General features: G+C 38.5%; 2 protein-coding genes across 5 annotated transcripts in view; both read left to right on the plus strand.

Moving 5' to 3' along the window:
* Positions 1-875: 875 nt before the first annotated feature.
* SOAT1 (sterol O-acyltransferase 1) lies at positions 876-71,006 on the plus strand. 4 transcript variants are annotated; one of them, XM_043923637.1, is made up of 17 exons: positions 895-1,028; positions 11,776-11,822; positions 12,382-12,510; positions 27,630-27,688; positions 53,174-53,322; positions 54,695-54,754; positions 55,759-55,866; positions 56,685-56,967; positions 58,604-58,682; positions 60,733-60,814; positions 61,096-61,141; positions 62,174-62,303; positions 63,574-63,671; positions 65,027-65,125; positions 65,754-65,889; positions 66,501-66,646; positions 68,784-71,006. In XM_043923637.1, the coding sequence occupies exons 3-17, from the start codon at positions 12,408-12,410 to the stop codon at positions 68,838-68,840; spliced, it is 1,635 nt and encodes a 544-aa protein (XP_043779572.1). In that variant the 5' UTR covers positions 895-1,028; positions 11,776-11,822; positions 12,382-12,407; the 3' UTR covers positions 68,841-71,006. The 4 variants fall into 4 exon arrangements, with proteins under 4 accessions (XP_043779573.1, XP_043779572.1, XP_043779571.1 ...); XM_043923638.1 differs by lacking the exon at positions 11,776-11,822 and having other exon boundaries at positions 876-1,028; XM_043923636.1 differs by lacking the exon at positions 11,776-11,822 and having other exon boundaries at positions 12,386-12,510.
* Positions 71,007-79,093: 8,087 nt separating this feature from the next.
* The window catches only part of AXDND1 (axonemal dynein light chain domain containing 1), a 71,350-nt gene continuing 6,264 nt past the window's right edge, over positions 79,094-144,179 (plus strand). Inside the window, exons 1-23 of the mRNA XM_043924309.1 lie at positions 79,094-79,350; positions 79,713-79,905; positions 82,393-82,565; positions 83,370-83,473; positions 85,872-85,992; positions 86,632-86,717; positions 89,046-89,102; positions 90,502-90,604; positions 91,816-91,937; positions 95,956-96,096; positions 96,784-96,888; positions 102,264-102,384; positions 106,434-106,535; positions 107,383-107,546; positions 108,828-108,903; positions 110,979-111,213; positions 112,450-112,651; positions 113,440-113,533; positions 119,571-119,767; positions 120,777-120,873; positions 128,929-129,039; positions 137,533-137,646; positions 139,359-139,463. Coding sequence (XP_043780244.1) covers positions 79,827-79,905; positions 82,393-82,565; positions 83,370-83,473; positions 85,872-85,992; positions 86,632-86,717; positions 89,046-89,102; positions 90,502-90,604; positions 91,816-91,937; positions 95,956-96,096; positions 96,784-96,888; positions 102,264-102,384; positions 106,434-106,535; positions 107,383-107,546; positions 108,828-108,903; positions 110,979-111,213; positions 112,450-112,651; positions 113,440-113,533; positions 119,571-119,767; positions 120,777-120,873; positions 128,929-129,039; positions 137,533-137,646; positions 139,359-139,463 — 2,709 coding nt within the window. The 5' untranslated portion in view covers positions 79,094-79,350; positions 79,713-79,826. The remainder of the gene's footprint in view (positions 79,351-79,712; positions 79,906-82,392; positions 82,566-83,369; positions 83,474-85,871; positions 85,993-86,631; positions 86,718-89,045; positions 89,103-90,501; positions 90,605-91,815; positions 91,938-95,955; positions 96,097-96,783; positions 96,889-102,263; positions 102,385-106,433; positions 106,536-107,382; positions 107,547-108,827; positions 108,904-110,978; positions 111,214-112,449; positions 112,652-113,439; positions 113,534-119,570; positions 119,768-120,776; positions 120,874-128,928; positions 129,040-137,532; positions 137,647-139,358; positions 139,464-144,179) is intronic.

Raw genomic sequence — 144,179 nt, forward strand, 5'->3', positions numbered from 1 at the left:
TTCCCTCCTCATCTATCCTCACCCTAAGTTTACCTATACTTCTCTCTTCATAAAGGGCTTCCCTGGTGACTCAGTCCGTAAAAGAAGCCGCCCGCAATGCAGGAGACAGGCAGGTTCGATCCCTGGGTCAGGAAGATCCGCTGGAGAAGGGAATGGCTACCCACTCCGGTCTTCTTGCCTGGAGAACTTCATGGGCAGAGGAGACAGACGGGCTACAAAGAGTCAGAGACCTCTGACCGACTGACACATACCTTTATCTTCCTAAAACCTAAACGATCTAAATACACACAACCTAACCTATGTCCCAAAACTCTGCACCAGTTTTTAATTGTGAAGTTCCCTTTTAAATTTCTTAATTGCCTCGTTATTTCATTTATCTTACTGTATCCTTATCCAGTTCCCTGAAAGACACAGTTAAGAACTGTTTACAAAGCATTAAATCATCCCATGACAAACGCTTCGGGCTAGCGCGGGCGGTGGGGATGGTGTGTGTCCGTTCAAACTGCAATGGTCTACAGTTCTACAGGCGGATTCCGCAAGTCTCTAGAAGAGGCAACCAAATTCGCCAGTCCCGCGCTACCAGGCAAAAGCTGCCTTTTCAGACGGGTCCCAAGTTGGCTCGGTCTCATTTCTGCAGCACATTAGATCCCTGGGGCAGATGGGGAAAGCAGCGGCTGGCGCGGGAGTCACCAGCTGCTTGCGCGAAGCTAACCACGTTAACCGGCCAAGGCCAGCCCGGGGCTCTAGCCCGTAGAACCGCGCGCGCCCGGGAAGGGGCGGGGCGGCCGTGGGCGGTGGGCGGAGCCTGGCGGCTGGCGGGACCACCAATGAAATCCTCAGCCGGCGCTGGCCGTGCGCGTGACGCTGCGTAGCGGGCTCGGAGGCTGGAGGCGGAGGGGTCGGGAGCTTTATCTTCGTCTGCGGTTGGGCTGGCTGCATTGCCGGCCTGGAGCATCAGAAGAGCGAGCGGCCCGGAGCTGACCTCCTGCCAGCGGGGCTGGGACAGCTTCTCGGCTTTGCCCTCCGTGGTGAGGTTCCCCGGCCCCCGGGCCATGCTCCTCTGTTCCCCTCCTCACTTTCCGCCTGGGTCCGCCCACCACTGCCTAAGAGGAAGGGGAGAGACGTGTCGGCTACAACTCCGGCCCCGCGGGCCTGGCCTTGCCCCGGGGCTGCGGGGGAGGGGGAGGCTCCGCGGGTTCTGGTCATTTTGGGGGTTGGGGCGGGCGGGAAAGTTACCTTGGGGCGCAGGGATGGCTGGCAGCCTTTTAAACCTTAGAGTTTGTTTGGTGTCCACCCTCAAATTCTGTGGCTTTTAACAAGCCATTGGTAAAGAAAGTTATGAATTAGAAGATATTTTATTCCTGAAAAAGCGATACCAAAAACGCACTCAGAGAGTCAGCTAATGATTGATTCGGGGGAAGAAAGTGTGGTAAATCTGGGTGCCAGAGTTTAATCTAGCTCATATTTTATTTTGCCGTATTAGGATGTAATTAAGTTTCTGTCGTTCTTAAATGTTAATAGGCATGCAGTTTAAGTGATATGTATATTCAGAAATTATTTGTAAGCGAGAAACAACGGTACATTCTATTTTCCACGTTTGTATATGGATTAAGTGTATTGGTCACTTAATATTAAAGTGGATGCTTAGCTGTTTAAGCTATTATTTTTTCAGAGTCTGTTGAGTAGAATTCAACTTGAAGCATTTTTTCCCCCTTGTTTTAACTTGGACAGTATCGATGAATGGCTTATTAGGGAAGCTGTGGGTTGTCTAGGCATGAGAACGGATTTTACAAGGAGCTTTAATGCCTAATTATTTTAAAATGCACGTGTCTCACTGCATCACGTGCTGAGAGCTCGCAGAGATTTCACATTCTTAGGATAAAGATCAAAACATTACTGCCACTCTGATCTCCAGTTCAGTTTGAGCGGGTATTCTGGCTCTCTGGGCTCAAACCATACCAGCTTTATTTTTGTTTTTAGAAAGTTTCTCTTTACTATCTCCTGGTCTTTAGGATTTACTCCACCTCTCATTCTCTAATTTCCTGTAGTGTCAGCCCAAATATCTCTTCTGGAAACCCACCGAGCCCTGGTTAATCCCTCCCAGCGTTCTGTTTTCCTTTGCTTCAGTTCATTATCAGCTGTAATGAGCTGCATTAGTTACTTCGACGCTCGTTTCCTCTACTAGCATTTCATGAAGGCTGGATTGGTCCATCTTATTTAGGTCTTAATTCTCAAGACTCAGCACCTTGCACAATGAAAGAGTTGGAGGAGAGGGGAGGGGACTTTTGAATGAAAAATATTCACTAGAGAAGGTTGTCTGTTTCCTTGGAAAAGGTAAAGGTTTTTAACAAAGGCTCAAAGTTCAAAGTGAAGTCTCTCAGCCCTGTCAGACTCTTTGCGACCCCATGGACTGTAGCCTGCCAGGCTTGTCTGTCCATGGGATTTTCCAGGCAATAATACCATAGTGGGTTGCCATTTCCTTCTCCAGGGGATCTTCCTGACCCAGGGATGGAACCCGGGTCTCCCGCACTGCAGACTTTACTATCTGAGCCACCAGGGAAGCCTCTTAAAAAAGGCTAGAAATTTATTTTTGGAATTTACCACTGAGGGTAAGTGCTTATACTGCTGTGATAGATCTGAATGAGAATTTGTGTTCTTTAGTTTTGCTGATTGACTTAATGACCTAGTTCTTTGATATTTAAATACAGTGTTGTACTAGGGCCAGCCTTTAGAAGGAAGGAAGAGCAAGTTTATGTTTTGAATTGTTACATTCATCTGTAAAGTGTTTCTCTTTACCACTACTCAATCTGGGAGTGTTGTAGCAGAGTCTTCACCTAGAGTAGGTGTTCAGTGTTTTATAGATTTACCGGTTCTTTTGAAAGCTTTATTAATAAGAACACTGCAGACAGGCTAACCGAGAACACTTGAATTCTTCTTTCTAGCACAGTACGTTTCAGTGGTTCAGTCCAATTTTTTCTGTTTTGCTTGTGTAAGACAAGTTAGATACTACCGCACTGAACATACCAAAACCAATGAATGATTGGATTCTTAAGGAATAATTGTTCAGTGTGTTGTATTTTTAAAATAGCTATTTAGTCAGCTTTCTGTCACTTTGGGTGTAAATGTTTCTATTGCCACTTACTGGCATGTGACTTTGAGTTGAGTAGTATTTCCGAATCGTTTGCACCTTTTAAAAGGAAATGTTAAGTGAGGTATGATCTGACACTGGCACCCAGCTCTGTAAATGTTACTGGCATGGTAAACGTGAGTGCCTGGTTCCTTTCTTGCTGGACCTCTGGTGAGTTTAGTCTTATGATCATGATTTTTACTTCCTCAGCTTATTTTGCAACCCAATTCAATATATTTCTTTGTCCTTCCTGAAACCAAGTGCAAGTAAATGGTAGCTAATAATGTCCCCAGATTGTGAAATAGCCTATGTCCCACCCTCTTTTTTTCATTTATTTCTCTCTCTTTTTAAGGTCTTATGTGAATTTTCCATGATATTGACTGTAGGTTACCTCTTGAGTCCTCTAACTTGATTTGGAACATTCCTTGCTCCTGGTTTTCCTCTCATCTTTCCTGGGCCTTTCTTTTATGCAGTTCTTTAATTGCCTTGTAGTATTGGGAAAATCATAAACCACTTTTAAAGTGGGATAATAGTAGGACTTCCCTGGTGGTCCAGTGGTTAGGACCTTTTCCCTGCCTGTGGCCCAGGTTCAATCCCTGGTTAGGGGGCTAAGATCCTGCAAGCTGTGTAGCTCGCCAAAAAAAAAAAAAAAGCCTGCTGCATAAGTTGTTGTGAGGCTTAAATTAGACAAAGTTATGGCAAATGTTAGCTTTATTATTTTCTAAGTAATCTCTTTTCTTGACTTATGGTTTCTCCTGAGACTTCCTGCCTGTGCTTGGCCTTAGCTGTTGCTTGTATACCAATGAATCCCACATCTGTTTTCAGTCCAGGTTTGTATGTTCTTCTGCCTGTTGACCGTCATCACTTGACTGACTCATAGGCATATCATACGAACTTACCTACTCATTTCACTTCTCCTGTAGTTACTTAGCTTAGTGTCACACCCGGAGGCTTAGTTCAGAAACTCACTTGGGATCTGTATTTCCAACTGCCTTCTGGAATGTAGTAGCTTCTGGGTGGCTCAGTGTTAAAAGAATCGGCCTGCCAATGCAGGAGATGTGAGATGTGGGTTCTGTCCTTGGGTCTGGAAGATCCCCTCGAGAAGGGAATGGCAACCCACTCCAGTGTTCTTGCCTGGGAAATGCCATAAACCGAGGAGCCTGGTGGGCTACAGCCCATGGAGTCACAGAGTCAGATAGAACTTAGTGGTTGAGCATGCGTGCAGTCTGGACGTAGGCACTTGGGTGTCTCATAGATGCCTCAGCTTAATGTTTGTGACTTAATCTGATCTTTCTTATCTCTTCTTCATAAAATAAATTTGTTCTTTTAAGAAACACATGTCATTTAAGCCTTACTTTAGGCTTTTATCATTTTGTGAGAGCTCATTGTTCTCCCTGTGGTCCAGGAGGGCAAAATTTCCCCCTTCACCCTTCTTGAGTTCTCCCCCCGCTAGAATTTGCTTTTTTATTTTGATAAAATAATACATAAATTAACCTTTTATGAAAACTTTATTTTATATTGGAGTATATAGTTGATTGAACCCCTCTTGAGTTCTTGATACAAGGTAGATTAACAGGAGAAAAAGAATCTTTAATTCGTGGGCATGGGTTACTCATAGAAACAGGATCTAAGAAGTGAGTGAAGGTGGCAGCTCTTACATGTTTTAGACCAGCAATAAATTAGGAATTCACTGGACAAAGAAACTTAGGTTTGGGTGCTTGATTAGTAAGAATCTTAAGCAAAGTTTGGGCTTGGGTAGTAAATTAGCAAAGAAGTGCCAGGTGTTTCCTTGTATAGGCCTCTGGGCCCTGCATTCCCCATCTCTGGTGATAAGGATGTCTTTCTACTTCCCCATACAGGGAGGGCACCTTTTACATGGAGATTTTATTTCCTGCTTTTAGGAAAGCAGGACAGAGAGGAGGGTCAAAGTCTGTCTTGACCACGGCTCTTTCTTCAATACAGTCAGTGTGCTATTGAGGCATATTTTGGGGCAGCCTGCCCTGGGCCCCAGCACTGCCAAGCTCTCCTTTCTCTTAACACATCCTCCATCTTGCTGCCTGAATCCTTACTAAAAGACAGATACTACCTCAGACAAATACTCAGTCACTCTCTTGTTTAAAAGCCTCTGTCAACTCCTTGTTTGTGTTAAGTTCCAGACTCCTTAGAATTGCCTCTGAGGGCCCTTGACTTTTGTCCTTGCCCTACCATTTCCCTTGTGTTCCAGCCTTTTCCTTTTCTTCCTTTTAGATTTAACCTAGATTTTACCTACTTCAGGAAACCTTTCCTAATTGCCCCTAAACTCTATTGGGCATGAGACTTGTATTCTCTTCATTATGTACGTACATCTCAATTAGTATTCTGTAATACTCCTGTAATTATGTTTTTATGTCTTTCTCCTACTAATTTTTCATTCCTTGAGGGTTCAGACTGTTGCAATCTTCTTTGTATCCCAGGGCCTGGTGTGTAGTAGACTTCAATAAAATGTTTGAAGAAATAGGTCTATCACCAAGGTCTGTACTTGTTCATGTTTTCAGAGTGCTTTTCATCTGGTTCTGTTTTGATGCCTGGCAAACTTCCATTTCTTTGAACTTTGGCTCTAATGTCACCTTTATGAGGACTTACCCAACTTCTCCAAGTGGTTGGTTATGCGCGAACAGTTAATGGGGTAGACCTTTGTATTATTTACGGTAAATCTCACATCATTGTAGAAAGAGATGCTTAAAATACCTGAATTTTCAGATACTTGATACCTATGTTTTGTGTCAGAAGTTTAAAAAATTGTTTTTCAGTGTTAAGATTTAAAAAAAAAAAAAAGATTTTTTTCCTTGCCTTCTATGTTTAAATGGCACACCTTCTAAAAGGTGTGCCAGCATCATTAAAGTATAAATTTCAGGGGAGTTCCCTGGTGGCCTAGTGGTTCGAATTCACTGCTGTGGCCAGGGAAGTAGGGTCTGCTTTGATGCAGTGATGTGTTGGGGGACTCATAAGAAATGTAAGCTGTTTAACCCTAAGAGGAAAAACCTGTGCTTACTTTCTCCTTTCTTCCTGCTTCTAAAGTTTTCTTTATTGTTGTCTCTAATTATGCTTCTGGATGTCACTACTTTTTTCTTTTTGAAAATGGTGACAGGATTACCTGCCTCAGGGTTATTGTTAAGTTTAAAGGAGGTAAAATACACAAAGGTCTTATCAGAAAGTAATGTTTATTCTAATTATTTGAGTTATTTCAGGAGAACGGTCTTTCAAGTTTGAGAGGTTTTCCAGTGAAGTAAAAATTGTAGCATTTGTTAGCAGATGTTTTTCATAGCCTAAGTTTGTTTTTGGGTCCAGAATGGCAGATGTTGATGAAAATCTTAAGCTCTAGAACAGATCATTTTTAGGTATATCCATACAACTTAAACCCCAAGCTGGTTTCTGTATTTATCTTTTAGTATTAAAATGTAAAGTTAGAAATGAACATGAGTTTCATTCAGCTCTCCATTCTAGCCTCTTGATGATTGTTTCATGAACATGTGAAAGGAAGTTTTATTTTCTTACAGTGTGAAAATGCTTGATAGCTATTAACTTTTTCAACAAATATGTATTAGGTACTGACTGTTCAAGCAGAGTTCTAGATAGTTGGATAAAGTGGATAAAATTCTGCTTTTCATGGGGATTAGTCTTTTCATGGGGTAGATAGGCAATTAACACTATAATGTATTAGCCCATACATGCTCTGAAGAAAAGTAAAGCAGGGGAAGTGATAAGACTAAGGTGGGTGTGAGTGTTTATTTTAGTTGGAGGTAGATACTAGTCCCTGGGGAGGGGACATTTGAGAACTTGAACCAAGTAAAGGAGGAATCTTTGAGGGTTCTGAGGGAGATGAGCCAGAGAAAGGCAGCAGCAGAGACCTTTAAGTGGGAATGAGGTTGGCTTGACCAAGAAACAGCAAAAGGCCAAAGTGACAGGAGGAGAGCAAGTGAGAACTGGCGTAGGAGGTGGAGGGTAGGGAGGTGAAGGCTAGGGAGCTGAATGGCGGATCATGGACGGAGGAGTTACTCGACCGTGGTGAGGACTTGAAACAGTTTCGACGCTTAAAGGATTTTGAGGTAGGGCAATGATCTGCTCAGATTTACCTTTTAAAAAGTTTACTCTGGGCCCTGTGTGACCAGAAGGGAGAAGATGAAGAGAGACTAGTTTAGGCTACTACAGTGAGAAGTGGTGGTGGTTTAGATTGTGCTGAAGGTGGTGGGTGGGATAAAAAGATGTTAGAATGGGATATATATTTTGAAGGCAGAGTAAAATGGCCCTGCTCTTGGCTTGGTTAAGGGAAAGTAAAGAAGGATAATTTGGGATTTTTTGTTTTTAATCTGGGCAAAGATTGACTGCTAGTTCCAGTAACTGAATTACGAAAGATGGAAGAATGGAGTTGGTGGGAACATCAGTAGTTCACTTTTGGTCCTGTCAAAGTTCGAGATGCCCATGAGACATCTACCTACATAAAGGGGTCCGGTAGGCCTTTGGATAGGAGTCTGGATCTCAGGGAAGTCTGGGTCTGGTGAGGAGAGAAGGGTATCATAGTGAGTGAACTGGTGGTGATCAGAGGGTTAGCCACTGGAAATTAGAATTATGGACATGGTGCACTTGTTGGTATCAGTAAGTTCTGGGGGAGGATTTGACTGGGACATAAGAACAGCTTTTTGGAGAAAGAAAGAAGTCTAGGAGCTTGGAGGCCAGGAGCTTGGGTCTAGGAACATGGATGTTGAAGTAAAAAAAGTGTGGAAGAGTTAATAGAAGGGAGACAGGAGGAGTGAGTGATGTATTCACATTCTTAATAAACGAGGGGAGTGATCAGGAAGACAATACATACAAAGAGAAGTATCAGGTGTGATAATCTGACTGATTTTAAGAAAGGGAAGGAGGAACAGTGACTTGGAAATAACAGGAAATGAGGAGGATAACTTCCTCTCCTGTGTTATTAATAATAGAAGGGCAAGAAAAGACTGTGATCTCACATATAAGGGCAGTGATTCATGCCGGCACCTAGAAACCACTTAGAATTAATGACAGTTTGAATTTTTAACTTTGCAGTAGCTGAAGTAGCCTGCCTGTGTCTAGATTGGTAAGAGAGTGGATTCACAGTCCCATCGAAATGAATAATCAAAAATTCATCTCTCCTTCGTCTCACCTGGTTAGAAGGAGTTTCCTTGCTTACACTCTTGCCCTCCTGTGGTCTGCTCCGCACACAGAGACTGAAGGGATCTATCTGTGTAGAGAAGGAACAGCTGAACTGAGTGTTACTGTAATTTCCTTCCATTTTCTGCCGCAGCAGTCATGTACTGTTACTGACACGCATGGCAGGACGAACTCAATTCAGACATCTCATAATCTTGGATTTGGTCAAAATTGAGATGGAGCATAGGTAATAGTTTTCCTTCCTAAATTCTGTGTGTATGACAGTAGCAAAGTTTATTAATGTTTTCTTGGAAGCCATATGATGCTTGAGCTGCATTTGAGAAAGTGTGTAATTATGGAACTCTGCCCTCATCTAGCACCTATTAAGAGCAAACATGTAGAATTTGAGGGACAATACAACTTTACATTTGTGTCATGTAGCATGCAGGGCGTAGATATGTAGGGATTGCATTTACTTAGTTAATTTTTTAAACTAGATTGTTAATACACAGCGGAGTGCCAACATTTTATTATCTTTGTGTGTGTGTGCAGTAGTATTTAACTTTCTAGGTGAAGGATTCAGGGGTTGGAGGATTTACGTGACGATGCAGTGCAATAGAGCAGAGACATTGACTACCTCTTTGTATTGTGATACCACGTCTTGAGCTTTCCCTGCTGTCTTATGGGTCTCTTTTCCTGCTAATGGAGGAAATTGAGGGCAAAGATACTGGTATAGACTATGACATAAAGGTCTTTATGAAGAGTTAGTGTTTTCTTGTTTGGCTCACTCCGTTGATCTGTGGCAGTGTAATTGTACAAACTCAGTACTTGTGCTTTAGCTTGTGAAGTTAGGCTTTACTCTCTAGGTTGATGGTTCCCAGTCTCATCACCAAGGACTGCTTTCAAGTTTTTGCTATTCTACATGGTACTCAGGCTTAGATATTTTTCCCCTTTTGATCTGTTTAACAGCATTTGTTTGTCAAACTTGTTTTTTTTTTTTTAAACCTCTTACTGATTTCTCACTGAGTTGATACAGTCTCAAGCCACAAGCAAAGTGACATAGTTAGCCTGTATTGTTTGCTTTATGTGACAAATGTGTAATTGTCTATTTCAGTTTATATTTGAAATATCCAAAGTAGCTTCCCCAGACCCTTAGTCTAGGGCCCCCCCCCCCCCCCAATTAAGAGCAATTATCAATCTTATTGTTGAGTAGAAGGTGTAAAGCTGTTAACAGTGAAGATGGTGCTCATTGGTGGTCTTCCATTGTAGATTTTCCTCTTGATTCTCTTAAGTTTAGAGAACTGTATCGTATTACTCAGAATAATTGGTTGTGGTATTAACTGATACGTCACTTTCTGTAATAATATATACCTATCATAGTCCAGATACTTCCCACTAGATTTGGGGAATTCAAAGAGAAAATACCATTTAGTCCCTGTCTTTAAGAAGCTTATGCTGAGTGGAAGAGGCAGATAGTATTGCTGAGTATCTTCGTGTGACAGGATACACAAGGTGTATTTGGGCCACAGAGGAAGGTGAGGTGATCAAAGAAACCTTAGCAGAGATGAGTCAAGGCCACCTGCTGACTAGAGTAGAGGCTGGGGAATCCAGTAATTCTGGTTTTGAATCTCTATTCTGCAGTTCTGAGTCCCTGTATGAAACTCAATCACCTCCGTAAACTATATTTTGAGACAGGAAAGAGTATATAGGAAGACATGGTAACCAAAGACAATACTGTGGGAATAAAATAGTTGTATTTACTTTAAAGATTATATTGAAATTAAAATAATAATACATGTAAAACATGTAAGGACTCAAAAGTAAGAGTCCCTATTTTTAATTCCACATTGTTAACCCCTGTATAATTAATTCCTTTTTGAAACATCTTGGTTCTTTTTGCATCTTTTCTTTCTCTCTTCTTTGTCCCTGATTTCTACTTCTTCTTGTCTTACTAGCAGGCTTCCCTCAGAGTTTAGTTGTCAGTTCTCTAATCTTTGGCGTTGGAGAATTAGATGTTCTTCTGGCTTCCTCTGTCACTGTTACACAAATGATTTTAAATTTAGCAGTTACCCTGACCTCTTCCCTAGGTTTCTCTTCTTAATTGGATCTATTGTTCTCCTAAAATTTCTACTTGGTATGTTGTTGTTTAGTCTCCAGATTGTTTCCATGACCCCTTGGACTGTAGCCCACCAGGCTCCTCTGTCCATGTGGTTTTCCAGGCAAGAATACTGGCGTGGTCGCCATTTCCTTCTCCAGGGGATCTTCCCGACCCAGGGATCTAGTCTTCTCCTTGACAGGTGGATTCTTTACCACTGAGCTACCTGGGACTGTTCCATAATTCTGCTTCATTTGTTTGATTTCACACACAAAAAATAGAAGGGAAGTGATCTAGATTTGTCAGATTTTTGCTTTGCCCAGCATTGATATTTAAGAAAACAATCAAATTCAACATGTACTCCATTTTGTATGTAAAGGGCATTTTAACATAACTGTTTTAAAAGACCATAATCTTATGATTTTAAAATAATGTAGTGAATACTTTATTATGTTTTGCTTTAGAGTGCCAGAAACTTCTATGTAGATGAACACTGCTTTGGAGTAAGCATATTATAGTCTTGATATTGATCTGCCTAAAATTTGATTTTGATTATGTTTGTCAGTGCTTAAAATGGCCCACTACTGCCTTAAAAAAGTCCTAATTTGTTAAGTCTTTACAGTTTGACCCCAGCTCTTTTTTCAAGTCTTTTTCTATTATCAAGTTAAGGGAAAAAATCCAAGCAGCAGGTGATGTTTGTAGTTTGGATCTGATCCAGGTTCAGATCTGATCCTGCCAGTAGCTTTGTGGTCTTGGACAAGTTACTGTCAGGAGAAGAAGCAAATAGCCCTGGAGCTGCTCTGGTGCAATCGGCTAGGCTTTGGAGTTTCTGTGGGCAAGCCTGGCACTTGACAGCTAGGTCTTCAGGGTAATCTGTTTAACATAAATGGTTTCACTGAACATCAGCTTTAGACAAGACCATTCTGTCAACATGATAGATCAAGACAGGAATAAGACCATGTAATCATCATGGTTGCCCACGTCACAGAGAATCCAACATCTCCCTCCCCAGTCTACTGGGAATGATTGTTGCTGTTTCGCTAGTCACAGCTTTGGCCACCCTCTAGTCTGCCTCCTTGTAGAGAAGATTTGTTGGTATACCCAATCATCAAACTGTCCTAACTTTCTGATAACCCTCAAGCCGGAGTGAACTCCTGCTTCTTTGGACTCTGCCCAAAATCACTTAGTTAGATCCCAAGCCCTAAATAAGTCATTTTGAATATTCTCTCCCTGAGATGCCCCACAGTTTCCCATGACACACATTCCTAATAAACTCGTCCAGCCGTTGGTATGTTCTTAGTGTATGCGTGGAAGGCATTGACCATAACTACCTGGAACCTTGTTTTTTATCATATGTGAACCAGGAGTAATAATAGGATCTTTTTTTTTTTTTCTTTGACAGAATTTTGAAGATTAGACAGAAAACTTAAAGCACCTAGCAGAGTCCTGGTAATTAGTAAAACTCAACAGAAGCTTGTTTCTTGTCCTCTAGCAAAGTAGTCTGATCAGTCATGGGCCCCTGAGCAGGGCTTACAAGGACCTTGCTTTCACCCTTTCTCACCCGTGGAGTGCTCCGTTCTCCTCCTTCAAGACTCAGGTCACATACCTTCTTTCCTATGAAACCTTTGCACCTCTTAATGATCTCTTCTGTCTCTGCACTTCAGGTATGTATCATTCTTACCACTGACTCGACTCTTTATTGTGTTCTATCCTGTGGCATCTTTTAACTTACCCTTTACTTAATTCTTATTTTTTTATGTACTTAGGCCTTGTTTGTTCAATTTTTTTTTTAAGAAGGGGGGCTCCGTTTTGAAACCAGCCAATGATTTTATCAAGACTGATTTCTTCATATTTGTTACAGTATCTTGTACTCAAAAAATGTTTAAACGTGATTAAAAGTATAACAAAAGGAAGAAAATATATTATTTGTCACCTCCCATTAAATTTGGTGATATTATGAAATTTACCTATGCCATACCCTTAAAGCTTTTTATATTTTCTTTGCTAGACAGCACGGTAGTGGGTGAAGAGAAGATGTCTCTAAGAAAACGGCTGTTGAAGTCCAGTAACCATGCTGAGGAAGAGGAAGAAGGCCAGAGAGACTGTACAGAGGAGTCACAAGAGACACCTAGTAATGGTGAGGCTTTTACTTTTTCTGAGGTGAATTCATGAAATAGGGAGCAAATTTAGTGTTCCCGAACAAGGATTACCATCTCCTTAGCTCTTAACTGGCTGTGCTGTGAGGCATGTGGGATCTTAGTTCCCCAACTAGGGATCAAACCTGCATCTCCTGCAGTAGAAGCTTGGAATCTTAACCACTGGACCACCAGGAAAGTCCCTTTTAAGCTCTTAAAAATGGATGTGCTGGTGGGCACTGTTAAGTGCAGAGGAGAGAAAGAAATTAAGGAAATAGAAAGGAACACTTCGATTTAGTTGCCAGTCAGAGCCGCTTTCAATACTGCTTGCGACACTGGTGTGTGAATTGCTGCCCCTCTCATAATAGAGGTGAGCTTTACTGATGAAAGTGGAGTTTGCAGTGTATGATTTAGTTTTATTTATTTGGTAACAAAGAAACTAGAAAATAAGCCCTTTTAAAGTGATTCATTGAACATTTTTTGGGTATCTATTATGTTTTAGACAGCATTCATTCATTTTATTCATTTCTTAGCTCCCTAATTCCTATCAGTATTTACTGGTGTTCTGCTAAGTGTCGCAGCTACAGCAGTGATCGGCACAGATGTGTTTGCCCTTGTGGAGCTCCAAGTTGAGTGAATGAGAACCCCTCTCCCTGTTTAACATAATTAGATTATTAGAAATAAGTGCTACTAATTACTCTTTTAATAGTTGTAATGAGCATAATGAGCATAGTTAGCAGGGTACATAACCTAGGTAAAATTCTTGGGGGAGAGACAGATGAGGGAATTTTGTTAGTTCTCCTGTCCAGGTTTGCTTAGCATGAATACAAAGAAGACTGACACAGTACTTGTTTGTTAAGGTCAAGGTTTATGCTTAAGACTGATAGACTGGTAAACACAACTTCACTTGATGTCATCTATTGCATCAGGCTATTTATTTTTGCTGTGACATTTGTATAGGTTTGATTTCAATGAGGATTTGAAATTTGAAGCTTGTTTGGTTAACGAATAAGTGTGGAACTTTTTGAGATGGGTTATCTTTGGCATCCTGAGACTTCTTTCATAAAGAAAAGCTTTTGCTTTTCCTGTTCAAATTTAATTGTAAATACAGTCACTGGATCAGGAATATAAATGTTGTTGCTTAAGTTTGCATAATGAAGTTTATTGGTTGTTGGACTCTTAATTAGCTATTTATTTATTTATTTAAATTAGCTATTTATGAAATACTTATATTGGTACATGAGCTAGTTTTAGTGTAATTATAAAATGTGAAAATTGTGCAAAATGGTAAGCCAACATTGTATAGAAACCTTCCCCTTTCATGATTTAGGGACTGGGTGCTAACTCACTTTGTTTTTATTGAAACTTTCTGCTATCAGATGATTTTCTCTCTATGTCCCCCCCCCTTTTTTTTTTAAAATAACGTGTTTAAACATGTATAACTTCTACATGTTTTCAGCACACCTTATTGTCTTAGTTCGATTAAGTTTTAATTGGTTCAGATTTTAGTGCAGATAATGAAAATTGAATTATTTAGCCTGAAGCAAGAAGTCTGAGCTCCTCCCTGTTTTAATGTAAGTAATGCCGATCTGAAAATAGTTTTTCTCCGTTTACTTTAACATTGATTCACTTTGGGGGGGAGCAAGCAGATGGGTAAAATGTGGCTTGTGAATAGTGAGGGCTTAAAGAACACCATGCCACGCCTGTCACTGTGGCCTGCCAGCTGGGACCAGGGGTATTTGCATCACCTGGGAGCCTGTTAGAAATCCCCATCGCACACTTAATTGAATAAAAATTTTGTTTTACTAAGATCCCCAGGTGATTCCTGTGTAGGTTAAAGTCTGAGAGACAGCTGTTAAGAGTAGCAGTTCTCAGTTGGGATGTGCTATTAGTCAGAGTTCTCCAGAGAAGCAGAATCAATAGGATATATACACAAACACGAAGAGACTGGCTCAGATGGAGACTCTGATACCCAGACGTAGGATTGCTGGATTCTGTGGTAGCTCTATTTTAATATTAGAGGAACTGGCATGCTGTTTCCCCTGGCAGCTGCACATTTGACAGTTCTCCAGTGGCACACAAGGGTTCCAGTTTCATCACATCCACCTGTGCTTACTTGTTTTGTTTTTGGTTGGTTTGTCTGTGCTGGGTCTTCGTCGCTGCAAGGGCTTTTCCCTAGTTGCGGCCAGCAGGGGCTACTCTCTAGTTGCTGTGTCTGGGCTTCTTTTTGCGGTGGCTTCCGTTGTTGTGGAACACGGCTCTGGGGTGCACAGGCTTCAGTAGTTGCAGCTCCCGGGCTCTAGAGCACAGACTCAATAGTTGTGGCGCCTGGTTGCCAGTAGTTGCTCAATAGTTTCTCCGTGGCATGTGGGATCTTCCCGACCAGGAATGAAACTCATGTCTCCTGCATTGGCAGGCAGATTTTTTACCACTGAGCGCCCAGTAAAGCCCTGGTTTGTCTTTTTAGTAGTAGCCATCCTAATAAGTATAGGATGATAGCTCACTGTGGTTTTGCTATGCATTTTTCTCATTTAGTAGTATTGAGCACTTTTTTATATATCTGTTGGCCATGTGTGGATCTTCCTTGGAGAACTGTCCATACCCTTTGGCCATTAAAACTTTTTTTGTTGTCTATTTTTTTTGGCTACGCTGGGTGTTCATTGCTGTGTGTGAGTTATCTCTAGTTGCAGCGAGCAGGGACTACTCTTTAATTACAGTGCATGGGCGTCTCATTGTGGTGGCTTCTCTTGTTGCAGCTTTAGAGCCCACAGGCTTGGTAACTGTGGCACATAGGCTTAGTTGCCGCATAGCATGTGGAGTCTTCCCGGACCTACACTGCACTGTAAACTAGTAAATGTGCCTTAGGTCTTAAAAAAAAGACAGGGTACATACATTAATTTAAAAAGCCTTTAATTTAAAAAGCGCTAGGCATAGTGCTGAAGACTTCTTGCAATGCAGTGGGTGCATGTTTTATCCCTGGTCAGGGAGATAGGATCCCACATGCCTGTTGGCCAGAAAGCCAAACAGAAGCAATATTGTAACAAATTCAATGAAGACTTTAAAAATGGTCCACATCAAAGAAAAAAGGAATCTTAAAAAAACCGTATTTAAAAACAATGCTAACCATCATCTGTTTTTCTCAAGTTTTCTTCTTCCAGTAGTAACATGAAAGATCACAGAGCACCATAACAAATACAATAGTGGAAAATTTGAAATATTGCGAGAGTTGCCAGACTATGACAGAGGCATGAAGTGAGCAGATGCTGTTGGAAAAAATAGTGTTGATATCTTTGCTCAGGGTACAGTAGCTGCAAACCTTCCATTTATAAAAACAAAACCAAAACCCTGCGATATCTGCAAAGCACAGTAAAATGAAGTATATTTGTATTTGGGTCTTCTTTAATGTCTTTTTCAACAATGTTTTATAGTTTTCAGTTTGGAAGTTTTACACTTTTAAGTTATTTCTGAATATTTTGTTCCTTTTGCTGCTATTGTAAGCGGAATTTTCTTAATTTCATTTTCCAATCATTTGTTGCTAATGTAAAAATACAGCTTGTTTTTGTATATTGATACTGTATCCTTCAACCGTACTGAACTCATTTATTAGCTGTGAGTTTTTTTTGTGTGTTTTATGCTATTTTCTATATACAAGATCATGGCATCTGGACATAAGAGTTAGTTTTATTTCTTAATTTTCAATCTACATGCCTTTTGTTTCATTTTCTTACCTAAATGCACTTGCTAGAATTTCTAGTAAAATGCTGAATAGACTTGGCAGGAGTGCACATTGGGCATTCTTGGGTTGTTTCTGATCTTAGGAAGAAAGCTGTTAGTTTTTCCGATACTTAACGTTAGCTGTGGGTTCCTGCAGGTACCCTTTATCAGGTTGAGAACATTCTCTATCTTTCTATTAATTTATAGATAGTACCTATTCTTCACTGCCTTTTATTTTGCTACATTGTTCATTTGATAGCTGATTAATGAGTAAAGGTAATATGATAACTGGGGCTTCCAAGGTGGCTCATTGGTAAAGAATCTGCCTGCCAGTGCAGGAAATGCAGGTTCAGTCCTTGGGTCTGGAAGATCCCCTGGAGGAGGAAATGGCAACCCACTCCAGTATTCTTGCCTGGAATATTCTATGGACAGAGGAACCTGGCAGGCTACAGTTCATGGAGTCGCGAAGAGTTGAACATGACTCAGTGACTTGAGCATACATAATAATAGCTACTAATAGTTTATCATATACCAGGCACTATTTTAAGTGTTTAACAAATATTAACTTGGTTAGTAGACTTCTAGTTTCATTTGATTTTAGGGTTCTTTGCGATACATGCATAAATGTTGGAACAGAGAGAACAACCTGCCTTATGTAAAAATTGAGAGTCTCTTGGCAAAAATATATGAAAAAAAGTGAATATTATTGTTACTGTGTAATTTGGCACCTTCATTCAGTTTATGCATCTAATCATAAAACTGACTGGTCTAGGTAGAGCTTTGATCAACTAAGTAGATTGAGAACACATTTTTCCCCCTTAGGGTAAAACCAAAACATGTTTGTTTTAGAAAGTGCAGATGAACAGAAGTTCAACTGTCTGTGATTTTTTCCTTGGCTGTATTCCTAGAAATTGTTTTTATTTATTTATTTTGGCTGAACTGGCCCCATCAGGCAGCATGCAGGGTCCTAGTCCCCTGACCAGGGATTGAATCTTTTCCCTCTGCAGTGAAAGCACAGAGTCTTAACCACTACACTGCCAGAGAAGCCCCTAGAAATTGTTTTTAGGTCCGTGGGAATACATGCTCATAAGATTTTTGGGCTGAGTATTGCTAAATGGCCCTCCGGAAGTATTGCACTCCCAGTAGCAATATGAGAGGCTTATTGCTTCAGCCTTTCTTCAGTCATGGATGTTATAACCTTTTGAATAAACTCTGTGGCATTTGAGAGATGACAGATTCCACTTTACTGAAAAAAGGCTTTGTACAATGAGGCATAATTAACAGCAGCAATAAAGTTATTGAATATTAATTAGTACTTTTTATAGCTTTTAAGGTCAAAAGAATAGTTAACAGTCCTATGTTAAAAAAAGGAATTAAATAAATACAGTGACTAAATGGCATAGGAGACCACCTGCAGTGGGAGTAGGCGGAACATTGCTTTCAAATGGAGGGGAGTATCTCACAGAGGAAGTATAATTTCAGTTTGATCTTTGAGGAGGAAACTGGGAAGGGGCTTTTAAGAAAGCCAGGTAGAAAGGAATGGGTTTCAAAGGTATAGAGTTAAGACTGTACAGTGTTATGTGTGTGGGTTTTGTTCACTTTTGGAGAGGATTGTGGGGTGAGAAGGTAGTTCAGAGATGGATTTGTGGTGTTTTTATTTTTCTTTTACGGACAGGAGGACAAAATTGGAAAGGCAGAAGGAAATCAAGAGGAGTTGAAATCAGGAAATCAGGTTGGAGTCTGACTAACTGTATATGCAGTCGTTGACTGACTGACTGGGTTGGTTCGGTTAGTGAATAGGTTGTTCAATAAAGTTCTTGGTGAAAATGAAAAATATGTCTTATTTTTACTTAAAACCGAACAAACTTCTTGGTAAACCCAGTACCTATGTGGGTGACTTACAGCCATCAGACGTACTTAGATTTTTTTTTTCTTAGGCAGAACCAAGGAGAGCAACTGTTAAAATATTCTTTCATTAAGTTCAGGAAGGTATTCGTTTATCTTCTTGCTGATGGTGCTGGCTTAAAGTAGATTTAGGAAGTCCCTGCTATATAATACATCAGCTGGGAATTTTTTAATCTATGTCAAACCTTCTAACATTTCTATTAAAAGTTATCTCTGTTGATTTTAAAATAACATTATATGATGTTGTAAAAGTTTAATGGTAATAGGACCAATTCTCTCATTGCATATATGGGCAGCCCATACAGTTGATACAGGTGTGGTGACAAAAAATAAACCAGAGTTAGCTCTGGTTGAGTAGTATAGTTCAGGGTTATTTCAGTTATAGGATAGAAATCTGTTTATAGCTTAAAAATTATAGACCAGATGAGATTGGTACGTCCACTTATTGCCTTTGCAGTTTACCTATAATATACCTTTAAGATTTCAGTCTGTTGTCCTCATGATAGATTGGGGCTATTACCTCTTCAGTTGTCCTTGTTGAAGAAGTAAAAGACAGTTTGATTTAATTAAGAAACAAATTGCTGAAATGTGCTTATTAATTTTAAAATTTGAAGTAATATGTGCTCTTTTTTGAAAAAAATCAAATATTATAGAAAGTTATAAAGTAATAATTCTTCCCTTAAGTAATCATGTTTTGCTTTTCTGTTTTTTCCTACTTGTGGGATCATATTTGGGATCTTTTCTGCAATTTGCTTTTTCTAAACTTAGTCTTTTTAATTCAGTATATGTAAGTGAAATTGTCTTAAAAGTGTCTGTGTAGCATTTCTGTTGCACAGTGAAAATTGCTCAGTCTGACATTTTGCAGCCCCATGGACTGTGGCCTGCCAGGCTTCTCTGTCCATGGAATTCTCCAGGCAAGAGTACTGGAATGGGTTGCTGTTCCCTTCTCCAGGGATCTTCCTGACCCAGGGATCAAAAAAGGGTCTCCTGCATTGCTGTCAGGTTCTTTACCGTCTGAGCTACCCAAGAGCCCTGTTGCACAAGTGCTTAGTAATTTGACTTGTCCCTTTTGAGTGGACATCTGGGTTGCTTCCATGAATTTAGATTATAAAAAGTGCTGTAGAGAACATTCTTGAAACCATGCCCTTGCTTACTTATACTTGTAGGATACAGTCTTTAAAGTGAAATTGGAGGATCAAAGGTTTTCTTCTTTTAAAATTTAGATATTACTGTCTTTCTTAAAAATGTTATACCAGTTTATGGAGAAGGAAATGGCAACCCACTCCAGAATTCTTGCCTGGGAAATCCCATTGTCAGAGGAGCCTGGTGGGCTATAGTCTATGGGGTCCCAAAAGAGTCGAAAATGACTTAGTGACTAAACACCAAAAAAAATTAAAAAAAAAAAAAAGTTATACCAGTTTATACTGCCATCTATATTGTTTCCCTGTACTCTTGTTAATATGTCTTGCTAATCTTTTTTTAAGCTTGATAATTTGAGGGGTGAAAAACAGTATCATATATAGCATAAATTTGTTCTTATGACTTATGAGGCAGAAAACTTTTTCCATATATTTATTATATTTTTTCTTCAAAAGCCCTGTCTGTTTTTTGCCCATTTTTATTCCCTATCAGATGGCTGTTATTTTCTTTTATTTTTGTGAAGAGTTCTTTCTATATTAAGGAAGTTACTCCCTTTGACTATCATGTACTATGAGTATTTTAACTGTTTATCTTTTGACTTTGCTGATAGTGTGCATGTTAGTTTTTATGTAATCACATAATTCTTATATTGCTTTTAGATATCTTGTCATGCTTAGAAATCATCCAAGATTATGAAAAAGGAAAATGGATGATTTTTTTTTTTTAAGATTCAAATACTTGATCCATCTGGAATTTATTTTTAATAATAAGTGAGCTGGGATCTAATTTTACAGTTTTTTGAAATGGCTACCCAATTGTTTGAACATTATTTATTAAATCTCCTTTTCTGTATAATACCTATCACCCTCATTTCTAGTTCAGCTTCCATTTCTCTGCAGTAGTGTAGATGTAACTAGTAGAGAATTTTGAAAGGTTTTTTGAGGTCAGTGGAGCAATAGAGGATTTAGATGAATTATACATTTTTTTTTTTAAATCTCCCCCTTTGCTTCTGAGATTTATAAATGATTGATTCTTTCAAGGACTGTTCCTAAACCCATCCATCCTGTGCACATAGAGATGGCTTTCCCATCATGGTTTTAGATTATATATCTCTCTGTGGAGAGCAAGGTGAAGTTGGGATGAAGGTCTTCTGTGGTATAGTCAATGAGAAGTTTTTAGAAAATAACCAGGATTTTAAAGTGAGTTTGAACTTCTCTAAGAAGTAAAAACCTGCTAGTCAGTGCCTACGCATTAGCTAATTCTATACTTTGCCACAAGGGTACAAAGAAAACACTAGCTAAAAGAAGTGAAACTTGAAAAATGGTTATTAGTCACTACCTTGTACTCCTTAGTCATCTTTAAGAATTTAATCACTATAAGTAGCACCTGATTTTTTAAATTGTAACTAATTAATTTTTTAAAACTTTTTACTTTGTATTGAGGTATAGCCCATCAACATTGTTGTGGTAGTTTCAGGTGAACAGAGAAGGGATTCAGCCATATATATATACACACACACATACACACACACACACATACATACATATATACATACATACATCCATGTATGTATGTACATACATACATCCATTCTTCCCCAAGCACTCCTCCCATCCAGGCTGCCACATAACATTGAGCCAAGTTCCAAGTGCCATACAGTAGGTCCTTGTTGGTTATCCATTCTAAGTATAGCAGTGTGTACATGTCCATTCCAAACTCCCAAACTGTCCCTTCCCCTGATCGAAATTTCCCCCGGCAACCGAAAGTTTGTTCTCTATAAGTTTGTGAGTCTGTTTCTGTTTTGTAAGTAAGTTCATCTGTATCACATTTTAGATTCTACATACCAGTGATATCATAGGCTATTTATCTTTCTGACTTAGTATGATAAGCTCTAGGTCCAATCATGTTGCTGCAATTGGAATAATTTCATTCTTTTTTATGACTGATCAATTTTTTTTTTTCCTGATCTCTACGGCTAGAGATCAGAAGATGGGTTTTACTTCAAGTTCATTTATTTACTGGCCATGGGACTGTGGGCAAGATGGTTAGTGTCTTTGAATCTTATTTCTTTGTTTTGAAAATAGAAATGACACCAACTGTCCTTTATTTACTTATTTGTTTTTGGCTGTGCTGGGTCTTTTCTCTAGTTGCGGTGAGCAGGGGCTACTCCCCAGTTGCAGTGCGTGGGCCTCTCTATACAGTGGCTTCTCTTGTTGCAGCTTCTGGGCTCCAGAGCACAGACTCAGCAGCCATGGCGCATGGGCTCAGGTGTGCCTCTGCACGTGGGATCTTCCCAGATCAGAGATCAAACTATGCCTCCTGCATTGGCAGATGGATTCTTTACCACTGAGCCACCAGGGAAGCCCCAACTATCTTCTTATCTCACTGGGCTGTTATAAAGAATAAATGTAATGAGGTATGATCAATACTTTATAAATATTGAAATTTTGCAGCAAGTTTTTTTTTTTTTTGGCCCTACCACGTGACTTGCAGGATATCTGTTCCCCAAGCTGGGGTTGAACCCAGGGCTTGTCAGTGAAAATCCAGAATCCTAACCACTAGGCCTCCAGGGAACTCCTGGCAGCAAGTTTAACGAGGATGAGGATTTAGAAATTTGGAGACCATAGTGACTCCAGAAAAGGAGGAGTTACAAAAACAGGTTGGGGATGAGTTACTAGTGAGAAAGTGAAGATAGCATACATAACTTTTCTAGGGCATTTATTAAAAAGAAAAGAATAGCATGGTTGGGTCACAAAAGATGAGGTTCATTGGAAAGAGCTGCCATTTGTTTCCAAAGGGCATTGTTTCCAAAATTTCAGTTATTTTTAATTTTGCCATTATCTCTGTACTGTATATACTGTTAGAAAATTTCACTGAAAAGTCCTCCTCCTAAGCAATAAATTCTGTGAAGGCATAGGCTTGTTTCAGTTACATATTTGTGTCTAAAATGTTAAGTAAACATGTACTACTTGACAAAAATTCACAGATTTGATTTTGAGTACCACTGATGACATCCATATCATAATTTCAGCAAATTTTTAAAGACTGCATTGGCTCTGAGTGTAATGTGGGTGATATAAATGAGTCAATGTGTTGAATGATTTGAACAGTTTCTCAAAAGACATATAAAAAGGATCAAGGCAATAGTTAAAAGGGTTAGTCTTGAAAAAGAGATGGGCTACCCTTTTCTCTGACTTCGGAGTAGTGGAGAAGAGGATTAAAGATAGTGAACGTTAAAATACAAGACATTTCAGGAGTTGGTACCTAAGATGATCAATTGAAGATAAGGCTGCCTGGTAAGGTTGGGACTTGAAAAAGGTGGAAAATGTTTGGATCTATGCTTGTGATGAATGTTACAGAAATTCATCAAGAGGCAAAAACAGATACTACATTTTTTATTACAGGCCTGGTTAAGACTTGACAGCATCAGTTTATATAGTGGACCTGTTTTCTATATTATTTCTGCAAGGTGTGGCAATTCAAAATCAGAAGAAGCAGATAGACAATATCTGGGATTGGGATATGGCTTGGCAGGTCCAGGAAATTGGTGGTGGTGATAAGGAAAGGATGGAAATAATGACAGAGGGTTAGTAACTCTCAGCTGGGTAAGAAAACTGGGAAAGCAAGAGAGTAATTTCCATCAGAAGAAAATCTGTTTCCTTATGTTTCTCTTTAGAGCAATGAAATCTTTTCTAGAAATTGTCCAACAGACTTCTCATGCCTCATTGGCCAGAACTAGGTTATAAATTATGCTGTCTTCCCTTTGCCTCTTTACTCTTTTCTACCCTGTTTAGAGTCCATAGCATCAGCCTCCCAGGGCACAATCCAGCGGCTCCTGTGCTCTCTTGTTCCTGGTAGGGTTTGGTATGGTTGGGTTGGGCAGCACTGATAGGAGATCCAAGGGCAGAGAGTAAGAAGTGTTTTTGTAACGTCAGTTCCCTTTGGGCTGGGTAACCATCACTTCTGTTCAGTTCTTTCCGAAGTGTTCTCTGGCTTTCCTTGGCTTTTCAGGATGAGCGACTGAACTGCACTGACTGAACAGCTTTCTGGTTGTGTGTTCCTAGCCCTAAAATCTACGCCATCTTTCATTGTTTTTCTTAAATTTGTTGACACATTTATAAAAAAGTTCCTTCTAGACTCTTCTCAGTAAATGTAAGTGGGCCATCTCTAACTGAGTACTCATGCCCATTCTTGAATCAGTCTCTGGCAAGGGGACTGAAACACATGCCCTTGTGAGGGAAGCACCAACCTTGTTCACCATAGTCACATGTGATTATAAAAAGTAACTGCATATCTGTTAGCTGGACACAGTAAATTTAGCCCTCTAGAACAGAAGTTGTTATACACAACCACTTTCATTCATTTATGCCTGTAGTGCTTCTGGACTATATGGCTCCCACAGCCCATTACAGAAAAAAATTGCTGATCCCTGATTGAGGACTATACTGTTCAGTATGGTCCAGTTGAACACTTGAACCGTTGCTAGTCCGAACTGATATAATACTATAGTTGTAAAATACGTACCACGTTTCAAAGACTCACTTGCACCTGTTTTTACTTTTTCATGTGGCTCCTAGGAAATTTTAAAGTACATATGTGGTTCACATTTATATATTTGTTGGACAGCTTTGATCTAGAAAGTAACTGGTAACCTAGAAAGTGAGGAATTAAAAGCTGCCCTTTAGCAAAAGCCTCTGTTAAGTACAATAGGGCTTCCTAGGTGATGCTAGTGATAAAGAACCCACCTGCCAGTGCGGGAGCCATAAGTAAAGTAAGTATAGTCTGTAAAGCTTGGCGCCTAGAGGCATTTGACTCATGGTCAAGTCCCAGAAGACCCAAGTCCTTACAAGTCTTCATGCTGTTTCCATTGCCTGAGATAATCTTTCCTAGTACCTGTTCACTGTGATTTTTCCTTATCGTTTGAGACTCAGTTCAAATATCAAATATTGACTTCCTCTGCAAAAGCTCACTCCACCCTGACAATTCCACAGTCCTTCTGTGTATTGTAATTATCTGTGTTTGCATATTTCTCCTGAGATCCTAAAGGAGGGGGTGGTTGAAATACATGCCTAGTACTGTATGTATTGGGTTCTTAGAGGATTTTTACATAGTGAGTGAATATATAATTGAGTGAATAAATGAGTTGCTAATTTAATAAGCTTGGTTATTTGTCTTTTCCTTCTGGGTAACACTGGCAATTAATTTGGCCTAGGCATGTAAGCATTGGATTTTACAGGAGTCAGATTTAGTGAAAAGTCGTGAAGAAGCAACCCAGGTAGAAAAGCAGAACTTTCTGGAGCTGTTTAGTGTAGGCTCCATTGCTCTCATTTCCATTTTAATATCAATAAAAGTATTATAATAGCATGATGCAATAAATGATCTTTTTTTAAACATAAAGATTATGTATAGTACAGTCTTTTTCTCTTTTTAAAGGTGCTAATTTTAGGAGGGGCTTTATCAAAACTGGTTCAAATTAGATTTTTGATACTTTAGGGAGTGTGTTTTTAAATATTCAGTTCAGTGTTATAGATTCTACAAGTGTGGGGTAGTATTCATGAAGATAAATGTTGCAAGCCTGATTTCTTAGAAATCAGTAGGTTAGGAAAAAAAAAACTAGAATAGCTTTCTTTAAGGATTTATCTTTGGGTCTACTAGTAGATATTAACAGTTTATGATCAGTTAACAGTGATATTAATGATTTAGATATTTCAGACACTGCAAGACACTCAGTCCTTGTTTATCACTACTTCAGAGTCAACATTTTAGAAATTTAGAAGCCTTGAGTTTACTCAGGTGGTTGGTTGTCTATATATAGGTCTTTAAATCATTGGATGTTTGCTTTTATGGCATTATTCTTTTGATTTTTATGACATTTCAGTTTTGGTGGATAGCAGGAAAGCAATTTTCTTCTGAATGTTATATGAGGTTAATTTGAGGTGAAAGAAAATGAATTGTTAATGTATTTTTCTCTGACTTTATATAACTTTATTGTCACTTGGAGTGGGGCCTTCAGAGATTCTAGTTTAACTGGGAAAAACTTTCCCAGCTTTCCAGTCCCTGACTCATCAAAACCAATTTGAAATGGTGGTGATGTTATTTATGGATAGACATATTCCTTTTGGAAGTGATGCGCAAGTAGTGAGAATTAGTCTCTGGTGTCTTCTTCCCCATCTCCCTGTGGTCGTTAGTTGAAGGGAAGAAGCTTCTGTATTCATTTATTTAGGAATCCATGTCTGATCATAGATAGTAGAGAGCTAAATAAAAGTATTTTTTACTACTGATAGGAAAATCAAGTGGATATTTGTTTTACCTTCATATTTCTTACCTAATAAGTTACCAGTTTGAGAATATCTTCAAAATTTATCATCTGTTCACTTCCAGCGCCATTGTTTTGACTTATGGCAGTATTATTTCTTGTCAGGATTTATTGCATTTCACTTTTGTGACTCTTTCTTTCTCTCCTGCCAAAGAGTGGACTTTTCTAGTATCAGATCAGTTACTCTTTTGCTTAAAATTCTTAATTTCCTCAGAGCTGTTGTGATACAGACCCTTCACAGTATGACCTCCAGCCTCCTTCCCAGTCATAAATTCCACCATTTTCAACAAAGGTATTACTGCATAGTCTTCTGGCTTCTTCTGTTGGTATTGATGAGTCAATACTCAGCATAATTGCAGTTCTCTTGAAGGTGATATTTTCTTTCTTGTTGCTTTTAAGAGCCTTTGTAGTTTGCTTTAAAATAAACCTCTGTGTAAAAGATAAATTTAAAAAACCTCTGTATTATACAGTTTTACTATCATAAATCTTTACCCAGCTTGGGATTCTTTGATCTTCCTTTGAGCTCTGGCATTTTTTAACACTTCTGGAAAGTTTTTAGCCATTATTGCTTCAAGTTTTTTCTCTCATTTTAGGGCTTTTATTAGATGTATTTTGGACCTTCACATTCTCCATGCCTTTTTCCCCAAGTTGATTATTGTGAAAAGATAAATAGAGGATTAAATAAGTTTTATTTCAGCCATAAAAATAGAGTAATAGTAGACCAGTAAAATTGATGTAGAAGACTATGTAATGACATGCAAATATTAACAATATAACAAATGAAAACAGTATGCATAATGACCCCATTTTTATGATATGTATATTTATTAATATTATTATTTTATATTTACCAAAGTAAAAGAACAGATGATATTTACCAAAATATTAGTTATGCAAACACCATAGGGTAGTGGGTGATTTTGTTAGATTTTTTGGGGGGTGGGGGGTTTGGATTTTTAAAAATTTTCTATAAATGGGAACAGGGAGTCTGTTTTCATTTCTCTTGTGTATTACCTAGGAGGTGGAATTTCTGGCTCATACGATAATAACTCAGTGTTTACTTTTTGAGGACGTTCCAGAGTTTTTCAAAAGCACTTACATTCTCAACAGCAGTGTGGGAGGGTTTTAATTTCTCCATATCCTGGTCAAAATTTTTCCTCCTCACTTAAACTGTTTTATTTGTACCAAGTAGTTCCACTCTTAAAAACTTCATTTTTACAAGTATGTATTAACACTTCTCTAATTGTATGATGGAACAGTTGTCACATCCAGTCCCTGAAATAGCTCTCTTCTCAAAATTTCGTGCTGGTACAGCTCTTTCTAGCTTTACTGAGATAATTGACACATAACATTGTATAAGCTTAAGGTGTACAGTGACCAGCACTTACAGCCATCCTACTGGGTGTAAAGGAGTATTTGTTTGTGGTTTTGATTTGCATTTTCTTGATGGCAGTGATGTTGAGCACCTTTTCAGATGGTATCAACCGTTTGTGTATCTTTGGAGCATGTCTGTTCAGACACTTAAATTGGACTGTTGTCTCTTCCATTGAATTGTGAGAGTTGTTTACGTATTCTGTATGCAGGTTCCTGATCAGATTTGCAAGAATTTCCCCTATTTTGTGTCTTTTAACTTTCTTGATAATATCCCTTGAAGCAGAAAAGATTTTTTAAAAAATTTTAGTGAAATCCAACTTATCTAATTTTTCTATTGTTGCTTGTACATTTTACTAGTCATAGTTAAAGGATCCATTCAGACAATCTAATTTCCTGTTATTGTCAGAATTGGATCTTGTAGCATCTTATGATTAATACAGTTGTAAGCATGGTGTGTACCTATAGTAGTTTTTTGTTTTTTTTCAGCTTATCATTTTTATGTATAAATTTTCTTCTATTTATATTGCCCATGCTTCCTTTTTAAAAGTTGTGTTATATTCTGTGGTTTTACTAAAGTTTGTACTTGTTTTTTGCTTGTTTTTTAAGTTCATGATTTAAATAATGCTGATAGGTAGCTCTCCCATCTAAAAACTACATTTTTTCTTTCCTTAGGTCGGGTTGATTTAAAACGGTTGATATCAAAGAAGATACAGTTGACAGCAGAGGCAGAGGTAAGTAATTCTCTCTTCCAGAAACAAAAATGTAGAGTTTTAGAGTAAAGGGTTTTATTCAGTGCAGTTTTTAATGCTAAACTGTTTAAAGAACTATTTACTTTTCTTATCAGTTGACATCCTGTGATGAACAGGAAGATAAGATCTACCATCTTGTCATTCTGCCTAAGAACCAGATTATCATTTTTTCCCTCTGCTATCATCCATCTGTCACATTTCCTGGCTTTTACCAGTAAAACTCAGTTTTAGTGAACATGGCACAGTTGATGCTTGTACGAAAGTATCTATCATGGTTCATAGTAAATAATGGGCCTTCAATAAACATTGAATCTGAAACTAGAGATTCCCTGTTAGGGATGTAGAACAAATAGAAATATCAATTTGCAAACACCATTAAGAGATTTCAGGGAATTCCTTAGTGGTCCAGTGGTTAGGACTCAATGCTTTTGCTGCTGTGGCCTGGGTTCAATCCCTGATCAGGGAACTAAGATTCTGCAAGCTGCTCAGTACAACCAATAAATAAGTAAGTAAACAAAGACCTTTCAGGCAAGGGAAACAGTTCTACAAGTTTAATTTCACCAGAGCCCTCAGGAAATCTGGAGGACAAAGAACACTTTAAAAAAATGAAGGACGGGTGGTGGTACAGTGGAGAAGAATCTGCCTGCCAGTGCAGAGGACATGGTTCAGTCTCTGGTCCAGGAAGATTCCACATGCTGCAGAGCAACTCAGCCCATGAACCACAACTGTTGAGCTCATGTGTTGCAACTACTGAAGCCTGTGAGCCTGGAGCCTCTGCTCTGCAATGACGAGTAGCCCCCGCTCGTGGCGACTAGAAAAAGCCTGCATATATCAACAATAACCCAGTGCAGCCAAAAATAATAATTCATTAAAAAAAGTCAACTACTATGTGTGCCTGAATGTAAGTTGGCTTCGAATGCAAGGCAGACAGGCTCCCTTTCTCCCAGTAAGAAAATTACTTCCAAATTGATTAGCCAACCTGAATATATAAATGTCCAGTGATGTAGATGAAATAACCTTGTTTTCATTTATTAATTAGTCACATGTGCATGCACGTATATACACATTTATATTGTTGTTTAGTTACCAAATTGTATCTTTGCGATCCCGTGAACTATAGCCTGCCACCTCCTCTGGCCATAGGGTTTCCCAGTCAGGAATACTGGGTGAATTTCCATTCCCTACTCCAGGGGATCTTCCCAACCCAGGGATCAAACTCCTACACTGCACTTCCTACATTGGCAGGTAGATTCTTTACCACTGAGCAATTAGGGAAGCGCCCCCTACAAGGTGTGGGGTGGGGGTAGGGGGTCTGCCTTGTATTTGAAGTCAACTTACGTGCATTTGGCCTTCCCTGGTGGCTCAGACAGTAAAGAATCTGCCTGTAGGTTTGATCCCTGGATTGGGAAGATCCCCTGAAGAAGGAAATGGCTACCCACTCCAGTATTCTTGCCTGGAAAATTCCATGGACAGAGACTGACTGGCTATAATCCATAGGGTCGCAAAAAGTCAGACACGACTGAGCAACTAACACTTTTACCTTTTTTCACTTACATGCATTTATATAGAATACTTTAAATTTAGATTTTTATCTTATTTTGTAAAACAGTATGTATAAGATAAAAACAGATATGTAAGATATGCAGGGCATAGCTTGAGCAGAGGTATGGAGGTAAGCAACTTAAACTGTATCTTGGAAATGACACTTGATTAACATCTGTGCTCCTGGTGAAGTATGATAAAATAAAATTTGGGCTAGATTGTAAGGCATTTTTTTCCTCTGCCTTCATGCCCTTATTCATGAAGCTCTTTCTGCGTGAAATTTTCTTTAACTTTCTACTTTCACCAATCAAAATCCTGTATATTCTTCAAATTCTCACTCAAATGCTGGTGCTTCTGAAGTTTTCGGAAACCCCAGCTTGAAATGTTATCCGTCCTACTTTATACGTCTAAGTTCTTAGTTTATGCCATTAGCATATACTCTATAATTGTTATACACTGCTTTGTTCTGAATGAATCACCAAAATTCCTCTGGTGAACTTACAGACAGTTTAACTTAGGAGTGTTTTGATTGGCAATTTGGTATCAAATGAGATTGAACATCTTGCCATTATTAATGAATTAGAATGTTTCTGAGGGAGATGTATTAGGAATGCTATACTGATGTCAAAGTTGAAGAAACTATCGAGTTTGAAGATGAGACCACATTGGAAGCTCCTGTAATATTTTTAATAGTCTAGTGACTAAACAGGGGCAAGGAGGAGAAGGGAACCACATTTAGAAGTCCTGTTGTAAAAAAAAATAAAAAGAAGTCCTGTTGGGTGCTAGGCCTTAAACTAGGTATTTTATATATGTAACCTTATTTACTTAAATTCTCCCTTTCATAACAATAATGTCTAACTGGTTATATTTTTTTGTTGTTTTCTTTTATTGGTTACACTCACTAATGTGAAATGACCATTGAGATGGGAGGTATGTGAATATTTTTCAGAGTCTTGAAATTTACTTGTTCTTTTCCCTTGTGGGTCTTAGAAATAATTTTAAAGACAAATGAAAATAAACAATCTTTCTAGTCATTTGTTATTTGGTGTCATGTTCCAATCTGGTTGGCACACTTTTCCCTTAATGTTTAAAGTGAGAACACTGGACTAGTTATCTGCAAGCTCCCCTTCAGCTCTAATAGTATGTATCATTGTTGTGTATGTAGCTAACTTAAACTTTTGCTCCTAATTCTCTACTTCCTATTGTAAATAGAATAGATAATCTATAGATTGTATTGGGCAACTCTTTGTACTCTATGTAACTAGAGTTGTCAGATATAAATACAGTATACCTAGTTAAATTTGAACTTCAGACAAACAACAGTTTGTTAATCATCATGCAATATTTGAGACATAACCTAGTCTCAAAGTTAGTTGTTTATCAAATTCAAATTTGTTGCTTAGTTGCTAAATTGTGTCTGACTCTTTTGTAATCCCAAGGACTGTAGCCAGGCTCCTCTGTTGGTGAGATTTCCCAGGCAGGAATACTGGAGTGGATTGCTATTTCCTTCCTTGGGGAACTTCCCAACCCAGGAATTGAACTTGTAAAGATGTTAAGATTGTCAAGCAAACTCTTTAGACCTAAGGGAAGAGAAATGAGAGAGATGATGGCATTAGTGGGTTGAACTGATTGAATTTCTTGAAGTCACTTCTAGATCTAAATGCCATCATAAAAAACTTTGAAATACTCAATTAAAAAAAATCTGGTGCTAGGGGGATCATACGGCATTGTGTAACTCTCAGTCATGACCTTTTAAAAGCCTCGTAATTGTGTTGTAACAAGCCTTTAAAGATCTTGGAACAGTCCAGTTCAGTTCAGTCACTCAGTCATGTCCAACTCTATGTGACCCCATGACCTGCAGCAAGCCAGGCCTCCCTGTCCATCACCAACTCCCGGAGTTTACTCAAACTCATGTCCATTGAGTCGGTGATGTCTTCCAACCATCTCATCCTCTGTCGTCCCCTTCTGCTCCCACCTTCAATCTTTACCAGCATCAGGGGCTTTTCCAGTGATTTAGCTGTTTGCATCAGGTGGCCACGGTATTGGAGTTTCAGCTTCAACATCAGTCCTTCCAATGAACACCCAGGACTGATCTCCTTTAGGATGGACTGGTTGGATCTCCTTGCAGTCCAAGGGACTCTCAAGAGTCTTCTCCAACACCACAGTTCAAAAGCATCAGTTCTTTTTACAGTCCAGCTCTCACATCCATACATGACTACTGGAAAAACCATAGCCTTGACTAGACAGACCTTTGTTGGAACAGTCCAAGGGAGATTCAAATGATTAGATTAGAACTACATTCTCTGCAGTAGTAGAGAAATTAGCTATCTTTAACATTGTGGTTTTTTTTTTTTTGGTTGCAAATAACAGAAACCTACTTTGCCTTATTTAAGTATAAAAGGAAGTATATTTGAAAGATTAATGTATGTCAGAATCCTAGGAGAAGTTGAACACTCAGACTTTGGAAAGGGTGTTTATTTTAATGGCAAGAGTTCAGCTACTTCTGAATTTTTCAGTTAATAAGTTTTCCAGTCAAACTTTCTAAGCTCAGAGTTTCAGGTCTACGAGTGAGAGAATTGAAGTTTGTTCAGAAGGGCAGGGCCATATGGCACTACCCTAACCTAGACTTGGGGTGCCTCTTCTCACGTTTGAGGACAATTTCCAGAGGAAATTGAGTATATTGAGAAGAGGAAAGAGGATATCTTTTCTATAGATATTTGTAGAACTTTTATCAATGTACACGATTTTATAGGGGAAATGTTAGGTCTAATATGAAAATTGGAAGGGATGAAAACTTTCTATTTCTACTTCTTAAAAATATACATTTATGTTTTGTTTGTTTCTTATATACCGTAATATACCATTTCTAGTCTTGTTTTTCACATCAGTATCTAATGCAGCTGCCTGACCATTAAAGGAGCAGTCCATAATGAATGTGACTGAAATGGAATGTCTGCAGATGAGCACTCCTCTTCACACTTTGATTTGTTTGAGTAAACTAAAGAAGTTTTTGGATAATCCCTGTTTATTGATTTGTTGGAAGACTGCTAGAAAGACAGGTCTAAGTGTTTTCTGCCTAGAAATTCATTGATCATTTGTATAAGTTGAGGTTAGCTTGTGCTGTAACAGTAACACAGAATGGACCCAAATAATTGTGACTTAAACAAGATAGAAGTACATTTTGCTCTCATGGGAATGATCTGGAGGTGAGAGGTCCACAGCTGGTGTGGTAACTCTGGTTCCTTCCTCCTCCCTGCCTCACCATTTGTAGGCCATGACCCATTTTCTCATTGTCCAAGTGGCTCTAGCCATTTCATCTGAGATTCAAAGAACAGAATTGACATAGGGAAGGAAACAGGGGCAAGGAACCAGGTACCAGCTGTCTTTTAAGGAAGTTTTCTGGAGGTTTGGTCAAACCAATTTTGCTTGTATCTCATTGGTAAGAACTTAGTCTCCTGGCCACAGCAAGGTGCAAAGGGAGACTGGGAAATTTATTTATTCTGGAATTTAAATGCCCAGGTAGCAAATTAAGGGTCCTGATACTAAGGAACGGGATGGGAAATGATAGGTTGACTGGTAACAGTCACTGCAACAACTGTCTATTGTAGTTTACTACCTCTGGTCTTCTGATCATTTCTTACCTTCTTCTGGCTGTGTAAGTGTGACTACATTCTTCTATTTCCCTTTCTGCCTTTTCTTATTTAAATACATAAATGTGTTAGTCTCTAGTCTACTTGGAACCTTGAGAAAGTTCATTGTTCTTTATGATTTCATCACTTATTTACAAAATGAAGAAATGTCCCTCCCATATACTGCCTTTGGGAGTGTTCAGTAATTTAGTTCTGTGAACAACACTTAACTTGGTCCCTTGGTCTGTCAGGTACTACTTTAGGAGCTTAGATTTTGGAGAAGTCATTTTTCATGCTAGCTGATAATTCTACATATAAAATGGATAAGCAAGAGGGGCAACAACTGAATTAGATACCTTTAAAGTGTTCATTGGAGAAGGCAGTGGCAACCCACTCCAGTACTCTTGCCTGGAAAATCCCATGGACAGAGGGGCCTGGTAGGCTGCAGTCCCTGGGGTCTGGAAGAGTCAGACACGACTTAACAACTTCACTTTCATTTTTCACTTTCATGCATTGGAGAAGGAAATGACAACCCACTCCAATATTCTTGCCTGGAGAATCCCAGGGACGGGGGAGCCTGGTGGGCTGCCGTCTGTGGGGTCGCACAGGGTCGGACACGACTGAGGCGACTTAGCAGTAGCAGCAGCAGCAAAGTGTTCATTGAAAGCTATAAAGTGATGTTACTGTTAGTTGGTATTTGTGATAAGAAATTATGTGGTTTTAGAGCTCTATTGAAAAAATTACAGGTGATGGTTACTCTCTGTTTTGTAATTAATGAGTCTAAAACATCAAAATTAGTAATGTTCTACATATCACTGATTGAGGTACTTTCTTTTCAAATATTTGTTTTCTCTTTTAGTGCCAAACAAAAATCAGTGGAGTATTAGATTAAGTATTTTCTTCAAAAAAAAAAAAAAGCACAAGGTTTTAACAGATTTTATTTTAATGTTGTGATACCATATCACAACAGGAGGATTGTTTTAAGAACAGGAGGAATATATTTTCTTAATGTAGGTTTTTTCCTGGTTGTAGAAGTAGTATAGGCTCAATGTAGAAAATTTATATGAGACAAAGTATAAAAAGGAAACATAACCCATATATATAACCCATCACTTGGAAATAATATTTTGGTTTATTTCCTCCAAATAATTTGTTTTCCTTCTTGTATCATACATGCAGATCCAGGTAGACACATGTAGGCATTTGTGTCATAGATACACTGGCAAAATCGGCATCAATTTATATAATCAGTTTGTGTATTTTTCTTAACATCATTTTGTGGGCTTTTTTTGTGTGTTAAAATATTCTTTGAAAATGTGATTTAAAAAAAAATGATTTCATGATAGTCATTTATATGGATACATCATTTGGTAACTACTGGGAATGTAGTTTTACTCCTCTTTTATTTTCTAGCATTTAATAATGGCTAATGAAGTGAAGAAGGTAGGCAATGATGATGAGAAGCAGTAAAATATACCATTAGGATAGTTAAGATGAGAGAGCTACCTAAGTAGGTTGAGGTTAAAAAGTGTGTTTCAGGTCAGTTTAGGCTGATAACAATGTGATATCAAGAATATTAGAGTCTAACTTAAGTTGGGAGATAGCCCAGGATGAATTTTATTTTAAACAAAAAGGGGTTAAAATTCAGAGCTCTGATTTCATTAGTTCTTGGCTTATCTTGAACTTTGGCTTCCTTATTAAGGACTATGTAATAGTTATACTCAAGACTTTTTTTTCCTTTGGAGGAGGAATTTATTACAATGCACTACTTAGGACTGTAAACTTCTGCTAAACAACACCTTTTTACTATATTACCTGCCATTTTCAGGCTACATGTACGTACATCATTGACTTTTTAGGTTTTACTTTTTTGACTTACGTTAATCATATAGAAAATATTTTATATAAAGTATGGTGGAAAGCAATATAATGTAATGTGAACTTAGGTCATATACTGGAGTTCTGATCCTAGTTCTGTAGCCTACAAGTGGTGACCTTGGGTAAGTCACATCACTTGACTTGTTCAGGCTTAGATTTCTGATGTGTAAAATAGGCATTCTGTTACATACTTCAGAGATTGTTTTAAGACTAGAAATTATACATAAAAGCCCCTTAGAGAGTATCTAGCATAAAGCCGTCATTTAATTAATAACAGTCATTGCAGACAATAATAACCATGGTGATTTTTACTCCCCTCCACTTAATAGTTTCCACAAAGAAGTCAGGGCTATTTTTTTTTTTTTTAGTATCTACTTTCTGCTTTATATTAGTAATAGACGTTGAGTAAAGTGAGCAGTTGTATGAGTAGGAGTTTTGGTGGCAGGAGTTGATTTCAAAAACTGTTAGGAAATGTATTTATCACCTATTTTCTTGGCAGTCTCTTTGCTAAGAGCTGGCTGTACCGTGGTTAACAAATAGACATAGCTTTAAAGCCAAGCAGGGAAGGTAGACATTAAGACACCAAAAAAGAACTATATAGCATTTCAGATTGTATTAAGTGCAGTGATGGAAAAGAATAAGATGCAGTAATTTTAGAGTGAATTGTCAGGGGAGACCTCTATTGGACAGTCAATTTAAACACTGTATTAACCTATTCTGTTGTGTTACCGACTTTGCCTGAAAGTCAGGTTTCTGGTTCCATGCCACTGTGAGGTTAAAAGATTCTCTGTGCAAAGCCAGGCAGTGAATCAGAGAAACAAGTAATTCATGAACTGGCGTATGACCTTATGGAGTTAGAGTATAATTTATTTTTAAATTCCTTTTTTACTTACTAAGTTACCATTTTATTAGAAAAAGATATAGTAACTCAGGAACAGCCAGGTGGGAGAGACGCACAGGGCAATTATGGGGAAAGGACACCGAGCTTCCATGCCCTCTGACGGTGCCATCCTCCCAGCATCGTCATGTGTTCACCAGCCCGGAAGCTCAAGAATATAATATTTTGTGCTCTGTGCTCAGAGTATATATTTTTACTTGGTGTTTCTTTCTCTCAGCCTACTTTTTTTTTTTTTTTTTCATGCCTCTGTAAGGGTTATTTTATCCAAAAACAATCCTACTCTTTTCTCATTTTAAGATTCAATCCAAGTAACCCCTGTTTGGAACGCTTTTTATTGTAGATGCATTCTCCTTCTAAAGTGCAAATGTGAATATGTTTGTAAACCTTGTGCTTATTAAAACACTTTATGGTTTATTATGGTTTCTAGTTGTCCTTAGGATAAAATGAAAAAATCCTTAAAATGAGTGAATTCTCTGGCAGTCCAGTGGTTAGCACCTCTCACTTTTACTGCTGAGGGTGCTGGTTTGATCCCTGGTTGGGGAACTAAGATACGACAAGCCTCGTGGTGTGCCCAAAAATAAAAGCTTAAAATGGCTTAAAGGTCGGTCATGAACGAGACCGTGTTTGCTTCTCCAGCTTCATCTCTGATCACTAGTGCACGTCTGCACTGTGTTCTAACAATAGGATCTTTGTTTCATGGTGGTGGTTCTGGATTCTTAAGATCTTAGAGGTTGTCTTCATCAGCTGCTTGTTTTAAAAAACAAAGTTCTTTGGTAAATTAGAAAAGCAGGGTGCTTAGATAGTTTCTAGTTAATGGTCTGCCTCCTTCCATCATCCTTCTGTCCATCTGTTGTGCTGGGACAATCATAGTCCATGGCTGGCTGAAATGAGTGTTAATAGGGATGAGATTGAGAAGATAAACACATTCAGTCTCCTTTTTAAGATTATTGATAGACATTTTTAGACAGATTTATTGTGGTCACGTCTTGAAGTTCCTATTAAAACCAATTTCATCTAATAGAAGAACTCAAAAGAAGGCAGAAGTGGAGCACTCCTTGTACTATGTTTTTCTGTATTCCCTCTTACAAAAGGAATGACAGTAATAAGAAGTCACTTTTTATTTTTCATCAGTACTTGGATATGTGAAAGAAGGAGGCTAAAGAAACTTGATAGTGTCCACAATAGAGTTCTTCCTTATGTCCTGGGTGGCAGCAGCTTCTATCAACTTTAATTCCTCAGAGAAAGAGGACAAAGGCATTGTTGATGAAAAAAATTAGAAAGTCCTTTTAAAAAAGAAATGAAAATTTTTATTTGAGCCAAATTGAGGATTATAACCTGGGAACAGCCTCTCAGAAAGTTCTAAGAACTGTTCCACCTATGAGAGGTCATAGATAGTTACATTTTGAGTCAGAGGCTGTACATTAAATGACATTATTAACAGTTTGCACAACCCCCATGGGAACTATGGGTCATGGGGGCCCTTTCCAAGATTAAGAGGGAAGGTTATCTCTGAAGGAGTTGTGACCCTTGAGGAGATTAGGAAGGTATGTTATCTCCTAAGGAGGTCAGGTTAATGCAGGTGCATAATACATGCTAAAGGGAAAGGAGGTTTGGAGAGGCAGAGAAAAAATTTCTTTGATCCATCTTGTCTTGCCATAAAATGTACATTTTATGTCATCAGCATTAAGAAATGCCTTTATCAAACCCAAGTTTGTGTGCCTGGTGCACTATGAAACCAAACAAACCGAAATGTCAGAGTTTAGAGCAGAGAAAGGTTTATTGCAAGGACCAAGCAAGTGTTACTCAAAAAACTGGGTTCTCTCCTTGGTAGGTGTTTGTTGAACCAAAAGACACAACCAGGGCAAAGAACAGGAGAGTGACTTATTACTTGGAGAACTCTGGGGGTTTTCCCAAAATAATGTCTCTCCAACAGCGAAATTTGGAAAGTCTTAACCTAAGGGTACATACATACTCATGAAGGGGCTTGAGCTGAAGAAAATTCAGCATAAAATTGGGCCAGAGGTCAACAGAAGCTTTAGTTGAGTAGAGGTCAGCATTATTCCAGCTTCCACCTTGGTGAGGACCTTAGTTCCTGCTGAACTGGAAGTTTTATTGTATATCCCTTGAGGAGGAACTAGGATTGATTAATCGTTGAACTATTGTTTTTTGAGTCTTTTTCCTTTGTTCCATGCATTCCCTTACTTCCCTTAAGATCTTTAATTACTGAGACCTGTTCAAGGGCAAGCATTGTGACCAGACTTACATCACAAAATTTCTTAAGGCCAAAAATGGCTTCTCTTTTGTCAAGAAAACCATGCCTAGTTTTCTTTCTCTGGGGACTCTCTACCCTGCCTGCCTGCACAAGGAGAATGTATGGTTCGTGCTCAAAAGACCTGAACTCCTGGTGGTTTTCAGGGAAGAATTTTTTAAGGCAACTTTTGGGGTGACAGGGCAGCATTTGGGGAGAGAACGATAGAGTGGCAACTTTCTTCTGATTGACTGGTAAAGAGGTAACAGGGTGCTATTCCAGGAACCTCAAATCAGCAACCTTCTGGTTGGACCAGTCTGCGGTGTGAGCCTGAAGTTACCGTCTTCCACCTGGAATTGTTCCTGAAGAACAATTTGAAGATATGTATCAGTTAGTTATGTGTTGAAAAGTAGTTGACTGACTGACTCTTTGTGACCCCACGGACTGTAGCCTCCCCAGGCTCCTCTGTCCATGGAATTCTTCAGGCAAGAATACTAGAGTGAGGAGCCATTCCCTTCTCTGAGGGATCTCCCCAACGCAGGGATCAAACCTAGGTCTCCCACATTGCAGGCAGATTGTTTACCATCTGAGCCATTATATTACTCCTTACTATATCCCTTGAGGAGGAACCAGGAAGGACTCTTTTACTGTTGAACTATGTATCTTGACTGCTTTTTCTTTGTTTCTGCATTGTTGTTGTTCAGTTGCTCAGTCGTGTCTGACTCTTTGTGACCCCTTGGATTGCAGCTCGCCAGGCTTCCCTGTCCTCCACTATGTCCCGGAGCTTACTCAAACTCATGTCCACTGAGTCAGTGATGCCATCCAACCATCTCATCCTCTGTCGTCCCTCCTCCTCCTGCCTTCAGTCTTTTCCAGCATCAAGTTCTTTTCTAATGAGTTGGCTCTTTGCATCAGGTGGCCAAAGTATTGAAGTTTCAGCATCAGCCCTTCTGATGAATATTCAGGGTTGATTTCCTTTAGAATTGACTGGTTTGATCTCCTTGCAGTCCAAGGGACTCTCAAGAGTCTTCTCCAACACCACAGTTCAAAAGCATCAATTCTTCGACGCTTAGCTTTCTCTGTGGTCCAACTCTCACATCCATACATGACTACTGGAAAAAGCGTAGTTTGACTGTACAGACCTTTTTGGCAAAGTAATGTCTCTGCTTTTTAATATGCTGTCTAGGTTGATCATAGCTTTTCTTCCAAGGAGCAAGCATCTTTTAATTTGTGTGTTTCTGCATTAGTAACATCTAATTAGTATGAATCCATTCTTTGGAATGCAGAGAAGGTTTAGGAGGCTCAAACCTTTTTCCTTCAGCTAAGAAATAGGGGACACAGAAATGCTTTTATACCTGGAAGGGTCCCACAGGGTCCTGCTTTGTTTCACTTCCACTGAAAGAGTAACTCAGAATGTAAAAGTGAGTTAAGTTTGTTTCAGGAACCTTATTCAGGGACCCTGAAGCCCAGGAAATAGTCTCTCAGTGACTGTTAGGGGAGTGTTCAAAAGAAGCAGGAGAGAAATCAGGAGGTGTGTGTGTGTGTGTGTGTGTGTGTGTGTGTGTGTGTATGTTATTTTTGCCTGGGAAAAACATATAGTCAGGCATAGAAAGATTACTGCCAATCAGCTTACTGTTTAGGAGTCTGCATATCCAAAGCACAGAGTTTTTCTCCATTCTGAATTCTCCCGGGGGCAGCGGGGGGCTGTGGACAGGGTGACTGCACTGCCTGTAGCTTGATCCTTATAGAACTGGAATGGTGGGCAGCATTCTTTGTTTATAGTAGAAGTTTTGGAGTATAAGGGGAAAAGGAATGTGAACGAGAATGGTCTGATTGCCAAGGAGGGTGAGGATAAGGAGACTGCTATAGTCTTTGGAAGTTGCAAGTTTTTTGGCATGTGTGGCAACAACTGATCTGTGGGCAAGATGTGACTAAGGTACAGAGTTCGTGCCTTGAGAAGCTGACTGAGTATGTTTAAGTTGAGTTAGGTAGATTAAGACCTGATTTCAGCAGCTTTTACTGATACCTTTGTAACACACATGATGTGTACCCCCCGCCCATGCTTCTGGACTTACTTAACCCAGTACTTAATTGAGAAGGGTCCTGATTCCAGGGTATGATGAATCTAGTGAAAAGAAATGGCTTAATTACTCATTACCACATCTCAAGATCCCAGGCTTCTTTTTGTAATGCTGAGTAAGATTTCAGTGAACTGAAATGAGTAGGGGGTAAAGTGTTAAGACCAGAAATGGTTTAGCCCCTCTCCTGCCACCCTCCCCTTCTTTTCTGACTTCAACTCTCATCACTGTTTTGCTTCAACTATGATGTCCTGTTTCCTTGCTATTTCACAAACATGTCAAGGGTGTTCCTGCCTCAGGCCTTTTTACATGTATGCTTTTTTCTTTCTGGTACTTTTCCCACATATAAATCAACTAACTTGCACTTTTTCCTTCGACAGATCGTCTCAAATGTCATCTTAATCTTTGAGGCTTTCCCTGACCTCTCTATGAAAAATAAAACCCTCTTTCCCTGAGTCCCTCTTTATTTCTTGCCTTAACACCGTCTGGCATACTGTATGTCCTGTTTACCCTCGTTGGAATTTTAAGTTCCCTGCGGACAGGGACTAGAATTTGTTCACTGCCATCTCTCACCAGTGCTACAAGCAGTGCCCCAACAGTGCCCAGAACTGTACCCAGCACTCAGTGGAATGAATGAATTCTTTCCTTTCCTCTCTTTCAGTATATTTCTGCGTTGGACAACATTTTGGTAGTTGGAAAAAACCCTTGATTAATTAAGCAGTTCAGTTTTTTTGCTGCTGCTGCTCAGTCGCTTCAGTTGTGTCCGACTCTGTGCGAGTGCAAAAGCATTAATAGGGTTTAATGAGAAAAGAACCTTTTTTTTGTGTGTGTGTCACTTTTTTGAGTGTTTTGTTTTTAGTTGGGGAAGCATCATACCTATTGAAAAATTTCAGAATGAAGAGGGGCATGTAATTGAAATGAAACAAGCAAAAGAAACTAAAAATACTATTTGAATAACCTTAATGTGAACAAGTAATTTTATAAAACTCTTTATTTCTTCCAGGGGACATAGGTTCTCTATGTTTTGTCCTTAAAACTGTAGCAGGAAGGGGAACCCTTTCTAGGGCCCGAGAATGGGCTCTTGTCTGACACTGGGAGATGAATTGTCTGAGAAGACACATGTGCTGAGAAGGCAAGAGACTTCATTGGGAAGGAGCACCCAGGTGGAGAGCAGGAGGGTGAGGGAACCCAGGAGAACTGCCCTGCTGTGTGGCTCGCCGACTCAGGTTTTATGGTAGTGGGATTAGTTTCCAGGATGTCTATGACTCAGGGTCCTTCCTGGTGGTACATGTAACACTCAGCCAAGATGGATTCGAGTGGGCATTCTGGGAAGTTGGTAGGACATATGGACTGGCATCTCCTTTCTCTTTGTGACCTTTCCTGAATTCTTCTGGTTGGTAGTATTAGATTGGTGCAAAAGTAGTTGCGGTTTTGCATTGTTGGACTTTGCCATTTGATATTGGAATACATTCTTTTTTTTTTTTTTTTTTTTTTTTTTATTAGTTGGAGGCTAATCACTTCACAACATTTCAGTGGGTTTTGTCATACATTGACATGAATCAGCCATAGAGTTACACGTATTCCCCATCCCGATCCCCCCCTCCCACCTCCCTCTCCACCCGATTCCTCTGGGTCTTCCCAGTGCACCAGGCCCAAGCACTTGTCTCATGCATCCCACCTGGGCTGGTGATCTGTTTCATCATAGATAATATACATGCTGTTCTTTTGAAACATCCCACCCTCACCTTCTCCCACAGAGCTCAAAAGTCTGTTCTGTACTTCTGTGTCTCTTTTTCTGTTTTGCATATAGGGTTATCGTTACCATCTTTCTAAATTCCATATATATGTGTTAGTATGCTGTAATGTTCTTTATCTTTCTGGCTTACTTCACTCTGTATAATGGGCTCCAGTTTCATCCATCTCAGAACTGATTCAAATGAATTCTTTTTAATGGCTGAGTAATATTCCATTGTGTATATGTACCACAGCTTCCTTATCCATTCATCTGCTGATGGGCATCTAGGTTGCTTCCATGTCCTGGCTATTATAAACAGTGCTGCGATGAACATTGGGGTGCACGTGTCTCTTTCAGATCTGGTTTCCTCAGTGTGTATGCCCAGAAGTGGTATTGCTGGGTCATATGGCAGTTCTATTTCCAGTTTTTTAAGAAATCTCCACACTGTTTTCCATAGTGGCTGTATTAGTTTGCATTCCCACCAACAGTGTAATAGGGTTCCCTTTTCTCCACACCCTCTCCAGCATTTATTGCTTGTAGACTTTTGGATAGCAGCCATCCTGACTGGCGTGTAATGGTACCTCATTGTGGTTTTGATTTGCATTTCTCTAATAATGAGTGATGTTGAGCACCTTTTCATGTGTTTGTTAGCCATCTGTATGTCTTCTTTGGAGAAATGTCTGTTTAGTTCTTTGGCCCATTTTTTGATTGGGTCATTTATTTTTCTGGAATTGAGGTTCAGGAGTTGCTTGTATATTTTTGAGATTAATCCTTTGTCTGTTTCTTCATTTGCTATTATTTTCTCCCAGTCTGAGGGCTGTCTTTTCACCTTACTTATAGTTTCCTTTGTAGTGCAAAAGCTTTTAAGTTTCATTAGGTCCCATTTGTTTAGTTTTGCTTTTATTTCCAATATTCTGGGAGGTGGGTCATAGAGGATCTTGCTGTGATTTATGTCGGAGAGTGTTTTGCCTATGTTCTCCTCTAGGAGTTTTAAAGTTTCTGGTCTTACATTTAGATCTTTAATCCATTTTGAGTTTATTTTTGTGTATGGTGTTAGAAAGTGTTCTAGTTTCATTCTTTTACAAGTGGTTGACCAGTTTTCCCAGCACCACTTGTTAAAGAGGTTGTCTTTTTTCCATTGTATATCCTTGCCTCCTTTGTCAAAGATAAGGTGTCCATAGGTTCATGGATTTATCTCTGGGCTTTCTATTCTGTTCCATTGATCTATATTTCTGTCTTTGTGCCAATACCATACTGTCTTGATGACTGTGGCTTTGTAGTAGAGTCTGAAGTCAGGCAGGTTGATTCCTCCAGTTCCATTCTTCTTTCTCAAGATTACTTTCGCTTTTCGAGGTTTTTTGTATTTCCATACAAATTGTGAAATTCTTTGGTCTAGTTTTGTGAAAAATACCGTTGGTAGCTTGATAGGGATTGCATTGAATCTATAGATTGCTTTGGGTAGAATAGCCATTTTGACAATATTGATTCTTCTGATCCATGAACACGGTATGTTTCTCCATCTGTTTGTGTCCTCTTTGATTTCTTTCATCAGTGTTTTATAGTTTTCTATGTATAGGTCTTTTGTTTCTTTAGGTAGATATAGTCCTAAGTATTTTATTCTTTTTGTTGCAATGGTGAATGGTATTGTTTCCTTAATTTCTCTTTCTGTTTTTTCATTGTTAGTATATAGGAGTGCAAGGGATTTCTGTGTGTTAATTTTATATCCTGCAACTTTACTATATTCATTGATTAGCTCTAGTAATTTTCTGGAAGAGTCTTTAGGGTTTTCTATGTAGAGGATCATGTCATCTGCAAACAGCAAGAGTTTCACTTCTTCTTTTCCTATCTGGATTCCTTTTACTTCTTTTTCTGCTCTGATTGCTGTGGCCAAAACTTCCAACACTATGTTGAACAGTAGTGGTGAGAGTGGGCACCCTTGTCTTGTTCCTGATTTCAGGAGAAATGCTTTCAATTTTTCACCATTGAGGGTGATGCTTGCTGTGGGTTTGTCATATATAGCTTTTATTATGTTGAGGTATGTTCCTTCTATTCCTGCTTTCTGGAGAGTTTTAATCATAAATGAGTGTTGAATTTTGTCAAAGGCTTTCTCTGCATCTATTGAGATAATCATATGGTTTTTATCTTTCAATTTGTTAATGTGGTGTATTACATTGATTGATTTGTGGATATTAAAGAATCCTTGCATTCCTGGGATAAAGCTCACTTGGTCATGGTGTATGATTTTTTTAATATGTTGTTGGATTCTATTTGCTAGAATTTTGTTAAGGATTTTTGTATCTGTGTTCATCAGTGATATTGGCCTGTAGTATTCTTTTTTTGTGGCATCTTTGTCTGGTTTTGGAATTAGGGTGATGGTGGCCTCATAGAATGAGTTTGGAAGTTTACCTTCTTCTGCAATTTTCTGGAAGAGTTTGAGTAAGATAGGTGTTAGCTCTTCTCTAAATTTTTGGTAGAATTCAGCTATGAAGCCATCTGGTCCTGGGCTTTTGTTTGCTGGAAGATTTTTGATTACAGTTTCGATTTCCTTGCCTGTGATGGGTCTGTTAAGATCTTCTATTTCTTCCTGGTTCAGTTTTGGAAAGTTATACTTTTCTAAGAATTTGTCCATTTCATCCAAGTTGTCCATTTTATTGGCATAGAGCTGCTGGTAGTAGTCTCTTATGATCCTTTGTATTTCAGTGTTGTCTGTTGTGATCTCTCCATTTTCATTTCTAATTTTGTTAATTTGGTTCTTCTCTCTTTGTTTCTTAATGAGTCTTGCTAATGGTTTGTCAATTTTGTTTATTTTTTCAAAAAACCAGCTTTTAGCTTTGTTGATTTTTGCTATGGTCTCTTTAGTTTCTTTTGCATTTATTTCTGCCCTAATTTTTAAGATTTCTTTCCTTCTGCTAACCCTGGGGTTCTTCATTTCTTCCTTCTCTAATTGCTTTAGGTGTAGAGTTAGGTTATTTATTTGGCTTTTTTCTTGTTTCTTGATGTGAGCCTGTAATGCTATGAACCTTCCCCTTAGCACTGCTTTTACAGTGTCCCATAGGTTTTGGGTTGTTGTGTTTTCGTTTTCATTCATTTCTATACATATTTTGATTTCTTTCTTGATTTCTTCTATGATTTGTTGGTTATTCAGAAGCGTGTTATTTAGCCTCCATATGTTTGAATTTTTAACAATTTTTTTCCTGTAATTGAGATCTAATCTTACTGCACTGTGGTCAGAAAAGATGACTGGAATGATTTCAATTTTTTTGAATTTTCCAAGACCAGATTTATGGCCCAGGATCTGATCTATTCTGGAGAAGGTTCCGTGTGCACTTGAGAAAAAGGTGAAGTTGATTGTTTTGGGGTGAAATGTCCTATAGATATCAATTAGGTCTAGCTGGTCCATTGTGTCATTTAAGGTTTGTGTTTCCTTGTTAATTTTCTGTTTAGTTGATCTATCCATAGTTGTGAGTGGGGTATTAAAGTCTCCCACTATTATTGTGTTACTATTAATTTCCTCTTTCATACTCGTTAGCATTTGCCGTACATATTGCGGTGCTCCTATGTTGGGTGCATATATATTTATAATTGTTATATCTTCTTCTTGGATTGATCCTTTGATCATTATGTAGTGTCCTTCGTCTCTTTTCACATCCTTTATTTGAAAGTCTATTTTATCTGATATGAGTATTGCGACTCCTGCTTTCTTTTGGTCTCTGTTTGCGTGAAATATTTTTTTCCAGCCCTTCACTTTTAGTCTGTATGTGTCTCTTGTTTTGAGGTGGGTCTCTTGTAGACAGCATATATAGGGGTCTTGTTTTTGTATCCATTCAGCCAGTCTTTGTCTTTTGGTTGGGGCATTCAACCCATTTACATTTAAGGTAATTATTGATAGATGTGGTCCCATTGCCATTTACTTTGTTATTTTGGGTTCACGTTTATACACCCTTTCTGCATTATCTGTCTAGAGAAGATCCTTTAGCATTTGTTGAAGAGCTGGTTTGGTGGTGCTGAATTCTCTCAGCTTTTGCTTGTCTGTAAAGCTTTTGAATTCTCCTTCATATTTGAATGAGATCCTTGCTGGATACAGTAATCTAGGTTGTAGGTTATTCTCTTTCATTACTTTCAGTATGTCCTGCCATTCCTTTCTGGCCTGGAGGGTTTCTATTGATAGATCAGCTGTTATCCTTATGGGAATCCCTTTGTGTGTTATTTGTTGTTTCTCCCTTGCTGCTTTTAGTATTTGTTCTTTGTGTTTGATCTTTGTTAGTTTGATTAATATGTGTCTTGGGGTGTTTCGCCTTGGGTTTATCCTGTTTGGGACTCTCTGGGTTTCTTGGGACTTGGGTGGCTATTTCTTTCCCCATTTTAGGGAAGTTTTCAGCTATTATCTCCTCGAGTATTTTCTCATGGCCTTTCTTTTTGTTTTCTTCTTCTGGGACTCCTATGATTCGAATGTTGGGGCGTTTCACATTGTCCCAGAGGTCCCTGAGGTTGTCCTCATTTCTTTTGATCCTTTTTTCTTTTTTCCTCTCAGCTTCATTTATTTCCACCATTTTATCTTCTACCTCACTTATCCTATCTTCTGTGTCTGTTATTCTACTCTTGGTTCCCTCCAGAGTGTTTTTGATCTCATTCATTGCATTATTCATTTTTAATTGACTCTTTTATTTCTTCTAGGTCTTTATTAAACATTTCTTGCATCTTTTCAATCTTTGTCTCCAGGCTATTTATCTGTAACTCCATTTTGTTTTCAAGATTTTGGATTATTTTTATTATCATTATTCTAAATTCTTTTTCAGGTAGATTCCCTATCTCCTCCTCTTTTGTTTGACTTGGTGGGCATTTTTCATGTTCCTTTACCTGTTGGGTATTTCTCTGCCTTTTCATCTTGTTTAGATTGCTGTGTCTGGAGTGGGCTTTCTGTATTCTGGAGGTCTGTGGTTCCTTTTTATTGTGGAGGTTTTACCCAGTGGGTGGGGTTAGACGATTGGCTTGTCAAGGTTTCCTGGTTAGGGAAGCTTGCATCGGTGTTCTGGTGCGTGGAACTTGATTTCTTCTCTTTGGAGAGCAATGGAGTGCCCAGTAATGAGTTTTGAGATGGGTCTATGTGTTAGGTGTGACCTTGGGCAGCCTGTATGTTGACGTTCAGGGCTATGTTCCTGTGTTGCTGGAGAATTTGTGTGGTATGTCTTGCTCTAAAACTTATTGGCTCTTGGGTGGTGGTTGGTTCCAGTGTAGGTATGGAGGCTTTTGGATGGTCACTTATTACTTAAAGTTCCATGTAGTCAGGAGTTTTCTGGTTTTCTCAGGTTTTGGACTTACGTCTCCTGCCTCTGGATTTCAGTTTTATTCTTCCTGTAGTCTCAGGACTTCTCCAACTATACAGCACTGATAATAAAACTTCTAGGTTAATGGCGAAAAGATTCTCCCCAGTTAGGGACACCCAGAGAGGTTCACAGAGTTACATGAAGAAGGGTGGGGTGGGGGGAGATAGAGATGAGCAGGAGGAGAAAAAGGGGGACTCGAGAGAGACAGATCTACGCAGTTGTCTGTTCCCAGAGTGTTCTCCATAGCCCAGACACTCACAGAGATTCACAGAATTGGATTGGGAAGAGAAGGGGAAAGGAGGAAATAGAGGTGTTCTGAGGTAGAAAACAGAGTCAAGATTGGGAGAGAATAATCAACACAATCCTGAATAAAAATGGGAACTGAATATTGGATTCTTAAATGTTCACAATTTATATCATATACTGAAAAACAAAAATTAAAAATCTAGAGTAGAGGTTAGACTCTTAAAAATACTATATTAAAAACAAAAACCAAAACACACACAAAAAATTTTAGAAATATATATGAAGTTCAGTTTAAACATAGGGCTGCTTTTTTTTTGGTAAGGTTATAGTGTATTGAAAATGAAAATTAAGGAGTAGTAGAGGAGTACTAGAGGACTTTAAAAGAAATAAGAGAAAAAGAAAAATAGAAGAGAAAAAGGAAAAAAAAAATTTTTTTCCCTAATTAAAAAATCGTAAAAATCTATGAAAATGAAAGTTAAGGAGTAATGGGGGAGTAATAGGGAATTTTAAAGGAAAATAAAAGAAAAAAGAAAAAAAATTTTTTTTTCCTTACTTAAAAAAAAAAAAGTAAAAATATATCTAGGAATTTCTCTGGAGCTGTTGCGGTCAGTGTGGGTTCAGCTCAGTTTCAGATAGCTCCTCGTTCCAGCTTACACTTCTCGATATCTACAGGCCCCTTCCGGTGTAGTCGGTGTTTTCTACCGGGATTTTAATCTGTTGCACCAGTCCCTTCTGAAGTGGTTCCCTTTGTTTATTTGGCTTCTGTTTGCCGGTCTCTTCAGAGCCTCATTTCCGCCCTGACACAGGCGGGCGGAGGTGGACTCTTATTTGGGTAGCTAGTTCCGTCGCGCTGCCGGGAGGGGCTGGCGCTGCTTTCTCTGTCTGCGCTGCTCAGGCTCCCGGCTGCTCTATATGGAGCGCGCCCCGCGCTGCACGCGGTTCCAGCCCTAGGGTGTTCCACAAAAGCGCGGAACAAAAAGCTGTGCCTGCTCTTTGTGCCTTCCCCGTCAGAGCGGTCCAGGCAGCCAGGGGCTTGACGGGTGCACTCTCCCCGGGTGCGGTGCGCCCACTCCCTTCCGCGGTCCCAGTCTCAGTTTCCGCCGGCGCCATTGGGTGCGCGCGCCTTCTGCCCTCCGCGTCCCCAGCTCCAGTCCCCGCCTGCGCCGGTCGGGTGCCTGCGCCCTGTGTCTCGCCGCGACCCTCCCGGCGGATGTCGACCATCCAGAATCTCAGGAGGTCTTTGATTAGAAACTGGGGGCCTGTTTGTAGTGCGGCAGGGCATGTGGTCCTTGGTGCCGAGCCTGCCCCCTTCCCCTCCACTCCCCCCTGCCTCCTGCCTCCAGCGGGGCTGGGCCGGTCCGCAGCCTGCGAGCTCTTCTCTGGACTTTCTCGGTCCCTTTGTTCTGCGAACGGCCGGCAGTGTGTTCGGGCCGGTTAATTTTCTCTCTCTCTTTTGCTCTCCCACAGTTCAAGTTGGCAACTCACAAAAGCTCCCTCCGATTGTCCTCAGGGCACTCAGGCCCGGACCCTACCCCAAGCAATGCCGGCCGCTCCTCTCCATTCCGCCCCCACTTGCTGGTGGCGGATGCGGGGGTCTGGGGTACTTTTCTGCTGGGAGTTGCTTTTAGGCTCGTAATCTGTGGGTTTTATTTATTGTTTCTCTCCAAGTCAGGTTGCCCTCCAAGATTCAAACACTTCCCCCAGGCCCGCCAGTGCGAGGGTTTCCTGGTGTCTGGAAACGTTCTCTATTAAGACTCCCTTCCCGGGATGGATCTCCGTCCTTAGCTCTTTTGTCTCACTTTTTATCTCCTACCTCCTTTCGAAGACAATGGGCTGCTTTTCTGGGCGCCTGATGACCTCAGCTACTCAGCTAGCGATCAGAAGTTGTTTTGTGAAGTTTGCTCTGCGTTCAGTTATTTTTTTGATGAATTTGTAGGAGAGAAAGTGGTCTCCCCGTCCTACTCCTCCACCATCTTGGCTCCTCCCTGGAATACATTCTTAAATAAATGTAGCTGTGTTATACATCATTTTAATGTGCATTTCTTGCTTTTTTTTTTTTAAACTAATGACTTACTAGTTGCTGTGTATTTTATAATTATTTTAGACTGGGAAATGATGTTAGACAAAAAGCAAATTTGAACAATTTTTTTACTCGAGTTCAGGATGGGTCATGAGAATCAGAGACAACTCACAACATCAACAACACATGTAGCCCAGGAATGTACAGTGTACATGTAATGAATGTACAGTGTGGTGGTGGTTCAAGAAGTTTTGCAAAGAAGATGAGAGCCTTGAAGATGAAGATTGCAGTGGGTGGCCATCGGAAGTTGAAAATGACCAATTGAGAGCCGTCATTGAAGCTGATCGTCTTAAAACTACACAAGAAGTTGCCAAAGAACTCAACGTCATCCTCAACCATTCTTTGGTCATCCCGCATTTGAAGCAAATTGGAGAGATGTGAAAAAACTCAATAAGGTTTTGCCTCATGAGCTGACCACAAATCAAAAATATCGTTCCATTTTCTCTTATTCTGTGCAGCAACAACAAACCATTTCTTGATTGGATTGTGATGTGGGACAAAAAGTGAATTTTATATGACAGCCAGCAGTGATGGCTCAGTGATTGGACCAGAAGAAGCTTCCAAGCAATTCCCAAAGCCAAACTTGCACCAGAAAAGGTCATAGTCACTGTTTTGTGGTCTGCTGCTGATCTGATCCACTACAGCTTTCTGAATTCCAGCAAACCTATTACATCTGAGAAGTATGCTCAGCAGATCAATGAAATGCATCAAAAACTGCAACGCCTCCTGCCAGTGTTGGTCAACAGAAAGGGCCCGATTCTTCTCCATGGCAATGCCCAACTGCATGTCACACAACCAACACTTCAAAAGTTGAACTAATGGGGCTACAAGGTTTTGTCTTATCCACTGTATTCACCTGACCTCTTACCGACCGACTACCACTTCTTCAAGCATTTGGACAACTTTTTGCAGGGAAAACACTTCTACATCCAGCAGGAGACAGAAAATGCTTTCCAAGAGTTCATCGAATCCCGAAGCACAGATTTTTATGCTACAGGAATCAACAAACTTTTCTCATTGGCAAAAATATGTTGGTTGTAATGGTTCCTATTTTGATAATAAAGATGTGATTGAGCCTAGTTATAATGATTTAAAAGTCACGGTCTGAAACCACAATTACTTTTGCACTAACCTAACAGCTTGACTGGAGAAGGAAATGGCAACCCACTCCAGTATTCTCGCCTGGAAAATCCCATGGACAGAGAAGCTTGGTAGGCTACAGTCTGTGGGGTCACAAAGAGTCAGACACGACTGAGCGACTTCACTTTGAATAGCTTGTCAGTTCCACATTCCTTACCAGGATCTCCTGTTGTTAAGATAACTCATGCAAGTGACTGCTATCTTGCCTGGCCCAGGTGGGCAGTTTCAGTCAGTATTTCCCCTAACAAAACCAACCAACATCATTCACATTTCCTGTTTTGTCTAATACTTTCCTCTTTCTCTGTTTTTCATCATCTTGTCTCTTCCACTCACTTTCCAATCTTAAGTCCTACTCACTGGGGTCTTTATAAAGGTTTTAGTTTAACATTCTGCTAGAAAAGGCATTTTCAGTCATCTCTGCTCTGCTTTCTTTGCTAAATTTTTGGATGTTCTTTGAGTCTTTTCACTAATCGTTATGTTGCTCAGGTGACGGGTAGTCTACTGTGTGTCATTCATATGTGTATATCTCATATTTTCCATCTCCATCAGCTATTATTACTGAGCAAAGTTTGTGTGCCTGATGAACAGTGAGGCCAGATAAACTGAAATGTTAAGAGTCTGAAGCAGAAAAAGATTTATTGCAGGGGCATACAAGGAGAACATGTGGCTTGTGCTCAAAAATCCCAAACTTTGTGATTGTTTGTGGTAAGTTTTCACAGGCAGAATTTGGGGTGAGGGCTACAGATTATGGCTTCCTTCTGATTGGTTTCCCTGATGGCTCAGATGGTAAAGTGACTGTCAACAATGCAGGCGACCTGGTTTCAATCCCTGGGTGGGGAAGATCCTCTGGAGAAGGAAATGGCAACCCACTCCAGTACTCTTGGCCTGGAAAATTCCGTGGCCGGAGGAGCCTGGTAGGCTACAATCCATGGGGTTGCAAAGAGTCGGACATGACTGAGCAACTTCACTTTCTCATGGCTTGTGGGATCTTAGCTCCCTGACCAAGAATGACCAGGAGTTGATCCCATGCCCCTTGCAGCGCAAGCAGTATAAACCACTGGACTCCAGGGAAGTCCCTGCACTGTGGTTTCTTCAGTGCTCCTCCCTTGTTTTTGCATTCCATTCCTTCCCTGATTAGCCACTGTTTGAACCTACCCTTTGTAAGGAAGGTCAAGGAGGCTGAATGAAACCTGTTTCCTGCAAACAAGAAACAGAAAGACTTTTGTACTCAGGAGCCCCATAGGATCCTGCTCAGTTTCACTGTCCTGATAGGCTGGGATTTCAGTGTATTCTCACTGCCCAAGACCTCTCCCCACCCCGCCCCCCGCCCCAAACATTTGAGAACTCTGGGAGAAAGTAGTTTGAAAAGCTTTCACATAGTTCCATTAGATACATTAATATTTTAAGGCTTTGCTTTTAAAGGACTTGGTGAGTCCAGGACTTTCCTGATGGTCTAGTGGTTCAGTGCAGCGGACGTGGGGTTTGATCCCTGGTTGGGGAACTAGGATCCCACATGCCGTGGAGCAACTAAGCCAGTGCTCCTCAGCTGCTGAGCCCGCATGCCACAACTAGATAGTCCATGCACCACAACGAAAGATCCTGCACAATGCAAGGAAGAAGATCCTGTGTGCTACAACTGGGATCCTATGCAGCCAAATAAATATTAAAACCAAATCAAACAAAACAATCCAGAAAGCAAAAACAGAATCCAGAAAAAAGGCTACTTCAGATATTTTAGGCTCAACCTAACTAATATAATTAGAAGAGAGAGCATTTTTTTTTCTTGGAGAAATTAGTAAGTAATACTTTGTTTTTCTTTGTATAGATGAGTCCTGCCAGTTTAAAAATACCGCAATTTACAATTTGAGCATGCATCCACAGTAGGTGGCCTATTGTAATTTGAAGAAATTTTTTTGGCTAATACTTTTCGAAAACTCTGAATTTGTAAGTTTTGAGGTGTTAAAATGTATAACAATTCTGTTATAAATGTATGTGTTATAGAGTAGATAAATATATAGCTATGGAGGTAGGAATAAATACTGTATAAATGTTGGTATCATACAGTAATGACATGACTTATAAACACTGGGTACTTGGCACTGAAGGGGTTGCTTGAAAAGCAAGGGGACTTAAAATTGTATAATGGTGACATAATATTGAATTTTTACTTTGTTTTCCATATAAAAATTTGAAGAGAAGAAAATACTGTTATTTTTAGCATTTCTGTCATTTTGGTTTTATATGTCATTCAGAGGAGTTCATTTAGTCGTGTCTGACTCTGCGACCCCATGGACTGTAGCCTACCAGGCTCCTCCGTCCATGGGATTTTCCAGGCAAGAGTACTGGAGTGGGTTGCCGTTTCCTTAGGAGTTCATTTAGTAGACATAAATCATCATGTTGCTTTTTCAGTAGCAGTTTCTGAAACTACAGTTCAGATGTATATAGAAGTCACTCTTCTGTTTTTACTCCTGTGAATTCATTTAACATGGATTTCTTTTCATCAGCTCTGTTTAAGAGTACCCTTTAGGGAACCAGGTCGGAGAACTAAGATCCCACATCCCGTACCGTACAGCCAGAAAAAAAAAAACCCATCAGAGAACCCTTTAAAAAATGTTAACAACTCATAAACTAGTTAGTTCTTAATGGTTTTCTTTGTCTTAAAATTCTAGGAATTGAAGCCCTTTTTTATGAAGGAAGTTGGCAGTCACTTTGATGATTTTGTGACCAGTCTCATTGAAAAATCTGCATCATTAGACAATGGTGGTTGTGCTCTCACATCCTTTTCTATTTTTGAGGGAGACAACAACCACCGAGCTAAGTAAGTACAAATAATAGTTTCTTTTAATGCACACGTAGATTCTAGTACAGCTCAATGGGAAAATGCCTGGGTTCACACCCTAGCATCACCTTTTATTGGCTGTATATTGCTGTTTTAACCTCTTGAAGGGTGGGTTTCTTCATCTTACTATGTGGATTATAACAAACACGCATACCTCATTTAAGACTATACTAACTCATAACATGGCCAGCACTTGTTGAATTCTTTACCTTTAAATGAAACAGTGACCCTATGAGGCAGATACTATAACTGTCTGCATATTACAAATTTGGGAAACTGAAGCACAGAGCAGTTAAATGTCCAAGATAACACAGTGGGAATTTGAACCCAGAGTCTGTCTCCAGCATCAGTGCTCTTCCCTATATCATTATCCTGCCTCCCTGTTGTACTCTGTACAGTACTCATAATAAAGTACAGTGCAAGTAGTTATTCTTATTGGTCAGTCACGCAGAGCCATAGAGGGAAGGGAGGGCTGTCAAAGGCCAGTGTGTGCTAATTTACCATTTTGTGCTTTCCTTGGTTTTATACCTCTCTGGTCTCTGTCAATCTGCTGTTCTGGAGAACAGTTTTGATCAGGAGAGTCACCAGAAGTAGTAGTGGTACTACAAGAAACCCTGAAGAAGATGATAGAGGTAGATGCTAAATGGGAGATTTTAGTAACTGGAGGCACCTTTTTATATCATGAGGCTGTTGGTGATTGTTGGAAGACTTTAGGGGTTGTTGTTGTGAAAGTCACTCAGTTGTGTCCAACTCTTTGCGACCCTATGGACTATATAGTCCATGGAATTCTCCAGGCCAGAATACTGGAGTGGGTAACCTTTCCCTTTGCCAGGGGATCTTCCCAACCCAGGGATCTAACCCAGGTCTCCAACATGGCAGGCGGATTCTTTACCAGCTGAGCCACAAGGGATCATAAATATCAGTGCCATTTTGGAGGGCAGATCAATAATAGTATGTGAACTGAGTAAAGTATGGCTGGAGTCTTGTCCTTAGGAATATTTAGGAGAAGGAAGAGTGGTTGTCAGCCTGTCATTCCAGGAATGCCTCTCTCTCCATAGGGGCTGGCCAGGCATTTCCAGGAGGCTTAAGTGCTGTTCTGGCTACTTTTGCCTAACATCTCTTCCTTCCTAATCAGATGTGTCTGCACCTACCTCATAGCGTTGTTCAGAAGGAACAAATGAGATAACATGCATAAAACCCTAACACAGTATCTGGATCATAGTGAGAAGGCAGTTAGTTAATATTACAAGCTATTAGTTGGTAGTATTTATTCCTTCTCTTTATCCATAGGTTTAAATTTCTTGTAATACTTGAAGTACTCATATTTTATTTTAATTTTTGGTCTTCCCAGAGATCTGAGAGCACCTCCGGAACATGGAAAGATTTTTGTTATAAGGCGATCTGTCTTAGAGTAAGTATTTTTAGTTGTTTTGGTTATTTGTTTGAATTTTTAAAAATCAGGCTATTCTGATTGTTAGAATCACTGTGTAATCTATGAATGTTTGTTCTGTGTTTATGTAATCCGTTAGTTTTGATACTTCTTTTTGTACATTTGCCATCTCTTGCTCCTCCTTTGATTTTTTTGGTTCTGCGTCTGGTTTCAAAAGAGAAGTTGTACGTAAGAGTGGTTATTGGTCCTCTGATAAATTCCTTGAAGTTGTGCTTCAGAGAATTGGTTACCCAAAGAGCTGGAACAAAACTTTCCCAATTGAGTAAACCACTTTTGAGAGAGTATGGCTGCCTTCTTGACACATAAGTTTTTTTCATCTCTCTTTGGCTAGGCTTTGAGACTTGATAGATTTCTCAGCTTTACTTATTTTAGAACCCTAGTTGTGTAGATTTTTTTCTTAATTATTAATATTTATTTATTTGGCTCTGCTGGGTCTCAGTTGAGCACATGGAATCTTTAGTTGCAGTGTACAAACTCAGCTGCAGCATGTGGGATCTAGTTCCCTGACCAAGGATCAAACCCAGGTCCCCTGCATTGGAACCTTGGAGTCTTAGCCACTGGACCACCAGGGAAGCTTCCTTGTTTTGTTTATTTTTAATTGAAGGATAATTACAATATTGTGTTAATTTCTGTCGTGTATCAATATAGATCAGTCATAGCAGTTATGTAGATTTTATGGGGGGAAAATAGGCTATGTAGACTAATTGTGGCAACCTCATTTGTGAACTGAAAATTGAAAGTGCATTTTGAGTAGGTAATGAGCATTTCTTTTGAAATGCTCTGTGAGTAGGTAATTATTATTCATTTCTTTATAAGAATACTGATACTCATTAGTAATATTTCGTGATTACTGTTGAGATGTTTTTGGAGCATGGATTAAGCATCTTCTGAACTACTTTGAAGTAAAGTCTTTAATATTTGATGTTTTAAAATATTGATTAATTTTATTTGAACTGAAATTACAGTGAGCTGTTTGAGGTGGACCACATCAGAACAATATATCACATGTTCATTGCCCTCCTCATTCTCTTCATTCTCAGCACACTTGCAGTAGATTATATTGATGAAGGAAGGTAAGACAGCATACCTGTTTAGTGGATGCATGGGGTAAATAATTCAGTTAAATCGCTTCAGAAAATCCCAGAACAGCTGGTTCAAGAGTGAGATCCCTCTCTCTTGAAAAGTACAACCAAAAAGAATATTAGAAGTTTTATTACTTTTAATTTTTTAAATAGTCTGTTTTAATAGACCATATTAGTTGTTTCTAGGTAATTTTCCTTTAGGAAAATTTGGAGAGAATTTTGTATATATAACATCAATATTTCTACTGTGGTATGTATTATAGGTTGTTTCTAAAAATAGGGTAGCTTATTGGAATTTAATGTTTGAAAAATGTGATATTTTAATGTAAAAATCAAATAACTAAAAATGACAATGATAATCACACATTGAATTATGTGCTTTATTAGTAAATTAAAATTTGAGATAATGATGTGATGTGTATTAGATTTTCAGATTGTATTATTTCTTTCTGAAAAACCATCGTTTGTACATAACTGATTGCTGTTTGAACATTTCAGATACTAACTTTGCCATAGACTATTTCAGAGTTTAAAATACATTAATGTGAGAATCTACTCTTTGGGAAATTCAGAGTCTTATTTTAGTATTTTAGATATCATAGGTTCAAAGACCATATTATCCTATGGCTTTTAGAAAATAAATTGTGAAGTGGAGGCTTAGGAGCACAAATGTTACATCCATGTCTTCTGTTTATTAGTGTTGTTTCCTGAAGTTGAGGGTTTGAGGTCTGAAAGTTTTTAATTTTATGAATCAGTGTGTATTTAAAAAATCCACTTCTGTGTTCTTTCTTTGTGTTTTTTCTCCCCAGGCTGGTGCTTGAGTTCAATCTCATGTCTTATGCTTTTGGGAAACTTACTGTTGCTATGTGGACGTGGTTCACCATGTTCATATGTACACTTACAGTTCCTTATTTCCTGTTTCAACGCTGGGCCAGAGGCTATCACAGGACTTCTCATCCAGTGGTCTATTCTTTCATACACTGCTTCCTTTTTGTGGTCTTCCAGACTGGAGTTCTAGGTATAGGACCACTTTATGTTGTGTTAGCATATACACTACCACCAGCTTCCCGGTTCATCGTTATACTTGAACAGGTAAGATTTTGAGTGTGCCTAGTGCAATGATTTGCTTAGTTAGTAATAATAATTCAGTTGCTTTTGTTAATTAGTTGGATAAATTTTCATATCTGGTTCTTTAGGCTCTTAATTATAAAATTAAAGTGTTAACTAGATCATCTTTTAAAATTCGTTCTATCTTCAGTGTCTAATTCTTGATAATTTAAATAAATTGAACTATTCTGGATGAATTCAAATTTAGTTCTTGAACATTTTTTTTAGAAACCATCTAAATTAGAAAATATTTTTGTCATTGAAAACTCCACTTTTAAAGTGTCAGATTGATTGTTTTGTCATATAACCATCTAAAAGATTTATTTTGCTTGTACGCCCTTCAGAATTTTCTGACTTACATTGGCTATCTGTAATGTAACAATGGATTGGTTCAAAATGGGGAAAGGAGTACATCAAGGCTGTATATTGTCGCCCTGCTTGTTTAACTTATATGCAGAGTATATTATGCAAAATGCCGGGCTGGGTGAATCACAAGTTAAAATCCAAATTGCTGGGAAAAATAACAACAACCTCAGATATGCAGATGATACCACTCTAATGGCAGAAAGTGAAGAGGGAGGGACTATAGAGCCTCTTGATGAGGGTGAAAGAGGGAAGTGAAAAGCTGTCTTAGAACTCAGCATTCAAAAAACTAAGTTCATGGCATCTGGTCCCATCATTTCATAGCAAATAGAAAGGGGAAAAGTGGAAGCAGTGACAGATTTTCTTTTCTTGAGCTCCAAAATCACTGTGGGTGGTGAGTACAGCCATGAAGTTAAAAGGTGCTTGCTCCTTGGAAGGAAAGCTATGACAAACCTAGACAGCATGTTAAAAAGCAGAGACATCACTGCTGACAAAGGTCCATCAAGTCAAAGCTATGGTTTTTTCAGTAGTTATGTGCGGATGGGAGAGTTGGACCGTAAAGAAGGCTGAGCACCAAAGAATTGATGCTTTTGAACTGTGGTCCTGGAGAAGATACTTGAGAGTCCCTTGGACTGCAAGGAGATGAAACCAGTCAATCCTAACGGAAATCAGTCCTGAATATTCATTGGGAAGGACTGATGCTGAAGCTTCAATACTTTGTCCACCTGATGTGAAGAGCCAACTCACTGGGAAAGGCCCTGATGCTGGGAAAGATTGAGGGCAGGAGAAGAGGGCATCAGAGGTTGAGATGGTTGTCTGGAATCACCGATTCAATTGGCATGAGTTTGAGCAAACTTCAGGAGATACAGGACAGGGAAGCCTGGCGTACTGCAGTCCATGGAGTGGCAAAGAGTTGGACATGACCGCCACTGATCAGCAATAACAGCAATGCTCTGCTTGGTTGTCTGAAATGCTCTGTTTGATGAAAAGGACTATTTCAGGAGACTTCCTTTGAACAGGCTTTTAATTTCTCAATTCATAATATACATGTAATAGCGGTGTTAGATGCAAAGTAATTTGAGTAATAATATATCCCTCTTTAGAGTTCTTCACTGTTTAGTCCGTTAAAGTGAGTTTGAGTTGGCATATACAAAATTAATAGCTCTTTATGTGATTATAATCTTGTGCTGTTCAGTGGTTGCTTATAGGAGACAAGACAGTGATAGAAAAGTCATCTTTCCTTCCTTCTCCTTTGCAGATTCGTTTTATAATGAAGGCCCACTCATTTGTCAGAGAGAATGTGCCTCGGGTACTCAATTCAGCCAAGGAGAAATCAGGTATGTAATTCCAGAAGTCAAAGGATTGTTCATAGGGTATTTCAACCTTAGGGTGTTTACTGGGATTGATTGTATATTACATTCTGTAGACATTATGTTTGGTTTTAAATACAAGGATCCAAAAAACCCAACTTGTTAGGAAGGAGAAATATATATATATATATATATATATATATATATATATATATATATATATATATGGTCTGCATTGATTTGGAAGACTTTCTTGCTATTTCCTGATTATTTCCATTTTACCTTTGTAGCAACCCAAATTTAAAAACACTGATTATTAGACTCCTGCAACTTTGCATTATTTGTGCAGAATGTTTTTTTAAAATTTATTTTAATTGGAGGATAATTGCTTTACAATATTGTGATGATTTTTGCCATACATCAGCATGAATTGGCCACAGGTATACAAGTGTGCCCTGCATCCTGAACCCCACTCCCACTTGCCTCCTCACCCTAGCCCTCTGGGTTATCCCAGAGCCCTGGCTTTGGGTGCCCTGCTTCATGCATCAAACTTGCCCTGGTCATCTGTTTTACATACTTGTATACATACATATACTTGTTTCAGTGCTATTCTTTCAAATCATGCCACCGTCACCTTCTCCCACAGAGTCCAAAAGTCTGTTCTTTACATCTGTGTCTCTTCTGCTGTCTTGCATATAGGGTCATCATTACTGTCTTTCTAAATTTCATACATATTCCTTAATATACAGTATTGGTGTTTCTCTTTCTGACTTACTTCACTCTGTATAATAGGCTCCAGGTTCATCCACCTCATTAGAACTGACTCAGATGTGTTCCAGTGGGAAATGAGTAACATCCCATTGTATGTGTACCACAACTTCTTTATCCATTCATCTGGCGATGGACATCTAGGTTGCTTCCATGTCCTAGCTATTGTAAACAGTTCTGCAGTGAACATTAGGGTACATGTATCCCTTTCAATTCTGGTTCCCTCAGTGTGTATGCCCAGCAGAGGGATTGCTGGGTCATATGGCAGTTCTATTTCCAATTTTTTAAGGAATCTACACACTGTTCTCCATAGTGGCTATACCAGTTTGCATTCCCACCAGCAGTGTAAGAGGGTTCCCTTTTCTCCTCACCCTCTCCAGCATTTATTGTTTGTAGACTTTTTGATGGTGGCTTTTCTGACTGCTGTGAGATGGTACCTCATTGTGGTTTTGATTTGCATTTCTTTGATAATGAGTGATGTTGAGCATCTTTTCATGTGTATGTTAGCCATCTGTATGTCTTCTTTGGAGAAATGTCCGTTTGGTTCTTTGGCTCACTTTTTGGTTGGGTGGTTTGTTTTTCTGGTATTGAGCAGCATGCAGCTGCTTATATATTTTGGAGATTAATTCTTTGTCTGTTGTTTCATTTACTATTATTTTCTCCCATTTGGAAGGCTGCCTTTTCACCTTGTTTATAGTTTCCTTCATTGTGCAAAAGCTTTTAAGTTTAATTAGGTCCCATTTGTTTATTGTTTCTATTTCCATTACTCTGGGAGGTGGGTCACAGAGGATTTTTCTGTGATTTATGTCAGAGAGTGTTCTGCCTATGTATAATGTTAATAGATTCATTATGCCCCATGTGCCTTCTCCTTCCAAATCAAGGAGTCACAGGAATAACTTAACCTTAAAAGGATTAAAAGTGAAGTCACTCAGTTGTGTCCGACTCTCTGTGACTCCATGGACTATAGCCTACCAGTCTCCTCTGTCCATGTAATTTTCTGGGCAAGAGTACTGGAGTGGGTTGCTATTTACTTCTCTAGAGAATCTTCCTAACCCAGGGATTAAAACCAGGTCTCCTGCATTGCTGGCAGACGCTTTAGCTTATGAACCACCAGGGAAGCCCACAGAGGGATGGGTAATATTCAGTTAATTTAGGGATAAGAAGTCATCATTTTGACAGAGCGAGAGGAAACATCATCAGCTAAGGAGAGGTAGCTTTTTGTCTTCCCTATTCTGTGCTTAAATTCCCCTTTCAGTTTTGTTGAAAGAAAATGAAGAGCCTCCAGTCTAACATAGTTTCCTATTTCCAGGCACTGTTCCAGTACCTACAGTCAACCAGTACTTGTATTTCTTGTTTGCTCCTACCCTCATCTACCGTGACAACTATCCCAGGTAATGGCACTAGGAAGCAGAAATGGGAAAGCACCAGAATGCGCCAGGAGTGAGGCAGTTAGGTGGGCCAGTTCATGGCCAGAGCAGGACTACTGCTGGCATGGGAAATCCCAAATGGTGATTCTGGCAATCTGATTTGATTGCAGTAATTCTTAACAGAATTATACACGTATTTCCTGCATCAAAAATTATATTCTATGGGGGGAAAATACTGTGAGGATCTTTTTTAAAGTTCAGTTATTTACTTTATTGAGAAAGTTGTTTTGTTTCTTCCCTTTTAGGACTCCCACTGTAAGATGGGGTTATGTGACTATGCAGTTTGCACAGGTAAATTTTTTTGAAGTGCCTGAGGTTTGTTGGTTGGTGGGAGATGGGGATTTGAATACAATAATAACTTAATATATTTAAAATGTTGGTAAATTCATGTCTACCAGGAGCTCTGAAACCCTTACTAAAGTCTTACGTATATAAATGTGTGTGTGTATATATATATATAAGTGTGTGTGTGTGTATATATATATTTTAATATTGTGGTAGAATCACAGAGTGTACAACATACTGTTTTAACCATGTTTAACTGTACAGTTCAGTGGCACCAAGTACATTCACATTATTGTGCAACTCTCACCATCATCCATCTCCTGAAATTTTTCACCTTCCTAAATTGAAACTCTGTCCCCATTAAACACTAACTCCTCGTCCCCCCTCCTTACCCCAGTCCCTAGCATTTACCAGTGTTCTTTCTGATTCTGTGAATTTGACTATTCTAGATGTCTTGTGTAAGTGGAAACTCTTCCCAGTACAGTAACTGGTATTTGCTTTGCCAACACATCAAAAGTAGTTTCCTATAATAAAACTTTTAATTGTAATTAAAGTAATTTTATGTGGTTACTTCAGTTTGCATCTACACTAATTTCCCCCTCCATTTCTGTTTTTTATTTTATTATTGATATATATGTGTAGATGTGGTCTGACACTCTCCCAACCCCTTATCTGTATCATAAATCCCAGAAGAACAAATTTTAAAATTTTGTGTCAATCAAATACCCATTTATGAAATAGGTTTTTTTTGTTATGGGTTTCATGTAACAGGAAAAGCAGATTTCAAAATCTGATCTTTTAAAAATGCCATTTGGTAAAGGCTTGAGAATGGGTATGATAGATATTAGCCTTGAGTACTATCTCTGAAGGATTATAAAGTTCAGCAATCTTATACACTCATGTTAAATGGTGTGTGTGTGTGTGTGTATGTAAACATTAGTTTATGGATTACATATGTATCTTCTTTTGAAGGAAAAAAATCATTTTATCTTTCCTGATCAAGCCACCATTATTGTAATTATCTTTGTTATGTTCCAGGTTTTTGGTTGCTTTTTTTATGTGTACTACATCTTTGAAAGGCTCTGCACCCCCTTGTTTCGGAATATCAAACAGGAGCCCTTTAGCGCTCGTGTTCTGATCTTATGTATATTTAACTCCATCTTGCCAGGTAATGTGGGTACTGGTTAATATGGCCATTCATGAAGTTGCAAGGAAAACAGAAAGCTATTGCATATGAGCACCTTTGATTGACCTGCTTTTCACTATAAACTCATCTACACAGCTGTACCCATCTTTGATCTCTTTCCATATGTCCCACAAATGAAGCATACTTCCTATCTCTGGCTATTCTTTCCATTTGTCATCTCATTTTCACTCAAGTTTTGCTTTCTCTGACTGTGGTGAATGCACACAGCCCATATTTATGCTTTATCTTCTCATTCACTATTCAGTCACTGTACTCCTGCTCCTGATTGGACCAGGCCATTGAAATGGCCTTTATTAAAATCACTGATCTCCTCCAGTAGTTGGTTTAGCCCTTAATCTGTTTGATCTCCATGAAGCATTGAATGCTGTTGACCACGTGTTAAAGTCTCTCTTGCCCCTCTTATTCTCCTGTCTTTCTGGCCATGCTGTACATAACAGTGAACAGCTTACAGTTTCCTTTCCTTACTCATTCTCTTTTCTCTACCCATTAAATGTTATTGTTTCCTGTCGTCATGTTCTCTCTTCCTTTCCCTCCACCCCAGATATTTTCTAGTACCACTCCCTGATTGCCCTTCAAGATTTACTCCAATAAATCTATCTGTCCTTCTGATAGAATACGTGTCACTTAACGTATATCTTCCTCAGTAGGCTGCAAATTCCATAAGCACAAAGATTGTGTGTTATAGTCAGGTCAGCCAGTCATAGTCTCTCCTACATATTCTTACATAGTCTTATACATAGTAGACTATTTTTGAAAGGGATGGGCATGTAAATGGATATGTTAAAATATTGTGTAATGTATATAAAGTGCTGATGAACTTTGTTTATAGTGGAGAAGACATTTAGTATTTGGTATTAAAAAAATAAACAGACATTTGCCTCGTAGAGAGGTATTAGAAAGTTGCTTCCAGGTTGTGGGATGGATTCAAAGGCATGGAATATTTTAGAATGACAGAAGTCTACTACCAAGTTAAGCCATACATTTAGGCATTTCCATTAAAAACAAACTGGGTCATTTTCGTCTATAAAACCCACTTGGAAGAAAGTCATTTCTTTATTGGGTTGAAATAATTAGCTTTCAAAAAACACCATATTGTTTCTGGAATGGATAAGCTGGAATAGTTACTTTAATTTTACAAAGTAATTTAGCTAAGCAAATGACAACATGTAATTAACTTACTAGTATATGAACTATTTGGAAAGACTCTTAATATTGTTCATCTTATTTTTAGGTGTGCTGATACTGTTTCTTATTTTTTTTGCCTTTTTGCACTGCTGGCTCAATGCCTTTGCTGAGATGTTACGCTTTGGTGACAGGATGTTTTATAAGGTAACATGTACTTGGACTCATTCTCCTTTTCACGTTTTGTGTCCTCATTGTTAAGTATTTGAATATTGTTGGCTACTAGCTTTTTAATATAAATGTTGTGAAGTCATTTTCCCCCACAGGTTTTACCAATATTAAGTCAGAAATTTTGTTGCTGATAAAAGTGGCATAGTCTTGTCTTTTCTGCTGCCTCTAACATCTGCTCCCTTAGATCCACATTTGGTTTCTAATGGATCCCATACTGGTGATTATAGTGGAAGATCATGTGTCCAGAGGGCATTCTGAGACTTTGCTAACTTTTTTTTTTTTTTTTTTTTTTATTTCAACTACAGAGGGCAGGTCTTTATTCCCAATCCCGATCCCCCCTCCCACTTTGCTAACTTTTTATTCATTTGAACTTGGCTGTCTGGTGCTGTAGGAGCAATCTCAGCAAATTATTCTATGTAAGATTGTTCAACAGTCCATGAAGGAAGTAACATTTCGCTCCTTTGTTTTGATAGGCTTTAATTCTGCTTCACATAGTATTCTTAGGCTTCCAAAGTTGGTATTAAGTTGTAGGCTGGAGGCAGATTGGTTCATAGTGTTTTGTCCTAAGTCGCTTCAGTCGTGTCCGACTCTTTTCAACCCCATGGACTGTAGCCTGCCAGGCTTCTCTGTCCTTGGAATTCTCCAGGCAAGATTACCTGAGTGGCTTGCCTTTTCCTCCCCCAATGGTGTTCTGTAATCCTACCCGAAGCCCTCTAGAGTTTTGTTTGTTGATGTTTTGGCAACACTCTGAGCCTACCCCACTCTTCTCTCAAAAAAGCTCTGAGTGTGGTGTAAATTTTAGATGTCTTCTTGCGTTGGTTTGATCTTAGACTAAGGAACAAGATACATCTAAAGGAGCACTGGGACTTGGAGGTGGCTACCATCTCACTTGTACAACTTAGATTTTGCTATTTATGATACCAGCAAACTGATCTTGAGGGTTCTCATACTATCTAAGTCTGTGTGACCTTCAAATTCTCTCATTGTGTTTTAGCAAGGTAAGTGATTGTTACTTAGATGAACATTAGATTACTTATATATATTATTTACTTATCTTGAATGATTATGTTGTGTATCTTCCATCATAATTTGTTTGATGATGATGAGACACAATGAACCTGGGAACTAATCATCCATTGAATTAGGATTAATGTCACATTGAACACTAATAACCAAAATGCCTTTGAAGATTTTTTGGCATCAGTGTGTGAACTAATAATTTATCATAACACTCTCTGGATGTTTCATTATGTGCATATGTTCTCTGGGAGTATTCAGGAGGTTTTGCTTTGGCTCTGTTTATGTGTTTACACCTTTGCTTTCTTCCTCAGGATTGGTGGAACTCTACATCGTACTCTAACTATTACAGGACCTGGAATGTGGTAGTCCATGACTGGCTATATTACTATGCTTACAAGGACTTTCTCTGGGTGAGCAGCGAGGTTTAGTTGAAATTGTTGAAGAAACAGAGATTCTTTTCCAGAAAGTTATACTTAGTTGTCTTCAATTTTCTTGTGAGCCCTTAAGGTCTCAGAAGTTTTCTGCTTTGAGTAGTATTGCTTAGAGGACCAGTGTGTACAGTTACTAGGATTAAGACCATGTCTTTGCTCTGGATTTCATGGCTACAATGTAAGAATGCATGGAGGCATTTGGAGAAGCTGAAATGATCCACCGGTAATGGTTGATTTTTTTTTTTTTTTTTTTGAGGAGTCTCATTGCCAACAGATAATCTCCAATCTCCCCCTAACTTTCTCCATTTGTATGTTTTGTCAACCATAGTGAGTTACAGGTATAAGTTATTAACGTTTTTGAACATATGCTCAATCTTTCAACATGAGTTTTAGAAATGCCTCATTTAGTGAAATAAGGATTTTTAAGCTTAGATGTTTTTTGTCATTATTTTAGTACATTTGTATTACTCCAGGGAGTAAACTTAGAAAATCAAATACAGATATAATTAAATGGGTGCCTTTAGTACGTTTTCATTGTGTCTCATGCAGTGCACGTTTGATCACTCACTTTTTGAAAAGCGCCTTTACTATTTTCCTTTCGCTCCAGTTTTTCACAAAGAGGTTCAAGACAGCTGCCATGCTGGCCGTCTTCGCTGTGTCCGCCGTGGTGCATGAGTATGCCCTGGCTGTTTGCCTGAACTTTTTCTATCCGGTGCTCTTTGTGCTCTTCATGTTCTTTGGAAGTGAGTATCTTGGCATCTCGTGAGTACTGAGTATAACGCTGAAAAAGAAACTTAGAAAAGAAAAATAGAAAATTGATGTAGAAAACTAGATAGTAGTCATACCATATCAAGGCAGTGTTTGTCAGATCGTAAGAACATTAATTTTGAGTAATTATACACAATTCTATTGCAAGATGTTTACACTTTGATGTTGGGAAATGAGCTCAATAAGCTGTTGAAGACTATTGATAACACTGCTTTGGTAGCTCATAAAAACTATAAAAAACCTTGCCATTCTTAAACTCTATTAACAGTGTTCACCCTCTGAAAAAGAACTAACCCTTTTTTTGGGTGGGGTGGAGAGGGACAACTTAGAATATGAATGCTTTCATGGAATATATATTTTCACCTATTTGAAATACTGACTTATTTCCAAATAATCACTGATTAATAAGTTTTAACAATGAAGCTTTGCTTTTACTTATATGACCAGTGGCCAGAATAGAACTGTATATACACACTTGAAGCTGTTTATGATAACTGAATGATTATAGCAAATTTCTGAGTCTCCTAAACTCCTGGTAGATTGTTTTGATGACTGTATATAACTTTTGTTGTTTTCACAACTTTAGTGGCTTTCAACTTTATTGTCAACGATAGTCGGAAAAGACCAATTTGGAATGTTCTGATGTGGACTTCCCTTTTTGCGGGCAATGGAGTCCTCCTGTGTTTTTATTCTCAAGAGTGGTATGCACGTCAACACTGCCCTCTGAAAAATGTGAGTCTTCAATCAGACTGGAGTAGAAAATAACCTATTTGTCCTCTGATTATGAGAGTTGTGGGCAGGATTAAGGGGAAGGGGGTAGTGGAGATGGTGATGAATTAATGTTAAGGGGAGGGAAATGTGGAATAAAAGCAGTAACTTACCTAATCTTACTGTACTGTCCTTGAACTTTTTCTTTTCTTTTGTTTTCTTCCTGTGAATTCTCCTAGTTCTTGGTTCTGTCTCTCTTTTTTCCCTCCTCATCTTGATTTTTCTTTAGCTCCTTCTAATATTCTTCCTGTGCCCTGAAAAGTGCAGGTCTTCTCCAGGGTTTTCTCGGTGGCATGTGTATCCATTCCAACCCACAAATATTTATCTTTTACCTCTTCCTTTCTGAAGTAATAAACTCTTTGTAACAGTTTTCAGCTAGACTCATATGCCTATGAGCCCATTTCCCTTTATTTTTTAACTGGAAGATACTTGCTTTACAGTGTTGTGCTGGTTTCTGCCATACAACTTTAATCAGCTATATGTATATATATATATTCCCTTCCTCTTGAGCCTCCCTCCCACCACTGGCATTCCACCCCTCTAGGCTGTCCTAAAGCACCAGGCTGAGTTCCTTATGTTATCCAGCAGCTTCTCACTATCTGTTTTACTCATGGTAATGTGTTTATGTCAGTGCTACTTTCTCAATCCTGTTATTTTGTTCTTGTTTTCTTTTTTGTAATTATGTGAGAGTCTCATTCGTAGAACTTTAGTTTTTAGCTGCTTATAGACTAACTCCCAAGTATTGAGGTGGGCGGGGCTTCTTGATGCACCTGCCGGGCATCCCTCCCTGGCGCCTGTACCTGAAGGTGTGTGTGTGCAGTTGCGTGCGCCTCTCTGTGACCCCATGGGCTGTAGCCCACCAGGCTCCATGCAGTCTTCCAGGTACGAATACTGGAGCGGGTTGCCATTTCCTATTCCAGGGGATCTTCCCCACCAAGGGATTGAACCTGCGTCTCTTGCGTCTCCTGTATTGGCAGGTGGATTCTTTACCACTGCACTACCTGGGGAGCTCATAACTAAAGATACTTGAAATCAAATCATTCGGTTTCCCTTCCAAAGCTTCTGCTGTCAACCCTGATTTTGCTGTGCTGCTCTCAACCCCCTCCTTATTTCCTGTGAATCCCCTTTGTGCATTTGAGCCAGTTGCTCTGAACTCTGTCTCTCGTCATTCTGCTCTTTGCACTCAGATTTCACCTGTCAGATTTTATCAAAATCCAGTTCGGGTGCAGTGTCATCCATGAAGCTTTTTTCCAGTTCCTGCGCCAGTCTCTCTATTTCTGAACTCTCTCCTCTTCCTCATTTAGATAATTTCAGTAATTTTAAACTTTGTGTTATTATAGTAATTTGTCTATATTGTCTATAATTTGTCTAATTTGTAATTTGTCTAATTGTCTATATCATCCTTAACCCACCGCCATTTAGATTTTGGGTGGTGCTTATAAAATAAAACACAAGATACAGAAAAAGGGTAATGCCTATTTGGAATTTCGTCAGGAGTCCATGCAGTTTTGTAAATTTTACTGGACTTAGCCTCATGTAAAGTCTTCTAAATCAAGTAAATCTGTGCTGTAGATAAAAATGATGAACTCTCTTTGAATATAGCTTAACTACTGGAAGGCGTTTAAGACATGCACAGTATGTGGGCTTCTCTGGTGGCTCAGTGGTGGAGTCTGCCTGCCAGTGCAGGAGACACTTGGGTTCGATCCCTGCTCTGGCAAGATCCCACATGCTGCAGAGCAACTAAGCCTGTGTGCCATAGCTGCTGAGCCGGTGCTCTAGAGCCTGGGAGCCTCAACTGCTGAGCTCATGTGCTGCAGCTTCTGAAGCCCGTGCACCCTAGAGCCTCTGCTTCACAACAAGAGAAGCCACCACAATGAGAAGCCCGCACGCCGTTAACTAGAGAGTAGCCGCCACTCGCCACAACTAGAGAAAAGCCCGAGCAGCTTCGAAGACCCAGTATAACCAAAAATAAATAAATAAATACATAATAAAATTTTAAAAAAGACAGTACAATATGTAACAGCACCCCCTTAATCTACTCCATACCTCATGTACAGAGCATACAAATAAACTATTCTTCCATTTTTTTTCCCCCTTGAAGCCCACATTTCTGGATTATATCCGGCCACGTTCCTGGACTTGTCGTTACGTGTTTTAGAAGCTTGGAGTTTGTTTCCTTCCTTGACACTGAAGATTGGGTATTCGACCTGACTTGGGGCCAGCATCTGTTTCCAGCCATCATGAAGTTAATCTGTGTTACTTGGACCACTTCAGGCTTTACAGATTGCTCACTCCATTCCTAGGTCACCTGAAAATGAGCTGTTAGAAGTTTACTGGAAGTTTGGACACTTTTAAGCAGTCAATTTTTTTCCTTTTTGGGAGAAGGGAAACTTATAGCTGATGTAATGACAGATTTTTGCTAAGTCATATCAGCTTAACTCTCAGAACTTTGGTTTTGTTTCTTAACTCCATCTAATTAGAGACCAAACATCATGTTTTCTTGGCCACTGAATTAGCCAGAACACTGATGAAGAAATCACTTAAGTACCTGTGACTTAGAAATTTTTTCATGCACACTGTTGGAATGTATGCTAATTAACCATGCAATTGGGAAAGAAAATAATGTGGAATGTTTTGCTGTTTCTAGTAGAGAAAATATCTATTTTTCCAAATATAATCTTATTACATATCCTAATTTGTATTTTTTTTTTTAAGTTCACGTCTATTCAATTTTTATCTTGTTTTTGCTGTACTGGGTAGTCATGATATCTGTGAAGCAAAATTATCCCTTACACCTTGAATTCTTGAGTTTGCATCCATAATATTATATATCGAGGGGGACAGAAGTGGGAAGAGAAAAAGAAGTGAGACTGGACAAAGAAAAATATTTTCTAATGTATGAAGCAGTTTTGAAAAAGATCTTGCAGAATCAGTCATGTGTTTAAACTATTTTATAGTAGAACTTATGTGGAAGATAAATTTCTTTTTGTTGTTTAAACTTTCAGATAATAATTTCTTTGACGTTATTTAGAAGTAACCATTGGTATAGTTGTTTTATCTAATGAATACTGACTTCCATTATTTTGCAGACTAGTGAGTCTGTATCATAAGTATTAATCACCACCATTAATATTAAAGGGAATACTAAAGATCCAGAGAAGCTGGCTTCTGCATTTGCTCAATTATTCTTAATGGTAGTATACTTTAGGTATAGTAAATAATAGGTGATCATTTTCAAGAAAATGTACTCTGTTGTGTGGTGTTCCCATGCTATAAGATGCCTAGGGCTAATAATACAATGTGGTGTGTAGGAATTATTTTGGTTGTTTATATGAGGTATGATTATGTCTGTAAAGATAGAGCTTTGGAAGGGACTTTGGAGACCATGTAGGTCCACTCCAAAGAAGGGAGACTTAATTACTCAAAACTGGCAAAGAGCCAACTTGAGAAGCTATTTTCTTGGTATTCTAGCAGCCCTACTGCTGTTAGAAAGTTGTGAGAAGTCTTTTTCAAATTTACTTAAAGTCAATTTGAATCTCACAGAAAGGTAAGTAAAATTTCTTGATAGTCATAACTTTATGTGTACAGCAAGTAACCAGCTAAGTCCCCTCTTTTATTTCCCATACCTTTGGTCCAGTTGAGCTTAGGCAAATCCACCCTTAACAGACAAAACCGTACCTCAAGGAAGGTTATTTTTAAAAGGTACTCCACATGTTCCCAAGCAGTAATTATCTGTACAGTGGTATTGTAATTGTAATGGAATGGCATTTTAATATAACTCACAATTTCCAGCATTTTTTAAAAAATTAAAATGAGTCAATCACTGGAACTTAGAACTACATTTTAAATATAAAGGGGGAGTTGAGAAAAGCACACTGGTTTAAGATGTGGTTATGCATAAGCCAGTCTACTGAAGTGAGAGAATGGAATTCTTAGGTCTGTATTTTTTGTTCAGTACTGTGAATGTACACTCTCATTGAGAGGACTTGTTGCTGTGTACTCATTCTGAATACTGTATTTATTAGACTGATCAACCCTGGGTTTTGTTTGTTTTTAAACTCTCATCCTCCCTTTGTTTATTAGTGCTTTTTTTTCTGCCCAAAATTTTAAAGTGACAACAAATAATATGTATATAATGATACACTCTTTAGAATGATAAGACTGTCCTAAGATATTTTTAGAAACACTTAAAGGGAAAGCCATTTTCTGTGAAAGACATTAGTTTGACAGCCATGGTCTTACTACTAGCTGCTTTTAACGAAAGTCTTGCCTTTAAAGAACTACTTACACTCTTTAAACAAATAAATTAAACTAAAACTTCTTACTAATGTGTTTCAGAAAGATTTATTGAGTTTTTTTTTTTTCATTCCCCTCTTGCTAATAGCGATGGAAATTATTTTCACTTATGGAATGATACTTTTTTCCTTTTGAAAAGTAGTGAGTTTAAAATTTCTTTCCTATAAAGTATTAATTAATAATCATTAGTTTGGGTGTGTTATCTAAGAGAATAACTAAGATCTCTAATGTCATACATTTGTTAGATGCTTTTATTCTCAATTCTGAATAAGGAAGGAAAATGGAGGGTGCTTTTATTGGTTTTTGGTGGATTAATTTCTGCAGTTGCCTAGGTAAAGTTGCTTCCTCATGTTAGAGCTTAATTAGAAAACCAAGGCTGCAATTCATTTAGTATGGGCAATTTTCATCATAATATAAAAACTATACTTGCCTGAAAAATTGAATCCTGAATTCTTTATAGGAAACAAATGGAACATTTTATGTTGTAAAAGTTGGTTACATGGGCTACATAGGCTAAAAAGATGTAAGTTATGAATTATTGAAGTCTTATGCAAAAATATTTTTGTTTTGTGTAGAATTATGTAATTTTGAATAAAGTTCATTGTTCTCTCTGGGGGAAAATGATGAAGATAAACTAGCATAACTGTGGTAAGTAGGTGGCCTAATATATAATACAGTGTAGTAGTTTAAATATGTTAGTTTTGAAACCTTTTAAGAAAAATTGAATTGTTAGACTTAAGCACAGCATATAAAACAGATAAACTATAGCTGCTTCTGGTTCAGATAGGGATATAGGGCTGGAGCCCTTCTTGTTTGGTTATACCCATTTCCTCCTACCCAGAATACCTAGCTTGTAAACCACCAGTGTGGCAAAAACAAAAAAGTCCATGTACAGACTTGTATTTAAGATAACCTCATACTTACTAGCAGTGTGACCCAAAGTTGCTGAATTTATCAGAGCCACAGTTTTCCTTGTCTGTAAAATGGGGATAATAACTACCTCACAGGGTTGCTACAAACAAGTAGCCCTGGTGGAAATAGGGCTTCATTATTTTCTTACTCTCCATAAATTTCAAACCTAAATCCTTACTGTTATTTCGATGGAATCCTTAAAAAAAAAAAAGAAAGACCTGGGCATGGAGAATGTTTCCTGCACACTCCCAAGAATATATACTTTTCTTTTAAATAGACTCTCAGGATGATGTTGCATTGGCTTTGCATCTTGATATAATAGGCTCTCGTATAATAGAATTGGTAACAAGATTGCTAAAAGCATTCCTGTTGCCAGCTCCAAAATTACTTTCAGATTGATCTGTTTAGGGTAGGGTGGCAAACTTCTAAAAGGAAATTTTACTTGCCTGAAAAATGGAATCCTGAAGTCTTCATAGGAAATATAATGGAACATTTTTTGTCATAAAAGTTGGTCACATGGGCTACATAGCCTAAAAAAGATACAAGTTATGAATTGTTGAGGTCTTTTATGCAAAAAATATTTTTGTTTTCTGTGGAATTATATAAGTATTTCTGCTTTTACCTAAGTATTAAGTGTTTAGAACTAGTATATATAATACTTAGAAATTGTGGAGAGAAAGGAGACTAATAAGGCCTTACTTGTGCCAATGTAAGAATACTTCTAGTCTTACAAGGTAGAATAAATCTCTAAATGGAAGACAGTTCATACTTCTGTTAATAAAGCTTAAGTGACTTATTTACTAATGAAAATTTCATGTAACTTACATGAGTTATATAGTAGGGGTGTGTGTGTGTGTGTGCGCACGTGTGCACGCACACGCGTGTTTTCTGTCAAAGCTCGTCTTGGACATTCTTTCACATCTCCGGGCTTTTATGTTGATGGCTCAGAAATGGAAGGAACTGGGACATAAATGTTTTGAAGAATAAATGAATATTATTAGTGAAGCTTATGTAAGTATTGGATTAGTTTCTAACATCACTGAAGCTTCTGTCAGGTCACAGAGTGCTGGAACCCAGTTTTTAAAGAAGGTAGAATACAGCTACACTGGTTGAAACAGGGGAGTCATCCTTGCTTGGTCCACTGGTGCTCTTTCCCACCCTGAATTTAATGCCCAGTGTGAAAGTCAATAGATGCTAAAATTCATAAGCTTTAGGTTAGTGGGACAGCTGTACAAGCCATATAATCTATTAAATCCTTAATAAAGTTTCTTTGTCTTCCCTGTAAAGACTTATTCTAAATAGCTAATTTAGATTTGAGAAAAATAGAGGCCTAATTTCAGAAGTGATAGTTTTTTAAAAAAAAATTTAAACTCTCTGTACTCCATTTTTTCTAAATGCTTTCTTCCTTATTTCTACATTATTACATTTCACACTTCTGCAGTGAATATGCCCCTCCCAGCAGAAGGCCAGCCTTTATTTTAGCAGATACATCACTATGCTTTGTGGTGCTTTTTAGTTTATCTTAATGAAGTGGTAGCCTAAACACCCAAGGTGTTTAGAATTAAAAGGGGCCATAGAGATTATAATGTTTTTATTTTCAACCCTTTGCTCATATTTCTGTCAGCTGTTAGCCCAAAACCTAGAGATCTAAGCATGTAAACACAGAAGCAATGAAGCAATAGAACTGTCCAGTTGATTTTGAAACATTGTATTGAAGGTGTTTGTGCCAGGCACTATGCTTGGTACTGAGGAGTATGCCTACTGAAAATAGAAGTTTTCTCCCCTTCTGACATTTGCTTTTCAGACTAGAGGCATGTACAAAACTGTTAGGTGTCATTTTGGGGGGCTCCGAAGAGCTCTGGTACCATAGTCCTTTATGTCTCAACACAGAAAAGAATTTAGCCAGAGGCAAACTGAGAGATAAGTGATTTATTAGAATAGGACACTTGTGAGGTTTACAAGTGGACAGGTGAGAAAGGCTGCACCCCAGAACTTTCGGGGGCTATAGTTTTATAGTCAAAGGAAAAGTGGGGAGGGGGAGAAGAACTTTTTTTACTTTCTTGGGTAGACATTATGCTTCCATCATCAGCTCCTCCTCCGGGTTGAGCAGGGGAGTTTTCTTGTCCCTACATGGTCAAACTAGATCTACAAGTTACTGTTTTTTATGTGTGTAGAGAGTATGTCCTAGGGACCATCAGCTTCCTGAGCTCACTGGACAGGGTGTGAGTCTCTCGACACCATTGTTTTATTATTTTGGGGGCATGTCTCATGCTTCTGTTACATGGTTTTGTGGTTAAGCAAACCTGCTCTACTGAGTAATCATTAACTTAAAGGGGTCTCCCCCTGCTTCTTTTTTTTCTATTTACAACTCCCTAGTGGGATTAACTGTTCAATCACCTGCATGTCCCTTTACTCTGTCCCTATTATTTCCCCCCTCCAGTGGTTTAACCTTTTATGCTTAAAAGTGGGTAAAGGGCGATTGATGATCATTAGCTACTTGTGGATGAGATGAGATGGGAGGTGTAGGTCAGCCTAGTGAAGGAGTAACATCTGGCTGTCCCTTGTCTGTCGGGAGAACTGTAAGTCAATGTCATTCTGGTAGCATCATCCTTTTTAGCCCTCTTAGATGTTAAGCACTGGAGGATGAGTCTACAAAAAGATTTAAAAGAAATACAGCAATAAGCATTAGAAAAGTCATTAAATTCTTAATTAAATTACATGGTGGCTTTTAACATGAGAAGAAAACTTTTCAGTAGCTAAGTATTGCTCTGGGGAAAGCTGCTATATTTATGGAAATGGCTGCTCCAACCAAGGCTATTATCCCAGGGGGAACACACCCATGGATGAGGAGAGACCTCCTTTGTATGAAGTTAACCAAGGGGGTAATTTTCGGCCTAGCTATTACCTGCAACTATGTAAGTTGTCACTAACTGCCCTTATGGTTCTGCCTCAAAGAGAAATGTCTGATAAAAATCAAGAAACAAAGTTCTGCACTTTTTTCAGTGTCTGATCTAAATCTGGCAGATAAATTGGGGGATTTTTCTGAGGACCCTGAACATTTCACACAGGAGTTCACCTGGTTAATTAGATCTTTTGATTTCACCAGGGGTAATATACAGATTTTTATCTCACTGCTACACCCCTGAGAAAGAACAGCATATGATACTGGTAGCCAGAGTCCATTCTGATGAAATGACAGCCCAAGCCCAAGAGGGCCATTCAGTACACCAGGTGGGGAACAAAGCTGTCCTCAAGGCAGATCCACAATGAAATCACAAAATTTACTGATAGGGATAGATGGGACCATATGATTGTTTTTAATAGAAGGTATAAAATAGTTAGTGAAAGCTGCTAATTATGAAAAAAGTAGAAGTATAATGGGGACCAGATGAAAATTCTGCCATTTTTCAAGGTAGATTAGTGAAAGCTTTTAAAAAGTATACAAATGTGGATCCCCCATCCCCAAGGGACAGGCCCTACTGGCTATGCATTTCATAGCCCAGTCTGCCCCAGACATCAGACAAAATTTAAAAAACAATTGCTGGTCCTCAGACCCCTATGAGCAATTTGGTCCAACTGGTTTATTTGGTTTTTCAGTAACAGAGATGTGACCAAAAAGGTGGAACGAACCCAGAGAGAGAAACAAAAGGCCCAAATGGTGACAGTGGCTTTGTCCACTCAGGACAACCAAAAGGGAAACCAGGCTTTCTGTGCCAATCTGGCCATGGTGGGCCACAAGGCCCATGGGTACCCAGACAAAATCAGTGTGCCCTATGTGGACAGAAGGGACACAGGAGGAAAGAGTGTGATCGATGTGCCCTTTGCAAGCAGCCAGGGCATTGGAGGGGCTTCCCTGGTGACTCAGATGGTAAAGAATCCGCCCGCAGTGCAGGAGACCCAGGTTTAATCCCTGGGTCGGGAAGATCCCCTGGAGAAGGAAATGGCTACCCACTCCCAGTATTCTTGCCTGGAGAGTCCCGTGGACAGGAGCCTGTGGGCTGCAGTCCACGGGGCCGCAAAGAGTAGGTAACTACTGAGCGACTAACAGGGCGCTGGAAGAGGAAACGCCTCAGACGCTGGAGTGATGGGGCTCCCTCAGCCTTTGATGATTTCACAATCGAACGGCCACTGGGGTCCAAGTCCAAAAGTGGCTTTGCCTAGAGATGCCATCTATATAACTAACACCAAAAAACAGTTCTGCCCCTCGAGGGGCAAGGAAGCCATTTTTATCACCAAAGGATATTAACAAAAAATAAAAAGATTAAATCTATACTGAGAAGACTCAATAGACCCTCAAATATAAAACATTCTAGACCTAACTAAAAACAAACAGATTGAGGCCTTACGATCCTCTTCCAGATTTGGAAACTGCTTGGGGTAAAACAGTTTGAATCTTTAAAATCATGGTCATAATCTCATTTAATGACTTTCTAATGCTTACTGCTGTATTTCTCTTAATTTAAATTTTTTGTAGACTCATCCTCCAGTACTTAACATCTAAGAGGGCTAAAAGGATGATGCTAACCAGAATGACATTAACTTTCAGTTCTCCCAATAGAGAATGGACATTCAGCCAAGTTTTTACTCCTTCTCCAGGCAGGCCTATGTCCCTTCTCACCTGGAAGTAACCACTGATCAATCATTGCCCTTTACCCACATTTAAGCATAAAAGGGTAAACACCTGGAGGAGGGCGTGATAGGGACAGAGTAAAGGGACATGGTCTTCCCAGATGGCTCAGTGGTAAAGAATCTACCTGTCAAGCAGAAGATGTGGGTTTGATCCTAGAGTTGGACGATCTCCTGGAGAAGGAAATGGCAACCCACTCCAGTATTCTTGCCTGGAGCCTGCTGGGATGTAGTCCATGGGGTTGCAGAAGAGCAACTAAAGAACAATAGGTGATGAAAATTAATCCCACCAGGGGGTTGTAAATGGAAGAAATGTGGGAGGCCCCTGTAAGTTAATGATTATGCAATAGAGCAGGTTTGCTTAACAAAACCATGCAACAAAAGCATGAGACATGCCCCAAATAATAAACTAATTGTGGTATGAGACCCACACCCTGCCCAGTGAGCTCAGTAAGTTAATAATCCCTAGGACATGGTCTCTGCACACATAAACAATAACTTGCAGACCTAGCCTGACCACGTGGGGGCAAGAAAACTCCCCTGCTCAACCTGGAGGAGGAGCTGATGATGGAAGCATGATGTCTACTCAAGAAAGTCAAACAAGTACTCCTCCCTAGTTTTCCTTTGGCTATAAAATGGTAGCCCAGCAAGTTTTCCTGGTGTGGAATTTCCCACCGACTTGTAAACCTCACAAATATCCTATTCTAATAAATCGTTTCCTATTTATCACTTTGTGTGCACAGTTGTGTCCCACTCTGTAACTCCCTGGACTAGTCTGTCCACGGAATTCTCCAGGCAAGAATACTGGAGTGGGGTGCTAGTTCTTACTCCAGAGCATCTTCCTGACACAGAGATCGAACTGGAGTCCCTTGTATCTCCTGCATTGGCAGGTGGATTCTTTACCACTGGACCACCTGTGAAGTCCCACATCTATCACTTTCAGTCGTGTCTGACTCTGTAACCCTATGGACTGCAGCACGCCAGGCTTCCCTGTCCATAACCAACTTCCAAACTCCTGTCCATCCAGTTGGATGGTGATGCCATCCAACCATCTCATCCTCTGTTTTCCCCTTCTCCTCCTGCCTTCAGTCTTTCCCAGCATCAGGGTCTTTTCCAATGAGTCAGTTCTTTGATTTAGGTGGCCAAAGTATTAGAGTTTCAGCTTCAGCATCAGTCTTTCCAGTGAATATTCAGGACTGATTTCCTTTAGAATTGACTGGTTTGATCTCCTTGCAGTCCAAGGGACTCTCAAGAATCTTCTCCAACACTTTGCCTCTTGCTAAATTCTTTTCTGCACTGAGACATAAAGGACTATGGTACTGCACCTCTTCGGAGCCCCTGAAATGACACCTAAGGGCTTCATGTAAATGCAGGGATTCCACCAGCGCTACTTGGCATTTAGATTGCGTTTTAATACAAAGTGATCCTGAATCTGAGCAGCAAAACTCCAAGGCCTTCCAGGGGCAGACATCCCACCTCACATCCCCTGCCTCCTGTTTGCAGAAAAGCTTTGGCCTTCTAGGCCATCCCCAAGTTCCAAAGAGCAAATTCAGAGAAGTGAGAACACTTAGAAACAAAACAAGTAAGATAAAATAACAGTTTAAGCACGTCAAGGACGCCTAGTTCCTACTCAAAGGCTATATAGATAAATATTCTGAGCCATATTCTCCAGTTGTTTTACAGACAGTAACCCCACCAGCAAACGGAAGACATTGACTGAATGCTCATGAAAGCACATAGACCCCAGACCGTTTGGAACAGTAAGGTTGATGTTGACTCCTGAAATACCACCTGGTTAACTCATCACTAATCCACAATCAATCAGAAAAATGTCTACAAGCTGATCAGGTGCCTGTGGCCAGTTTCTCACCTTGCATTTTAAAACGCCTCACTGAGAGCCCTCAGGGAGTTCTGGTCTTTTGAGCCTGCTCTCCTTGCTTAGAACCTTGTGATAAAGTGTATTTTCCTTTATCATAATCAATGTCAGTCAATGGGCTTTGCTGTGGGTCGGGTAGAGCAGAGCCGATCATGGTGGTGTTGAGAGGGGGTTTTCAGCTTCTCTGTTCCAATGTATTTATCACATAACTTCCTCTGAACAGGTTTTTAATCAGTAAGACCCAACGATTTGATCGGGTTGTCTCTACCTGAGGTGCCATTTCCTCACCGACCTCCAGCTAAAAAATTCTGTACCAAGGAATGCCTTCCGCCCGCAGGGAAAGTGGGGGTCGGGGTCGGGGTTGGGGTATGAGGGGCGCGGGCGCAAGTTGCTCTTAAGTATCCAAGGAAGACTCGATGGAAATGCCAAGGACAGAGGCAGCATCCGCAATAATGCCTCAGTTGATGGGATTGATGGGAAATCAATACTTGTTGATCACCCCATTTCCCCCTGAATTTGGCTTGTGGAAAAACACAGGAAACAACAAAAAAGTGGAATGAAGGGATGCGAAACACTCGCTCAAGTCGGACCCCGCCTTTGGTCCCAAGGCGGAGGAGAGTGGGGAGGTCGAGGCGGTCGGGGGGAGCGACACCGGCTAGCGCCTGCGCACTGGCGCCACCTGCTTCGGAAGCCCCGGGATCCAGACACTTTCTGACTCTGTGAGAACGGTTCGACTAAACGTTTTTATTCTTCATTCAACTGAAAGTATGTTATGATTTAAAACACATCCGATCCCCGAGAGACTGTTTCTTAGCCGTCTCCGTCGTCCGCCGGCACCGCCGAAGGCAGCCGCCATTAAGGGTTGCCAAGGCGCGGGGTCCTGGGTTTCCATGACGACACGAAGGCGTCCGGAGAAAGGCGTGGCGACAAGATGTCTGGCGGGAAAGACAATTTACGGGTACGGGTTGCAAGTGTCCGTTTCCTATCACTTCTGACAGCAGAAACGAGGTTGAGTTCTGCCCGACCTCGAGTCGGTGAAGCTGTGAGCGCGAGGGCGGCCTGTGGGGAAGCCGGGATCCAGCCGACTCGCCTCGAGCCAGGGGCGCCCTTAGGTGGTGCCGGTGGTCGGAGGGGTGGGTCCAGCGTGTCCTTTCCGGTCTGGGCCCAGGTGTTTTAGTTGCATCAGATATCTTGGGAGACCCCAGAAGTCTCCCCAAAGAAGACGCAAGGTAGATGAATTGTAAACTCCAAATTTAACGTGAACACTAAACGGGTATCCCTCTCTCCCTTCCCTTCTGTGTCTCTCTTTTTTCCCTGCAGGTCTGTGTTGCAGCCCTGCCAAATCCCAGTACTGTATGCCGCTGATATGTTTGTAGATTAGCTTTCCGGAGGGGTATTTCAACTGATTACAGAGAGTGCTAGGCATTGCTTATAATGTCACTCCCGAAAACACCCTCCACGTCAACACCTGAGGGCAAAAACTTGAAAATCTCTGCATCCAAGGAAGAGACAGGTAAAGTTCTTCAAGGCATAAGTAATCATGACCATAATCAGAAATCACAACCATTCACTTTTTTCCTTAATGTGAGATTTCAGATACTTTAGTTTTGTTTTACCAATATACTTGTTTAAATAAAATCAAAAGCCTTGCCTTTTATAATATTTTGCAGCCCTACTCCACATAAGGATTGTTTTTTTTTTTTTCAAATGCTGATGAGTTTTATATTGTTCTAAATTCAACCTATTTTAAGTACCAGTGGTGATTTGAAACAGTACTTTTGGGGGTTTTTTGGGGGGTTTTTGTTAAGGAACTAGTTTGTATCAGGTTTTAGTAATTACTTTGAATGAAGGTACTTATATAAGATTTTTGTTCATATATAGATGTGCAGATCTGTTCTAGAATAAGAATCTGCCAGACTCATTTCTCCCCTCCTTATGTTAAAGGCTCCTCCAGCTCACCTACATCTTGTTTTTAGGAGAGACTCTGCTAAAATCCACTTACCTTTTTTTTTTTTCTTCTGATATTCTGACTCCATCCTAAACTCTAAAGAGATAGAGATTTGGTAATGTGAACTTCAGGTGTTTTGATGGTCATCAAAGCATGATACATCCTTACAAAAATTAAAATAAACCATGCTATGTGAGAAGCATAGATTAGTGAAGAGTTCTTTAAGAAGAATGACAGTCCAGCCCTCCTTGACTACATAGGAGACTTTTCATATATTAAGTGTTCACCTTCTCTTTATAACTCATCTGCCTTCATTGAACTGTGCAGAACATTCTTTGTACTGAGTGTTACTAATTTGCTCAGATTATTCTACTCTGTTTGTTTTTGAGCAAGCTCTGGGAGTTGGTGATGGACAGAGAAGCCTGGCGTGCTGCAGTTCATGGGCTTGCAAAGAGTTGGACACGACTGGGCGACTGCACTGAACTGATTCTACTCTTTCCACTTCTAACAATCGCAATTCTACTGTTAAATCCAACTCGAATCCCTTCCACTCTGTAAATGTTCCAATTGAATTTTCACCTTTGAACTTAGATAGAAAAAATTACTAAGTAATTTGACAGTTTTGAAGAGAAGAGATTTCTTTTGTGATTTTCACATCAAAGGGGAAATAGACATTCCCATCATCTTCATGCTATCCTGGTTAACTGATCAAATTAAGTGAGTTGTTTTCAGTTTTGAATTTGGAGTAATGGAGGTTTCTCGTTGTACATGAGTTTTTGAACTTGTGTCTGATGTGAGTGTAATAGAGCTGAATGAGCACCGCCCTTAGCAGCCAGCCATTACTGTGCCTCGTGACTCCGCACCCTGTTACTAGGCAGCAGGCCTTGCTCAGCCATTGCTTGGTGCCTTAGAGCACCCTGCTTGCAAGCAACCGGCTGTTAATGAAGGATTGTCAGCTGTCCTCAGTCATTGGTCAGCACCGCAGTGGCCCACTGACAACTGTCAATGAGGCATCATTGGGGGAGTGATTCAGTCAAGGAGCAGTGGTGTGGTGGTCATCAGGTGGAGAGTGAGGTAAGAGACAGATACAGGTCTTCTCCTGGAGGCCCTCCAGCTTACCCAGTTTTGGGCCAGCGGGTGAGCTGGAGGGCCCGGGGAACAGCCTGGGGACTACATCCTGTGGGGCTCCAGAGCCCTCACTAAGGCCCTCCACTAGCCTTGGTCCAGGCCTTGAGGCAGCAGTGAAATTCTCTCTCATCCCTGTCTCTGCGACCTAAGAGCAATGGCTGTCTGCCTGGGTCGCAATCTGTGAGACCTGGTCTCCCCAATTTGGGCGATCTGAGGAGACGGAGGGCCGGTTGGGTTGGATGCCCGGCTCCCTCTGGCATGACAGCTGGGCAGGCTGTGGGACCTGGGCCTGAGGGAGCTGCCAACTGAGCTCTGTCTCCTCTTAGCCGGCACTGGGACCTTGGAGGGTGAAAGTTGTGTCTTGGAACCTTGCCCTTTCTTGTCAGGACACAGAATACCATTCATCTGGTAGAGATTTACAGGAACATCATTACCTGACCACGACCAGACCTCAGGAACAAAGAATCTGACACTGAGAAGTCTGCAACAACTAACCACGCCCATCCCTCATCTTTTGCTTTTAAAGGGACTTACTGAAAGCTTTCCGTAACTTTGAGGTTCTTAGGGGATGAGCCACCCCACTCCTCATGTGAATCTGTAGTATTTCTCTGTTCCAAACATTAACGTTTAATATTGATAGGCCAAAAAAATATATATATATATATTGATAGGCCTCACTGTGCATAGGGCACATGGATTTGTGATTTCGGTAACATGAGTAGGGCAGACAGTATGAGTTTGTTTGTTTTTTTCTTGACTAGATGATTCAGTGTTTTAAATATTGTTGCTATTCTTGGCAACCAGAAGCAATGGTTCTCTCTGTCAGCAACATATATATAGGATTGATGAGACAGCCTGGGAATCTCTAACTAACTAAAAAAAAAAAAAACTACAGTAAGCTTTTCTTTCCCATTATTTTCTTAGGACTTCCTGAACTAAAGGAGAAAAAAATTTTGGTGGATCGGTCAAAACCCCTTCCTACTTCCCTTCAAAATGAGTTCATCCCTGAGGAAGTTCTGCTTTCTCTGACCAATGCGGCCAATGCTGGTCCTTGTCCTGAAAACTTACTGCCTCCTAAGAAAATTAAAACTCCAAAGGTGTGTATGTATGTGTGTGTGTGTATGTGTGTGTATAAAGTAGTTGGGAACATTTATCTTGACATACAGTTCATTAAGTATTTATTTAATATCTTTTATATTCCAGATTGTCTTAAGGATACTTTAAAATTAATTTCCTAGATTGAAAGCTAAAATATGTTGCATGAATACTTTCAAGGAAATACTTGAGTATATATCCATTAACCTGTTTCTATGTGATTTACCTAAATGATCATTACTACTCTTAGTCTTGATGTTTTTCTTTTTTTTAAAAAAAGTTATTTATTTATTTTGCTGACTCGGTCTTGGGTGCTGTAGGTGGGCTTTCTCTAGTTGCAGAGAGCGGGGCCTGCTCTCTACTTGCAGCACGCAGGCTTCTCATTGCTGTGGCCCCTTGGTTATGGCCGAGTGCTTGCTCGAGGGTGCCCAGGCTTCACTGGTTGCTGATGTGGGCTCGTTAGTTGTGGTTCCTGGACTCTCGAGCGCTGGACTCAGTAGTTGTGGAGCCTGGACTTGGTTGCTCCGAGGCTTGTGGGATCCTCGCCAGCCTGGGAGGTCCTTGTGCCTTGCATTGCGAGGCAGGTTCTTAACCGCTGTACCACCAGGGAAGCCCAGAGTCTTGATATTTTTATTTCACTATTAAGTTGTTCTAGTTTCAGTCTTTCTTCTTGTTATCGAATAAGAATTATACTTTTTCTGAACAGTGTCCAAATGCCTTTAATGTACTCAAAAATGATTAAGAATAGATTTCATTTGACTAGAGCGCCCTCTGCTGTATATTCATGGTTGTTTTTTTTCTCCCAGGGTACTCTTCCTCGCCCTGTTGACCACGTCTGGCATAACCCTATCCGAAGAAATAAGTTCAAATACCTGATTGACCATCCAGTTTCCCTAACGGGAGCTGGAAGGTAAAGAAGGAAGGTAGTGGGGTAGATGCAGATGAACGGAGTCATTATCTCATTTTGTATGATTTCCTTGGAAGGAGCAGAACTGGAAAAAAATCACAGAATCATAGTTTTAAAGCTTGAAGTATCTTTAATGGACCAGCATAGAATCTGAAGAGGGCATGGGTCTACCTTTTGTGTATGATTATTATCAGTAGGATGGCAATAGAAGCTGGCTCTTCTGACATTTCACTCATTTAAATTTGCTTTGGTGTCTCTTTGTGTACTTGTCCCCTTATTCTCCTCTTCCTTGTTGTACTCTAGTAGGAGGGACAATATCAGGCAGAATGTCTTTGGGCCTCTTTTATTTGCACTTCTGAGAAGAGCTAGGTAACATAGTTTCATGACATGCAAAAACTTGAAAAATAAGTTCTTAAACCCTGGTTTTCCTCAGAGCAAACCCTTAAACTTACACATGTGTGTGTTCAGTTGCTCAGTCATGTCTGACTCTTTGCACCCCATGGACTGTAGTGCACCAGGCTCCTCTGTCCATGGAATTTTCCAGGCAAGAATACTGGAGTGGGTTGCCATTTCCTACTCCAGGGGATCTTCCAGATCCAGGGATTGCACCCAGGTCTCTTGCGCCTCCTGCATTGGCAGGCAGATTCTCTACCTCTGCACCACCATCAAAGAAGTGATCAAATCAGCAAGTTATATTTGTTGTTTTTATATCATTCCTAAAAATATCCAAAGGGTCAACATTTTCCCTGTGAAGATTGTGATCTCCTAATTTTCTGTGTATGGGTTCATTTATCAACTTACTCCCTCCAAAAACCACTTACTCCTGCCATGCTCCTTGCTGAAATACCATTTAATAGTGAGTTTACACTACTTGGGTAGATTATTTAGTCTTTCTGAGTTCAATTTCTTATTTGTAAAAACGGAATAATAGACTCACTCCATTTTGTGTACCTCCCAGAGATATAGAAAGCACAAATGAGATAATGAATGCAAGAGCACTTGTAAAACTGAACACTGCTCTTACTGCTGTGTAAATATAATGTGTTTTTACTCAGTTATGGCTCAGTGCTAGAAAAAGTGGCAGAAATTTAGGCTACGGACTTCTGTGTTCTGGGGCTTTCGTGTCTTAAGTATCGGTACTTTATTTTATGCCAGTGGACCATGACTTTAATTATTAACATTTAATAAGTAGTTATGAGATATTTGAAGTACTTTGAAAAATTATTATCTCTGAGTGCAGCAATTATCTGACATTAAACTTTTAATGTCAGATGACATCTAAGTAGGAATTTTTAGAAATGTGGAGATCTGTAGTATGGTAAGACAGGATAGTGGCCTCTCTGAAATGTCTGTACCCTGTGGATACATACCTTACATGGCAAAGGTTGCCCTGATTTGGCATTGGCAAGAGACAAGAGGAGAGTGACTATAAAATTAATATGTGTTAGTGACAGATATTGAGGACAAAGGATGGGACAGAATCAATTATGGATGCTGAGATTTTTGATGAGTAGAGTGGTGGTTAGAACTAGTGATTACAGAAGGATGAAAAGTTAGAAAGGGGGAGAATTATTTAGTTGTATCTAGAAGTAGCAAGTATGATAAGGTGAGATTTGATAGCATAGCCAAGGGAGAAAGTGTAGGGAAAGCACAGAGGAATGTGGATGGGATGTTGTGGAAAATTTCCACTTGGTAGGCAGGAGGTCACAGAGATGTCCAAGAAGGAGTGGGTGGGATGAAAGAACCAAGGGAATCCAGTCATACAGAGGGCAGGAAAGAGGAGAGTGTTTTTAGAATGTGAGGTGATCAACCCTGGAAAATACCCAGAAGAACAGTGGAAGATGAGAACTGGTGACTTAACTGTAGAAAGTCATCCTCAGCTTTCTGGAGAATGATTTCAGCAGAGAGATGGAAATGAAATCAGATTTGCAGGGAGATTTTAAGAAGTCTAATGTTGAGCAGAAAGTACGAGGTAGATCAAGGTAACTTGACAACAATGCAGTCAAAGGATGATTTTTAGAAGAGGAAACGACCTTAGTTATAGGCCGGAGGGAATATTTCAGGAGAAAAGGAAATACACAGAAATTATAATTGATGGAATGAGATCCCCAAGAATGTGGGCAAAGATGAAATGAAGGGCTGAAGTGGAGGAAGTAATCCTGGGGAATAGAATACATCTTAACCTGAGGCTGAAGGAAAGGAGAAGGAAATTTGAGATGGAGAAAAGGAAGGATGTGGGGGAAAACCCTAATGCCTCAGCCTTCTAAGTAAAGTATGAGGTAAGGAGACCAGTTTTGTGTCCCTTTTTACCCACTAGAAGGATGTATGTGGGCATTACCCACTTTTATCCAATAGCCAAACAAAAAACTTATTTTGTAAATTTTTATTTTTTTAATCTTAGGGATATTTCTTTTCTGTACGATGTGAAATATGTTAAAGGAGAGACGAGGGAGAGTGCAGTTTGTCCCCCACGAGCGGACCGCGCGCTGCAGTCACGTGATGGAGTCATTGTACCTCATAAGGTAAATAAAGTGTTTGACAACTTCCTCTCCCTCTCTCTACTTAAAAAAAAAAATCCTCAGAATATAAAGCCATGTCAAACTCTAACGGCCTGCATTGTTTAGGCTTTCTAATTTTTTCATGGCACTTTCTAATTTTTTCTAGGAAAGGGAATTTACTAGGAGAAGATCAAGTGTATCTTAAGCAGTTTTCCAAACTACAGCTATTTAATCTTGAAAATACAGTATAGGAGCCTAGATTTTTTTTTTTTAAGAAACCCACAGTTTAAAGTTGTAGAGTATTTGAAAGTAACACAACATCGTAAATCAGCTATATTTCAATTTAAGAAAAAGCAGAAAAAAAAAAGTTGTCGAATTCTTATTTTTGGCAGGTTGCTAAGGAAAATTTTAAATAGCTCTTGAATTTTCAAGTCAATAGATTTCTTTGTTATCTAATACTGAAACCAAGATTGTTCTTTAATTCATGGTTAATTTTTTAACCTGTTTTCTGCTAAAAGTTTATTATTCCTTGCCATGACCCATAGTACTAAGTGGTGTTATTTCTGTAATCAAAATCTCTTAATAAATAGTGTCCTTTTGGGATAGGAATTAGGATTTATATGACTCATCTAATGTTTTTATTCTTGTTCTTTTTTTTTTAAGCCAAAGAAACTAACAGATACATTGATTCCTGAAGAATTTCATATTGTGTCAAATACAGGAGTTTCAGGTTTAGAGTGTTTTGATGAGTGAGTACTGGGATATATACTGAATATCTGACAAGTTGAGCTGCTTCCTACTTCCCAGACACAGAGGAACCTGAGCAATTCACTCATGTTCCTAGGCGGGCGGTTGGTCACTAAGTTGTATCTTACTCTTTTGTGACCCCATGAACTGTAGCCTGCCAGGCTCCTCTGTCCATGGGATTTCCCAGGCAAGAGTACTGGAGTGGGTTGCCATTTCCTTCTCCAAGGGATCTTCTCAGCCCAGGGATCAAACCTGTGTCTCCTGCATTTGGCGGGCAGATTCTCTACCACTGAACCCCAGGGAAGCCTTTTCCTAGTCAATATTTACAATGAAATGAGTAAACGTTTGGCTTACCATGCTAATAAAATTTAAGGAAGGTATCAAAAACTAATGAAAAACGTCTTACTTAAAAGAGTTTGAAGCAACAAGAATTTACTGTATGGTGCAGGGAACTGTATGATTATAAAATACTCAATATCCTGTAATATCTTCAATATCTTGTAATAACCTATAATGGAAAATAATTTGAAAAATATATATATAACTGAGTCACTTTGCTCTGCACCTAAAAGTTAACAATATTGTAAATCAGTTATATTTCAGTTTTTAAAAATTTGAGATTTTCGTGATTAAATTGTTCTCTGTCTTTTTCCTGTTGTTTAATTTTGAATGAAAAAAATAAGATCTTTGTTCTGAATGCTTGCTTCCTCTTTAGAAATGGTTTTGAGCAATGACAAAGGAAAGCAGCCCTATAAGTTGAAACCTCATAATGCACGCTCTAGGGCTTAACTCCAGACTTCAGACTAGTCATTTCCAGTTTTCTTTGATTCGCGCTTTATGAGGTTGAAAATGGTTTTATTTTCTGAAACAACACTTGAATGTTTCATAATTTGAAAAACTAAAACTTTGGACTAGTTTTTATAGTAAAATATTCAGAAGCTGTCATCCGTTTCACCTTATCCAGTACATATGTTATATGGCATTTCCTTATAATGGTGGGTTTCAGAACAGTATTTTGCCAAAGGGAACTAAATGCAACTCATTTTGGGGGGTGACTTTTAATTTTTTATATAATTTTAAAGTTATAAAAATGTTACAAAAATAAGACAAGGAACTCCCATGTACTCTCTCCTGACTGAGTAATTACATTTTGCCTCATTTGCTTTAATACACACACACACACACACACTCTTAAACTATTCAAGAGTGAGTTGGAGGCCCTCATGACCATTTGCCACCAAATACTTCAGTGTGTGTTTGCTTACAACGCACTAGTTATAGATCCTGTTGATAATTTTTTTAGCTCCATCATTCTTGTATGTACTAGTTGCTGTTTTACAATATAGACTCATAGATTTCTCCATTTTTTTGGCGAGTCATATTTCTTTGTTATCATTGATGTTCAAGTTTTTCCTGGGTTTGCTAATGCCAGCTCCTTTGAGCTGGCTCTTGTGTTCTTTAAGCCTCTGCCCATCATTCTTTGAATGTTCTCTTATTCTCAGGCTCAATAAGATTTTCAGGTTCATCTTGGATTTCCCAACTCCAACTCTGAAATGAGCTATGAGTCATTTCTTCAAGAAGTACTGTTTTCCTTTTAGTGGAGAAGAGTTCTCAGAAACCAAGATCTGGAAGCTAGGTGTACTCATTGCTCCCAGGGTATCATTGCTTCTAGTCCCTCTCACACACTCACTTTTGAAACTATTTTGAACCTTTATAGTCCCTGAATATTTTTCATGAATCTAAATTCTGAAAATGGACCTTATTAACGAACTGTGTTCCAGTTGGGGGCAGAAACAAAGTAAATGTTTTTCAACTGGAGGAAGAAAAAGGATACATAAATAAATAGTAATGAATTTGAAGAGTTACCATGTGGTTCTCATTGTGATACCCACTTAGGTATAAGCACATACTTCCAGGCAACAAATGTGTATGTTGGGCATCAGGAAAACTGGGTTTGGTTTCATCTCTGCTTCTTATTAATTTTTTAACCTGTTTAGTCACTTTGTTGACTTTGGTGTTCTTAGAACATTCTTCCACCTTTGATAGGTCATTTTTTTTTAATGAATCAAAGAAATTTTTGTATTGTGATACATTGGAAAATGTGATTAAAGCTCTTTTACTTAAATGTTTTAAATCTAAGTATCATTATATCTGTGTCTGTAGATGTCTAAGTCCATTTAAGTATGATCTTGTGTGTAAAACAATGGACCTTTCTGATTGTCTCCAAGCTTCTCAATTCTGTGAGATCTTAAGTTTTTCATGTTTTATTATGTGATAAATAGGCCAAATGGTTTTCTTACAATAGCGTTTACCTGTCTTATTTATTGCAGCAAATATACTACTCTCCTCACAGACAGCGAAAATAGGCTATTGCTCTTCCCATCCATGTAAGTACAGTTTATTTTGAGAATGTTTCTAAGAAAGAATAACTATATATATATTTTTTTCCTTTTTACTGGTAGTTTATTACACAAAAATAATAAAATTACCATAGAAACCCAAGACAATGTTTGCCTACATTTCTATCATTTAATCAATGCTTTCTTTGTCCAACTGCATATTGATTCTTTACATATTTACAATAACATTAAAGTGCTAGAAAACACTTTTTTTAAATTACCATTTTAAATGTTTTTTTTTTATTGTCTTTAAATTTTATTGTGGGAAGAATATTTAACATGAGATCTACCCTCTTAATAAAATCATAAGGGTGAAATACAGTGTTGTTAATTATAGGCACAGTGTTGCACAGCAAAACTCTAGAACCTTGCATTATTGAAATATTATGCCCTTGATTAGCAACTTCTTATTTCCTTCTCCCCACAGCCCTTGCAGACCGCTATTAAACTCTCTGATTCTATGAGTTTGACCATTTTAGGTACCTCACGTAAATGGAATCAAGCAGTGCTTGTTCTTCTGTGACTGGCTTATTTCACTTAGCATAATATCCTCTTGGTACATTCATGTTGCTGCATAGTGCAGAAATCTCTCTTTTTTTTTAAGGTTGAATAATATTTCTGTGTGAGTGTATATACTTCTTTATGCATTCATTCATCGATGAATGGTTAGGTTGTTTCCACATCTTGGCTATTGTGAATAGAGCTGCAATGAACATGGGGGTGCTAATCCCTCTCCGAGATCCTTTTTTTGGGGGTCGGGGTCCACACTATGCAGCAGGCAGGATCTGAGTTCCTTGACTGGGAATCAAACCTGTGCCCTGTGCAGTGGAACTGTGGATTCACTGGACCACCAGGAAGTCCCTCTCTTTGAGATCTGGTTTCAAGTCTTTTAAGTGGAATTACTGAGTATATATAAAATACCTTTACATTCTACATTTAACTATTAGCATTTCTCCATTTTGTTATAGGCTTTTTTTCCTTATCTATCCTTTGTCCATTTTCTTTTTGATTGTGAAGTATTTGGTATTAACACCTTGTTAGCCAATATTAACAGCATGATGTTTATCACTCCACATTTTTCTGTGTTACAGTCTTACACAATAGGTATATAAAATTTTTTTTGAGGGAGGAGAACAGAACATTATTTTCTTTTATGAAAAAGAAGATCATACTATTTGTATTTTTTTGGTTTTTATTTTGTTTTTTTGTTTTGTTTTACTGTATTATTGCTATCTCACAAGATTAGTACATACAGGTATAATGCTTTAAAATGCCATTAATGTTCCATAGTACGTACATTTTCTTTATACATATTATGTTCCTTTTGCCTTTTGAGCATGACCTATTGTAACTTTAATTATAAAAATCTGCCATCTTAATCTTTTAGGAAACCTAATAAGAGAATAGAAGTGGTTCAACTGAATGATGTGATGGACACTATGCTGGAGAGGGCTGGTGTGGAAAATCAGGAGTATACAGGGCCAACCAAGGTAACTGCAAACATCAGTGAAAACTAGTGGTTAAGAGTATGTGCTGTGGAGGTAAAATGCCTGGATTGAAATCCTGACCCTGCCGTTTATTAGCTGGTGACCTTGAGCAGGTCATTTAATGGATTTGTGCCTTGATTTCCTCATCTGTGTATTACAGATAATACTGTTTACCTCATAAGGTTGTTGTGGAGATTAAAGACATAATGCATGTAAAGTGCTTAGGACAATGCTTGACATGTGGCAAACACTGTATAATTTTTTATTATTGTTATTGTATTTAATCGAATATAAGGCACCATTGATTATAAAACTGCTATTTTATGTACCGCTAAAAAACATTGCCAATTAAACCACGCTTTCTTACCACTTGTAGTTTTTTATTTTGCACCTAATGAAAGAGTTTTTTTAGTCTTACATAGTGAGATTTTTTTTCTTTATGGGGCTGTTTCTCTTTTGTAAAGTTTTATTTTTATAGAATTTGAAATTTATAGACAAGTTCTGTATAAGGCACTCCTATGTAATCTTTACCCAGATTCATTAATTGTTTACATTGTGCCCTGTTTGCTTTATCATTCTTTCTCTTTCTGTATACATCCTCTATGTGTATGGGTTTTTTCCTGAACCATTTTAGAGTAAGCTGGCAACTTCATGAATCTTTATCACCAAACATTTTGGGGTATGTTTCCTATGAATAAGGACATTCTCTTACATATCTATAATATAGTTATCAAAATCAAGAAATTTAATGTTGATATGATAATATTATGTAATATAGTTCATTTTCAAGTTTCAAATTTTATTAACTATACCTATAATAGCTTTTATAGCTATTTCCCTATTTCAGAATTTCAGTACTTTTAGTTGTCATGTTCCTGAAACTGTTCTTTGGTTTTCTTAACTTTGATACCTATAGAATGTTCCTCAATTCTGGTTTGTCTGATGTGTAACTATTCAATTCAGGCTTTGTATTTTTGGCAGGTATAACATAGTAGTAATATTGTGACTTTCTCAGTGCATCATAAAGAGGTACATGATTAGACAGTTTATTAATGTATCATTTTTATCTATATTTATAAAGAAAAGTGTAAGTGAACAAATTAATCTAGGTATTTCAAAAACTTACACTAAAACTTCAGAGTGCTTACCCCCTAAGATGTCTTTTACTGGCAAGACTATAATAAATATTGATTATCTTACTTATCTTTTGCCAGATGCACAAACTGCTTCATATACTGAAGAAGGAACAGACCATTTATAACACAGTATTTCATGAACTGATTCGACAAGTCAGTGTGGACTGTGCAGATAGAGGAGAACTACTGTCTAAAATCAGGTTCGAGCTGTTACTGGAGTATCGCAGTTTCCTCCTGAATTTTGTATTAGAATTATATTTATATCTGTTTTTCAGAAAATCACAAAAATATATATCTCTATTCTATTGATAATAAGGGACCCAAGTGTATTTCTATTCTACTTTATATAGTAAAAGTATATCATCTGAGAACTTCCTTAAGTTGATTTCTGTTGGGATGTTTGACACCCTCTTCTTTTATGATAAATTGAAATGCCGTGTGAAAAAGTGGAAAAAGATAGATTCTGAAGACAGACCAGTCTGGTTTTAAATCATCATCTAGGTGTATGACTTTGGTAAAAATCTATACCTTAGTTTTCTTATCTGTAAATGAAGATAATAGCTATGTGAAAATTTTCATTTGTCTATTTATTCACTTGTAAATGATATTTACTGAGTGTCTACTATGGGTCAAGCATTAAAATGCTTCATAGAATTGTGGTGAGGTTTAAATAAGAGCACAGAAGTAGGTGCTCAAAAAGAATGATTATTATAGATTATGATTATAAATACTATTAGTACTATAATTCTTCTTCTTATGACTATGGTACTTTCCAAAAACTGAAAGGAATTAGTAGAATACTGGGTTCTGATTACATATCTGCAGCTTACTTGCCATGGAACCATAGGCAAATGATTAGATCTCTCTGATTATCTGTATCTCCTGAACGGGAATTAACAGTATACATTTGCCCTATTTGTCCACTGTCTGATTTGTGGAAACAGAGTGTGCCTATCTGACAGTACTCATTAACTAGAAACAAAGCCATTAATAGGAGACTGATTAAGATTAGAATACCAAGGAGTAAGTTGTTGGAACACCATCAAGAGCTGCAGAATGCCAAATTAGAATGAGGATAGGGAAAAATAAAGGCTAAGTTGTCACTCTAAGAACAAAGTCAGGAAGGACAGATGAGGAATCAGTTGGAGAGGAACTAGATGACTGTGTGTCCAAAGTTTCCTTTAGTGAGAAATTGATATGAGTGGAACTCTTCCAGCTGATTTTCGGAGTTAGCTTTTACAGGCCAAAATAGGGTGGGGCCCTGTTCCAGAAAGTCTAGACAGAAAGAGATAGGGAAATCAAAGCCAGAATTCTTTAACAAAAATTGAGTCAGACACTAGGGAGTCAAAAATACTAACTTCAAAGTGCTAGCAACAGGATCAGAATAGGGCTTCAAATGGGCTTCCCTGCTGGCTCAGATGGTATAGAATCCTGCAGTGGGAGACCTGGGTTCAATCCCTGGGTTGGGACAATCCCTGGAGAAGAGAATGGCAACCCGCTCCAGTATTCTTGCCATGGACAGAGGAGCCTGGTGGGCAACAGTCCATGGGGTTGCAGAGTTGGACATGCTGAGCGACTGAGCAGCACACAGGGCTGAAGCCTAGAGAATTTAGAATAAGGTAGAGTTGGAGTTAATACAAAGTAGGTGGGGATAAACAATGAGGTTTCAAGATGATTGCTGGAAGCATTCATGATGTGTTTGTGGAATAGTGAAACACTTTGTCGGTTCAGTGTAATCTACTGTCCACTGTTTTGTTGTGGTAGGAGTTTTTTTGCAGAGCTAGGGCTCACCTTCGATGAGGAAGACATCTGTTGTCCTCAGGCTGGTATCTTACAGAGTCCTCCCTGTTTCACAAGATTTTGTAAGGATCCAATAGATAGCCCCAGCAAATCGTGACACCAGTATTTCGAATGCCCCAGAAATACTCTCTGTCAGCCCCTAGCTGTTTGCTTGTCCGTTTGTTTGTCACTAGTTTTCTGCTTTATGTCTTTCTGATCAGCTTGTGTGTGTGCCTGCTTTTCATGCAACTGTCTCCCAGGCCTGTTGCTGTAGAGGGAGGGTTTCATATGAAACAGAGGTTCATAATAGCTATTTTTTATAAGGGGAAGAATAACTGACAGATTGGTTATAAGCTGAGTAAGACTCACAGAAATAGGGCTACCACAGTAATTATTTTTGGTTGACATTATGTTTATCTTTGGATGCAGGCACCTGACTTTTCTTCTGGTTGTTATTTTTTCCAATATTTTATGGGAATTTTCAAAACACATAAAAATGGAAAGAATTTTACTGTAAGCACACATACATCTAGATTCTGCCATTAATTTACTTTTCTTGCTTTATCGCTTATCTGTCCATCTAGCCATCCTGGTATTTGTCCATCAATTTTGTGTACTTAAAAGTAAAAGGCAGACATCAGTGTACTTCCCTTAGATACTTCAGCATGTATATCATGAATCAGTTCATTATTTATTTTCCATTTTGTTTCTTCTAAGTCTCATTCATGATGGTTTAATTGCATGAGTGTTTTCCAGTCTCTGTTTATGTGACTAATAATTCAGCTAATCTTAACCATGAAATCCTCAGGGTATAAATGATGGATGCTTCCTGAAGAAATGATTTGCATTTTTTCTCTTCTGGAATCCTGGCTTCCTCCTACACCCAGGTTGCCCACTTTGAAGAAAGCCCAAGGCTTAGTCTCTGGGACCCAACATTAGCACTTTTACTGGGCCACCTCTAATCTTGAGTTTTCCTAGTGAATAATTTTTACCGGTTACCACTTCCCACTCCATTGTTCGCTTACTGTATTTAGTTTGTTGCTGTTGTTTTTGTTTTTCCCACCTCTAGAGGCTTGTGTTTCTTTCTGCGAGCCAAGTAATACGTCAGAAAGTATGCTTTATCATGATTATAATTGTGTGTGTGTTTTGTAACTAATTAATTTATTTTAATTGGAGGCTAATTATTTTACAATATTGTGATGGCCTCTGCTGTACATCAGCATGAATCAGCCTCGGGCACACATGTAACCCCTCCCTCCTGAACCCTCCTCCCCCTCCCTCCTCCCCCCGTCCCTCCAGATTGTCTCAGAGCACCGGCTTTGGGTCCCCTGTGTCATACCTCAAACTCTCACTGGCTGGCTGTTTTACATATGGTAATGTATGTGTTTCAATGCTATTCTCTCAAATCATCCCATCCTCTCCTCCTCCTACTGTGTCCAAAAGTCTGTTCTTTATGTCTGCATCTCCTTTTCTGCCCTGCACGTAGGATTGTTGGTACTGTCTTTCAGATTCCATATGTATATATTAATATATGGTATTTGTCTTTCTCTTTCTAACTTACTTCACTCTGTATAATAGGCTCTAGGTTCATCCTATAGTTGTGTTTTAATGGAAAAGCCCTTCAGAGTATGTTGTTCCTACATTGCCATGAGGGAAAACCCTAAAGAAAGTGTTTTAAAAATTGATGCTTCCTGATGAATGAGCTGCACACTGGGCTGATGAACTCCCTGTCCCTTTAAGTGTTTAAGCAAGGGCTGGATAATTCTTTTTGTCAGTGGGTGAGAGATTCAGCTAAATGATTATTCCAACTCAAAGATATTATAATCCTAGGGTCTCAGTTGTTAGAATATAATACCTAGATCACTTTTAAAATAAATGAAGACTTCTCAGTTATGGTATTCATAGTTTATCATCTAGAATCATTTCCAAATATTTTGTTTGATGCTGTTCAGAAGCAAGAGAAATTACTTATTGTACTTAGGGATTTACAGTTGGTGTCCTTTAACATTTCGGTTAATTTGAGAAAAGTGGTTTTATTCATGAATTTAACTATTTATAAATAAAGTCCCACTGTATTCAAGATACTGTCAGATGTCGTAAATGTATATATATGTAAGACATAGTTTTTATCTTCATAGAGTTTCTGAATTAAAAGAAGAAATAAAAGAAGTTGTTATTTTGTTTTACATCTTAGCCATTACTTTCCAAATAATTATGACTCTGGTTAAAATTCTCCACAGTTCATTCACTTGGCATTCAAAATTCATTCATGAGCATGGCAAGAATTCACAGCTTAGGTCTTTTTCTAGCTTGTTCTTCGCGTATAGCTTTTATGAGTGTCTGTTCACTATTTCTTTCCTTAGAATTACTTTTCTCTCTCACGTATTTTCTGGCTCCTTTTCCTTTCTGCTTGATGTCTTGTTTTCCTTTTTCTCATAGAGAGCGGTATGTACAAATGCTTGACCAAATTGCCCGGCAGATGATTGACTTCTACAAAGACATGGTAACTCAGCGAGTGATGGACCAGCGCATTTTAGAAGAATTGTACAATTTTAAGAATGTTATTGAGGAACTGACCAGGTGAAAACTGTGCTTATCAAAGCCCTGTCTCTAAAGAGAGTAAAAGATACTCAGGGAAAGTAGAATGATTAAAGGACTCTCTTATTCTCATTTCATTTTTTGCGAGAGAACAGAAAGGCCTAGATAGAGAGGTAGAGACATGAGTTACATAGGCTAACACAAAACTAGGGCTCTGTGTATATTTAATAGGGAAAAGACTCTTGTTCTTCCTTCCAAAATAGAGGTGCTTTTCTTAATCTGGTTTACAGAGCAGTGCCATGATTATGGATGTTAAGGTACAAATCCTGAAGAGAATAAGCAGTGTGTATAATAGCTATCACATTTTGTGATTGGCTAACCTTGTGGCAAGATGTTAGTGGCAGGAATGAAGACAATAGAATAGACATGCCAGAGGGTAGGATAGAGCAGCCTTAAGGCATTGGCTGCCAGCATCTGCCTTCACTCCATTCTAGAGAGCTCTCCACATCTTCTTTCTGCCTGTTCTAGCCAGTCTGATTCCATTGCTAAACCTGGTTAGAGTTCACCTGAATGAACACTAGATTTCTTGCCTGGGTTTATAGGGTAGAAAAACTGGGCAGAGATATACGCATGATAACTGAGAAGATTCCTGAGTATAAATCTGATTTCCAAGGCAGAAACTTTCAAAATCTTCAGCTATGACTATAAAATTGGCTTGCTCTATTTCAGGGAACTGTGTCTGGTTCGGGCACATGATACAAAATTAACAAAGGAAGCAGAGAAGGCCCATAGAGATTTGGCACAAGCTGTTTTAGATGCTGAAAAGAATGCCAGGTGAGTTACCAAATGTTAGCCATTATGTCATATTTGCTTCACATCTTCTTTCAAGAAATAAAATTTTTAGAAGAATTTGAAGTTTTTGTAAATTATAGCAGTTCCTGAAGGAGTTAATATACATAAAGCTCTTTGTACATATTAACTCTTCCACACACTGTTGTAATACACATCTTGTGTCTCCTTGTATGAAAGTTTTCCAAGGGTGTAAAACCTAGAAGTGGAATTACTGGGTCATGGCATATTCTAGCCTTGTCTTGCTAGATGTTACCAAATACTCCCCAAAGTAGTTGTAACGATGTATCCTCTAATCAGTGTATGAGATTTCCCTTTTGCCCATATCTTTTATAGTCTTACAAATATGAAAATGTATCTGGTTTTTGTTTGCATTTTCCAAGTTAGTAGTTAGTAAACGTGAGTCTAGTTCTCTTTTAGATGTTAGTGACTCTACTGAGGTCCTAATGTTATTCTATTTCAGGGACTTAGCCGACTTTTTCTATAAAGGGCCAGATGGGGAGATATGGTTTCTAATACAACTCTGGCTTTGTGAATGTGTGCCACTGTAGTGCAAAAGCAGCCAAGGACAATACCAGAACATCACAGTGTTCCAGTAAAATTTTATTTACTGACACTGAAATCTGAATTTATAACATTTCCATTTACTACAGAATATTATTCTCCAATTGTTTTTTAACCACTGAAAGCTATTAAAAAGTAAATCAAATACATAAAAAAATGTAAAAGTAAAGTTCTTAACTCATGGGCTATACTAAAACAGCGATGGGCCAGGTTTGACCCACAGGCTGTGGTTTTCTAACTTCTGTTTCATTTTCTGTTAGAGTTCTGATTACTAGGAAGCTCTTGGGTATGTATCAAAAGATACATCTGATTGCATTTTAATTTTTTATTTAGTTGATTTAAAATATTATTGTATTATCATAGAAACAGTACATGTGCCTTTTAAGAAAATTAATAAATACAATCAAAAATAAATTTTAAAAAAATCACAATTTCACTCCCTAAAGATTATTACCGTAAATACCTTAGTGTATATTCTTATGGATCTTTTTTCTATGTACATGTGTGTATGTGCATTTTTTAAACCAAAATTGTGTTGTACATACTGTTAGCCTGTTTTTTCAGTCAATAATCCATGCCTGTTTCAGCAAATTTTTACCTCATAAATTACCCAATTCTTTTTTTTTTTTAACTTTATTTATTCGGCTGCACTGTGTGGCATGTGGGATCTTAGTTCCCTGAGTAGGGATTAAACTTGGGACTCCTGCATTTAAAGCATGAAATCTTAACCTCTGGACCACCAGAAAAGTCCCAACCCAATTCTTATTTGAATGTTCCTAATTATTCCCAAAATGAATTTTACATTGAGTTGTCCAAACCAGTACCCAATCTAGTACCATCCATTGTATCTTATTCTATGTGCCTTTTAATCCAGCATTATCTTTTGCTTTTTTTTTTTTAACATGTTAAAGAGTGACCATATTTTATAAATGTCAAGAAAAACACAAATTTATACAAAATATAAATTCAAAAATAACTTTCTGACTTGTATTCTGTTTTATCACTTGCTAGAATGAGAGGGGATCTTGATCACTTTTTGTCCACTGAATGTACTACTGTTTTCTTCAGCTGAGTCATCCTTGTTATCTTAGTAAATAACTACCTTATACTCTGTCCTTTATCCTCTTATCTCTGATATTACCTCTCCATCCTCTTTCTGAGATGATGACCTTGCTTTCTAAAAAATAGAAGCAAATTGAAGAGAGAGCTCAGTTCTCTGTACATCTCCCCAACCCCCTACATCTGTGCTCATACATTCCCTCTTTCCTTCTCTCACTGTGGATAAACTGTCTCCTTTCTAAGGTCAGTCTCTCCATTTATGTCCTGTTACATCCGCTCTTACCTACTCTTGATATTTTCAGCAAATATTCCCTCTTTCTCCTGTATCATTAGTATTTCCCTCTACTTGATCAGTCACACCAGTATACAAATATGCTGCAATTGCTCTTATCTTAAAAACAATAATAACAAAAACCCTCTTCCCCAGACCCAAAAACCATACCTAAAACTTCCAAGTCTCTGCGGATGACAAATCCCCTTCTAGCTGTGGCTCCATTTCTCTGTTCCCCTTACAACAGACTTTCTCAAAAGGTTGTGATACTTCTTTTCTCCACTTTCTGTCTTCCCATTATCGCTTGAACCCACACCAATCAGGCTTTCAACCATTCCATTCCACCTGACAATTGTACTTGTTAGAGTCACCAGTGACTTCCATATTATTATATCCAAAGGCCCATTCTCAATTCTCATTTAGCTTGACTCACCAGCAGCATTTGTCATAACTGACCAGTTGCTTTTACTTAAAACAATGTCTTTTAGTATATTATGCTGTCCTAGTTTTCCTACTACTTTACTCTTGGCTCCTTCTTATTGATATCCCTTACAGGTTCCTTTCATCTCGCCAATTTCTATTTATTTATTTATTTAATTGAAGTGGCCACCTGATGCAAAGAGCTGACTCATTTGAAAAGACCCTGATGCTGGGAAAGATTGAGGGCAGGAGGAGAAGGGGACGACAGAGGTTGAGATGGTTGGATGGCATCAACGACTTGATGGACATGGGTTTGGGTGGACTCCGGGAGTTGGTGATGGCCAGGGAGGCCTGGTGTGCTGCGGTTCATGGGGTCGCAAAGAGTTGGACACGACTGAGTGACTGAACTGAACTGAACTGAATTGAAGTATACTTGATTTACAGTGTTGTGTTAATTTCTGGTGCAGAGCAAAGTGATTCAGTTTTATGTGTGTGTGTGTGTGTGTGTGTGTGTGTTTGTGTATCAGTTCACTACCATCTTCATCTCTTGCCTAGGGTATTACAATAAACTTCTAAATGGCCTTTTACTTCTACCTCTACACTTTGTGAGTCTGTTCTCCATACACCAGCCAGCGTGATCTCTTAACACTTGACTCAAATGATGTCATTTCTCCATTCGAAATTCTTCAGTACCTCTATCTTACAGTAAAAGACCATTTTAAAAAAATCACAGGACTCATCCTACCAGAATTTCTCTGACTTCTACGTTATTCTAAATCTGCTTGTCTTTGTGCTGTTCTTTAAACACACTAGGGTGGCCTGCTTTAGGTCCTGGATTCCTTCTCCCCCAGACAGCTGTATGGTTTCCTCCCTCCTCCTTTTGGACCTTTGCTCAAATGTCTTATCAATACGGTCTTTCCTGACCCCTCTATTTAAAATTGTAATACACTGCTTATTCTTAATCCCCTTTATCTGACTTATTTTTATCCACAGCACTATCACTACTTAATATAGTATGTTTTACTTTAATTTACTCATTAGCTCTTTTAAATAAACTTTATAAGGGCAAAGTTTATTTTTAGTTTTTGTTTAGTTTTGAATATTCCTTGGGATATAGCAGGCACTAAACAGATATTTGTTGAATGAATTAAAAAAATAAGCTAGACCTTCTTTTGTGCTGATGTCCATTATAAAAACAAAACATCTAAAATCAAAGAGAAGGGGAAGAAAAGAGAGGGAAAAGGGCTCACCTTCTTTAAACATTGATAGTTCTGAAGTAGGATGGTTCATGTTTTACATGTGATTAGAAATTATGGGTAATATTTTTATAATGATTATTTTGTTGGAAATACAGACACACATAAATAAGAAAATAAAGAACATTCACAATTCTTTTAGAGTTAACTACTATTACTGTTTCAATATGGTTTTCTTTTTTCTATGTATTTTTTAAAAAAATCATATAAAGCTGAATATAGACCATTATCATTTGGGTTTTCTTGTTTTATGTTTTACACAAAAATTTTTCCCATGTAGTACAGTATTAAGAACATGATCTTTAATTAGCAACAGAGTATTTTCATCAGAGAGCTACATTATGTATTTTATTTGGCCAGTCCCTTGTTGGACATTAAGGTTATTTCTGCATTTTTTTCTTTGGTTGTTATAAACAAGGGTCATTAATTTTAGTGCATAGCTAGTGCATTAATTTTAGTGTGTAGCTGTTAAGGTTATATAGCTTTTTGAATTTTTTTGTATATATTCATCTGCATGACATCTGTGGTGATTTATTTTTTTGCAGTTTGAACAAGTCAAAGCCTCCAAATAGAAGGAGGCTTTAGGAACTGATGGTGGTGGTTAATGGCTTTCAATGAAATCAGAAGAATTTTATGTCACTGGCTTTTTATTCTTTCAGAAAAGTTAATGTCTTTGTTGTTGTTGTTTAGTCGCTAAGTCGTGTCCAAGTCTTTTGAGGCCCTATGAACTGTAACCCGCCAGGCTTCTCTATCCATGGAATTTTCCAGGCAAGAATCCTGGAGTGGGTTGCCATTTTCTTCTCTAGGGGATCTTCCCCACCTAGGGATAGAATCTGCGTCTCCTACATTGGCAGGCAGATTCTTCACCACTGAGCCACCAGGGAAGTCCTAATATTCTTTAGGAGGAAGTGTTTTGAAAGGTTTGTGAAAAGCTACCAATCACTTTATAATTTCTGTGTTTCTTTTTAATCTTGGAAGGGCTTATAATTCAGTTAGAAGGAAAAGATATATTTTCGTAAACATGAAGAAAAAAGATTTAAGATAAAGGTACTTAATTAAACTTAAGCTTTTGATTGGTAGAGAATTTCTTTAAATCTTATGCTAATTATATATAATTTTAAAATATAGCTCACAATTATTGGGCTTTGTGCCTTTGTATCTTCTCAGTAAAGAATGCTAAATTCATGTATATTATCTATGGTGAAACAGGTCACCAGCCCAGGTGGGATGCATGAGACAAGTGCTCGGGCCTGGTGCACTGGGAAGACCCAGAGGAATCGGGTGGAGAGGGAGGTGGGTGGGGGCATCGGGACGGGGAATACGTGTAAATCTATTGCTGATTCATGTCAATGTATGATAAAACCCACTGAAAAAATAAATAAATAAATAAATTAAAAAAAAAAAAAAGAATGCTAAATTCAATGAGAAAAAAAAGCTAAAAGCAGCTGTATTACTACTACATGTATTTAGAATTTTTCATTAAATGTCATGTTGTTATACCACTGGAATACCACAGTGTGAAAATTCTAGAGAATAAAGAAGAATATGATGAAAAGTGTTTAGAGCAGAGAACAATATATTAAATTTTTCCTTAAGACCTCTGTAAGATTTATACATGAAATTTGAATATTTTTTCTTCTATTTCCCTGTATATTAATGTTACTAATATATCCAGCAATTATGCCATAATTACCTTATGATGAGTTTTAAAGGAACAATTTGCCTACTTTAGAACAAAGTTATTTTTTTGAGATATGTATTTATGTATCTGTTCTTAATTTTTCTTTTAGAATTGTAGAAGAATATCATGACCTATATACATTACAAAGAGAAAGGATGGAGAGTGATATTAAACAGTTAATGGTGGAAAGAGATATCTGGAGCTCAGCTACATATGAATTATCTGTAAAGGTTGTTTCCTCTGAAATCAACTTCTTTTTTGGCTAGATAAAGTTTCATTTTATAATTTTCAATAATCTAGACAAAAATTTTGTTTTATTTTAAAATTTTTATTGAAGTGTACTTGATTTACAATGTTGTATTTAATTTCTGTTATACAGCAAAGTGACTCAGCTATACATATATAGACATTCTTTTTTCATCTTCTTGTCCATTATGGTTTATCACAGGATATTGAGTAGAGCTCCCTATGCTATACAGTATAGGACATTAGTGTTTATCCATCCTACATATAATAGTTTATGTTTGCTAATTCCAAACTCCCAGTCCTTCCCTGCCTGACTCTCTTCCTTGGCAACCACAGATCTTTTTTCTATATCTCTGAGTATATTTTTGTTTTGTAGATATGTTTATTTGTGTTTATTTTAATTCCACATGTAAGTGATATCATGTTACTTGTCTTTGCTTCTGACTCACTTAGTACTATAATCTCTGAAAGGGAAAGTGAAAGTCGCTCAGTTGTAATTCTCCAGGCCAGAATACTGGAGTGGGTAGCTATTCCCTTCTCCAGGGGATCTTCCCAACCCAGGGATCCAACCCAGGTCTCCTGCATTGCAGGCTGATTCTTTACCAGCTGAGCCACAGGGGAAACCCAAGAATACTGGAGTGTGTAGCCTGTCCCTTCTCCAGGGAATCTTCCCAACCCAGGAATCAAACTGGGGTCTCCTGCATTGCAGGTGGATTCTTTACCAGCTGAGCTACCAGGGAAGCCTTTGATAATCTCTAGGTCCATCCATGTTGCTGTAAATGGCATTATTTCATTCTTTTTAATGACTAGTATTTCATTATGTATATATATACACATCACATCTTCAGAAAAATTTTTGTAAATATTTATTTTAAAAAAATTAGTTTGTATTGGAATATAGTTAATTTGGAATGTTGTGTTAGTTCTGCTGTACAGCAAAGTGAATCAGTTATATGTATACATGTATCCACTCTTTTTAAAATCCTATTCCAATACAGGTCATTACAAGTTATCTGTCTTATACATATTAGTGTGTATATGCCAGTCTCAATGTCCCAATTTATCCCTCCCATCCCCTCTTTCCCCCTTGGTAACCATATTTGTTTTCTATATCTGTGACTCTATTTCTATTTGTAGATTGGTTCTTTTGTACAATTATTTTTTTTTTAGATTCCACATATGAACAATGTCATAAGATACTTGTCTTTGTTTGACTTGCTTCACTTGGTATGACAATTTCTAGGTCCATTCATGTTGCTGCAAATGGCATTTCATTCTTTTTAATGGCTGAGTAATATCCCAGTGGACATATGTGTGTTTGTGTGTGTGTGTCTATACCACATCTTCTTTATCCATTCATCTGTCATTGGACATTGAGGTTGTTTTCATGTAGACAAAATCTTTAGAAATGAAGATATATGTTTAATTGATGAATAATGCAACTATTCTATTATAAGCCTTGAAAAGAAGAAGTTATATTTTTTTCTCTTGTTTCTCCTCTATTGGGTACCTGCCTGTTGCCCAGTCAAGGGCTCTTTTTTTCACCAGAACCTATGAGTATGAGCAGGTATTCTATTTCTGTTGTTTGTGAATGTGTTAAAACTTTCAACTTTAATTAGATGTTAATAAACTAGGGAAAGTGGTTCTTTTTTTTTTAAATGATGTAACTGTATTACAATCACTGGATAAGTCACTTTGGTTCTATTATTTAATACTTTGGTACCCAAGATAACAACTGAATTGAAATATGGCAGCCTGTAGACAATGACAAGATGCTTTAGGCAAGTATTATAGCAATGTCCCACAATACAGTATTCAGTGTTTCCTGGTTGATTGCTTAATGTCACATCTGGAAATTACAATATTAACAGAAAATTATGACCCTAAACACATTCAAAATGCTGTCCCACTTTCCTCTAGAATAGTCAGATCTCATCTATGACATGAAAGTTCTATTCTGATGCAGAACTTTAAAAGAGACATTGATATGTCCAGAGAAACAATTGTGACAGTAAATATATAAGAAACAAACCTGTAAAAGAAACAGACTCACAGATAGAGAGAATAAACTAGTGGTTACCAGTCAGGAGAGGGAAAGGGGGAGGGGCAAGGTAGGGGAAGGGAATTGAAGTATGAACTACTATGTGTAAAAAAATAAGCCATAAGGATATATTATACAGCACAAAGAATATTGTTAATATTTTATAATAACTACAAATGGAATATAACCTTTAAAAATCGTCAGTCACTATGTTGTACACCTGAAACATGTAATATTATACATCAGTTCAGTTCAGTCGCTCAACTGTGTCCGACTCTTTGTGACCCCATGGACTGCAGCATGCCAGGCCTCCCTGTCCATCACCAACTCCCGGAGTTTACTCAAACTCGTGTCCATTGAGTCGGTGACGCCATCCAACCATCTCATCCTGTCGTCCCCTTCTCCTCCGGCCTTCAATCTTTCCCAGCATCAGGGTCTCAATTATACCTTAATTTAAAAGAAAAATTAAACAAATCTGGGAACTAGTATGTTCAGCAGGAGAAAAAAAAAAACAAGGGAGTTACCTCATCTAGAAGTATTTAAATAGTAGAGAACTAACTGACCACTGGTAAGAGATTTCTATAGAGGAATACCTTGAACTAGTGGGGCTTTGTATTAGATCACCATGCTTGCTCCTTGGAAGAATAGGTATGACAAACCTAGACAGTGTATTAAAAAGCAGAGACATCTCTTTGCCAACAAAGGTCCGTCTAGTCAAAGCAATGGTTTTTCCAGTAGTCGTGTGTGGATGTGAGAGTTGGACCATAAAGAAGCCTGAGGGCCGAAGAATTGATGCTTTTGAACTGTGCTTACTGGAGAAGACTCTTGAGAGTTCCTTGAACAGCAAAGAGACCAAAGAGATCAAACCAAAGAGTCAATCCTAAAGGAAATCAACCCTGAATGTTCACTGAAGGACTGATGCTGAAACTGAAGCTCCAATACTTTGGCCACCTGATGTGAAAAACTGACTCATTGGAAAAGACCCCCTGATGCTGGGAAAAACTGAGGGCAAAAGGAGAGCAGGGGGCGACACAGGATGAGATGGTTGGATGGCATCACTGACTCAATGGGCATGAGTTTGAGCAAACTCAGGGAGATAGTGATGGACAGAGAAGCCTGGTGTGCTGCAGTTCATGGGGTTGCAGAGTCGGACACAACTTAAGCGACTGAACAAGAACAATAGGAAATAACAGCTATAATGTCAACTCCCTGAAAATAAGGACTATGTCTCTTTTGTTCACACAGTGTCTTGAATAGTCAGTTATTCACTGAATGACTATATAAGTGATTTAGTATATCAGTGGTTCTCAAAGTATGGTCCACAGAGCCCCTTGGGGGTCCATAAGACCCTTCACGAGGTCAAAACGAGTTTCATTGTAACACTGTTGATATTTGCCTTTTTTACTCGTTCTCATATGAATGTACATTGGCTTTTTCTTGAAGCTACATGGTATGGGATATTACAACAGATTGAATTCAAAAACAAATGAAAATACAGCCCTATTCTATTAAGCAAACATTAAAGAGATTTGTAAAATGTGAAACTGTATGTTCTTTTCAAGTTTTATTTTAGAAAACATAGTTATTTTTCAGAAAAAACTTAAAAATACAGTGGGTTTATTAATGTTTATGTGAATTAACAAATGTATATTTTAGATAATTTTAGTTAATTTCCAAAGCAATAAATAGCAATATATATAATCCATGTAAATAAAAGTTCTTTGGTGTTCTCAATAATTTTTATAAGTGTAAAGGAGTTTTGAGATAAAATTGTTTGAAAACCTCTGCTGTATACCATGTTCAGTTTGGTTCCAGTTCAATAGTTTTAGAAAACATGGATTTGTGATTCAAATTAGTTCATGATTTAAAAAAGAATTGTGATCAAATTAATGATTCAATGAAAAATTGATATGTGAAATTGATTTGGGTTTAATAAATTATAATGGTTTGCTAATGTTTTAGGTTCCTAATTTTAGTAATTTCTAAAAATAGGTAATTGAAAGAAATAAAGTCCTGTTGGCTAAAAGACTTTACCTCAATGAAAAAAGCTGGAATAATTATACTAAGCATTTCATCGTACTGCTATCATCTAAGGTAAAGCTCAATTCACTTGAGTCATGGAAAAAGAGACTTCACCTATTGAGGGTGAAACTGCAAGAAGCCTTTGTTAGTTTATAGACTTAATTTGAAATATAGTTTATATTTGTGCTTTATTGGGGGCAGAATGAAAAACCTAAGGAAAAGTGAATAAAGGCTCTTCTTTTTATTTGTCTTCTGATTTGAGCAATTTGAGCAATTTATTTATGTCAACACTGCAGATGTTACTTACAGAGTTATAGTGCTTAACAAAAATTTAACTATGTTCATTGAAATAATTGGATTATCGATATATTCTATGCAATTTGATGGGCAAATTCAGTGAGCGCATTAGGTTGCAAAGAAAGGAAGTGGCATTTAGTATGTTTCTAGAGTCAAATCATTTACACTAGTCATTTTGTTTAATTCTTATCACAATCCTGTGAGATATATATTTGGGTCTTTATTTTTTGGAAAAGAAAAATTAATCTGAAATTAAATAATATCCCCCAAGCCAATAAATGAATAGGATTTACATTTGGTTCTGTTTAACCTTGAAATTCCTGTTCTTTCGAATGTGCTGCCCAACCTGCCAAGTCCTGTGAGGAAACTGGGCTCATGTTGTAAAGGAAAAAAATCTTGATTCTAATTTCTTTTTTTTTTTGCTGTGGAAAAATTCACCACCAAAGGGACTATATAATAGTGTCACTGATATTTTGAAAGGGGAATATCTGTTCAATTTTTGGATCCATTTTCTATGAATGTCTCTAGTATTAACAGTATTAATAATGGCCTGGTGCATGCTAGTAAGTATTTGTTACATGGATAAATGAATAAGTGGTTCAATTCCATGCATTTTATCTAGGACACTTCAGACCTTGCACTATTGCAGAAGTTGACACAGAAATGGAGAAATTTAGTGAATAAATTTCAACAGGAAGTGGAGCGAAATGAAGAGGCTACAAGGGAGAGATTGCAAAGTATTAAGGATGGCCTTGTCAGATGGCAACAGTTCTTCAGAAATAATACGTGGGTCTTCAAGAATCTTGTTTTTCTGATTATATGACATCATGTTTGATAACTCAGTCCAGATCTTTCTCTCTTTATATCTCATTTCTCTTTTACCTTGTAACTACTCTGACATTGATTTTGGTGAGGTAACCAGCTGCCCGTACAAGGGCACAATCCTGCTAGGAGCTTGAATGGTCTTACATCATATTGATCATACTGATCCTTGTACCAAACTGCTGCTGCTTCCATTGAAATCCAACTCTTTTTCTTTTCTTTACTCTCTTTTTAAAATCAAGTCAACTTAATGTCTATTGGTGCACTTCATATGTGGATCCATCTGCAAATTCTGTAGCATAGTGCATGTGGAGAGAAGTGGAATCAATGACTGGCAGTTATTAGGAGGTTGGTTTTGATTGGCTATCATACTTTGTAACAGAAATTTGGCAATGGAAGAAGCTGCCTATTAAAGTAGTTAAGTGGAGGCTGGTTGACTAAATCATAGCCAAGGTTAGTGGGAATCTATACTTTAAATGCAGGCTGGACTCAATGTTTTCTAAAGTTGGTTTTTTTTTTTTTTTTTTTAACTTTAAGATGCTTTGTCTGTTGAGGAAACACATTTAGGTACTATTTCCATGTCAAACTGAGCAGAGTTGTTTCAGTTTTTCATATCCTCTAAGAGGTGTTCCGGTTAGTAGACTGGGAAGTGGCCCCCGAAGCTGGCATATATTCAAGCTGGTTGCTGCTGCCTTTGCGCAACTTCTAATACTTGTTGACTCTCAGCTGGGAGAGGAGCACAGGTGGCAACGGCTTTCTTCTCCTTTCTCCTCAGGGACGACTTTATCAAGAGCTCTCTTCTTGTGAGGCTTCAAAAGATACTAAAGGAAACCCCCCCTTTTTTTTATTACCAGAAGTTGGGGCTCCTGACCTAAGTGTTGAGTCTTAATTATTCTTTAGGCTTCCTTTCTCTTTATATATTGCTTTGGCCACTGTGTTCAGCAGGAATTATTCCTATGATGGCATAATTTTGGATGTTGAGGACCCAGAGGCTACCCTTTTTAATACTGTCATGGCCTCTGACCCTGTAACCTGCTTCCTCAGGTCTGATTATGATCTGAATTTATATTGTATTTGTAAACTTAAAAATGAATGCTTGTGAGGGAGAGGCTGAACCTGGAAGGCATTTGGGAAAACCATTAGAGAGAAGTATATTATTAATTGTTGTATTATTTGTGGATTCATGATTTTCTTTGTTTATATCTTGTCCTGAGGCCACACTCTTGCTCTTTTTCCTTCTTTCAGTGAAAGAGACATTTTATTCCCCCATAGACGAAAGACACTTGAATCAGTCGTTCCAGACTTCAAGCAGTGGCTAATGGTAAGACTTTCTAGCAAACAACTTGGTAATCAAAATGCTATTTGCAAACTTGTCACTCCTTACCTACAACTGAATCATATCTCATCCTTTAAAAATGCTATACTAGGTTTTATGAATGGCAAGGAAAACATTAAAACTACAGAGGCTTTTAAAAATACTCTTAAATATTCTGTTCTCAGTTCTATTTTTTAGATTTTTGGGTCAAATAAAGTTAGGTTGTCAGTGAAAAGATTAGGAAAACACACTTGGGTGGCAATTAAGATAGTTCTGATTTTCGCATGTAACTGTCAGACATAAACAACATCTGTGCCTCTCATGTACCTGGCTTTTGTCTTAAGGACACATTGGACTTTAAAAATTAATAACATCTTTTTAAAAATTGTGGTAAAATATACATAACATAACCTTACCATTTACATCATTTTTATGTACAGGTCAGCAGCCTTAAGTACATTCCCATTATTGTGCAACCATCACAGCCATCCATGTCCAGAACTTTCTCATCTACCTGAACTGAAATTCTTCCTATTAAACAGTAACTTCCCATTTCCTCCTCCCTCCAGCCCCTGGCAACCGCCATTCTACTTTGTCTTTATAAATTGACTACTCAGGCACCTCATATAAATGAAATCATGCAGAATTAATCCTTCTGTGACTGACTATTCCCTCCAGCTTAATACCCACAAGGTTTATCCACATTGCAACATTTATCAGAATTTGCTGCCTTCTTAAGGTTGAATAATATTCCATTGTATGTATAGAACACACTTTGTTTATTAATAACGTCTTTTTAAAGGGTTCAAACTTTGAAAATAGGTTTCATTTTGCTAGTCAAATTGCTATCCTGTTACAGTAGTCTGGCAAGAGAAAATACAATATTCAGTTCAGTTCAGTCGCTCAGTCGTGTCTAACTCTTTGTGACCCCATGAACCGCAGCACGCCAGGCCTCCCTGTCCATCACCAACTCCCGAAGTCCACCCAAACCCATGTCCATTGAGTCAGTGATGCCATCCAACCAGCTTATCCTCTGTCGTCCCCTTCTCCTCCTGCCCTCAATCTTTCCCAGCATCAGAGTCTTTTCAAATGAGTCAGTTCTTCGCATCAGGTGGCCAAAGAATTCCTCCAAATGTTAACATCAAACTCATGACCTAATGAAATCTCATCCAATCCCAAGAAACCATTTTCTTTTATTTTGGAATGATTTGAGCAGAATTGAAAATGTTTGTTGTCATACATACAATTTAGTTAGTTTAGTGACTTATTTTTTTAAATGTTTATCTCTTTGACATTGCATAGATAAAATTGAAAAAAATCGTGCTTTTTTTTTTTTTAGTAGGAATAGTAGTAATTTTCATTCATTAACTTGTCAGGCTGAAGGTGCTTTCCATATGTTATTATACTTTATCTTCATAGTATCCACCTGATGCAGGTTCTGTAATCCCCCATCTTCCAGATGTGGAAATTGAAGATTAGAAATGTTCAGTAACTTGCCTTAATTACCTATAAATGGTAAATGGCCGGGTCTGTCTCTTAATTGCTCTGCTACAATGCTTTCCAATACTGGTTGCTAATAAGTGTGAGTGATTTGTTTACATTATCTGAATCTTGAAATAATAGCAAGCTTTATATATAAATTGTAACTTATTTTTTCCACACTTATTGATATGTCAGGTATATCACTTGTACTTCGGGTTAAACAAACAAATGAAAACTTATACATTCTAGGACTTTCCCAGTGTAGTGGGGATCATATAAACAAATATTATATCCTTATCAAAGCAAATAATGATTAAACATGTTCAGCTCTCTGAGGCTTAATTGCTTCTCACTAATATTTTTACCTACATAGAATTGAATATAATTATTTCATCCTGTTAAACTATGGGTTATCTTATAGAGTATCAAAATTAATTTAAATTCATTTTAACTTTGAAAATAGAATGTATGTCACATGAGGAAATGATATGACAAATAAGATATATAACTCCAAAATATTTGGGAGTCACCTGAGTAGACTTTGATGAAATCATTAGTGAATAATGTACTAATTTCCTCATCCCCCTTTCACTCTCCAGATGTTGACTGAAGACAGAGACAAATTTTCTGGGGATCTTCTAGTGTCAAAATATGATTCTCTCAAGATTATTAAACGGTTACAGGAAAACTGGACAGATATTGGGCTTGGGATATTTGGTCGCCATAAAAGTATGGAGGGAAATATACCACCAGAGCAGAAGCTCATGGAGGAAATTTTGAAAAATATAGCAAGACTCTACAAAGAATTTGAAATAAGAATAAATGGGGATAATGGTAAGGAAAAAAACAATGGTAAAGATAATTAGATGGTTTGACAGTATGAGGCATTTTAATACTAATTATTAGTTTCAATACAATTAATATTGAAAATCAAAATAATACATTTAGTTTTAAAAATCAAGCAAAATAAAGCATTGAGTATCACTTTATTGAGATATAATTCATTACAATGCATCTATTCAAATATACCATTTGATGAGTTTAATGTGGCTCAGACGGTAAAGCACCTACCTGCAATGCAGGAGACCCGGGTTTGCCCCCTGGGTCAGGAAGATCCCCTGGAGAAGGAAATGGCAACCCACTCCAGTATTCTGGCCTGGAGAATCCTGTGGACGGAGGAGCCTGGTAGGCTATAGTCCATGCGGTTACAAGAGTCGGACATAACTTAGAGACTAAACCACCACCACCACCATTTGTTTGGAGAGGGTATTTTGCCACGATGTCACAGTGAATCAATCAAAAATAAGGATCTAGACTTGGTCCTTATTCAGACCAAAACTCGGAGAAGGCAATGGCAACCCACTCCAGTACTCTTGCCTGGAAAATCCCATGGATGAAGGAGCCTGGTAGACTGCAGTCCGTGGGGTCACTAAGAGTCGGACACGACTGAGCAACTTCACTTTCAATTTTCACTTTCATGCATTAGAGAAGGAATTGGCAACCCACTCCAGTGTTCTTGCCTGGAGAATCCCAGGGATGGCGGAGCCTGGTGGGCTGCCGTCTGTGGGGTTGCACAGAGTTGGACATGACTGAAGCGACTTAGCAGCAGCAGCAGACCAAAACTATATGTAAACCTGAACAATGACCTAAAAAATGACTCAAGAACTATTATCTGTTTTTGTTTCTGTTTTAACTATTCTGTAATCATGAAGAAGCTGTTTTTCATCATTGTCTTCTTAACAGGATAACTCAGTGAATGCCTTTAACAGAAACTGTAGTTCGTGGTTTCTGTGTTTAATGCATTTCATTGTCCACCAAGAAGATAGGACAAAGTAAAAACTATCATCAATGAAAATAGTCCATCAGTTAGAAAAGCACTGATTAGATAGTTTTTATTCACTAAATATTTGTTTAGGAACTACTGTTTGCAAGATTCTCTGCTAGGCAAGCTGTAGAGTAATATGAAACTAAAAGAAGATATGCCCCTACCCATTAGTATCTAATAATTTATTGTTGAAATAGTAGACTTATAACTACTTCCAAAAGTTAATGATTTTCTCATTTTTCCAGGTACCTCTAAAATTCTTCCAAGTTTGATTAGTTCTTTTGAATTCTGTTCTTTCAAGTTGGAAAGCCTCCTGGAGTTTCCTGACCTGCTTCTTGAAGAATGGGAGGGACTTAATGAAAAAATTAATGAGATGAAGTCTCAGTTGGATTCATTATTATACATTATTGGCACTGTTCCGCAGTACATAGATTTGGATTCCGGCCTGTAGGTTCTCATAGCTATCTCATGGGTAGAAAGGAGTCCCCACTTCTCAGTACTTAGCCTCAGTAATGGGTATTTGGGATCAAATGAGAAATCTTGACATCCTGTTCCTCTCAGGAAGAAAGCCATCTGACTGGGGGCTGGAGGGTGAGTGAGTCCTGGGTTCTTAACTACAGTGATCTACAGCGCAGTTTATGCCTCACTGAGCTGAGAAGGGGAAGAACAGGAGTAGTTTTGGTTCAAATACCCTGGACTCCTGCCTTTCCAACTGACTCTTCATAAATTGTCTTGAATATGTATTTCTTCAGTTGCTGTCTGTCCTTAAAACCATTTCCAGAGGCTTTCAATGTTTTGTTTTATTTTAGTAATTTTACTAATTTCACCAGAGAGTGGGTCACCTTTTCTCTTCACACTGTCATGTTGAAAGTTGATCTCTTGAGAGGATTTTAAAATTCACACCTGTGAATTCTATACCTGTGTTCTCACAGGTATAGAAGTGAATGTAAAGGGTGTGAGTGTGAGTTTTTACAGTAGAGAGCTAACACTGAAGGTAAGGTCTACCTTATTCACAACTGGCTACCTATGTGAGGTGAGGTTAGGAAGGTTGTCAGTGAGCAGCCGTTCTACCAAATATCTTAAGGCTTTGATTCACCTTTCTCTGAGTTCTCAAACAATTGTCCACACCAAAGTTTACTAGGCCCAGCCAAATGAAACTCTTTCTTTTATCTAATATTTACTTTTATACTCTTAAGTAAGGCACTTACCTTTATTTTACTTGTTTTTCCCTTCAGGGAACTACAAACACATATATTTAACATGATTCAACAATGGCTTTTGAAGATAGGCAGTGAGATTAACAATGGTAACATGGAACTTCAGCGCCAAGTATGTACTTGCAGGAATTTATTAGATTGTTTTTTGCCTTGGCTGTGAGTTTTCTTCAAGGAAAAAAACCATGTCATGGCTATCCAACTGAAGTAGGTGATTGGGAGGGCAAAATGGGATCTGACATAATTACTCAAATGATTTTCAGTGGATTTTTAAATGAGGTATGTTACTGCATTTGGAATGAAGTTTCAGCAATGATCAAAAGTTTTTGAGATCCAGTTACTATCTTTACTCAGTATACTGAAAAAAATTTTCCCTCAATAGTGTTAATCATTTTAAGGATTTATGTTGGTGCCCTTGACTGGCTGAAGGGATGACTGAAATGTGTTTCTAGGAAGAAAGACAAAATGCTACAATACAATTGGTTTATATTTATTAGAATAGGGAATTGCCCTGCCATTCTGAGGAACTGAACCTGTGGACTTCTTAACTATCACAACATGAAGTAATAATTTCCAGTGGATGTCTTAGTTTATTATATTTACTCCCACTTCCTAGTCTTAATTATAATCTAAATTTACACAGGAGTCTCTTATTATAAGTAAATATAATATGCAAATATTCGATGTTACAAAATTGATAAAAAGAATTTAGCTAATTTTAATATTGCTTTAATTAGGAATTTGAAAGGCAGAGATCAGTGTGTTATATGGGAATGTTACTTATGAAGCATTATATCAGTCTGTGAGCATGTTGTAAATATAGAAACACAAAGAGTTGAGGAGCAAATATGTTAAGACTGGAAATATGGATACAGGGGATCACCAGACCTATGAGAAATTTCTGATTTAGAACACAACCAGAAGTAAGAAGAAAAAGGGTGGGAGAGTACCTGTCACATAGTGAGACTCAATAAATATTTCTTTGAAGTAAGAAAGGATATTCCAACATTGCTGATGTTTTATGGTCTTGCTACATTAACACCTTCTTTGATAAGATACTCAGTTTACTATTGGGGATTATCTCTGGGGAATTATAGTCTCAATTTTTAATATTATGGAATTCAGTTTTTATGATATAGGATTATTTAGAAAGTACCTTTATATACTTCTCTATACATCTCCATTTTGATGCTATAAGATTATAATGTAGTTAAACTGAATATAAAGCTTGCAAGATTATATATTTCTCAAGGAACTGTATATATCCATATTAATCTATATTAACTGGTATAAGTATTTTAAAATGGAAAATTTTATCCTTATTTCACTCATCTTTCATTTTTCTTTCTGATCCACTTTCTTCCAGATATCTTTTTGTTTTTTTCTTTATACCTTCATATAATTTGTGCTGCTTGGCAGTAAAACCGATCTTCAAAGATTTTTTATTGTGTATCTCTACCAGCAAAAAATCATTGAACAATTCATTTCTAACTTACATGTGAGACTTAATCTATTGACTTTTTTTCTACATTGTAAAATATATATGACTAGTCAAAAGGGATGAGATGAATAATATTTAAAAATTATTTTTAGTAATGATTTTTTAAAAAATTGATTTGATCAAACAGGCTTCATAATTTTTTTATAAGCACAGGTTAATACTTAGTGACAAAGCCATCTGAAGGTCTGCTAAGTTCAGTTTACTTTGTTACTTTTTTTTTAAGGACTGTCATTGCTAAAATAAGAGCTTGCAAAGAAGCAATCCAAATTGAAGAAATTCATTATAGTAAAATTTTCCATTTGCCATAATGTCAGTCAGTTGTTTTTATAATCATTAGGCAATGCAGCATTTCTTTTTTTAAACAAAAGATTGGCAATCAATTGAAACACTTTATTTGTAAGATTTTAAAACAATTAGAAACTTATTTCCAGATTTTCAAGTATATGAATTTGAGAGTTTTTTTTTTTTTTTTTTTTTAAAGTATTTATTTATTTGGCTGCCCTGGGTCTTAGTTTTGACATTCGAACTCTTAGTTGCGGCATGTGGGATCTAGTTCCTTGACCAGGGATTGAACCCAGGCCCCCTGTGTTGGGAGCATGGAGTCTTTAGCCACTGGACTACCAGGAAAGTCCCGAATTTGAGAGTTTTTAAAAGTGATCCATATTTCATTTTCAGCAGCAAAATCAAACCAAGAAGGAAATCCTTCCAACTGTCCATTTTCAAAATGACTGCTCTATAGCATAAATTTCTTTTGTGTGGGTGCATGCTAAATCACTTCAGTTGTATCCTATTCTTTGTGATGCTATGGATTATAGCCCACCAGGCTCCTTTGTCCATGGGGTTCTCTAGGCAAGAATACTGGAGTGGGTTACCATACCCTCCTCCAGGGGATCTTCCTGACCTATTGATTGAATCCTCACCTCCTACATTGGCAGGCAGGTTCTTTACTACTAGCGCCATCTGGGAAGCCCAGATTTCTTTCACTCATTGTTAACATCATTATTATATATTAAAAAAAAATTTTTGACCATGCCATCAGGCATGGGGAATTTTAGTTCCCCAACCAGGGATCAAACCTGTTCCCCTTGCTTTGGAAGAATAGAGTCTCAGCCACTGGACCAGGGAAATCCCAAAATCAATTATATTTTAAAGGCTTGAATTGTGATTTTTTTTTTTATATCAGCTAGGAGACGACTGTTTTGCCACTTGTCATCCCTGAAAAGATCAATAAATTTGAAACAAACCTGCCTTTTTACAAAACACTTCATCTTAAAATTTCTCCTAAGAATTTGGTATCTGAATCACAGTAAATCTTTGATTTATTATAAAAATCATTTTCACTCTTTATCTAATTAAAGAGAATGATTCCGTATCTTTGTGAAAGTAAAAGATATTCTTCTGTGTTTAATTTGATTCTAATTTTAAATTCATCTGTGAAGTATTGCATGACCTTGTTTCTGTCATTTAATCTCTTTAATATAGGTTTGAAACAAAGATAATAAATATGACTTTATTTCATAAGCATGGTCTAAGGATTTATTAATATTTTATGTAAACAAAAATGAGTTCTTTCAATGACAGTATCATCCAGGCCATTGATGTATGAAAGAACAGTTTAGAGAATTAATTCTCTAAGAAGAATTAGTGTAATAGAGAAGCAACAGGGTCTTAGTTAGTGGGGAAAATATCTTTGACTTGTGAAAGGTAGTAGTCATTTTAACTCTTTCTCAGGAAGAGTTGCCCTTCCCCTAACTCAGTTCAGTTCAGTTCAGTTCAGTCGCTCAGTCGTGTCCGACTCTGCGATCCCATGAATCGCTGCGTGCTAGGCCCCCCTGTCCATCACCAACTCCCGGAGTTTACTCAAACTCATACCCATTGAGTCGGTGATGCCATCCAGCCATCTCATCCTCTGTCGTACCCTTCTCCTCCTGCCCCCAATCCCTCCCAGCATCAGGGTCTTTTCCAATGAGTCAACTCTTCACATGAGGTGGCCAAAGTATTGGAGTTTCAGCTTCAGCATCAGTCCTTCCAATGAACACCCAGGGCTGATCTCCTTTAGGATGGACTGGTTGGATCTCCTTGCAGTCCAAGGGACTCTCAAGAGTCTTCTCCAACACCACAGTTCAAAAGCATCAATTTTTCGGCGCTCAGCTTTCTTCACAGTCCAACTCTCACATCCATACATGACCGCTGGAAAAACCATAGCCTTGACTAGACGTACGTTTTTTGGCAAAGTAATGTCTCTGCTTTTTAATATGCCATCTAGGTTGGTCATAACTTTCTTTCCAAGAAGTAAGCGTCTTTTAATTTCATGGCTGCAGTCACCATCTGCAGGGATTTTGGAGCCCCCCCAAAATAAAGTCTGACACTGTTTCCACTGTCTCCCCATCTATTTCCCATGAAGTGATGGGATCAGATGCCATGATCTTAGTTTTCTGAATGTTCAGCTTTAAGCCAACTTTTTCACTCTCCTCTTTCACTTTCATCAAGAGGCCTCTTCACTCTCTGCCATAAGGGTGGTGTCATCTGCATATCTGAGGTTATTGATATTTCTCCCGGAAATCTTGATTCCAGCTTCTGCTTCTTCCAGCCTAGCGTTTCTCATGATGTACTCTACATATAAGTTAAATAAGCAGGGTGACAATATACAGCCTTGACATACTCCTTTTCCTATTTGTAACCAGTCTGTTGTTCCATGTCCAGTTCTAACTGTTGCTTCCTGACCTGCATACAGGTTTCTCAGGAGGCAGGTCAGGTGGTCTGGTATTTCCATCTCTTTCAGAATTTTCCACAGTTTATTGTGATCCACACAGTCAAAGGCTTTGGCGTAGTCAATAAAGCAGAAATAGATGTTTTTCTGGAACTCTCTTGCTTTCTCGATGATCCAGTGGATGTTGGCAATTTGATCTCTGGTTCCTCTGCCTTTTCTAAAACCAGCTTGAACATCTGGAAGTTCACGGTTCACGTTTTACTGAAGCCTGACTTGGAGAATTTTGAGCATTACTTTACTAGCCTGTGAGATGAGTGCAATTGTGCAGTAGTTTGAGCATTCTTTGGCATTTCCTTTCTTTGGGATTGGAATGGAAACTGACCTTTTCTAGTCCTGTGGCCACTGCCGAGTTTTCTGAATTTGCTGGCATATTGAGTACAGCACTTTCACAGCATCATCTTTCAGGATTTGAAATAGCTCAACTGGAATTCTGTCACCTCCACTAGCTTTGTTCATAGTGATGCTTTCTAAGGCCCACCTGACTTCACATTCCAGGATGTCTGGCTCTAGGTGAGTGATCACGCCATTGTGATTATCTGGGTCGTGAAGATCTTTTTTGTACAGTTCTTCTGTGTATTCTTGCCACCTCTTCTTAATATCTTCTACTTCTGTTAAGTCCATACCATTTCTGTCCTTTATCGAACCCATCTTTGCATGAAATGTTCCCTTGGTATCTCTAATTTTCTTGAAGGGATCTCTGGTCTTTCCCATTCTATTGTTTTCCCCTATTTCTTTGCATTGATCACCGAGAAAGGCTTTCCTATCTCTCCTGGCTATTCTTTGGAGCTCTTTATTCAAATGGGAATATCTTTCCTTTTCACCTTTGCTTTTCGCTTCTCTTCTTTTCACAGCTATTTGTAAGGCCTTCTCAGACAGCCATTTTGCTTTTTTGCATTTCTTTTCCATGGGGATGGTCTTGATCCCTGTCTCCTGTACAATGTCACGAACTCCGTCCATAGTTCATCAGGCTCTCTGTCTATCAGATCTAGTCCCTTATATCTATTTCTCACTTTCACAGTATAGTCATAAGGGATTTGATTTAGGTCATATGTGAATGGTCTAGTGGTTTTCCCTACTTTCTTCAGTTTAAGTCTGAATTTGGCAATAAGGAGTTCATGATCTGAGCCACAGTCAGCTCCCAGTCTTGTTTTTGCTGACTGTATAGAGCTTCTCCATCTTTGGCTGCAAAGAATATAATCAATCTGATTTCAGTGTTGACCATCTGGTGATGTCCATGTGTAGAGTCTTCTCTTGTGTTGTTGGAAGACTGTGTTTGCTATGAGCAGTGAGTTCTCTTGACAAAACTCTAATAGCCTTTGCCCTGCTTCATTCCATACTCCTTAGAAGAAATGGAGTAGCCATCATGGTCAACAAAAGAGTCCGAAATGCAGTACTTGGATGCAATCTCAAAAACAACAGAATGATCTCTGTTCACTTCCAAGGCAAACCATTCAATATCACGGTAATCCAAGCCTATGCCCCAACCGTAACACTGAAGAAGCTGAAGTTGAACAGTTCTATGAATACCTACAACACCCCTAACTCTGGTCCTCACTAAATCCTTGCTGGGCTTGATTTGATTGAAGGATTGATTGAGTAAATTAGATTGATTAGTTTGATTAGTTTGGTTTGACTGATTTAATTTATATCAGCTCCTCACTAAAGCCTATGGTCCTCACTAAGGCCTGACACTTCCTCACAAAGACCTGACTCTGATCTCACTAAGGATTTAATTGATTAGATTGGATTGATTGGACTTGGATTGATGTGATAATTGATTTGTTACAAAACAGTTCTATTTTAAACTTTATATGGTTTTTGCTGTTTGATTTATTTTAAATGGGTCATTTATATTATAATCTTTTTTTTTTTTTTTAACAGATGGATGAATTGCATATACCCATGATCCGGTGGATGGTAAATTTGCTGATTTTAATGATTCCTGACTTTCCTGATCCAGATACTCTCATAAATTTGGAGAATAGTGTTGAAAAACATGACCTAGGAATTGCCAAGTTAGAGCTAGATGCAATTGCCCTGGCAAAAAAGTTGACCCAATATTCCAGCTATTTGAGCAGGTGAAACTATCTGGTTATTTTATTATTTCTGTTGAAAATTAAACGTGACATAAAGCAGAGGAAAAACATTGTAAATCAACTCTACTCCATTAAAAATTTAAAAAAAAAGCAGAGGAGAGAAGGGCAGTTAGTGGTAGCAATAAGGGATTGTTTTAAAACCCTGAAAGAAATACTAGTTCAGTTTTTAAACTATCTTCAACACTGTCCTGTTGGAATGTGAAATTTTGGTGTTCTCTTAATTACTTTAGAATTCCTTTGAAAACAGTGTTCGCATAAGCAGGATAGGAAGTGTATATGTATGAGGGAGTGAGAAGTAAAACAACAAAAAAAACAAAACAAACCAATTGCATAAATAAATTGCAGTTTTGCACCTACTGTGGGGGGAGTAAGTATAATTTGCATATGTAATTCCATGGAAAATTGAATGTATACTTTTATATATTTCACTAAACACCAACCAAAACATATTTTAAAAAAGCAAAAAGTGAGGAACTTTCCTGATGGTCCAGTGGCTAAGACTCTGAGCTCTCATTGCCAGAGGCTTGGGTTTGATCCCTTGTCAGGAAACTAAATCCCACACGCCACAACTAAGACCCAGTGCAGACAAATTTTTTTAAAAAGAGGAAAAAAGCCTTATATCTAAAAAACTAGAAGATTCCCATCAAATAAGATGTCTATAAAACTGTACTTTATTAACTAGGAAGCGTACTGTCACTATGATTACTTCAGATTTGGGAAGTTGCTTTAACAATTTAGTCAGTTTCACCTTCATTTCCATTCAGTGTTACCAATGGTTGAACATGACTTGAATGGAGGGGAGGGAGAGGATAGGACTGAGAAACTGAGCAAGAAACAAATTATTATGTGGTCAGTCAGTAGCTTAATTATTATGGTAAATGTCCACTGTATTGGACTTATAGGAGAAACCAGTAATAAAAAGGTGATGCTCTGTATGTGTGTGTGTGTGTGTGTGTGTGTGTGGTTTTTTTTTTTTTTTTTTTTTTTGCAGTTGTTGCAAAGAGCTGGTAGTAGCTATGGCTGTGAATAAAGCAAGTCACTTAGAAAAAAATCCTGATAAGGAACTTAATGAACTGGAGAAGATGAAGGTAATAACTCTATATTCCACTTACTTTTGTTTTAAGTAGACTTTTTAGGCGTAATTGCTTTACAACAAACTGCACATATTTAAATGTGCAATTTGATAATTTCTAAAATGTACATAACACTTGTAAAATAATCACTATGATTGAAAAAGGAGCATATCCAACAAACTCAAAGTTTCCTTGTACCCCTTTATAATCAATCTCTCCTTACAGCCTTGTCCTGTCCCAGGCAACGTCTGATCATCTTCTAACACCAAAGATTAGTTTTCAAGTTTTAGAATTTATATAAGTTGAATCATACAGAATATATACATTTCTTTGTCTGACTTCTTTGACGAAGCAGAATTATTTTTAGATTCACACATACTGTTGCTTTTATCAAAATTGCTTTTTAGTGCTGAGCAGTATCTCATTGAATGGAAATACACCATTTATCAACCATTCTTTGTTGATGAATGTTTGAATTATTTCCATTTTTTTATTATTACAAATAAAGCTTTAATGGATATGCATGTACATATGTATTGCTTTCATTTGTCTTAAATAAATATCTAGAAATGGGATGGTTAGGTCATATGGCTTGTGTTTTTAGCTTTTTGAGAAACTGTCTTCTACGTTCCTGCCAGCAGTATATGAATGTTCCAGTTGTTTCACACCCTCACCAAAATTTGATTCGGTCAGTGATTTCAATTTTAGACATTCCAGTAAGTGGCTTGTGGTATGCCATTGTAGTTTTAATTTGCATTTCCTTCATGATCAGTGACGTTGAACATCTTTTCATGGGATTATTTGGCATTACATCTCCTTTGGTGAAAGGTACAAAGTTGCTAAGAGGGTAGATCCTAAAAGTTATCACAAGAGAAAAAAAAATGTAACTATGTGAGGTAATGGATATTAACTGAATTTGTTGTGGTAATCATTTTGCAATACATACATATATCAAATCATTATGTTGTACATATGAAACATATGCAGTGTTATACATCAATTATATATCAGTAAAACTGGAAAAATGCTAAAAAAAGAAATACAATTGTTTTATAATTTGGTTACTGGTTACTTGATATATTTAAGTCATTACAAGTGAAATAAAATTAATAAACTATTCATGGAAAAAAGGCAAAGTGTCTGCTCAAATCTTTGGCCTTTTATTATTGGTTTGTTTTGTTATCATTGAATTTGAAAGTACTTTGTATATTCTAGATAAAAGTCCTTTATCGGATGTGTGATTTAGAAGTATTTGCTCTCAGTCTGTGACTTCCTTTTCTTCTCTTAACAATGTCTTTCAAAAAGGGGAATTTCTTAACTGATGAAGTTCAATCTATCATTTTTTTTTCTTTTATGGGTCTTCTTTTGGTATTGTTATCTAAGAAAAATTTTGTATAGTAACATCTGAAGATTTATAGTTTTAAGCTTTGTGGGTCCAGATCTGTGACCCATTTTGAGTGACCCATTTTTTTCTTTTCTGGTGCCAGATATGGGTTGAAGTTCACATTTTGGCACTTGGATATCCAGTTGTTTAGCACCATGTGTTGAAAAAACTACCCTCTCTCTATTCAGAAGCCTTTTCATCTTTTTTAAAAATCTGGAGGGCACAGCAGCCCACTCTAGTATTCTTGCCTGGAGAATCCCCATGGACAGAGGAGCCTGGCAGGCTACAGTCCATGGGGTCCCAAAGAGTCAGACATGACTGAGAGACTAACCACAGCACATTGATCGTATATATGGATATTATTCTGGATATTCTACTATGTTCTATTGATCTGTGTGTCAACATTGTCACCATTATCAAACTGTTTTGATTACTATAGTTTTATAATGTTCTAAGATTAGTAATGTAAATCCTCCAAATTTGTTCTTTTTCAAGATTGCCCAGGCTATTCTAGGTCCTTTGCTTTCCATATGTGAAGTTTTTAGAATTAGCTTATCAATGTTTCCAAAGAAACCTGTTGGGATTTTTCTTATGATTACATTTTATCTATTGATTAATTTGTGGAAAAATGATATCCTAACAGTATTGAGTCTTTTTGGGCCTGTGAAGATTGTATATCTCTTCATTTAAGTTCTTTATTTCTTTCAGCAAAGTTTTGTAGTTTTCAGTATATAGGTCTTTGTAAGGTTTATTCCTATGTATTTTATATTTTGGTGCTGTTGCAAATTATATTGTTCTGTAATTTCAATGTGTTATTATTCTTTGGTAACAGGATTATCACTGGTTTTTAATAATTTTAATTTTATTGGCATATAGTTGATTTATGGTGTTGTGTTAGTTTCAGGTGTACGCACAGTGATTCAGTTATACATATACATGTATTCATTCTTTTTAGGTATTTATTTATTTTTGGCTGCGCTGGGTCTTTGTTGCTGCACACACAAGCTTCCTCTAGTCGTGGAGAGCAAGAGCTACTCTTTCTTGTAGCGCACAGGCTTCTCATTGTGGTGGCTTCTCTTGTTGCAGAGCTCAGATAGGAGGCATGCAGGATTCAGTAGTTGTGGCGCCATGGACTTAGTTGCTCCGTGACACATGAGATCTTCCCAGATCAGGGACTGAACCCATGTCCCCTGCATTAGCAGGCAGATTCTTATCCACTGGACCACCAGGAAGTCTCTATTCATTCCTTTTTAGATTCTTTTTTCTTATAGGTGATCACAGAATATTGAGTAGAGTTCCCTGTGCTCTATAGGATGTCCTTGTTCATTATCTATCTTGTATATAATAGTTTGGGTATGTTCATCCCAAGCTCTTGATTTATCCCTTCCCCCCATGTTTTCCCCTTTGGTAATCATAAGCTTGTTTTTTTTTTTTTTTTTTAATAACCTTGTTTTTGATATCTGTAAGACTTTCTGTTTTGTAAAAGTTCATTTGTATCATTTTTAAAAAATGATTAAAAAATTTTTTAAAATTAGATTCCACATATGAGTGATATGACATTTATCATTCTCTGTCTGACTTCACTTAGTATGATAATCTCTGTGTCCATCCATGTTGTTGCAAATGTCAGTAATTCATTCTTTTTATGATTGAGTACTATTCCGTTATATGTATATATATACGTATCACATCTTTATTCCTCTGTTGATGGACATTTAGGTTGCTTCCATGTCTAGGCTATTGAACACAGTGCTACAATGAGCATTGTATCATGATTTTTTAAATATATTTATTTCATATCTTGTGACCTTACTGAACTCACTTATCCCTGCTAAAAAGTTTTTTTTTTTCAGATTCCTTAGAATTTTCTATGTACATAATTATGTCATCTGCAGATAAGGACAGTTTTATTTCTTTTTTCTAATCTTCATGCCTTTAATTTCTTTTTCTCGACTTCTTGCACTAACTAGAGTCTCCAATACCAGATTGAGTAAAAGTGGTGAGAACAGACATCCTTGTTATAGTTTAGGGGGAAAGTATTTATTCTGTCATCTTTAAGTATAATGGAAGGTGTAGGCTTTTCCTATATGTCCTTGATCATATTGAGGAAGCTTTATTTTTATTCCTTGTTTGTTAAAAACCTTTTTAGAGTCAGGAATGAATGTTGGATTTTATCAAATCCCTTTTCTGCCTCTGCTGAGACGGTCGATGAGTTGTCTTATTTAGTCTTTTAACATGACAACTAACATTTATTTATTTATTTATTTATGACTGTGCTGGATCTTCATTGTGTTGCGTAGACTTTCTCTAGTTGCAGGGCACAGGCTTTTTTTGTGAAGCACAGGCTTTAGGACATACAGGGTCAGTAGTTGCAGTGCTTGGGTTCTCTAGTTGTGGTGCATGGGTTTAGTTGCCCCATGGGCATGTGGGATCTTAGTTCTCTGGCCAGAGATCAAACTCGTGTCCCCTGCATTGGAAGGCAGATTCTTAACCACTGGGCCACCAGAGAAGTCCCTGATTGATTTTTGAATTGAGTATTAAATGAACCTTAATGTTCCTGGGATAAACCCCACTTCATCATGGTATACTATCTTTTTATATATTACTAAATTCAATTGGTTGAAGTTTTGTGTAGAATTTTTGCATTGATGTTCTTGAAGATACTGATTATATATTAATAGTTTACTTTGTTTTCTAATATTTTTGGTTTTGATATTAGGGGTAATGTTAGCCTCTTAAAATGAGTTGGGAAGTATTTTTTACTCCTCTATTTTATAGAGCAATTTGTATAGAATTATATATTATTTCTGGAGAAGGAAATGGCTACCCACTCCAGTACTCTTGCCTGGAAAATCCCAGGGACAGAGGAGCCTGGTAGGCTGCAGTCCATGGGGTCACTAAAAGTCAGACACAACTGAGCGACTTCACTTTCACTTTTCACTTTCATGCATTGGAGAAGGAAATGGCAACCCACTCCAGTGTTCTTGCCTGCAGAATCCCAGAGGTGGGGGAGTCTGGTGGGCTGCCATCTACAGGGTTGCAGAGTTGGACACAACTGAAGCGACTTAGTAACAGCAACAAACCCCTCTCATTAGGGTTATCTTCATTTCAAATTCATCCCCATCCTGACTACAACTGTCTTCCCCTCGTCTCCTGGACAACCTGTGTGGTATGTGAATCTTTATGACATCAGACTCTGGAACTTATATGGCCTTATGCATATCCTACAAGGTGAAGAGTAGAAGATGGTTCTCCAGAGAAGCTTTCTCTAGTGTGGGCATACTATGATGCTGTGTGGCTTGTAGCACACTCCAGCTACATTCCAGTACCTGAAGAAGAACATCTTGCAACCCAAAGGACTGATATTTGACCTTAATGATGGTTTCCCACAATCTGATATTTCTTGGGCTCCTTCCTGATAAATGTGAGAGTTGCATGATGCTGGACTGGTTTCTGGAGCAGGAGGCCCCTTAAGTCAGCATCCTCTGGAGTTTGATCACCCTTACTGATGGTTCATACTTCACTCTACCATAATAATCCCCTAGAGAAGTCTTCATAAAGTCTTGGGGATGATCTAGTTCCCCAAGACCATCAAGGCAGTGTAGTAACTAATGACCCTATTTACCTCCAATCTGATCCTGATGTATTCATTTGGACCTCACCCAGCTGGGCTGCCATCTTTCAAGAGGACTCAGTTCTTGGGATTCTTACCCCTATGCCTATTTCTGAAAAAAAGATGATCTCAGTGCATATCAGCTGCTTCACTTGGAAATGAGACTGGCTTATGTTTTCATTCGCTGTTTAGAAGCACTATGTCAAAGAGTCCTGGCATCCAGTCAGAGTACAACACTGGGTCCACTACAGCTGAAGCAGCTGCTGAAAACCTAGAATAAGCCAGATGTCTTTTTTCAAGTGTGTTAGGTTGATCATCTATAATGTGTTAGAGTCACTGATGCCTTGGCGTTTGTTCATAATTTGAGCAATCAGCAGATTACCTGGAAAGATTTCTGAGATAAACTTCAGCAGGCCAAGACTGGTGAAAGACACACACTGACCAGCACCTGATAGTTCTGAGAACATGTGGGAAGGAACAATCCTTTCAATGCCAAAGAAATACCTACCATGATAGAAATGAGAAGACTTCTGGCTGGTGCCCTTCAAACTGACTTCTGGCTGAAATTGATGCCATTCTTTCTTGTCTTGCCCTGTGTAATCTATCAAGACCCTGCTATCCTCCTTGGGTTACAGTAACCTTTATGTTGCCCAAGGTACTGCTGCCAGTTTCAGGATTTGGGCCTCTGAAAAGAGTATGACTTTGAAGAGTGGTGCTGGAGAGTTGCCTCTTGCAGTGTTTCAGGAGGTAAACTCAGAGATCTCAGCTTTGCTACCCTTTTGGGGGGACCTGGAGATGATGGATTCTTAATAACTACATTACTACTGTAGACCCACCACTTATTAGACTATCTCCTGTAGCCTTTTGTTCTCTTGTTTTTGATCCTCTACAATAGGCTTAACATTTAGGACCTTCTCCTTCTCCCCAGACAAGAATTTTAGTCTTTTCACATCAGAAGCATTAATTAACAGCCCTGAATCAGATGTTATCAGAATCAGAGTATTGATGGAAGGAGATTCACGTGTATTGATTGGCAACCGAGCTATCTCCGTCTAGCTCATCAAAGGTGATGTTAAAGGTTTTTTAGGAAAACTTCCTTGATTCTGTAGATAGCCATGAAGCTTTTATCAAAAATTCTTATTGGGACTTCCCTGATGGTCCAGTGACTAAGACTCCACACTCCCAATGCTGGGGCCTGGGTTTGATCACTGGTCAGGGAACTAGATTCCACATGCTACAATTGAAAGACCCCACATGCCACAACTAAGGCCCTGTGCAGCCAAATAAGTAAATAATTGTTTTAAAGACTCGTAGTGATATTTTTCCCACCAGATGTTCTATGGCAGTATTTTCAATGTCTCAGAAGTTTGTAAGAAAATGACTAGGATCTGCTTTATAGAATGCAATTCAGCTGAAAATAGTTTATTTCTCATGGATGGTGAACTAACTCTGAAGAACTAAAACTTTTAAAATGTCATTACTGTTTTCAAAGTTGACAAATGTTTTTGTTCTAGGTATGATAAAGTTAAAATATGCATCAAATTTTGTGGCTGGAAGGATCTTTAGGGGCAGTGGTATGATGGAGGCTCAGGCTGGCTCACAAGAGCTGACTGTGCAGACTTCTTCCCAACTCCACATTCAGTGATAACATACTAAATTGATGCCTACCATTGAAATTGCCCTATGAGAGTATATATTTTGGAATTCAATGAATGCTACAAATTAGGGATCCCCCCCTCCACCAATAAATGTTTTACCAGCTCCCCAGTACATAGGGGGCATCTAGAGTAAACCAACAGCTTCATCTGTTTTTAATAGATGAAGACTGTTAAGAGTTTACTCAAGAAGCCATAACCAATTAGAAGAACTAAGGATTAGAACCCAATACTTTGATCTCCCTTGTTTGATCCTCTTTTCTGATATGCAGTAAGACATCAAGCTAACTCTTTGAATGCAAAATTTAAACAGTGATGGAAACAGAGCTGTGGTAAACTTATTTATCTGAAGAGGCTTCTATTCCTTATTTATAACACAAGGGTTTAGACTAGATTTTTAAAAATTTTTTGGCTCTGATTTTTCACAATAATTCCACAATAAAAGTTTAGTCATGAGAAAAATATGAGACATATTACTGCTTTTTATGGTTTGCTTCGAGGACCTAAAGTGGGTGATTATTTCCCCACATGGTACTATATTTGGTTTTTTTTTTTTTTTTGATGGTGTGAATGACCAAATCCCCTTCCCCAGAGAAAATAATGCTTCTTAGTTCCCTCTGCTTTTTCTCACTAATAAGGAATAATGCATCTTTTAAACACTGAGTCCAAAGCTTAGTGGTAGGTGATCTTAGTAAAGGTAGTTTTTCTGTTCCCTTTGAGGGAATAAGACCTGTTGGGGACCAATCATGTTATCTTGATAAGAGATGAGCTCCTTTTCTAAAAAAGTGCTTCAAGTCTATTCACTCACTTTATTGGGGGCAGGAGAAGTAATATTTTTGTAATGGTTAAGAGCCCTGGCCACCTGGATTAGAATCTAAACACAGTACATAAATGTATATGTGACCTTGAGCTAGATATTTAACTGCTCTGTTCCTCAGTTTCCTCATCTTAAAAAATGAGGATAGTAATAGTCTCATAATGAGGATCAAATGAGTTAGTAATGTACAATGCGTAGAGCAGAGTGCTACATAAGTGTTTGCTGCTGTTATTGTCATATAATTGTAATTGACCCTGGTCAGTTGCATAACATTTATTGGGACAAGTCATTAGACCTTAGTAAATCCAACAACCTTTCTGCCTCTAGTTTTATAGCACTTTACTACTTGTCCCATTTCAACCTAGATCCCAAACCCTGTTGATAAGAGATGATGTGATTTAGGTCTATATTAATAGAAAATCACTTCTGCACAAATCTCTGAGCTGATACAAAGTTAATTCAATGGAGTTATATTTAAAGGAATTTAAAGTTAAATGTTGAAGGAATTACTCTTAGCAGTTCCTCAGTAGGAGTAAGTGAATGAACGAGTTGGTATGATCTGATTTTTCCTGTTTAGTGATTACCTTTTGTCTCTTCTCAGAAAGAATGTTATGACTGGATCACCACGTCCTCTCGCCTCCTTTCTGGCCTTAGAGGCAGAAAAATAAAGTTACTGACACATGAAGAAAAACGGCAGCTACTTGGAGAAGAGGTATTTGCCATGCATTAGCACTGGTCATCGTTCACACTCTTCCTGTATTTCAGTAGATAAGAGTTCCTTGACTTTTTCCAACCAATGTTTTGAATCCTCATTCATTTACTCTATGAGAATTTGGGTTCTAACCAAGAGCACTGGCTGCTCTTCTCTCTTCTAAAGAAGAGAGTCCTCACCCAAACATCTCTCTTCACTTTCTTGGAGGGTGATTTTGCCTCCTAGGATATGGCAACCCAGTCCAGTATTCTTGCCTGGAAAATCCCATGGACTGAGGAGCCTGACAGACTATAGTCCATAGGGTCACAAAGAGTGGGACACAACTGACCACAGCACAATGTATTACAGCGGGGAGCTGCCCCGCCACTTCCTGAGGCCTATCCTCAGACTTCTCTACTTCTGCCCACACCCCTCCTTCTCCACTGAGTCTCTGTCTTCCCAGCCAAGGTTATGTCTTCCTTTGGGTGTTTAATCTCATGTGCATTGTCTTCTTTCTGTAGTATCTTTAATGCCTTCCTCTCTAATGATTTCATTTTATCAATGTGTTAGCAATCTATAATCACAGTCTCCCTCCCATCTGAAAAAATATGTCCCTTGATTTTTTTTCTCCTCCTTTACTACTTATTTCCCTTCTTCCTAGCACAATCACTTTTCTTTTCTTTTTTTTTTTTTACAATCACTTTTCTTAAAACTATGTAAAGTCCCCCAGTGATCTTATTGTCAGATCCAGGTGTCTCCAAGCCCATATTTAACCTGACTTCTCTGTAGTATTTGATCCTGTTAACCATTCACTTTTTTGGTCATCTCTCTTTGCAAGACAAAAATTCCATCTTTCTCCTATTTCTTTCTTTTCATACTCCTTCCTGTAGTCTTCCACCTCTGCCTGCCTCTTAAATGTTGATATTCTTTCCTTGGTTTATTTTCCCTCTCATTCAACACTCTCCACATTGCTATGTTAATCCTATAGTTTTAACCACCTGTTAACTGAGGATCCCAAGTCAATGAATATCATGTACCTAATGGCTTCCCTCGTGGCTCAGATGGTAAAGAATCCTGCAATGAAAGAATCCTGCAATGAATCCTGCAATGCACAAGACCTGGATTCAATCCCTGGGTTGGGAAGAGCCTCTGGAGGAGGGCATGGCAACCCACTCCAGTATTCTTGTCTGGAGAATCCCCATGGACAGAGGAGCCTGGCGGGCTCCATCTGTCGGGTTGCAAAGAGTCAGACACAACTGAGTGACTAAGCACACAATGGCAGTCACAAATGTTTATTTTTACTTCAGTCCGTTTGATGGAGTTCGTCTCCAGCAAAGCCTGAAGAAGCTCCTGTTGCTATTGGAGCCATAAACTATACAGGTGTGATCTGATGGCGTATATGTCAATGCTCTTGGATCTAAGAAGGAAGTTTCTGTCTATACACTTGCAGGACTTCTGTTTTACATTTATTTAAAATTTTTTTTTTTTTTTAATTTTGGCTCTACTATGTGGCTTGTGGGAGTTCCCCAACCAGGGGTTGAACCTGGGCCACAACAATGAAAGTTCTGAATCATAACCACTAGACTACCAGGGAACTCCTTATTTTACATTTAAACACTGAAAAAAACACCACCTTTTTAAGTTGTACACCCTTAACAAATTCTCATTTTTTCTTTGCTACCCAGATCTTGGCCAGAATTATTTTGAATTAACCACTGAATGATTTCATTAACATTATACATCTTAAATTAAAATACAGTTTTAGAAACTTAATGAAGTACCATAGATATGATCTTGGCTGCTCTTCTGATCTAGGAAAAAATTCAAGACCTAAACAGAATCACAAAGACTTAAGAACAGAAAGGATTTTAAAGGTCGTTGAATTCAACCAACCTTCAGATGCATGAATCTTAGTGTAACACCTACACAGCTGATCATTAGGCCTGTGTTTGAGTACCTGAAGTGATAGAGAACTTTCAGAGTTAGTCCATTTGTTTTTGGTGAGCAGTGACTATTAGAACATTATTCTTTTATTGAACAAAATGATAAGACATTTCCTTGTAGCTTTTTCCCTACCTTCTGATCCTAGTTCAGTCTTTGAGTTTATATGAAAAGGCTGATATGTCCTCCACATTGTAGTATTTCCCACTATTCAATATTATGATATTTCTAACATTTGAAACTAGCTATATTCAACCTAAGTCTGTGTCTAGGTTTTCTATTATTTTATATTAATTTGTCTATTCATTAGTCATCACCACAGTCTTTTAATTATTGAGGCCTTATGATACATTTTTATATTTGGTAGGGCCAGCACTTCTTCACTAATCTTTTTGGGGTGTTTGATGGCTATTCTTGTTTATTTATTCTTCTATATAATCTCCCTTTAGAAAATATATGATTCTTTAAAACTCAAGTGATATTAAATTTATATACTAACTTAGAACACACATTTATGCTGTTGAGTAGTCTTGTGAAGAATATGGCTGGTAGGATGTCCACCTGTATGCCTTTTAATAATGTTTTATTGTTTTCTCATTTTGCACTTTTCTTGTAAGGTAGGCTTGAATATTTTATTTTTTGATATTTTAAATGGAAACTTCTTTTCCATTATACCTTCTAATTGGTAACTGTGTATATATTACTGATTTCTGTATTTTAATTTTTTGTATGGTGACTCTATTAAATTATCTTATTATTTAAATAGTTTTTCAATAAATTCTTCTGGGTTCTCCAGATATTCAATTAAACCACCTACGCATAGATATAGTTACCTCTTCCCCCCCCCCCGCAATTATTATGCCTTTAATTGCTTTTTCTTGTCTAATTGCATTGAATTATTCTTCTCTTTCCTTCTGCCTTAATCTTTAGAATTTTCATTAGTGAGGACCTACTGAAGGCAAACTTAATTTTTGGTTGCCTGAAAATGTCTTTTTTTCACCCTCATTCTTAATTTTTTGTTGTTGTTGTGTATACAATTCTAGGATGATTTTCTCTCTGCACATAGAAGATACTGTTTCCACTGTTTTCCAGGTTTTATTGTTACTAAACTGACAATTGAAAATCCAGCTGTCAGACTTCCTTTGTGGCTCAGTGGTAAATAATACATCTGCCAATGCAGGAGACATGGGTTTGATCCCTGGTATGGGAAGATCCCACGTGCTGCGGAGCAACTCAGCCTTTGTGCCGCAGCTGCTGAGCCTGTGCTCTGCGCACCCTAGAGCCCGTGCTCTGCAACAAGAGAAGCCACAGCAATAAGTCTGTGCACTGCAACAACGAGTAGCCCCCAGTCGTTGCAACTAGAGAAAAGCCCATGTAGCAAGGAAGACCCAGCACAGGCATAAATAAAAATCCAGCTGTCCATTCTTTTGAAGTTAATCTCTTCTCTCTGGCTGCATTTAAGATATTCTTTTTTACTTTGGCATTTTGTGGTTTCACTCTGATAAATGTGGATGAAGTTTTTCTTTTCAAATTCTACTTGGGATTCTCTTGGTTTTCTGAATCTTTGGCTGGGTATCTTTCACTGGATTTGGAAAATTCTCAGTCGTCATCTCTTCAATTGTTGTCTCTACTGTATTTTCTCTTTCCTTTCCTTCTGTAACTCTGAATGGATATATATTGGAATCCGTCCCCAGTGTCTTTTAATTCTTCATATTTTCTATCTCTTTGCCTTCCTTCATTGAATCCTGGATGATTTCTTCTGACTTAATTTCCAATTCACTAATTTTCTCTTTAGCAGAGTTTAATCTGCTCTTAAAGCTTTCTGTTGTTTGAAATTTAATTGTTCAAGTTCTATTCGGTTCTTTTTCAAATCTGATTATTTTTGTAATCTTTCATAGTTTCAATCCCTTATTTCTTTTAAAGTTTAAATATAACTATGTAGCCTATCTGATAATTTGAGCATATATCTATATAAGAATATTAATTACAGTATTATTTATAACAAAATATAAGAGACAATATAAATACTGAGCAATAGAAAATTACTTTCATAAATTATGGTATGTTCAAGTAGTAGAATTCCATACAGATAAAATAGATGATTATATAGTGAAATAAGAATCACCCATGATATGTTATTGAGAAAAGCAGATGAAGGAACATATATTTATTATTTCATTTGTATGAATGTGTTTATATGTGGATAAAGCAGACTAGCATATTCAACAAAGTGATTCAAGTTGTTACTTCTGAGGGTTGAGATGATTAATTTCTCTGTAATGCTCAAATATTTTATAGCAATAGTGTGTTATCAGGAAAAGTATTTTCATTTTGGAAAAATATCCTAATATACTGTGACTATTTTTCTATGCCATGTGCATAATGCTACAGCATAATTTAAAATTGCTATAAAATATCTTGTATGGTTTATATTATGCTTTTTAACTGCATTTTCCTATTGTGGGCATTGAACTTAAGTATAAATTTGTTTTATAAATATTGCTGCAATAAACTTCTGAAGGACAGTCTTTAGTCAATATTTGTGCAGAGTCCACTGAGGTATTCAACACTGTTGACTCCTTCTCTCTTCGCTTTTGGCTTTCCTTGTGACCCTTTCACACTTCTTCTTTTTTTTTTTTTTTCCTTTCACACTTCTGAGGCAACTTTTAGCCTCCTTTCCAGTCTCCTCTTTCTTCCCTGACCCTTTTTGTGACTAGGTTCCTGTCCAAATAAGGCCTTGTCCCCTGGTCATTTCACAAGTTCTCCTTTGGCAATATAATTTACTTTCTTGGCTTTAAATAAATGCAGATAACTGTTAAATATTTATCTGTAATCAACAGCCTTCCAATCTAAACTCCAAATCCACAAATTGAGCTACTTACTTATTTTGCCCCTTATGGGTCACGGCCTTGTGTAACTCAGTGAAGCTGTGATCCACGCTTTGTAGGGCCACCCAAGATGGACAGGTCATGGTGGAGAGTGCTGACAAAGTGTGATCCACTGGAGAAGGGAAACCACTTCAAACTACTTCAGCATTTTTGCCTTGAGAACCCCATGAACAGTATGAAGAGGCAAAAAAATATGACACTGGAAGATGAACCCCCTAGGTCTGAAGGTGTTCATTGCCCTATGGGGAAAGAGCAAAGGGCAATTACTAATAGCTCCAGAAAGAATGAAGCAGCTGGGCCAAAGCGGAAATGACACTCAGTTCTGGATGTGTCTGCTGGTGAAAGTAAAGTCTGATGCTATAAAGAACAATATTGCATAGGAACTGGAATGTTAGGTCTGTGAATCAAGGTAAACTGGATGTGGTCAAGCAGGAGATGGCAAGAGTGAACATTGACCTCTTAGGAATCAGTGAATGAAAATGGACAGGAAGGGGCAAATTTAATTCAGATGACCATTATAGCTAATATTGTGGGCAAGAATCCCTTAGAAGAAATGGAATAGCCCTAATAGTCAACAAAAGAGTCTGAAATACAGTACTTGGGTGCAACCTTGTAAACAACAGAATGATCTCAGTTTGTTTCCAAGGCAAACCATTCAACATGACAGTAATCCAAGTCTATGTCCCAACCGCTGATGCTGGAGAAGCTGAAGTTGGCCAGTTCTATGAAGACCTACAACACCATCTAGGGCTAACACCAAAAAAGAGATGTCCTTTTCATCATAGAGGATTGAAATGCAAAACTAGGAAGTCACGAGACACCAGGAATAATAGGCAAGTTTGGCCTTGGAGTACAAAATGAAGCATGGCAAAGGGTAACAGAGTTTTGTCAAGAGGATGCACTGGTCATGGCAAACACCCTTTTCCAACAACCCAAGAGGCAATTCTACACATGGACATCACCAGATGGCCAATACAGAAATCAGATTGATTATGTTCGTTGCAGCCAAAGATGGAGAAACTCTATACAGTCAGCAAAAACAAGGCCTAGAGAGCTGACTGTGGCTCAGATCATGAACTCCTTGTAGCAAAATTCAGGCTTAAATTGAAGAAAGTAGGGAAAACCACTAGGTAATTCAGGTATGAACTAAATCAAATCCTTTATGATTATACAGAGGAGATGATGAATAGACTCACGGGATTAGATTTGATAGAGTGCTTAAAGAAGTATGGATGGAGGTTTGTAAAATTGTACAGGAGGCAGTGACCAAAACCATCCGAAAGAAAAAGAAATGCAATAAGGCAAAGTAGTTGTCTGAGGAGACTTACAAATAGCTGAGGAAAGAAGAGAAGCGAAAAGCAAGTGAGAAAGGGAAAGATGTATCCAGCTGAATGCAGAGTTCCAAAGAATAACAAGGAGCGATAAAAAGGCCTTCTTAAATGAACAATGCAAAGAAATAGAGGAAAATATCAGAATGAGAAATACTAGAGATCTTGTCAAGAAAATTGGAGATATCAAGGGAACATTTCATGGCAAGGATGGGCATGATAGAGGACAGAAACAGTAAGGACCTAATAGAAGCAGAAGAGATTAAGAAGAGATGGTAAGAATACACAGAACTATGTAAGAGCGGTCATAATGACCCAGATAGCTACAATGATGTGGTCACTCAACTAGAGCTGGACATCCTGGAGTGTAAAGTCCAGTGGGCAGTAGGAAGCATTACTCTGAATGAAGCTATTGGAGGTGACAGAACTTCAGCAGAGCTGTTTAAAATCCTAAAAGATAAAGCTGTGAAAGTTCTGCACTCAATATGTCAGTAAATTTGAAAACCTGAACAGTGGCCACAGGACTGGAAAAAGTCAGTTTTCATTCCAATCCCAAAGAAGAACAACGCCAAAGAATGTTCAAACTATCATACAATTGCATTCATTTCACATGCTAGCAAGGTTATGCTGAAAATCCTTTAAGCTAGGTTTCAGCAGTATATGAACTGGGAACTTCCAGATATACATGCTGGGTTTCAAAGAGGCAGAGAGAGGAACCAGAGATCAAATTGCCAACATCTGTTGCATCATGGAGAAAGCAAGGAAGTTCCAGAAAAACTTCTGCTTCATTGACTATGCTAAAGCCTTTGCCTGTATGGATCACAACAAATGTGTGGAAAATTCTTTAAGAGATGGGCGTACCAGACCACCTAACTGTCTCTTGAGAAATCTGTATGCAGGTCAAGAAGCAACAGTTAAAATCGGACGTGGAACAACTGACTGTTTCCAAGTTGGGAAAGGAGTATGACAAGGCTGTACATTGTCACCCTGCTTATTTAACTTCTGTGCAGAGTACATCATGCGAAATGCCAGGGTAAATGAATGACAAGCTGAAATCAAGATTGCCAGGAGAAATATCAACAACCTCAGATATGCAAATGGTAACACTCTTACGGCCGAAAGTGAAAAGGAACTAAATAGCCTTTTGATGAGGGTTAAAGACAAGAGTGAAAAAACTGGCTTAAAATTCAGCTTTCAAAAAACTAAGATCATGATTCCATCACTTCATGGCAAATAGAAGGGGATAAAGTGGAAGCAGTGACAGATTATATTCTCTTGGGCTCCAAAATCACTGCCAACAGTGACTGCAGCTGCAAAATTAACAGACACAGAGACATCACTTTGCTGTACAGTCAAAGCCATAGTTTTTCCAGTAGTTATGTAAGGATGTGAGTTGGACCATAAGGAAAGCTGAGCGCCGAAGGACTGATGCTTTTGTTTTGTGGTGCTGGAGAAGACTCTTGAAAGTCCTTTGGACAGCAAGGAGATCAACCAGTCATTCCTAAAGGAAATCAATCCTGAATATTCACTGGAAAGACTGATGCTGAAGCTGAAACTTCAATGCTTTGGGCATCTGATTTGAAGAGCCGACTCATTGGAAAAGACCCTGATGCTGGGAAATATGGAATTCAAAAGGAGAAGGGGGTGGCAGAGGGTGAGATGGTTGGATGGCATCATCAACTTGATAGACATGGGTTTGAGCAAACTCCAAAAAATAGTCAAGGACAGGGAAGCCTGGTGTGCTGCAGTCCATGGGGGTCACAAAGAGTCAGACATGAGTGAGTGACTGAGCAACAACAGCATGTTGCTAGAGTGATTGTTTTGAAATGCAAAACAGGTCAATGAAATTATTGGTACTTCAGGATAAAATCCAGTCTCCCTGGCATAATATTCTAGTCCTTCCTCTGTGACTGTGCTCCTGTCCATCTGCTTCTGAGTTTTTGTTCTATTGACCTCCTTTTGTTCTTAGTGCCAGTCATGCGCAAATAACATTATCTGTCTGGAACTCACTTGTGCCATCTTTTTTCTCCTGACCCATCCTTCCAGAGGAAACGCAGACATTATGTCCTCCAAGAAACCTTCTTGATGAACCCTCTCTTTCTCCCCTGCCCAATACCAGATCTGGTTTAGGTGCTCCTACTCTTTGACTATATGTAACCATAGTATTTTCTTGTCCACTAAATTGTAAGCTGCTTAAGGCAGGGACTGTTCTTATTAACCTTGTATCCTTATCACTAGCATAGTGCCCAATTACAAAATTAATGCTCATTAAATATTTTTGAATGGAAATATTGCTAATCTTCTGCAAAAATATATATGTCCACTAAGCTACAATATAATATTGTTGTGTCTAATAGGATATTCTAAAAAAATTAAGTGGGCTTGAAGCAGGAAAGATTCATAAAGAAATTGAAGAAGACATGGAGGACAAGAAACTTGAGAAGGAAAAGAAAGAAGAGAATGCAGAAGAGGTAAGATTATTTAGTATTAGTTCCTTTTCCTTTATATTTTTAAAGAAAATATATAATGAATATATATATTTAAAGAATGAATATATAATGAAAAAAATATATATATATATTTGAGCCTCCAAGACGGCTAGTGGTAAAGAATACACCTGCCAGTGCCAGAGACATGAGTTCAATCCCTGAGTCAGGAAGATCTCCTGGAGAAAGAAATGGCAGGCTATATAGTCCATGGGAGTCAGACTCGACTTCATGACTAAACAACAACAAATGCAGTGTGTGTATATACATATGTATATATACAATTGAAAGTAGAAATAGATCATCTAGAGTGAACGCTTCAACTTCCTTCCTTTCCTCATTTAGATTTAACCATACTTGCACACACACTTATGTCTTTATTTTCCAAGGATAGGGTGTCCCTCTTCCTTTCTAAGTTCAGCCATTTCCCACTGGCCTCATTCACCTATACTACTGATAACTACACAATCTACCTGTTACTCTGATGCTGTTTCTTTATCCTTTCATTGCCATGTTTTTCAAATAGTTGTTTAGACTCCTGTCTCCACTCTTCAGCTCCCACTCTGAACTGCCTTTTCTCACTTCCCTGAGGCCATCCACACTTCTCTTCTCCTTATCCTGTCTCCACCTCCTGCTGTGGCATTAATAATAAAAATAACCCTTATTGGAGCATTTGTGATAATAATAATAATGAAAATACAATGATAACTACCAATAATTGAGTGCCTACCACGGCCTGCACATGTTATCTCTTACTTACACAATACAACCTCAAGGTAAATATTATTGTTCCCATTTTACAGATAAGAAAACTGAAGCTCAAAAAGGTTAACTGACTTACTGAAAACCATATGCTATTAAGTGGCAGAACCAACATTCAAACCTAGTTTAGTCTGGCATAAGAGCCCTTGTAATTCCTGGGTGGACTACTATTTTCTTTGGCTTTCAGAATTTATGATCACCCTCCATTTTGTCTTAATTTACTTCCCTGGGGTGTTTCTTTGCTCTGAATAGTTTAGATGTTGGCATGACCCCAGGCCATAACATACATCCTTTACTCACTTTACGTACTGTACAAAAGAATAAAAATATTGTATAACACCCGTGCCTCTTTTGATCAGCATTTTCTACTTTTCTTCTGGTATAGTACTTGGCATATAAAAGGCAAAATATATGGAATACATTATTTTTTGGCCATTAAATCTGTCATACCTATTAAATCTCCTCCTTCCCTTCTTCTGAGGCCTGAGTTCCGGCCCTTCCCTCCCTATTTTACAAACTCCTATTCAGCTTTCAAATATCATTTCACTGTAAACAACAACAACAACAAAAACCTGGGGTGTCTAGACAAAATGCAGGGCCCTTTTCTGGGTACACATAGCTCTTGGAACTCACCTTTATGATCACAGTAATCATGCAGACCATAATTATTTTATTGATTATCTCTCCTACTGTTCTATGAGTTCCTGAGGTCTGAAAGAAATCCTCTTTGTTTGTTCCACAGTTACTTCCCTTTGTCCCCACTTCCCCATCCCCGCTCATTTTTCCCACAGTGTTTCCTGTAAGTCTTCTAAATGCTTCCCAAATGATGAAAATAAATGGAAAACCAAAGCTTCAGACATGATACCGGGCAACTTGCCCTGCCACTGGGTCACACACCAGCTCACTAACAGGTCTGTGGTATTTCTATGCCCTAGGAACCTTCGACGTCTACAGAGAAGGAAAAAATCATTCGATTCATTGGAGAAGACGAAAATATTCACTCCCAACCTCTCTATGCAACAGATGCATTGTCTTCTTGGGTATGTATCTGCAACTCAGCTGGGAAATTCAAAACTAGAAAATTTAACATTATGTAAAAATTACATGGATATAACATAACTTTTAACATTTCTAAGAGAACGCCTAAGTAATATATTTTCCAGATTTATGTTTCTCCCAGCATCATCCTTGGAAAAACTCTTGTTTGTTCACAAAAACTTTTCATTCTCTTCCTTAAAACTCATTTTAAAATCAGCATTTCAAAAAAATAAATAAATGAATAAAATAAAATCAGCATTTCATCTCTTTCCTTAACTTAACAATATTATGGTCAATATTTGATCAATTTTAAAAATATATTTGTTTAGCAGACTCTGTTGATAACTGTGATAAAAACATACCACCAGGAGGGGGGATCGGGATGGGGAACACATGTAAATCCATGGCTGATTCATGTCAATGTATGGCAAAAACCACTACAATATTGTAAAGTAATTAGCCTCCAACTAATGGTGACTGCAGCCATGAAATTAAAAGACGCTTACTCCTTGGAAGGAAAGTTATGACCAACCTAGACAGCATATTAAAAAGCAGAGACATTGCTTTGCCAACAAAGGTCCGTCTGGTCAAGGCTATGGTTTTTCCAGTGGTCATGTATGGATGTGAGAGTTGGACTGTGAAGAAAGCTGAGCGCCGAAAAATTGATGCTTTTGAACTATGGTGTTGGAGAAGACTCTTGAGAGTCCCTTGGGCTGCAAGGAGATCCAACCAGTCCATCCTAAAGGAGATCAGTCCTGGGTGTTCATTGGAAGGACTGATGCTGAAGCTGAAACTCCAGTACTTTGGCCACCTCATGTGAAGAGTTGACTCATTGGAAAAGACCCTGATGCTGGGAGGGATTGGGGGCAGGAGGCGAAGGGGACGACAGAGGATGAGATAGCTGGATGGCATCACCGACTAGATGGGCATGAGTTTGAGTAAACTCCGGGAGTTGGTGATGGACAGGGAGGCCTGGTGTGCTGTGATTCATGGGGTCACAAAGAGTCGGACACGACTGAGCGACTGAACTGAACTGAACTGAATAAAAATAAATGAAAAAAAAAAGAACATACCACCAACCACAAGAATTACTGGGAAACTGGAAACCTTTAGACAGTAGCTGTGGAAACTCAGCAGGAAAACAAAGTTAAAACTCCTTCACAAAAAGTTCTAGGATCATTTACACTTAAGTTAGCTCTAGATTTGTATCTCTCTATACAGGATGCCATGACTTTAGGAATCTCTGGGTGGGCTTCATCCCACTGACCCCCTGAAATGGTATGCAACATTCTGTCTGCATAGTCATACTGTGCATTTTCTTGGGGGAGCAAGGGGATGTGCTGGAAATCCATAGACATCATCAAATTTTTCAGCCTCAAAGTTAAGAACCATTTCGTTGCTAGGAGTCTGACCCGTCTGAGTAGGAACTGGTGTGTACAGGTGTGGGGAGCTGTGGTGAGGGTACTGGTGGATGGCAGCTAGATCACTAAAGTGGCTGCATGGTCCAGAGTAGAGGCAGATTGCAGGGATGTATGTGAAGGGAGATTGTAGGAAATAGGCTCCAACTCTGGGAGGAAGAACTGGGTGAAACCATGTGGAGAGTTAGGCAGGAGCAGCCAAAATTGGAGAAAGAGTGGTGCATGGGGGTGGGGGTGGGGTTGCAATCACACTCTCCCAAAGTAATGCCTTTTTAACAATTTTTTAAAATTATATGTTAATATTTCAGCTGATAGGCTTCCTAGGTGGCTCAGTGGTAAAGAATCCGCTTGCCAATGCGGGAGACACAGGTTCGATCCCTTGGTCAGGGAGATCCCCTGGAGGAGGAAATGTCAACCCGCTCCAGTATTCTTGCCTGAGAAATCCCAGGAACAGAAGAGCCTGGTGGGCTATAGTCCATGGGGGTCACAAAGAGTCTGATGCGACTGAACTGAGCATGGACACATGTCAGGTGATAAGACTGTGAGGCAAAGATGTAAGGGTAAGCAATGCAAATGCAATGTCATAAGACATATTTTCTAAAAAGGCAAACAAAGGGTAGCACTATAATAAGAGCCCCCCACCAGTCCCACCCAAAACCTTCCTACCCCAGATTTTCTCCCCTGAGGTAAAAGCCCTGCTCTGCTATCCTGGCAAGACATCAGTGTGCATGCTAAGTCTCTTTGTGGCCCCATGGACTGTAGCCTGCCAGGCTCTTCTGTCCATGGGATTCTTCAGGCAAGAACACTGGAGTGGGTTGCTGTGTCCTCCTCTCGGGGATCTTCCTGGCCCAGGGATGGAACCCTCGTCTCTTGTGTCTCCTGCATTGGCAGTTGGGTTCCTTACCATTAGTGCCACCTGGGAAGCCTGGCAAGGCATCAGGTTCTGGCCTAAAGTGTGGGGAGAAGCAGTCAGGAAAATAGAAGCCTGTAGCCTGGGGCAAAATGGAGGGTGTGGTGCTTGTCTTTGATAGTGTGGGGCCCCTGCTCCAGGATGCCACAGTTCCATCTGATACAGTGTGGGGCTGTGTGGCGAGCCCACCTGAGGATGATGTGGTCCAGAAAGTCTCTCTGTCAGCTCAGAAAAGTTGCTAATGTTCTACTGTAGATCCCTGAAAACCCAACTGTCCAGGTTCTCATTGACCATGAGGCCTAAAATGGACTAAAATGCCATCCAGATGTACTTGCAAGTTCCTTGAAGTAAAGAAGAATCACATTCATCCTAGGGGGTAGAAAGGGATCACCAGGTGCTCAGAGGGGCCCTAAGTGTGCTGGGCAAGTGAAGGCAAAGTAGATGTTTGGGGATGTCGGTACCCAGAGAATGAAGATCCCTGACCTGGAGGAGGTCAGAGATTCGGGGTGGGAGGTGGAGCCTGGGGGAAGGGTGCGGTCTTGATGTGGACTGCGCTGTGGATTAGGTGGGGCAGGAGGGGCCTTGGCTCTGTGCTCTTTCCATTCATAAAGACATCGGGGCTCCCTGAGGGCAGTTTAAGATTTTAAAACTTTCACTGTAAAAATTCCTTTTTTTTTTGGTTTTTGCCATACATTGACATGAATCAGCCATGGATTTACTTGTGTTCCCCATCCTGAACCCCCCTCCCACCTCCCTCCCCATCCCATCCCTCTGGGTCATCCCAGTGCACCAGCCCCGAGGTCTGGATGTCTCATGCATCCAACCTGGACTGGTGATCTGTTTCACACTTGATAATATACATGTTTTGATGCTGTTCTCTCAGATCATCCCACCCTTGCCTTCTCTCATAGAGTCCAAAAGTCTGTTCTATACATCTGTCTCTCTTTTTCTGTCTTGCATATAGGGTTATCATTACCGTATTTCTAAATTCCATATATATGTGTTAGTATACTGTATTGGTCTTTATCTTTCTGGCTTACTTCACTCTGTATAATGGGCTCCAGTTTCATCCATCTCATCAGAACTGATTCAAATGTATTCTTTTTAATGGCTGAGTAATATTCCATTGTGTATATGTACCACAGCTTTCAAAATTTTCTTTTGCTTTGTTTGCTCGTTTTTCCTTTATCCGTTTTTTTCCCTCTGTCTTTCTTTTTTTCTTTTTGACAGAGACTTAACCTCTGGCCCTAAGAACGTAGCGACCATTTAGCAGGGCTACAGATCCAAGGCACTAGTTCTTTTGGGCAGTGGCTCTCTCTTTCTGGTCTGCAAACGCAGCTCCCAGGAGGCAGTTTGATTGACACTGGGGAAGGAAAGAGAAAAGGAAGGAAGGGATAGAGAAGCAAAAACCTTGTGGTTTGCAGGTATAACTTGTCATGTCCCTAAGAGCTGAGTTATAGAGCGGGAGAGGTCAAAGAGATAACTGCATCCTGGGTTTCCAGTGAGAAGCAGTTCCAGACCCCTGAGAGGCTAGGAGCCTGAACATGGAGAATTCCAGTTACTTCTCGTAGCTCCTCCTTCAAATGACTCCAGGACAGGGTTTTCTGGGGGCTGAGATATGACTGATATCTCAACAGGAGTAGTGGTGGTGAGTCACCACCAGCTTGGACAGGCTAATTGCTTGGCCTTCAACCAGAGCCTTATTCATATTGTTACCTGATGCCCTAGTATCCACCGTAACTAGGAGAGGGAGAGGGATGGACTATCAATTATTCAAAACTCTCTTCAGTTAGCTGGAAATTAGGACGTTGTGGGACTTCCTGAAGACTGTACTCAAAGCAGGAACTGTGCACGAAACTCGGCCCGCTGTGCCTGTTTCAGGCACCATCCGGTCTGGCACTTCCTGAGTTCACCGGTGAATCAGGTGACCCCAGTAAGCGGCCCACTCTGCCTCTGCACGTCCTGGGGTGCCGCCTGATTTAATCATGTCTGAGAACTTGCTGCAGGGCACCCCTTGTGGCCCTCTCTGAATGGGAATCATTTCAAAGTTGTCCATGGAGGAGGAGCCGCCTGAACTCTGTAACAATTTGCTGAGGGTGGAGGTATGGGAAGACTAAATTCAGCAAACTCTCCTGCAGCGTTCAGCTGACCCCAGGCACTTCCGCCTGGCTGCAAGAGCTGGGTTGCCTAGGGCTCAGCTACCCTAAAGAGCACGATGTTAGGAACAATCTCTTTTAGGCCTGCCTTCAAACCACAGGTTCTGGCTCTTTGTAAAGAGTTGTAAATATGAGGGAGATAGGATATTTTTGCTGATTACCTCTAAACTCCTTTGAAAGAAAGAGTAGGGGCCAGACTTGGAGGATCAGCCATATTTTTTTCGCTGAGCTAAA

The sequence above is a fragment of the Cervus elaphus genome, chromosome 14, assembly GCF_910594005.1.
Source record: "Cervus elaphus chromosome 14, mCerEla1.1, whole genome shotgun sequence".
NCBI lineage: Eukaryota > Metazoa > Chordata > Mammalia > Artiodactyla > Cervidae > Cervus > Cervus elaphus.

Coding starts and splice junctions, on each gene's coding strand:
- SOAT1 (XM_043923638.1), top strand. CDS start 12,408: ATGTCTCTAAGAAAACGGCTGTTGAAGTCCAGTAACCATGCTGAGGAA. Junction 53,323..54,694: donor GACAACAACCACCGAGCTAA/GTAAGTACAAAT, acceptor TGGTCTTCCCAG/AGATCTGAGAGCACCTCCGG. Junction 65,126..65,753: donor CTTACAAGGACTTTCTCTGG/GTGAGCAGCGAG, acceptor CTTTCGCTCCAG/TTTTTCACAAAGAGGTTCAA.